Source organism: Coturnix japonica, chromosome Z, assembly GCF_001577835.2.
Source record: "Coturnix japonica isolate 7356 chromosome Z, Coturnix japonica 2.1, whole genome shotgun sequence".
In the NCBI taxonomy this organism is placed as follows: domain Eukaryota; kingdom Metazoa; phylum Chordata; class Aves; order Galliformes; family Phasianidae; genus Coturnix; species Coturnix japonica.
In genome coordinates, this window is record NC_029547.1 from 48,759,111 (window position 1) to 48,878,972 (window position 119,862).

At 40.2% G+C, this 119,862-nt stretch overlaps 1 protein-coding gene across 1 annotated transcript; it reads left to right on the plus strand.

The window, feature by feature from the left end:
- The first annotated feature begins 36,041 nt into the window (after positions 1–36,041).
- Positions 36,042–104,419, plus strand: SLC44A1 (solute carrier family 44 member 1). Its single transcript, XM_015849614.2, has 16 exons — positions 36,042–36,258; positions 55,467–55,556; positions 57,683–57,825; positions 64,780–64,916; positions 74,441–74,534; positions 78,597–78,766; positions 80,515–80,604; positions 84,647–84,774; positions 85,825–86,011; positions 86,850–87,015; positions 89,804–89,960; positions 90,249–90,332; positions 91,409–91,546; positions 93,613–93,849; positions 95,326–95,406; positions 97,617–104,419. The coding sequence occupies exons 1-16, from the start codon at positions 36,232–36,234 to the stop codon at positions 97,638–97,640; spliced, it is 1,953 nt and encodes a 650-aa protein (XP_015705100.1). The 5' UTR covers positions 36,042–36,231; the 3' UTR covers positions 97,641–104,419.
- The last annotated feature ends 15,443 nt before the right edge of the window (positions 104,420–119,862 follow it).

A 119,862-nucleotide genomic window follows, 5' to 3' on the forward strand; every position in this document is an offset into this window, starting at 1 on the left:
TCCATGCACAAAGGTTATATGATCTGTGTTTAATTTGGGTTGTTAAGGGAATATTGGAGGCCTCTAGTTCAACTTATGACCCAAAGCAGGGTCAGCTGTGAGACATTCTAAAAGCCTCCAAGGATAGAAATGGCACAGACTCTCTGATCAATCTGCTCTACTGCTTGGCTGTCCTCATAGCAGTACAGTTTATCCTTACATAAATCTGGACCTAATTGCTGTTTCTTACCCTCTCACCATCCACTGCTGTCTCCTCAAACAAGTTTCAAGTCAACCAGTAAGTCTCTGACATTAAAGCTCCATCAATTTGGAGGAAATACAGAAGTCCATATGGTAAATTTAAGCCTCTGAACAGGTAGTGGTTTTTATTGGTCCCTTTACAAGATGTTGAGGACCATCAACAACAACAACAGCAAAAAGCCAAAAACCAACAGCACTGTCAGGATACATTCACATGCACAGGAAAGAATGGCATGTCAAGTTTCAGCTCTGAAGAAAGAGGAAACAGAAGGGTAGAGCACCACTCTAAGCAGAAAGATGAGTCTCAGCAGCAGACAGCTAACAATGGAGAAACTCAACATAGCAGCCAGAGTAATTTTATTAAGCTGCAGAGGAAAAAGTTTTAATGTGGAGAGCATCATCTCAGGTCACTAATGAGGAAGAGCTGGCACCCAGACTGCTGTAAATCTGTTGAGCTCCATTTCACTCAGTGGAGATATATGCCTCTAACACTGCCTCAGGATCAATTTTGAAGTACCTTATTCCCTCAGGAGTTACTGTTTGTCTCATTCTATGTATCATCTTTCATGCGTTACACCAGCAGGGAGCTGCTTGTTATGTCTGTGCAATACCACACTGCATAACAATTCATTCCTCACTGACATGTCAGAAATTTTTTTAATGAGGTGCTTCTGCTGCTCCAAAATAGGGTGAATGCTGAATATTAAGTTTTGCTGTTTACGTTCAGCATTCATTTGGATCGAGTGGCAAATGATGGTTCTTCATAGCATAGTTTAAACTTCTTTCATCACATTCCTCCTGTTTAAACAAATAATAATTACTCATTTTTCCTTCACTGTCATGAGGCAAAGGAGGAAAAGTCACTGCAAGGACAAAGAGTCCTTGGATTGCAGGATGCTAGAAGGATGCTAGACAGTTTACTCACACAACTGTTTGGTGAGATTGAATGAGGTCTCTGTAAAATAGAAGGAAAGAATAGAAGGATCTTGTTCAGGTTGAAAACAAAAGCTATCCCAGAGACAAGGTTCTGCATATTTTTCATTCTAAGTGAAGCTGAAACTACAATCTGATGAAATTCTGGTATCAATAATAGAATCACAGAATCATTTGAGTTGGTAGAGACCTTTAAAAGGCATCTAGTCCAGATCCCCTGCAATGACTAGGGATACCTATAGCTTGATCAGGTTCTCAGAGCCCCATCCAGCCTGACCTGTAGTGTCTCTAGGGATGGGGCATCTACCACCTATGTGGGCAACCCGTGCCAGTGCCTCACCACCCTGATTGTAAAAAACTTCTTTATTCAGTCTAAATCTCCTATTCTTTAATTTGAAACCATTTCACCTTGTCTTGTCACCACAGATCCTGATAAAGAGTATGTCCCCTTCCTTCTTCTAGTCCCTCTTTAGATATTGAAAGGCCACTATCAGGTCACCTTGCAGCCTTCTCTTCTCCGAACTGAACAGCCGCGAATCTCTCAGCCTGTCCTCATAAGAGAGGTATTCATCCTTGGATCACTCTCCTGCCCCTCCTCTGGATGTGCTTCAGTGGGTCCACATCTCTCTGTACACACGTGAGCCCGGCTGGATGCAGTACTCCAGGTGAGGCCTTCACCAGCACAGGAGCCAAGAGGGGCAGGCATCAACCTCCCTCACCCTTCTGGCCATGGCTGCTTTTGCTGCAGCCCAGGATATGATTGGCTTTCTGGGCCAATGTGAGGGCACACCTCTGGCTCATGTCCAGCTGCCATCCAACAGTACCCCAAATCCTTTTCCATCAGGCTGTGTTCCATCCTTGTATTGATAGTGGGGTTTGCTACAGCCAGGCTGCAAGTAGTTCTGGGTTTGTTGAATCTTGTGAGGTTCACCTGGGCCCATTGCTTGAGCCTGTCTGGGTATCTCCAGATGGCATCCCATTCCTCTAGCATGTCAGCTTTCTGTAATATGCAGACTTGCTGAGGGTGCACTCAATCCCACAGTTGTTGAGTTAAAAGTCATTCTATGATATTGCTCTGGGTATTTAATTATGTCCCCTGTCAAGGAAGGCACTTACGTAAATGCTAAACTCTGACTTCAGTGGGATCATTCACAGGCTTCAGAGCTAAGGCATACACTTGATGAAGTGTCTTGCTAAATCATGGGTGAGTTGGATTAATTTCAAAGCCAAACTAAGTAAGAATTGTCACAGATTAAAAGAAGTTAGGTTGGCTCCTAAAATGATAAGCAGTATCACATGCTAGGGTGGATAGAACAACAAGGTTAGGAAGAATTGTGATACAACATGATTCATGTTGTACTGATTTTCATTGAGTCTGTGAAGTAGACCTTCTGATGATGTAAATCAGAATAACAACCTCACAATTGCCAAAGTTATGTTAGTATGTATTTCCTGAGACTTACTGGCAAAACAATGGGATGGTAAAGAACTCAGAAGTCCAGTCTCCCAGGACTGTACACCAAGTCTTAGCTATGCCGCCTCATGCCTGAGTGGTGCAACTGCAATACAGCCTTCAATCCTGTTCACACTTTGCATAGTTAATGAAGAATCTGAACTACATTTGCACAAGTGCTCCTAGTACAGCCTTTCCTCATTCATTAGTTAAATACCCAATACCTTATCCATCTGCAGGACACCAAATCAGATCCAGCTTTTCCAGTGATGTCTCAGTTAAAAATTATATACACATAGTAAAAGAAAAGTGCCAAGGCACACAATTTAAATCTGTTTGATCTGTCTGAACCAAATGAGCTTTATTCCAGATAACGGAGCCTGGTGGATTGTATTCATTCTAGATTTCAGCTTTCCACTTTCTCCTGTTGAGATGCTTTAGTCTACTCACGAAAACAAAACAAAACAAAACAAAACAAAACAAAACAAAACAAAACAAAACAACTTTATTTGTAAGTGTAAAAGCTATAAAGTTTATTGATTGTGTCAATTTGTTTCTGCTCAAATAATTACCTCTCTTATCAGAGTCCAGATTCAGAAGACACAAGATCTAAAAGATAAAGATGAGGCAGTCATCATTTTATTGTTATTATTATTTTTAAGATCTTTAGACCAGAAACAATTAGCCTTAATTCTAACTAATTTCAGGTTTCAGCTGTGACCACTTAGCATACTTAAAGCACTTCAGAAGCACTACAAACCAGCTGATAAAGCGTTATTAACTGTTTTACTATTATCTCATAACTAACCAGAAGAATGCATAATTATTTTACAATCAATAAAGGTAAATCATAAGTTAATTCCATTATTAGAGTATCAGCTTTGTCTCAAGTAGTCTAATCCCAGCATGGTTAGATTTGGTACATGAACTAATTGTTTCTGAGGAACTCTGTATTGAACTGAAATAAAACTGTTAGAGAAAGTGCTTTAAGGAAAATATTAGCGTGTTGATATATTTGACAGATTTGTGTAATGTCTTATATACATTAGGACTCCAACATTAAAAAAAAATATAAACAAAATATACAGAATAAAAAAAAAACTACCAAACAAACAAAGAAACAAACAAGTGCTTGAGATAAACTTGAAATTTACCTGTTGAGAGATACAAAAAATATTTTTAACTCAAGAATAAAAAGGAGAAGGCAAAGTTCATGCTGGAGCTACATGGAGTCATGTCAGCAATACAAACAACAAACTTTAACTACCCTGCTCATTTCTCAATTGTTGTTCACAGGAGTAAGGTGTCACTCATGTCATTGACAGTAAGGGGTATAAAGGCAGAAAAGGGTGAAAATAATACATTTTTAGTATAGCTCATGTTATGAGAATGTATTTACATTCATGAAACAGTTGTGATAACAAGAGTTAACAAAATCTTCCTAAAAGACCATACATCAACAGGAATAACAAACCTGCACAGAGTTGCTAAAATTTCGGTTTAATAGCTATCATCAACAGGATAGGATCTGAAAAAACATTTAAGCTCCTGGCAGCTGTTATAGATGTGATCTTGAAATCCATTCTCACCACCAGTAATCAGCAGGAGGATCTGCCCAAAAGAAGTAGATGCCCAAGAGACACTGGAGCTCTTAAGCCACGTTAAAGAGAGGACAGTCTTTTAACTTGCTTCCCCAGTCCTTCTGTTGTTTCATGTTATTTATCTTCTTTCCATCTGTGCAAATGGACACAGAGTTTTAAAACAGGTTTGACACTAAACACAAAACTGTAACTAAACTAGTTACAGTCAATGACTACTTTTAGGAAAGTAGACAGGCTTAACCACTAAACAAGAAAAGGACATGCTGCTCATATCCAGCAAAGGTGAAAGCAGCTCCATTTTCTCCTTACTTCCAAACCTTGTCAGAATTTTTGTGCAAAAAACATGCAGTCTGTTTTGTGAGTTCATCCCAGGCCAGAAGCAGTTTATTTCTGCAGCAACAGGAGAGTGCGCAAAGCAGTGGAGGTTTAGCCCTCTATCAATACGAACTTTGACTTACAGTAAATTGGTGGGTCATGTGTACAATTACAGCAGATATGAACTGCTCTGTGAAAGTGCCTGATACGGCAGAGAAGCTCAGGCATAAGAAGGGAGCTTTGTTCCAACAAATGTGCATGTGTATTCCTGCTGTATCCTTGACAAGCCTTCAGGCATAAGAAGGGCTGTTTCTAGACAATTTGCCACCTGTAACATAGCAATGGTTAATGTGTCAAAAATACTTTTTTTTTTTTGCTCCTCCTGTTGCTGACTGGTTTATTAACAGTAATTCAGTCAATTATCTTCTTAGTATGGGGGTATCCAAAGAAGCAGAGGTTCTATAGCATTAGAATTTATTGATGGAGCAATGTTGGTTGTTCTTCACTAAGCTGTGCTTTATTCCACTGTCTTTGTGGTTATCCTAGCTATTATCCATCTGATAGGTAATCCATATCTCTACAATTCTACAACTATCTGAAAAGAAGTTGCAGACAGAAAGCTGTCTTTTCTCAAGTGACAAGAGATGGGACATGAAGAAGCAGTTTCAAGTTGCTCCAGAGGAGATTTAGATTTAATGCTAGGACAAATTTCATCATGAAGATTGGTGAAGTATTACAAAGAGCTGCCCAGCAAAATAGAGTTTCCATCTCTGGAGATATTTAATAGGTAAATGGACATGGCACCAAGTGATATGGTTTAGTGATAAGACCTGATAGATCAAGTTAAAGATTTGACCTAGGGATCTTGAAGGTCTTTTCTAACTTAGCATGCAATTCTAGAGACAGCTCTCCCCAGTACCTGTGTGGCAATTAGGTAAACAGATATTCCAGGCTGACAGTACAATCCTCTTCCTATCTGACAGTAATTCCTGGCATTACCAAAATCTTATCTCTAAACTGTGTTTGTTAAATAACTTGCTACATTAGTGAATTTAAACCAGAAACACATGATCCTCCAGCATGGCAGTCCACCTGACTTGATATCTGCAAACAAAACCCTGTTTTCTAAAAGCAGCTAAAAGCTATTAATGTCTTCAGGGCATTAATGATAATTTTGTCTTCATTTTGTTTAACTAACCATAACAGTACTTTGACCTGCATGTGGCCATTAAGGTATTTAGGGAAACTAGTTAAACTATAATAACAAACAGCTCTCACACCACACTGCATAACCCAAAACATGCAAACAGTACATTAAATGAAAAATTCTGGATTCACCACCTTTTTCTCTCAATTTATAAGGCATACACCAGCTTTTCAGCTTTTAGTTTACCTTTCACTTTACACGTGATAATTGCCATAACTTAAACAATTTCATTCACACTTTGTGCCCTTGGGAAAATTGAGCTCCTTTACAAAACAATGCAAAATAAGCCAGACTCTCCCTTACATGTTATTTACAATACAGCATGCAAATAGTTAATGATCTTCTGAAAAGTAGGTGTATATATACATGACTTTCAAACCTATTTTTTCCCTTAACTTTCACCCATGGCAGATCACTGATCTGTTTAAAACATTTCTACTGGTGTAGAAAACACAGCAGCCTTGATCTATGTTATGTGTATCTTTCATTACCACACTTTTCCAAAATGAATGAGTAGTCCAACTTGTAGAACTGAAGTTCAGCTTTAATTGCACTGTATCTTTTGCCTTACTAGAGACAAACATTGCCTGTGTTCAGCCCTGAATTATTTTAGGCTTCTTTTCATCCGTTGTTAATTCAGAGGCTTTGCTACAATAGTCACTTCCATTCTCTTTCTCTTTCATCACCTGTCACATCCACTCTCTCCCAGTGTCAGTCTTTACCCTATCCCCAACTGCAGGAAAAAAGAAAACCAGCTACCAAAAGAGGGAAGAACATGTTTTGAATGACCTACATATTTCCACCTTATCTTGCAATATCAGTTTCTGCAGTGACTGTAATGAATACATGCACAAATCAAGCAACCTCATTTTTTTTTCCACCTTGCTTTTCTACTTTCTTGAGGTGATGAATTTTAATGTCTATTGCTCCAGGATATCCTTAACAATGCTAGGTAACAGTATGGGATCAGGAGAGATGAACATCAGTTTACAGTGCATCTGATGCACTGCTCATTGCCCAACAGACTGTGGATGCCCCATCCCTGGAGGCATTCAAGGCCAGGTTGGATGTGGCTCTGGGCAGCCTGGTCTGGTGGTTGGCAACCCTGCACATAGCAGGGGGGGTTGAAACTGGGTGATCATTGTGGTCCTTTTCCACCCAGGCCATTCCATGATTCTACGATGATTTAACAGGCTAGGAGTTCTTATGAGGATGGCAGTGTAAATCAATTTAGCAGCTATTCAGCTGAGCATATTTCTCCAGTGTTACCCCCTGACCAGGTGAGAATCTGAGTCTTTTACAGCCTTGCATTGAGAAGGCAGGCTGTGTAGTGCTGTATTGCTGAAGGCAGGCTGCAGAGAAAATGAAAGAGCATGAAAGTTGTCTCATGTTGGGAAAGATAAAGGTATGCAGCATAAGGAAGTACTTCAAATTATTCACCACTTATCATTTATTCCCTAGGGGGAATTTATGGTATAACAGAATCCTAGAATGGCTTATGTTGGAAGGAATCTTAAAGCTCACTCAGCCCCAACCCCATGCCATGACAGGGTTTCCCTCCACCAGCTCAGCTGCCCTGGGCCACATCCAGCCTGGCCTTGAGCACCTCCAGGGATGGGGCACCACATCTTCTCTGGGCAGCTGTGCCAGGGCCTCACTGCCCTCTGAGCGAAGAATTTCCTCCAAATATTAAAATATCCCTTCTTTTTGTTTAAAACTATTGCCTGTTGTCCTATTACTAACAGTCTGCGTGAAAAGTTGTTTGCCATTTTAACTATAAGTTTCTTTAAACACTGAAAAGCAATCGTAATGTCTCCCTGGAGCCTTTTCCAGGCTGAACAAGCCCAGCTCCCTCAGCCTTTCTTTCTAAGAGAGGTGCTTCAGCCCTGTGATCATCCTCGTGGTCCTCATCTGGACCCACTCCAGTAGCTACACATCTTTCTTGTGCCAGGGACCCAGGCCTAGACACAGTACTGAAGATGGGGCCTCACAAAGGTAGAGCAGAAGGGGACAATCCCTTCCCTCTTGTAGGAGTGGGATGTTGTTTCTGCATTAGAACTAACAAGATAAATATTTTACTAATAGTTCTTTTCAGGAGAGACTTTTTACTTCATCAGGGGTCTCTGATAGTCTTTGCATGCTCAGCAGATAGGTGAAGTAATTTATAGTCAAAGAGATTAGGTAGATGGAGTAATTTATAGGTACAAAGACTGCAGCTCTTGTCTGTCCAGCCATCTGGAATACCTCTGAGCCTTGAGTTAAAGACAAATTAGACATCCCATTTGCAGACAGTGTGATCATGCCTTTCCAAGGATATCAAAAGGCTCGTTATGTTGGAAGACTACTAATTTTTGGTAGTGGACAGACAAGACCTGAGTGACAGAATTTAAGAAGTTAAATATTTATGTTTAGCCAGAATGAGTATGTAACGTTTTGTCACATGTTCATAGGCACTGCAGGAATATCCTGCATGAGACTGATCAAACCAGAGAACAAATCATGACATGCCTAAGGAAATGCCTGACGAGGCATTGGGAAAGCCTGGCACCCCCAGCTGCACAAGTGAGAGTGTTGGAAAGTAAGGGGGCTAAGCTGATCAATACTTAAACACCATTTCTTCCAAGCTCAAGATCGGTGCATCTCTAAGAGTAAAAAATTAGGGAAAGAGGCAGGAGACACACATGGAATGAGCAAGGAGCTCATGGGATAAACACAAAGGAAAGAAGAATGTCCATGAAATGTGGGGAAAAAATGCCTGTCAACTTGAGAACAATATTGGAGTGATGTCAGGGACTACAAGAATGCAGTGAGGAAAGCTAAGGCCTGCTTGGAATTAAATCTGGCAGGGGAAGTCAAGGATAACAAGAATGGCATCTTTAAGTGAGGTAGATTGAGAACTGGCTGACTTGTAGATCTCATGGGGTTGTGATCAGCAGCATAGAATCTCGCTGGGGGCCTATATCTAGTGGAGTTCCGCAGGGGCTGGTACTGGGCCTGTTCCTGTTCAGTGTCCCCGTAAACAATCTGGATAAAGGGATGAAGTCTACTCTCAGTACATTTGCTGGTAATATGAAGCTGGGTGGAGTGGCTGACAAACCAGAAAGTTGTGCTACCATTGGACTCAATAATTTCCTTACCCTTCCAACCCCTATGATTCTGTGATTCTATGATTCTATGATTCTATATCTTAGTGGTCTTTTCCAATCTTAATATTTCTATGATCTTTCCAGGCACAGACATGAGGGTCACCAGTCTGTAGTTTCCTGGGTCTTTGTTTATATTCTTCTTAAAAATGGGGGAGATGCCTGTGAGCTGCACTTAGTGATCTCTGGAAGTTACTTCCAATCCCTGCAATTCTGTGATTCCTTTTTTCCAGTCACCAAGGACTTCACCTGGCAGCCATGACTTTTCAAGTAAGACAGACAGTGGTTTGTCAACTACATCAGGAAGTTCCTTCAGGACCCTGGGATGCATGTCATCTTCCCCCTTAGACTTGTATACATTCTGTTCATAAGCTGCTTTTGAACTTGCTCTTTGCTTACAACAGGATAGATTTTGCTCCCCCAGCTCCTGCCAAAGGGTTCAGGTACATGAGAAATGTGGGAAGCCTGAATGCCAGTGAAGACTAAGAGAAAACAAAAGTTGAGTACCTCAGCCTTCTCCATGTCGGCTGCTGCCAGTTCTCCCTTCTCCCTTTATCAGAAGAGGTATATTCTCCTTTGCCTGTCTCTTTTGACCTATTTACCAGTAGAATTCCTTCTTGTTATTATTTTTCAGATCTCTTTGCAAGGCCATACAGGCCTCCTAACTCCTTTTCTTATTTTCATGTACTTGAGGATGGATGGAGAGCTCTTGCACTCCAAGAAAAGAGCTGCTAGCTCTAGTCAGCTTCTCTGCTCACAAGGACAGTTTCCCAGGGGAATCTCATCCACTAATTATGGCATGTTTTAGCCAAGCACCATGCAAGCTGCCTGCTCTACCCCAGTGAAGCAGTGGTCTGCAGCTTTGCTCAGTTTATCTATCAGCAATTCTGAACATCACAAAACATGATTTACCAAAATCACATAACAAAGCTGGTACTTTTCTACAGCTCAGTTGTTGCCAGTCCTAGCTATTGTAGTGTGTGCATTTGAGAGCTCTCCCCTTTTGTTGAAAGGGTAAAAGTTGCACTGTTTTTCTTGTTTCCATCATCCCCTGATGACTAGAAAGAAGCTACACTTATCCTGTGAAAGAAGACTAAGCTATGTTGATCCAGTGTTTTCAACTGCCAAGTCTCAATAGCATCAACTGTAAAGCATAAGTGCAGAGCAGCTGCCCCTTGAAAAAGTCACAGCTGGTTTACTATGCAACCAGCCGTCTGCTCAGCTAACACAGATGTCTAAGAACAGATCAGCTCTGGTGTTTGGTCTCTTCACTGGCTCCAGGTCAAAATAAGATGATGATTTTGATCTTCACATTATCAGAGAGATGACCTCTTTCTGACCGTGAAAGGCTTCTGCAACAAGTAGGACAACGTCACAGTGAGTATGGAGAACAGGTAGAGCAGCTGCAGGAGGCAGAATGTTCACAAGGGCTGCAGCACCTATTTGAGACTCTCTTCCAGGGGAGATCAAGATGTCCACACAGTGCACCACACTCCTAAACACATGCACAGACACAAAAGCAAAGAGCTTCAGAGACCTCTCATGAAAGGATTAAGAAGTCTTTTTATGATTTCTCTTTATGAAACTCTGAAATACTCAGATACCATAGCAGTGTGTAAGAAGGGAAAGGGAAATAAAAATGGAAGAAATGAAGCTACAGAAAGAGTGGAAAAATAGGGCTTGAAAAAGAAGGTGGCCTACCTCTAAGTCCCATGCCTGTCCTTTAACTCAGCTGGGATGTATTTTGCTGATTGCATTACAATGCTTTATTTCCTGAGGCTCCCATTCAGAACAGTCTCTGAGCAAGCTTGAAATCAAGTTCCAAGTGAATAATCCAGATGAAGCAGAAAAGATTGCGTGTGCCTGAAGTGCAGTATGTGTCACTTGCTGAATAGAGATTAAAGTAATCACAGCAATTTCTACAGGTGAAATATTTGCCACTGATATATTCACACAGTGTATCACTTACTGGAAACATCCTGCAACATGTTAATTTTACTTCCAGCTTTACCAGAAGACAGAAACTGACAATGACACAGAAAATGGCTATGTGCAAGATAGCCTATTCAGTGGCAATAACAAACAGGGATGTAAGAGGCGAATCTTCAGGGTTCTTACTCTAAAATAATCTTGGTTTTGCTGTAAGATGGTCACAGACTTCAAGCTGAACTTGCTCAGTTTGCCAAAGATCTCTTTAAAATATACAAGCCCTACTCAGTTCCAGTAAAGATCAAACATTCGTGTAGGAAAAAAATGAGCTTCTTTTAACAGTCTGGTAGTTAACAGAGCCCTCATTCTTAAAGAGGTCACTGGAAATCTGGATGGACTGTGATAAAACACTATGACTGAGAATTTGAAGGGAAAGGAAAGGGCAGGAAAACAGCAAAGAGTCAAGCTTTCAGTTTCTGCTCTAAATGCAAAGCATCTCTGAGGTTTTACACATCTTCACATGAATCCCACTCCCTTGTGTTTCACCGCCATTTCACTGAAATGGGTAAAGAAACGTAACTTACCAGGAATTAATGACTTTGTCTTATACTTCAAAAATGGATCCACAGAGTGGAGCTGAATAAATTTGGGATGGAGTTTCTGATAATGGATTTCCTGAACCTCAGCATAAAGCAGGGTTTTGAGCTGCAGACTGAGAGTTTGTCAGTACTGTACAACAGAATGTCATCTCCCATTCTGTTCAGGTGAATTTGGGGTCTATATTGTTTACTTTCAGCAGCCTCCTTGCTCTGTCCTTCGGTTTGCTCTCAATTAATTTTGATTTTCTTCAGACCACTATCAGTTTCTGATCTTGGCTGTAGCAAACCAAACACAGTCTCAATTCAAAGCCAAAGCAAAACTAGGGATAATTGAAATCAGTAGAAATAACTGCAGAACATACTCAGCAAAAGCATCTTTTTTCCTGTGTATCCTGGAAAAGCCCACCTGCAAAAGCCAAAGGTGGGATCTCCTGTTGTATCTCACTCTTTCAGGCAGGACGAGAAGATCTTTGAGAAAAGGCTGACAAAATCTTCAGTATAGTCTAGAAGGCAACTGCTTCTTTTAAAATTATTTTTATTTTTTATTTTAATTTTTTAGTGCAGAGTGTTAGCATTTCTTACACTTCAGCACGTGTCCATGCTACTCCCTAGAAGGTAAGCAGGGATTCTGGAAATCTAGATCTTTTTTTGTCAGAACACTTCAATGCTTTCAGGAGATGTATGAAAGTACTTTAGCATTTTCTTTGGCCGAACTCATCTCACATTCCTTTCTCTGTTCCTGAGAAGTCAGCATAAGTTGTTCCACTATCAAGCTATGCTCACAATATCAAAGCAGCTCACTACAACTCAATGCACTAAGACAGACCAGTGAGCGAACTTCTATCATGGCCAAAAAAGATTTCAACACCCATTCTGCACTAATTACACACAACATTCTTACTGGTGTCACTTTATTCTGCATCCATTTTTTTTTTGAAGAATAACTGGAATCTGAAACAGGCAAAGACAGAAAAATCCAAATTACAGTTACAAGTCAAAACAGAGGCAAAAGCCTAAAGATGCTTACTCCTTTGTCATGGAGTTTGTCTGGATTTGCACCTTGAGGCTTCAATGTCTAGACAAACAGGACAGTGACTAGAAAAAAAAAAAAACAAAAACAAAAAAACCCCACCAAATCCTAGCACAAAGAGGTGAAAAAGAATATTACAGCCATGATTTTTAGCATAAGTTTCAAGTGACACAATATAGCTGCTGTCTGAAAACAGACATAGCACTACATCCAAATTTACATATTCTGTGAACATATTCTATGAAAACCCTTTGTGAGATTCTCCAGCCAAATGAGGTTGTCATTGTAACAGTGTCATGGGATCAAGGAGGACAAATGAGATTTACAATTTAATATTTAAATTGTGATATTTAATAACATGACAACAAGTTGATGAGACAGATGTTACTTGAGCAGTAGTTCTTTGCCACCTGACACTGATCATTCTTTGGGCTGCTAGATTCAGGACATTTCTACTCTGTATTTTGTTACAAAGCCTGCAGCTCAGGAGAACAAGCTCCACATACAAGTTACTGTGCTTTGGAATATTAACTATACCCATTTGTATGTGGTTCTCAAAAGCAAGAACTGGTACAGATATGAAACATTGCTGTCTGTGCTGGTTGATGTTATACAAAAGAATTTTGCTAGGCAAATACTGTTCAGTCCATGGACACCCTGAAGTAGATAAACTGCTGGCTTTCACTAGCATTCCCCATGTAGCCTAAGAAGAACAGACCATGTTGTATGAATTCCCAGCTTTAAGAATTCACTATTCATTAAAAATACAAATGCCAGGAGGTCTAGGATGATTTTTCATGAAAATCTTTCCTTTTTGTACCTGAGATAATATAAATTGTTTTGCATAAAAAGTTGGGAAATGAATAGATAGGCTTAATATGGTAAGAAACGTTATGATCCTGTGAGAAATGCAGAGGCAATATCTTTTGACTCCAGACTGGGACTAACCTTGTTTTCAGATCAGTGACCTAAACAGAAAAGCAGTGAGAATTAATGTGCGGTGAGAAGTAATTCTATTTCTCAAAGAGGGACAGTCTGCATTCCTGCTTCTTACCTATAAATATCTGAATGTTGCTAAGACTAGTCTTAGTCTTCAATTCTAGTAGTTTTCAATTGCTGCTTTGCTATTACATCTTCATTTAACTCTCTAGTCCTAATACGGGGCAGCTCCTACACTGAGAGGATGTTTTGCAAAAAATAAACCTCAAAGCACTTTAAAAAAATTTGCTCCAGCCAAATACCCCATCCCTGGAGGTGCCCAAGGCCAGGCTGGATGGGGCCTTGGGCAGCCTCATCTAGTAGGTGGCAGCCCTGCCCATGGCTGGGGGTTGGAAATAGTATATGGGCTTTAAGATCCCTTCCAACCTAAGTCATTCTATGATTTATGATTTAGATTTAATTTCGAAGATTTGGACATAAATAGAACTAGTTCACATCCATGTCTAACATGGTGGGACAAGAAAAAAAATACTGACAGATATGCACACAGTATAATTTGACCACTAAACAGCAGGTTTGGCAGAATCCTATAGATATGCACTTAGGAGGGAGGACACAACTCAAGTACTCATGCTGCCTTCATCTGGAACTAGCAAACAGCACTGGAGCAACTGTGAGGAATTCATCAGCAGACAGGCACTTGTGTGATAAACTGGCAAATGCATCTTCAAAAAAATATATGTTATTTGTTTCATCTGAACAATCTGAACAAGGCAGCCTGCTGAAAATTACCTGCTTTTCCTGCTTTTCATTTTATAGTCAGAAAGCAAGAGCTTCCTTTCTGATCACTTCTACCTCTAAGTGGTGCCAAGAAAGTGGGATTCAGTGCAGCTGACACTTCAAAGGCCGGATTGCACCTCTGAAGAGGGCAAAAGAGAAGCTGTGTGTTATAAGAGCATGTTGACTCAGTGGGCAAGTAGGCACACTTCACATTAGAAGAAGCATACAAGTGCTTGTTGAAATCAATTCTGAGTACAGACCTATGTCTATAGCCAAGATGTAGAAGTCAGCATTTTCAGGTTGTAGAGGAGGTGAAGGGTGCTACCATTAAATACAGATCCAGATGCTTGAATTTCATAAGGTAGGATGAGATTAGCTTTTAGACTTTTCTACTGAATTTGTAATGACAATTTTTAGTAGAGCTGAAGGCTGTGGTAGAAGTGGGTAGAAACTGTTAGAAATAGCTGGGAAAGGGAAATGTGAAAGCAGCCTTCCCAGGCATGGACATGTCCCATCTGAAAGAAATTTAAGAAATTAAGAAATTAACTATCCAACTGGAAAGTATCCCTATTAAGAACCTGGCCAATGGCAGGCATATATCACTTTTCAAAAGACTGGGAAAGCATCTGGACATGGATGTTTTATAAATGAAATGCCTAAACTGATGCTTCAATCCAGCATATCTCAGTTGATAGCAGTGGCATTCAGTCCCAGGTGGCCACAGCTAATGGAAACCTTACAGAAGAGTCATGTGTGTAATTGCTTCACTTCCATGAAGACACTGGGCAGGATTCAGGAGAAATTCAGATGTGTTATGCCACCTTAATCTATGCACAAGTTTATGAACAAGAAAAACAAAGTATGCATGACTCAATGAAAAAAAATAATAATAGATCTAATTATTTTTCTTTTGGTGGTACATCATTTCTTCCTACTTTTAAATTAACAGAGCTGATCAACAGCTCTGAATCCACTCATGTTTTCTGCTCATCTGATACTGATCAGTCAAACTTAGCTATTAGTTAGTTGTATTCTGTCCTTTGACTTCATGGAGCATAAATAATTAGTTTGCTAACAGACTGTTGTATATGAAAAGTCAAAATTAAACACTAAGTAACAAGTCTGGCTTTAGTTTTAACACTGCAGTCTCTAGATGAGATCAACAAGTCCTCACCTTCTCCCTGGGAATGGTTCACAGTTCTTTGCAGTGTAATGACTAGCTCTTTTTATCTTTCTGTTTATTTCTTCTTTCGTATTTCCACCACCAAAACACATCAGACTTCACAGTGCAAGCTAATAAATGCCTTACTGGCCTTCTTGTCTCATTGTTTTTGACACTGTGCTGCAAGAATGATACACTTCTGTTTCAATAAAGTGAGCGCTCACTCTTAGTCTTAATGACAACAAAGTCAACTAGGATAAGAACAGTATGCCAAAACACCCAGAGAAAATAAAGATAGAGGTACCTGTATTGCTACATTCAGATCTTTCCATCAAGAACTTTGAATCTTAAGCAGGACTGGCATTACTTTTGTGGTACCAATGCATGAACACATTCAGGAAGTGTGAAAGCAAACATTGTGATGTTTGGCACTGTATTCTCTTTATAGGTTTGATATTCTTTGAAAGTTCATGCTGCTTTGAAGCAGGAATAACTGCTTGTACTGTTCAGATTACACAGACCTGCTAACACAGGCACAGCTCACATAGTGGTCTACCTATGTCCAGAGCAGCACAAAATCTAGCAGCCAAGATTCTGCTTCACATGTTCTTATGCTCACAGTAACAAGAAAAACTACTGGCATTTTTAAGGGTCTTGTTCACCCAGGAACTGCAAAAAGTTTGCAAAAGGTCAGTAAACATATTGAAATTATATTAATGAGTGATGAATTGATCCCCAACTTAAAGGACTTTCTCAAAATAATTCAAGGTGTTTGTTGTATACAAAGGGGACTACCGAGACATCATCAGTCAACTCTTATGGTAAGCAAATCATTTTTCCATTCCATAAGCTGACTGCTACCTAGAATAACTATAAAATGCCATCTTTCACAGCAGTAAAGAATGTGTCAATGGAGATGATGTTTCACTCTCAACAGAGCTCTCCTTCAAATATCATAAACCAACTTCTGCCTCTATTTTAGTATTTTGCAGTCTTCTTAGTTTTCTAGTGGGCAACAACAAAGCCTGTCTATTAAGCCATCTGTTAGAGTAGGCCTTGACTTGATCAAAGACATATTGACGCAGACAAAAACATTTTGTGTTGGACACATCTTTCTGGTCAGACACAGTTTATCTACCTAATTCATGTAGCTTTAAGCAAGTAGCATTCCAGAGAATGGTAGGCAAGCTGATAACATTTTTGTCTCTGATGTACAAATGAGTTTGCATGTTTGTAGAGAAAAGGAAACAAAAAAAAGGCTACAAAAACAGGGGAAGTAAGGCCAGATTCTGTAATAATAATGGTAACAACAATAACTGCAGGAAACCATGCTTATTCATCTGAAACAAATAGCACTAAACATTGAACACAGCTCTCAGGGACAGCTGTTTAGAGAAACAGAAAACATTTTTACCGTATATTTCATCAGTATGACAACTATTAAATGTGAAGAACTTTCATAACACCACGCAGTCATCACTTCAATGAGTTAAACTGATAGATGACTTTTTGAAATCGGTGTAATAATAGCAAAGCCAAACATGACCCACTGGGCTTGACCTTAAACAGTGGAAACATGAGAGTAAAGTATGCTAGAAATCTCAAGGTTGGAGTTGTTCAAATATATATCTTTCTGCTGAAAATCATCTGAAGACCTTGCTTGAGCCCCTGGGTACTAAGCAATCATGTAAAAACATTTCCTTTTCCGTACAGTTAATGGTTTTAACTGAGAAAGAGAAAAGATTGGGAAAGGAAAAAGGAGAAGCACACTTGAATTTCCAGTCTTCTTTGTAGCCACTATGCAATACTGACTTCATGTATCATTGTTTGATTAGAATCAGGTTTATAGGAAGACAGAAAATCTGGTAGCAGATCACCTTCTTCTTAAAGAATACTGTATTAAAAACCAGACTAGTCTTGAAGAAAGAGTCTTGAGCTTCCACTAAGTAAAAACACAATTAAATATATTACAATTAAATCAGCTTAAACAATTTCAGTTTGATCACTCTATGCAAAGAACCCCTACAACCTGGTCCACAAAACAAACTCCCCAAATCAGAAACTAAATGCAGTGTTGTGCTAAATAAGTTGCTTAGTGATGACAAAGACCAGTCACAGGTTGATGGAAGAAAAGTAGCAAGTAACTAGCACTCTGACAAGTTATACAACTCCTGCATTTCCAACCAGCAGCTAAATAAAATAATGGCTAACACCTTCCCTCCTCTGCAATTAGTTCAACATTACTTCATCTGGGGTTGGCACAGGTTCTCCCACTGATATAGGAGCTATATCATCTGAATAACCCTACAAACAGTTCTGCTTAGGAATCATGCAAAAAACACCACAGAGAAAGATCTAAGGGAGAAAAAATTTAGTGTCCACATGCAGTCTTCTCAGTAGAGTCTGGAAGAGAATTAAAGAGTATTACTGCATCCATGCCCTGTTTTTAGACTTCTTGAACATGGTTTTGGCTCACATTTGAGAAAGGGGTAGGGAGGGCCAAATGTGACTCATAAAACAGAATGATGAGGAGAGAAATGCTGTAATCTGTCTTTGTGGAAGGGAGAATAATAGCCAGTTTTAATCAGACACTTTCTGACCTGTGTGGTATACAAATTAAAAGGTGAACATTTTGGTGTAGCCGTAAGAGGGCATGCCGTGTTGTTTTTTCCACCATGCTGGCTTGGAAAGATAGCAAATTGCAGTTTAATTATGTACTTTGGTCAGTAATTTGCAATGGCATCACTGCAGATGACAACCTGGAAAACATAAGATTTTCTTCATCAATCAGGTTTCACCAACATAGTGCCAGTCCAGCACTGCTCTGCTTAATTAAACCCGTGCAAATGATTTCTATGTGCTAACTTGCAAAAGCATTGCAAAATTCAGGAAGGAGGAGAAAGGAAACGTTATTTTGCTGACTGGGCAGAAAAGGAAGAACCACGAGTTCAAAAACTGAGAGCTAAACCAACATGCCTGGCAACCAGAAGCTCATTGCAGTGGTGGTGCTGTTAGTGAACTGCTCATCTACACATCCTGTCGTGTGAAGTAGTGTGATTTTCAGATGAGCTAATGGCAGTCAGCAGGAAGCTGGAGGCCTAGCAAAGACATAATTGGTTGTCTGCAACTGGGTCCTTCTGGAGACAAATTCTCTCCTCAGGGAAGGCAAGCTTGAGCTGCATCTTTGCTGGTATTACAGTGTTAATTCCACTTATCCCAAGTTGTTATCAACTTTACTCATGCATTCTGAGACTTTTTGAGTCAGAAACAAATCTTGGGCCCGGAAACCTGAAAAAAAAAAAAAAAAAAAAAAGAAAAAGCTGATAAGCAAAGCACCAAGTAGGTAGTCAATACTACAGACACTTAAGAAGATCAACACCCCTCAGCCAATCATTTAGGTGTATGGTTGAAGTCAGTGGTGTGTGTACAGTGTTTTGCTAGACTAGACCCTTTTGTCAGCAAACTTCTGATACTGAGTTCTGCTACAATAACACCAGACAGTGGGAAGCCTTTCTGTTAAAGTCATTTAATTATGTTTTAAATAAAGTCACTGCCTGGGGAGAAAAATAAACACAGCAGCCAGTGGGGGCTGATTTTTGGCAATAATAACCTTTGAGAAGTCATTAGAGTTTCTAAAGCATTCTACTGCCTGCAAAAAAAAGCCAGGAATGAAACTAAAAACAAAGTCTTGTATCACTGTATGCTAAACAGAAAAAGCTTCTACCTTGCAGGAATAGCCAAAATATTGCGATAAGAAAATGTTGTCTCTGCAAGCTATTTTTAATACAGTAGTTAACAGCATTTCTGCTGATATCCAAACGCCGGGTGCTAAAAATATTTTCTGCCTTCATTCTAGTGCAGAATTCTAGAATGCACAAAGAAATAGCTGCTGTCTTCTTTGAACACAGAATAGATCTGTACTTCAGAGGCTAGATGCTTAAAAAAAAAAAAAAAAAGCAGAATCCAAGGGCTGTGAGGTCTTTTATTCTAATTTAGATATGCAGTTACTGCAGCTCTGTGGCAAATCACATCTTTGAATACAGAAACAGCAAGATGGTTATTTTACTGCACTGTACGAAGAAGGGTAAGCATTGTTTTTACAGACTGTTCAAACACACTGACAAATACATTGCTGTAAGGGACTTTTCCACCTTCTTGAAAATAAAATATCATAACACCTGAATAGTGAAGTAAGACTTACCTTTTTTTTTTTTTTTTTTAATCTCAGGTTAAGCAAAAGTACTTATAGAATGGGGCAGTTATTTCCATAGAAATAGAAGAAATTGAACTAGATCCTCTAGTATTTTGGTGAAACAACCTGTCTTCAGCAGCTACCATATATAGAGTGGAGAAAAAAAAAATTAATATATATATATATACATATATATATAGCTTCAAATATACAGGAAGATCACAGAATCATAGAATGTCTTGGGTCGGAAGCGACACCATAGCTCATTAAGTTCTAACCCCTTGCAACAGACAGGGCCACCAACCTCCAGATCTGGGATTGGACAAGGCTGCCCAGAACCTCACCACTCTCTCCATAAAGAACTTCCCCCTGACATCCAATGTAAACCTTCCTTCCTTGACCCTAAAATCATTCCCCCTTGTCCTACCACTTGTATATCCCTATAAAATGTTGACTCCCTTCCTGTCGATAATCCCCTTCTAAATACTGGAAAGCCACAATGAATTCTCCTCACTACCTTCTCTTTTCCAGGCTGAAAAACCCCAGCTCCCTCAACCTGTCTTCATGGATGTGAAGACAGTGCTCCAGCCATCTGATCATCTTAGTGGCCCTCTTCTGGACCCACTCCAACAGCTCCACAACCTTCGTGTACTGGGAGCCCCACACGTGTACACAGTACTCCAGATGGGTCCTTATGAGGGCAGAGAACAGAGGGACAATCACCTCCCTGCCCCTGCTGGCCACCCCTCTTCTGAGGGAGCCCAGAATACCACTGGCCTTCTGAGATGCAAGAGCACACCTCTGCCACATGTTCAGTTTTTTATCCACCAAGACCTCCAGCTCCTTCTCCATAGAGCTACTCTCAAGGAATTCTTCTCTCAGTCTGTACACCTGGGATTACTCTGACCAAATGCAAAACCTTGCACTTTGCTACACTGAACCTCATGAGGCTCACAATGGCTCACTTTTGTCATTATTTGGTAATTTTGCTATTGGTATTTCACATCATAACATCATGTACAGCACAGGTAATTAAGGAGTTAATACTCCATTTCTGCAGATTGACAAGAACTACTGTATATCCCAGGGGACCTCACGGTCAGAGAGGAAAGATAGGTCACAGAATTCACAGGATCTCTCTCACTGGCTGGCAGTGGGTGTAGGTGTGTTTCCAAGCTGTGCTTTCATTCAAGTAGGCCTTTCAGTTTTGGAAACTCTCGCTCTTATTTTCTTTGATTTATTAGCCTCGATTCCAATCAGATTGTATTGTGTTATCTTGCATTCCAATATAATAGTAAAGTAAGTTTTCCTCCTTAGATCATTGCCGCAGCTCTGTTTGTTTTCCTTGAGTTCAGCTCTCATCTCCCTGCCCCGTTCCCTTTTCCCTTCCCATTCTTTTTTGGGGCCGGGGGGTCCACAGGCCTGCTGCCCCTCTGTCATGGACATAGATTGATCTAGGCAACTCCGTGATACCTTTAAAATCAGTTGAGGTCCCTTTGGATGGCATCCTTTCCTTCTAATGTCTCATCCTCACCACTCATCTTGGTGTCATCCACAAACTTGCTGGGGGTGCACTGGAGCTCATCATCAGTGTCACTGACAAAGATGTATAAGAGCACCAGTCCTAAGACAGACTGGGGGACAGCGCTCATCACCAGCTTCCATATGGACATTGTGCTATTCAGCACCACCCTCTGTCTATGGCCTTGCAACCAATTCGTTATCCACCAAGTAATCCACCTGTCAAATCTATATCTCTCCAATGCAGAGATAAGGATGTGATGGATGACCATGTCAAAGGCCTTGCGCAAGTCCAGCTACTTGACACTGGTCACCTTCTCTTTGTCCACCAATATTGTCACTCCATCATAGAATGTCACCAGATTGATCAGGTATGACCTTCCTGTGGTAAAGCCATTCTGGTCTCAGATCACCTGCTCATCCCTCATGTGCCTTAACATGTCTTCTAGGAGGATCTGTTCCATGATCTTCCCAGGCACAGAGGTGAGGCGCACCAACCTGTAGTAGTTCCATGGGTCCACCTGGCTCACTTTCTTGTAAACAGGAGTGACGTTTCCATTTTTCCAATCCCCAGGGACTCTGCCTGACAGCCATGACTTCTCAAATGTGATGGAGAGTGGCTCAGCATCCACATCAGACAGCTCCTTCAGGAACCTGGGATGCATGTCATCTGGCCAACACATTTGTGTACAAAGACCCAGGGGAGGTAGGGAGAAAATATAAAATCACTTGAATCACCACAGCAAACAAATTTTCTTCATCGACTTCAAAACTCCCTCCTAGCCAGGGGGAATACAGCTGATGAAGGTTAAAAGCACTGAATTGTGTATGCAGAATAAGGGCTCAAGCCACAGAGCAGGATTCAGGTTTCAAGTCTGAGGATGCTGAGATCTCATAGTATGGTAGCTGTGGTTTTAATCTCTCAGGCTCAGTACTAAAAAATGGTTCACTCACTCTCCCCATTTTGGGGTAGGGGAGAGAACTGGAAAAAAAGTTAAAACTCATAGGTTGAGATAAAGACAGTTTAATACAAGAGAAAAGGAAGGGAAAACAATAATAGCAGCAAAAGAATACACAAAATGAGTGATGCACAATGCAGTTGCTCATCACACACTGATCTCTGCCAAATTCCCTAGTTTTGTTGTTCATTGTGATACAGGGTAAAGAATATCCCTTCAGATCCCTTTGATCTGCCTGTGTCCCCTCCCAGTTCCTTGTGCATCCCCAGCTCCTCACTGGCAGGTTAGTATGAGAAGCTGAAAAGTCCTTCAATCTGTGTATAACCACAGCTACAATTGCAGGATTACAAAAGATGGCAAAAGTGTTTTTCTCTATATTTCATGATTGCCCCAGCAAAGAACAGTAGATAACCACACCTTACAGCCAGCATTTCTCTCAGATCTACCAAGACAGAACACTGCAGACTTATCCCAGACTGGGAGATCTTGTTCTCCTCATTTGTTGCTAGGTTGACCCAGCCTTAAGATGGCCGAGCACAGAAGATATAGCAACTTCAAGATTAATGAAACAAAATAGAAGGTGATAGGATCTGGAGCAGCTTCATGCACCGTTTTGTTTACCTTCTCTGCCCCATGCCTAGGCTTTTTAACTCTAAAATCCCTCTGTAGCATCACATTTCTGTTAAATACATTTCATGGGCACTCACTATTGTCAGAATGTGCTCAGAACAACAACAACAAAAAAGTCATTTAAACATTCTCCCTAGATTGTGTGGCTTGCGCAGTCAAACCAACATATAAAGAAAGAACTTCTGCAGAAAGAGATTAAAATTAAAAAAAAAACACACAAAAACTCCCTAAACCTGAATTTTCCAAGTGATTCAGCTTAGCTCAAAAATTTCCCCTGTGATCTAGCATCAGCTTACATTTCCACTAGTGTTAGCCAAAACCAGTCCAGGATTTGTCTCAGAGATAAATTCCGCCTGTTGCAAAGTGCAAATACCGTCCACCAAATAGAAAAAAAAATCCCTGGAATCAGGGTTGAGCCGCTGTTGCTAGCAGACCAGCAAAACAAAGCCTGAAGGACTGTACTACCAGGAGAACCTGTCAAATTCGCCTGTGTCTTGAATCCAACATAATGCAAGTGACTCATCGGCTTCAGGACAGACTGCATCCCTGAGAGGGAGTCCTGCTTTTTCCATTCACGTATCATCCTCTTGTCAGAACTTACCTACGGGGACAAAACTGAAGTAGTTTGTGAGCTCTGGGAAAGAAAGAAAAAAATAAAAATAAAAATTCCGCTTGTTTTAATAACGCAAGTTCTGCCACCTAGTGACCAAGAGAGATTAACCTACACTTAACGAACAGGCTGAGGGCAGATTAGCTCAAACAGCTACAACTGTACCATAACATTGTCACTACCCACATTCTACTCAGGCAGCCTGCCTGCATGCTCAGAGCATGACAGACTGTATGCTGCTTAGCAAAGCACAAAAAGGACAATCGTGCCAATATGCAGATGTGTAGTCCCAGTGTTCATTCAACTGCATACACTTCACTCTACACCTTCTTCATGGAGCTCAACAAGTGGGCTCAACTTTTGCCTAAGTAAAAGCACTACAGTGGCAGAGGGCAAGAAGGCAGACACTGACTTTCTGTTCCAATCCTTTTGTTTACTGAGCCATGAGCATGGTTTGGAGCCAAAATCTTTAGCACACTGGTGGTGATTCCTGTTCAGAATTCACATATGGAACCTTTACAAGCACCTAGTCAGAGTGATGCTTCACAGCACTGCTCTACAGATGAACTGCCAGCAAGCACCACTGCCTCTGAAGCATTGTGGCCAGTGAGTGTTTCAATGCAATTTCCTAAACGCCAGGTGGAGTACTCTGAGCAGAGCTGCACATGAAAAGGACATCAGTTGCACCCAGTGAAAATGGAGGTGTACGTCTCTGCCGAGGATCTTCTGACTGTATTTGTACTGCCTTGTGCCAAAGGCTCTGGGAGGACATAAGACATTAGGCTGGAAGTTTAGCTATGCTTACCGTTGCAAATGGAAATGGAAAAAGTCATGGTCCTTTGCAGAGAAAACCACGTGACTTCTACAGATCTGCCTTTAAAGAACTCCCAGGTCAGACAGGTGCAAAATCAGTATTACCTGCTGCACTTCTCAGTGTCTACCTACAGCAAACCATTCTGTAAGTTTATGTAATGTGGATGGTAAAGGGGATAGAAAACTACAATTGCGAAGACAAGCTTCATGGCCACATCTCCTTGAGAGCAGCCCTGTGGAGAAAGACTTGGGGGTCCTGCTGGAAGAAAAGCTGGACATGAACCAGCAGTGTGCGCTTGCAGCCCAGGAGGCCAACTGTGTCCTGGGCTGCATTAAAAGAGGAGTGACCAGCAGGGAGAGGGAGGTGACTGTCCCCCTCAGCTCAGCTCTTGTGAAGCCCCATCTGCAGTACTGTGTCCAGGCCTGGGGACCCCAGTACAGGAAGGATATGGAGCTCTTGGAGTGGGTCCAGAGGAGGGCCACAAAGATGATCAGAGGGCTCGAGCACCTCTCCTATGAGGAAAGGCTGAATGAACTGGTCTTGTTTAGCTTGAAGAAGAGAAGGCTGCAGGGAGACCTCATTGTGGCCTTCTAATACTCAAAGGGAGTGTATAAACAAGGGGGCCGTGGGCTGTTAACAAGAGTGGACAGTGATAGGACAAGGGGGAACAGTTTTAAACTGAGACAGGGAAAGTTTTGTTTGGGTATCAGGAGGAAGTTTTTCATTCTGAGGGTGGTGATACACAGGAACAGGTTGCCCAAGGAGGCTGTGGATGCCCCATCCCTGAAGGCATTCAAGGCTAGGCTGGATGTGGCTCTGGGCAGCCTGGTCTGCTGGTTGGCGACCCTGCACACAGCAGGGGGGTTGAAACTGGATGATCATTGTGGTCTTTTTCCACCCAGGCCATACCATGATTCTATGATTCTATGTTTCTATGATCTTGCTAAACTAAAGATGCAAAAAGCTGAGCCGCTTATGGATTTTATTACTTATTAATAAAGCTTGCAATTAATCATTAAAATGATGCCAGAGCTGGAAATAGAATCCAGGATTACTCTCTCCCTCTTGCTTGCTAAAACCACTAGAAAATACTTTGTCCCTGGGTTTTTGTACATCTGCTTTACATCCTTAGTAACACAGCAATAGATAAAGCTATTGGAAGAGAAAACTACAAGGCTTTCATTCTAGTCATCTGGTTTGTTCTTTTTCATACATTTGTTACTCTGTGATTTCCATTAGAATCAATGGAACGAGGACGAAGTTAGAGGAGAGTTCAGTGCAATGTCTACAGAACTATGTGTGTTATACAGCTACTCAGCTTCATCTCAGTAGAAAGCTAACTATTAAAGAAAGCCTTTCCACTGTGGTATTTAAGTAGAGGGATTTTTAGTGGCTTTGTTCTGTGATTTGTGTTTGTTTGTTTTAACCTAATAACAATATAAAAAGGAAATAACCCCCCCAAAATTTACTCTTTCTGATGAATGGCAGATTTCCTGTCACAGAGCTATTTCTAAAATCTTTGGAAGGCATTACCTCCTTCCGTACAGTATGTACTTGCCATTTGGAATCCAAGGCACCCAAGATTATCACAATACTGCTGTGAAGTACTTGTAAATGACCAGAAGATCACTCATCCACAAGTTAGAACTTGCACCAGAGCAGTAAAGCACATTGAAACAGACATGAAGGTATAGAGGTACAAATTGTCTTCCTTCCAGAATTCCTTTTATTTCTCTGAGAAAAATACTTCTTAGCAGATGTCACAATCAGCTCTCAAGAATGTAACATTACCTTAATATATCAATACAATACACCTATTAAAAACAACTGTTATAAACAAGTACTAATGACTCGTACTTCATGCCTAGATGTTGAACTGGTGGCTCTGATCAGAGAAGTGCTTTGCAGTAGGATGATACTTACTCTTATAAAGCCCTTGAGGTTGTGTTGTTTGGCAAACATGCTGAAATGAAAGCTGAAAAGGAAGGCAGGTCTTTTGACCACAACTGGAGCTCTTCACAACCTTTACTTTGCCATCAGAGAAAGGAGACAGTAATTTTCCTATGGCTGGTGTGAGCAGGGACCTCACCAACAAGGTGTCAAGACACAGAGTGCAGGTCCTGGTAATGATCATGGACAGAGATGGTGGTGAGGCTCAGACAGTATACACAATTATATTTTGTAGCACATTAATGGAGAATGACTACATTTCTGGGCTTGGTGTGGTTTGACCCTTTTTACCCATCTTCCTTTCATTCTTTCCATGACATATTTTTGTGTAGGAAGGTGGATGGTTGGTCAAGATGATCACAGAGGTCCTTTCCAGCCTTAGCGATTCTATAATTTTTTATAATCAAAGTGAAGGTCAGCTTACCAAGCACATAACAAAACTGGGGTATCACCTTCAACTGCTGTCCTCAGTTCTGATACATGATGTGCAACTTGCAAGAGCCAAGCTTTGCCATACTGTACTGTAGAGAATAAAAGTTGTTGAAGGAATTACCTAATTTAATAAACATCTGTGTCACAGCAGAGAACAGTAGATGTCAGGAGCTGAAGGTACCCCATTTGTGTTACTATAGCATATTGCCACCCTGACCATAGCTCTTTGAAGAATCTGATACAGAAAACAACTTTAAAAGAAATGTAGAGAGGTTGGAGTAAGGCAACCTGGAATCAGAACTCCAGAAGAGCTTTATCCAAGCATTTAATTGAAAGGATGTTTATAAGGTTTTGCAGATGTCCTTGACAGGAAGGAAAATTAACATAATGCCATATCAGATTTTTCATCATTCTTAGAAACACTAGTAGGCTTTCATGAAGTAAAGCACTTAGCAATTAGTTTAAAGGTAAACACTGAGATAGCATAGAGAACTTGTGTGGAAATATTATGGTTAAACACTTTTTGCCAAACAGAGGCCTAGTTCCTAATAATCAGCAAATGACTTCTCAAACATAAACAAGTATTGTTCTAGAAAAATAAGTGCTGTTTTGCCAGAATAATCACTGAAATGCCATTACCCATTGCTTGAGGAACTGCAGAAGAAACTAGACATGCTATTCCTTCAATATGCAATCTGTCATAACACATTAAATCCATTATTCCCATAGGTAACACAGAGGTGCAGCTAAATTTTTTCCTGAAACAACAACAAAAAAATTATCACCCATCAAACTCACAACAATGTAATTGCTTTCTACAGAGATCAGCAGCAGTAATTTAAATAATGAAATACATATTTCACAACTGGTATCATGAAGTACAAGCCTGGTTCAAGGGACGTGGGCAGTCCAATACCTAATACTTCTGAACAAATGCAACAAAAGTCTTCTGGGTGCATTTATATTGTTCATTGTATCACTGAGCTCTCTAGAACCAGGAAGTATTGAACTCAAACACAAGCTCCATCACTTCCCAAAGTTAAATTATTTTCTTATATAAGCAATGTGATTATTATTCTTATTATTTTTCCCCAAAATGAAAATCAAGTTAAGCAGAAGTTGATGGATGCACAGAACTTCAGTAAGACTCCATATTTTCCATGAGTCAGAAAAAATAACCAAATACTCAATATTTGAACATTCTTATAAGCACCTGCAGGCTTCCGCTAAGCAAAGCACTTTATTATAAGCTTAGAGATTAGTATTTCTACATGTGTAGCAAACACATAAATTGAAAACCTCAATTTCAAATAAATTTTGATTCCTATTTTTATATACTTGTACTTGTTTTTAATTGGAGTGGTGGACAACGTATACAAATAAATTGCTTTTCAAATTTTTTATTCTATCATTTTAAAGCTAGACTTGAATGTTACAGAACAACTGAGTTTCTTCAGACAATCAGTCACTACAGACAATTAGACCAGAGCCTTGAAAACCCATTCTACACAACAAGAAATTCATGCAAAAATCAGTGAGAAGTCCTTTTATTTTCTTTCAGTGTCACCACCAGCTTCACTGACAGTGTGTGTACTGCCAACTGCACTATGGATCTGTATTAGTCTGAGTCCTGTGACAGTTCCATCCCTCTGTTCACCTTGCTGATGTAACTCATCCTCAAAGTTTCAAAATAGCACTTTCAAGGACTCAAGCACAGGGTACCTGTCAGTATTATCATCTTTATCAGTGTCCGTTCACTTACAGTGTATGAATAAGCACTTGTGTCAAAGGTTAGACAAAGCAGCCTTAAGCTTGCACCTGAGCTGAACACAAATTCTGAACATGATGCAGATATCCTTCAGAGTCAATAATCAGAACAGTGGCATAGACTCATAGAATGAAGGAATGGTTTGGATTGGAAGGGACATTAAGGACCACCTAGTTTCAGCCTCCTTACCCACTAGATCAGATTGCCTGAAGCCCCCTCCAACCTGATCTTGAACTTGTGCAGAGAGGAGACATCCACAACCTAGGAACTTCTGTTTGGCCAATGATTTAGCTAACATAAAGGTCATCACAGCTTAAGACAGTCTCTGGACAGTGATTTCTCTGCTCCACCCCTCTCATGGAAAATACCACACAATAATCCAACTGCATGTTAAATATTGTCACATCTCCTTTCCTGTCTTAGTTTGAGAAAAAGGTGAATATTCCCTAATGAATGCTTCCTTGCATGACATTAATGATTGCAAAGTGAAGCAGTACACTCCTGAACACCATCTTCTCTAGGAAAACAAAGACGAGTTCTTTTAGCATTGGTTTTGTTTTTTTTGTCTGTTTTGTTTGTTTTATGCAATGACTTTTCTCCAGATTTACAGCAGCAGCTTTACACGAGATTTGTAGCAGTCAGTGTTCCATCTGTAGCCTTGCATTCCCAGTGTGAAAGCCATAATTCACCTAGAATGAAATGACAGGAGATCATAATGGCTAATCATGTATTATGATTATACTGCCTCTACTGGAAGAATTGCTCTTGGCTTTCTGTGTATCCTTTGGGCAATGCAAAACTTTCTCACAAAGCTGAGACAAATAATACTCTTCTGCTAATGTGCTAATGGTTGCTAATGTGACATCAGCTGAACACCTCTTCTCTCCCTCAGGCATCGGCACTATCCTGGAACATGAAAAGTGGGTTTCTCAGTCATTTGGATGCTGGATACAGAGCATTCAGTTGCAAATTGCCAGCATGATTCCGGCTCACATCGGTGATGATATAAATGTCTGACAGATGTTTTGCTTGCATAAAATGATCTAGACTCTCATGCACAGGTGTCCAACATCAGAAAAAGATAAAAGTTTTAAATGATGGGGAAAAAAAAAAAAAAAAGAAAGAAAAAAAAAAAGAAAAAAAAAAGAAAAGAAAAAAAAGCAGAATAAAAGAACCATACAGAATCACAGAATTGTAGAGGTTAGAAAGGACCTTTGGAGATCACTCTCTGCTAAAGCAGGTTCCCTATGGTGGGCTGCACAGAAAAGTGTGCATACAGGTCTTGAATATCTCCAAGAAGGAGACTCTACAATCTCTCTGAGTTGCCTGTTCTAGTGCTCCATCACTCACACTAAAGAAGTTCCTGAATCCTAGGATACCACTGGCATTCTTGGCCACACAGCTGGCTCATAGACAACCTGCTGCACATCTGGATCTTGAATCATGAGAACAGCTTTTCCATATTGTGTTTTCCTATAATGTGAGTGGATACAATCTAAAGGATGAGATGCCTGCATAGGGGTAAGCTCAAGAAGAGAATGCAGAGTCCACGGAAACTTGCCGCCCATCAACGATAAGAAAGAAGAATGGACTCCTTTTGTAGAAGATGGGAGAGTGAAACAGATGCCTCAGCTCAACACAGCACCAGTACGAGCTGGTTTGGGCTACCCTCCCCTCCCCCTTAAAAGGTTGAAAATTCACCTTTTACAAGGTTGCAAGGTAAACTACAAGTTACTCCAGCCCCTTTCCAGGTCCGGAGGTAAGGCTGACTGGCCTGTAGTTGCCCAAATCCTCCTTCTTGACCTCCTTAAAAACACTGGCTATGCTCCAGTCTTCAGGCATCTCTTCCACTCTCCAAGACCTTCCAAAGATGACAAAAAGCAGCTCAGCAGTCACTTCTGCCAGCTCAGCACACATAGGTACATCCAATCAGGGCCCATGGATTTGTACATGTTGACTTTGGCTAGATGCTGTCTGATCAGATCCTCCTCAACCAGGGGGAAGCCATCCTTCCTTCAGACTCTTTCTCTCACCTCCAGGGTCTGGGATTCCCAAGGAGCAGTCTCAGTAGTGGAGAACGAAGCAAAGAAAACATTTGGTAACTCCACCTTCTCAGCGCTCCCTGCTACCACCACATCCATCTTGTTAAGCAGCAGATCCACATTTCCCCTAGTCTTCCTTTTGCTGTTGACATACTTAAAGATGCCTTTCTTGTTATCCTTGACCTCCCCTGCCAGATTTAATTCCAAGTAGGCATATTTAATATATAATTCCTCATTGCATTCTTGTAGTCCCTGCCATCATTCCGATATTGTTCTCAAGTAGGCAGGCATTTTTCCCCACATTTCATGGACATTCTTCTTCCTTTTGTGTTTATCCACAAGCTCCCTGCTCATTCATGCGTGTGTCCTATCTCTTTCCCTAATTTTTTACTCTTAGAGATGCACCAATCTTGAGCTTGGAAGAAATGATACTTAGTTGTCAATTTCTCATGGGCCCCTTTACTTTCCAAAACTGCAGCCCAAGGGGTACCTCTAAGTAAGTCCTTTGAAAGGTCACAGTTTTAATAAAGGATATATAATCTACTTTAATTACAGTAACAGTGGACTCCTACAGACATAAAGCAAACGCTTAAAAGGTACTTTGCCAACACACTCCTTGAAATTTTTACAGCCATCAATGGCCAGGACCTTTGCTGTACACTTCTATCCTCACAAAAGTGTTACTAGACTAGAAAGTTTCAATTCAGAATGGGGGAAGGAAGTTTTCACCATCCTGATTCACACAGAAAGTTTTCTCCTTCTCTGTAATTGGAGTCTCAAACAGAAACAAATCTAAGCTGATCAATTTATGGGGCTACAGCAAAAGTAGAATCACAGCAGGTTTCCTAAGTTTACCAGTAACTTAGCTGCATAACCTGTTCCTCTGTGGTTAGGAAGTCACCAAGAAGAAAATCTTAGCTTTAACTTGAGAGCTGTTTCATTGAGCAGCACACAACTTCTCTTCGTAAGAGATGAAAAACTCTGCAAGAATCCTTCCATTCTAACTGTATAGCAGGAATACTCAACTGCTTTTGCCATTATTGAGTAAAACTCTTAACTAACAGTACCTTCAGTGTAAATACTAGAAGTTGTAAGATACCGTTTCAATTCTGTGCTCTGTAACTGGTGTCCTGTGTGACTGATGCAACAGATGCCATAATTCCCCAGCAGTAAGCAACTGTAAAAAAGTTTAACTTTTCAGGAAGACAATCGGGTTATATAAAATAATGCACCCTCAAGATACTGAGTAGATCAATGGGCTTTACCACCACATTGCTCAGAGCCATACCATTTGCGGCGTGTTTACTGGAACACCTTCTCACATTGCAATTTCATTACTGTTCTGAAATCAGCAGAATCAGTCTTACATCCTGCACTGACTGACACGCATGAAGAAATGTTTGTTCACAGAGCAAAATATGAAGGGAATATGTGACTCTATATTTAAGAGGACTAAAATAAGAAAAAGCCAAACAAGAACTACTGAAGCTAGGAGCACACAAGTCACACAGGATAGGATTGTTAAAAATACAGAGCGGTTGCCAAGCATTCATGGGTGCAAAGTTATTAGTGGGTGGAAAAGGTCAGCATGATGGTAACAAGTTGAACTTGTCTTTTAGAAGAGGGAGGGGAGCACAGACTCTAATAACACCCTGTATAGGAGAATTCAATTTTTAGCCTGCATGATGCAACTTTTTATTAACAGCAAGGCTTGATCTGGATTTCCTTTTGATTAAGCAGACAGCCCAGTACTGGGGCTTGTCTGAAAATTCTGTCTCCACATTCTTATATAGAGATATACACAAAGGATCTGAGTTTTATCTACTGATATTTTAAAGGCATTTTTCCCATTAATTTGGAATAGAAGCTAGAGATTGTTCTTTACCTTTGGAAAGCCCTTAGGTCTTTAAATGTGGTTGCCCAAGGTCAAGATCCTACACCTGGTGAGAAAAGATAAATATCGTCACAGAATATGTGCTTCCTGGAATGTTTTCTTATCTTCTATTATGTCCCTCCTACATTTCCTAGAGCAGAAGCAGTCTGGATATAAGCTACAATTTATTTATGTACCAAAGGCATTCTGCCATTTTAAAGCCTTCTTTGTGTTGCTGTCACTCTTTTTCTGTATCAGATGAAACTTCAGAAATTCTAACCTGCCATTCTGAGACAAGAAATTAAATAAAAATTCACACAAAGTTCATCCTTCCTGGTTGAAGGGAGAAGGGCAGATTCAAATCCATTATACAAGCCTAAATTTTTATTAACTCTAAATCTGGGCAGTTAGATTTAGATTCTAACAGCTTGTGATATGAAGATGCCTTAGAGCAAATTATAATCAGCTTCAAAAATAAATCCATAAAGCATGATTCAAAATATCTACTTAAGCATATGCTTAAGGTTCAACTTTTGCATTACTAAATTAAGATTCAGCTATTTTGCTTTCTGTCCCCTCAAGTTTGTCCCTGAAATACTAATCTGAATGTACATAAAAACAATTGCAAATAGGAATACGAAGGAACTTTTGAACTCTTTATCTTCTTTCTGTGACTAGCCCAAAAAAGTGCTGTTCAACTAACAAAGGGCAGACATATACTGCTGCCTCAATTACTGACTCTGTCAAAAATGCAACTAATTTCCTCAGGGCAGAGGCACAGATAAGGGCAATTACTCCGAGGATTGCTCCTAGGGCTTACTTTTGACCAATTGCTTTCTGCAGTTGTCACATACTTATTCTAGATCCCAATTACCTATGCGGCAGCTGATATGTCTTCACAAGCTTTTCCAGAAGTTCTCCTCCACACTGTGAAGGTCCAGAATTATTTAATCACTTCAAATCTACCACTCCCTCTACACAGCTGCACAGAGCTTCTTACTGTTGGTAAGAAAGAGTCTATAAATGGGGAGATCATGTTTTAACCCACTGCTATCTTCTGATAATTATGCTGAATCTACAAAGTGTCTAATTAAAAAGCAAAGGCAGCATTAAATAATGATGACAACACTTTGATGAAACACAATGGCTACTTTTAAAGTCTCCTTAACAAACTAAGTCACACCTATGGCACAGGTATAGCATTGCAGTTACTGAAGGAAGAGAGAAAGACAAAGGCTGGGACAAAGGTCAATTTTACAAACAGCAAAAGTGACTAATGTGTCCAAAGTCATGCAGTCATTGACTAGGAGTTTCTTACTGTCTATTCTGTGCTGATCATAAAGGAAACATGCCACCTAAAGCATGAGAGTTCAACCTTTTGGCTTGCATGGGCCACACTGAGCGGACGAAGAGGAATTATCTTGGGCCACACACATGTAGGTTGCTTCAGAAGTAATGACACCTGTTTATTTCTAAAGAAATGATAATGAAGAGCACAATAACACTGTTTGATTGAACAAATTCTCAGCTACAAAACAGTTCTTCCACGCAGTCACCACCATTAGCTATGCATTTTCACCAGCAGTGAACAAGAGCCTGCATGCCATACTTGTAAACATCCACACCAGCAGAGGTGACCCACTGTCGCTTCTGCCACTGCTGAGACGCACCCACAGCCTCGTGCTCACATCCACTGTTTGATCTCCAGAAACGTTCACCAAGAGTTGATGAATGTCAGTGGGTATTTTTTCCACATGGAGGAATTCAGTGACACACCTTTGCTTAATACATTGTAATGCATTCTAGTGTCAGATGCTGTTCTGTCAGACTACCCATCTGTCACATGGAAACAAAATGAAACAGGATGTTGGAGGGAAGGTTCAGCCTCTGCTGCCATCACACCAACATCTAGTTCTGATGTTGTGGGCCAAAGTCATAAAATAGGAGGCACTGATTTTGCAGAAGCCCTCGTTAAATATATAGTTAAAGTATATAAAGCAACAAAACTTTTGTGTGTGTGTGTGTGTGTTTGTTTAATTAAAATATATACAAATGTTAGTAACAAAACCATAAAACTAGTGGGATACATGACCTTGTTTTTGTGAAACTAATGCATCAGGCTGGTTCAATGGCAGTGGCTGCAGTTCTCAGTGAGCTCTCAGGCTGTACAGTTGAGATTTTTGATTAAATCTTACTTTTCCTTTACGTCATCCTTGACAATTCTTCACAAGCGTGCATGCTACCAAAAAGCAGTGATACAAAGAAGGAGTGACTGTGAAGTGAGGGACATTTCTCTCTGGTAAGAGAGATCTTAAAAAGCCTTGAGATGAAAAAGGAAAACATAAAACATCCTTGTAAAATAAACTGAAATTTCAGAATTACAAAGGAAGGATAGGGGGTCCCTGCAAAACAAGATAAAGCCAAGAAGAAGAGATTTTGGTCACAAGGATCTGGTTAAACAAACATATATATCAAACTCTTACTGGCTTGACAAGATAAAGAGGACAGTTAATTGTGCACCAATGTTTGGTGCTCAGGGGCCAAGGTGGGCCACTCAGAAGGGAAGAGATGTCACCATGATGGTACAGGGGCAGGGAGCAGCTGCATTCTAAGCTGTGCTGGGCCCCATGAAGGCTGCAGTTGGACATGCCTGTAAGCACTCCTGCAAAATACTTTGTTGAAGGTCACGCTTTCAAATACCATAGAAATTTTTGGATAGAATCAGGTGGAACAATGAAAAATGGTGGCAATGTGTACAAGTGGTAAAAGGACATTTTAACCCACAAGCAAAGAAATATGAAAATTGTGAAGGCAATGTTGTTTGCCATTAAAGTGAGAAGAGCTAAAAAAGATGTATGATTCACAATTCACCCACACACTGGCTTTAGTTCTATTTTGGAAATCTGCTTAACTAGCCTTCTTTGCTAGTCACAGGCCCTCCTTTGCTTCATTCTGCCTGTCAAAGGATCACTTTAAACCTGAATCAACATGGTGTTATTTCTAATTGTGGGTATTTCATTATGTCGGTGGGACTGCACTGACCTTCAAGTAAAACAGCTGTGCCACACAACCTTACCCAAAAGGGGTTGCGAGCTTCCAAGGAGAACTCTTTCGTTCTGAGAAGAGCTGTTGCCTTAGCTGCTATTAGTGGCTACGAGATGCAGCCTTGCCATTAGTGAGCTCAGAGGCTCTGAGGCATCTGTTTCTGATGACTGCTTTACAAATGCGGTCCTGCCTATACTTGGAGCCTGAACTTCTATGCTGTGCATGCACCTGATACCACCCTGACGTAGCTGATGAGCAACACGAAGCAACTTTTGTGCAGCCACTGAGGCAGACACCTCAAAATAGCAATCCTTGAGTCTGTCTCTGGGAAGCTTGCAAAACTTGCCCAAGCCAGCCACAGAAATACAATGCAGTCAACCCCTGATGCAGGGATATGGGCACATCATCCACATCATCCACAATCACTCCAGGCCACATGACTGGACAAGACACACAGCTGCAACTAAAATAAGAGCTGCTGAACGGAATAAACTGCACCGAAGGCATTTCAAGGCACACGGGTCTGCGCGCTTATCACCCTCGTTGCTCTGTGAGCTTATCTGCAGCTCCCACAGCACCCGGCCTGCCGCGGGGCACCCTCCCCGCTCGGGAGCCACTCAGAGAAGGGAGGGCGACCTGGACCCGCTCCAACCCTGCCGCCGTCCCGCTGTCGCCTTGGCAACAAGGCGAACGGGAAAAAGAGATTGCGCGAACGGAAGCGACCCGCCGTGCGGGGCGGGGGGAAAGGGAAGGGGAGGCGGTGCCGGCCGGTGTCGCAGGTACCCCCAGCGCTGCAGTGCCCCGGCCCCGCCCTGGCAGCCCGCCCCGCCCTCAGGCCCCGCCCCGTCCTCAGGCCCCGCCCCTCGACCGCGGCCGCCGCCGCCGGGGAGGCTGCGGGGGAGCCTCGGCGGAGTCGCTGACGGAGCGGAGCTCTCTTGACAGGGCCCGGCACTGCCCCGCGCCGCCTCGCCCGTCGCCGCCGCCACCGCCCCGGGGCGGGCCGTCGCGGCGGGTGGATGCCCAGCGCCTAGCGGGCTCCGCCGGGGTGAGGACGCACGGACGCCATGGGCTGCTGCAGCTCCGCCGCGCAGGTGAGCGCTCCCGCGCCCCGCTCTGCCCCTCCGCCGCCGGGCTCCCGCGTCTCCGGCCCCGCAGCTCCGCCTTGGTGGCTCCCTGCCGCACGCCGTGTGCCCTTTTCCCCCGGGCCCCTCCCGTCCTCGCCCAGCCCTTGCCCCCGGCCCTGCCCTGCTCTGGGCCCGGCTGCTCCCGCTGCCCTTCCCGGTGCCTGGGGCTGTCCTCGGCTCGCCTCCCCCACCCCCGAACCGCTCTCCCTCTCGCTCGCCCGGTCCCTCCACTCGTGTGGCCTTGCTCCCCCCGGAACTTCACGCTGTTTGCTCGGCCTCCTTCCCGAGGCTGTGGATCGTGACTAACGCCGCGACAGTGCCGCGCCTGCCCGCCCGTCAATGTTGGCTCCCTTGGGTTGCGGTGGCCGGATCCAGCTTCTAGCAAGCTGCTTCTGTAGGAAAGTCCATCTCTGCCGTCCCGGATGACTCATCACAGAGATGAGTTTATTTTTTTAACTCAGCCGTTCAGTCAGTGTTCTTTTTTATTACTATTTTTTAATTTTTTTTCCTTTTTTTTTTTTTTTAATTTTTTATTTTTAATAAGGATTCTGTCCTTCCCACGCAAAGCGCTGCAGAGAGCTGTCCAGTTGCAGTAGGGAACAACATCCCTTCCATATGACAAATTTTGCTGCAAAGAGGAAGGCAGCGAGCTTTGTGTGGAACGTGGGGAAATGGTCTGGAGTTGTAGAGAACGTTGTTTTCCACGAATGTTAGAGGAGGTGTTCAGATCATGAGGCTACTGCAGCAGGCTGCTGCCAGGGAGTCTGTGGTTTGAGGTTTGCTGAAACTGTGCTGGATAAACATCTGCCAGGAGTGGCTTAGGCGAGGCTGATATGGACTTTGAGCACTGAGCAAGGCAGATGTTTTGAAGTGATGTTTTGAAGTCCCTTCCAACCTTATTTCTGTGATCTGTATCAAAATCTGTTTTTATAAGTGTTTCATACCCCCCTCCTAGGTGTTCCTTAAGAATTTGAATTGCTTGTTCCATTTATGTTATCTTAGAAGGAAAAGCAGGCTTGTTTGTGGGTTGTGTTAGACCAACAGCAGGAAGAAACAGAAGACTGGATGTTTTAAGTTCACAGATTCCAAGAAACCAATTTTATTTATTTATTATGAAATTTGCCTTTCCCTGACAGATCTCATGATGCTGATGATATGCTGCTGAAGCTCTCATTTGCTTTCCTTGTGTGTGGCAAGATGTGGCATGGTAATTGAGCTTAGCATCCCATCTACGTAACTGTGCTACAGAGAATGGTTGATTATTTAATTCCCTAACCAAGAGCAATCGTGCATCTCCTCAGGAAATCCGAATCAAAGGCTAGTTGCTGAATTTTTTATCAGCAACAGTTTTGTCTGGCATATTGTTTGCAAAAACCTTTCTACCAACAGTGCAGCTCTGCGTTACAGCCTATCGTCTGTCATCTACTTCCTTTATCATTAGCAATAGATGTTAACTTCCTCTACCCCTACCTTTATGCCTTCCCCTCCCTTATTTCCTCCGAAGCTTTCCTTGAGCAGGGTTCCATCAAATGTTCCTTCATGTTGCCTCACATCTCGTTTCTCCCTGTTCAGCTTCATCTTAGGCTTTGACAGTCTTTCTTATCGTGACTCCTCATTCCTTAGGACTTTATCAAGTTCCTTTCTCCTTAAGTTTATTCTCCAGCTCCCCAGCTTGTTTGATCCTCATCTGCTAATCCTCATTCTTGCTTTTGAGAGAGGCGATTACTTGTATTTTGGCTTTGCCAGCCATTTTCTTGTCTAGTTCTGCATCTCCAAGTCCCTTCTCACGACTGCCACCTCCTCATCTCATTTATGTTACTGCATCTACCTGTGACTGGCTGTTGAACCAGGCAGATTTCTTTACTGACTTCTCTGTACCTCTTATTTCATGCTCTATTGCTTTTTTTCCTTTTTTTTTTTTTTTTTCTCAATGCATTTCCTGGTTCCTTTGCTTTGCAGGCTGTCAGGAGCTCTGCCTTAGGCTTTTTCCTGCTTCTCTTTCCCTACAGAATCTAAAGGTTCCACCCTCCCCCCACAAAAAATCTGATTCAAATTGACATGTTTACCTTTTCTCTGCACTGAGCCTACTATTTTCAGCGATGGATTCCCATGTTGTCTGCTTTTCCTGCCTTTATTTGCTTAGCCTGATACTAAAGTCCCTTACATTCTGTTTTATCTCCAAACGTCTGGGTTTCTTTTGTTTGTTTTTTACCTTTTTTTGGCATGTTATTCCCTCTGAAATCTTACCGAGTTACTTTTCTCCATTTGCAGAACTGACTGTCAGTTTCAGTCTGCATTCCTTCTTTTCCAAACTCCTGGAACAGGAAACCAAAATCTAAATTGTGGGACATTCTCTCCTCTTCCTTCATACCAAGTTCTTCCAAACCTTTTTATGTACTTGGCTGAAATTTGCCTCATTAAGCTCTCCGCACGCTCCTGGCCAAGCAGCAAGGTTTCCCCTGCTTCCTTACCCTCCTGTTGTTACTCGTTTCTCCACTCTCTGGCTGTTATTTCCTTTTTCCTTCCACTATCTACACTTTTACTTCCTTTTGATTGTTGTTTTTCCCTGTTTCATTAACTTTCTCCTATTTTAACCAATTTGAACTGTCAAGAGTGATGCCAGCTTAAACTTGGCAGGACCATACCAGGCTTTCTTCCTGGTACAGTCACCGTTTGCTGCCATCTTAACTGTTGAGGTGCTTCAATCTGGAAAACTTTGGGCTTTTTTCCCTCTTTAATTCAGTCTTTCATGCATCAACAAAGTTCTTTCACTTCTGATACACAGTCTTTTCTGATCTGCATTTGTTCTTTATTGTCATGGCTGAAGTTCTTGTTGTTTCTTCTCACTGTTATGGCTGCCATGGTCTCTGGTTCTTTAGGTGCTCGTACTATTCTGTACTTATTTATGTGTACTTCGCTGTAAGTTTTTCTGTTACTTGGCTCTCTTCATTTTGAACCATGAGCTTTTTGACCAAACCTTATGCAGTATCAGCTATGCTTTCCAACTGTGTACTATTAATTGACTTGGATCCTCTTAATGCTTCAGTTTCTTTGAATTGTGGTTGTAAGGCAGAGGTGCAGTGACTTATTTGAGATGAAAATCATGTAAAGGGTGGAAAAAAGCCCCAATTTATGTATCTGTTGCCTTGCAGTGCTGTTGCATTGTCATTACCTTCATGCTGTTACAGCTAGGTCCTCCCTCACTGTGTTTTCATCACGAGTTTTCCAAGGTGCTTCTGTCTGAGTGCGTCTCTTTCATCGTATATCTGCTGCGCAAGAAACTTTGACGATATTTTAATGTATTTTTTTCCCTCATTACTTTCTGTTGTTGTTATCCTTTGGAAGTGAGCTTTCTGAATTTTAGTAGTGCTGAAGCTCTGGGTAGATAGAATAGTCAAGTTCCTCATCAAACATTTGGTTTAATATATTTAAAAAAAAATAAAAGTTTGCAGTTGTGGAGCAGCACGCTCTGTTCTTTCCATTATTCCTCAGTGATGTTTTCTGTCTCACTGTACTAGTCCATGATAAATTGAATTTGCAGGAGGTACTATAAGAGTTCATCACTTCTGTCTTATCATAACTGACAGTCTCTGCTGTAGAGCTGTTTGACTGAAGTAATCCATACAGATGGTGGTGGATTGTTTTGTTTGTTGTTGTTTTTGGGGTTGTGTGTTTTGTTTGTGTAGGCAAGCAAACTTTCATTATAGTTTAATTCTGATGGCTCCAGTGGTCTGGTTTATAGCAAAGTTTGCATTGCTATATATAGGGATACAGAGTTTTGGGGTTTGTGAAAGGATACAATCTGTGAGACAAAGTGGATCTTCTTAAACTGCTTTTTCTTGGATTAGCTCCAATATGGAATTCTTATTCGTTTTCCTGATCGTCTGTGGATAAACTGAAGAAGCTGACTGTAGTTACTGGGTACGTGCTTTGGCATCCTGTTGTAGAATCAGATCAACTTACCAGGGCCTCAGTGTTTGTGCTTGGTCAGGGAAATAACTCAGTGTACGTGTGTGTGTATGTATATATGTATTAATCCTCACATCTTTTTTGTAAACATCATGTAAAATGAATATGATAAGATCTTCAGACCTTGCTGGAAACTGTAGGGATGAGTGGGCTAAATAGAGCATGTGTTTTAGTAGTGGACTTGTTTTTTGCAAGACCAGAAGAACATTCCACTATAGAAGGAGAAGACACATCATCCACTAACCTTCCCTACGGTCAAAGCATCAAAGAATAAATTTGGAATTAATAGCTTTTAAAATATTTTCATAGTTCTGGTGAAACGTAAGTCTCTTGTGAGCTCTTATGGGCAACATATGTCATTCATCGCACATCAGCTTCAATTGCTAGAGGTTCTTGGCTGTCAAATTTCTAAATAAAAGAGGTATCAAACCATGCCTGCTTCATTGCGCTTATGAGCATGATTGTGGAAGAAGACGAACTGGTTAACAGTGTTTATGACTAAAACTAGAATGAGATGTGAATTCTTCTTCCAGCAGTTACAGCATTTATTTTCTTTCTCAGCACCTTGGCTCTAGATGAAGCCTCTGGCAAGCAGATAAAGAATGAATGATGAAGCATACAAGTAGGATTCAGAAACAGTGCTTTTCAGTAAGGCATCTCATGGAACTGTTTACTGTTTTGTTTTCTCCTGTATTTCTGGTCTGCGAACTCCATTCACTCTCTGTGAAGCATTGGGTATACATTTTACAACTGCTGTCGCAAGCAGCTGCACAACCGGTGCAAATGATTCCTTTTGATCTTTTCATAGAAGGAAATACTTTAACTACAGAGCTACTTGTAAATACTCCTTTTAAAATCCATTGAGTTTTTTTTTTTTTTTGCAGAGATCTAGCTGCTTCTGAAGTGTAGACTGTCTTTAAGTTATGTCAGATCTTAAAACTTGTAAGTAGTGCATTATTTCCTTTGTGAGATGGATAACTCTGACTGGCTTTTTATTTTTATTTTTTTATTTTTTTAGCACTTCAAAAGCTGAACACTTGGATTAAGAGCAAGTATAGAGTGTTGCATCATTACAAGATAATTTTTCCGTAAAGAGAGAATGATTTCAGGAAAGATTAATTATCTGGCTATGTTAATAGTGAATGCTAAGTTAAAAGCTTATGGTAGTTTAACTGGCATCTGGATTGCTGTCAGCTGTCAAACTTTCAGGTTGGTAATCGTAAGGGGTGTATTCAGGATCACACCACTGAGTACTTGTTTTTCCTGATTGGCTGTATTTGTGGTTTATGTGGGTGAAGTTCTCAATGTCTTGATGCTCTTAGCTCTGAAGGGAGCTTTTCATTAACTTTGCATGCATTTTTCTCCTTCAGGCTAATTATATTTCTTGTTCATTTGAACTAAAGTTGTTTTGCTTGTGAAAATCAGAACTGGTGAACCAACTTGACAGAAGCTGTTTTATTTTTGTGTTTGGATCTTTTTCACTTAAAGAATATGGGTGGTTATATAAATCCAACAGTTTGCTTCTAAAAGCCAGTGAAGCAGGGTGTTGTCACATTACTTCTACCCACTGGCTGAACTGATTGCAAATTTGTACCTATATTTGATGAAACTATTTGGAGAGTTTGTTTATGCATAAATTTCAGGGACCAAGTTTGTGTTGGTAAATAGGCTTTCTAGTCACTTTTACAGGTTTAGGAAGCGAATGAATTTCATTGCGTTTAATGGCCTCTTATCCTTGGGCTGCACCTCTGTCCCTTTTTTAAAACTGTTTTACATAAGTATTTGTAATGAGGAATAAAACTGTACAGTTGTTTAAAACAGCTTGAAGAATATTTGAATAAGAAAAAAGAGTAAATATTCGGAATCTTCCATTTTCAATTCCATCTTCACCATTCTACAATTTTTTTTTTCTCTTGTTTTACTAACACCAAGCAGGCAGTGTTCTGCAAGAGTAGGAGATGATTGCACTAAGTACAAAAGTTGACATTCTGACATATGTTTAACATGATAGTTTCTAGCTGTAGCTGTTTGAGCCAGTAATACTACTAGAATGAAGTGGAGCATAATGACAAAGGGAATGTGGTGACTTATGCATGACATCCTCTCTTAATAAATACGATGTAATTAAGCAGCTGTTTACAGCACAAATGAACTCTGGCCTGGACTTTTATATATTTATTTTTGTATGGAGCCACTGTTGCTGCTCTCCAGATGAATTATTTGACTGAGAAAAAGAAGTCCAAATATTATTTTTAGATCAGTAGAAACTAAACAGGAAACTCATTAAAGTGTTTTGTACAAGGCTGGAATAGTTAGAACTTGGGAATTCCTTATCAGGCTCCCCCTAGTTTGTTATGAAGAACTACAAAATAATTGCTTACACGCGAGGAAGTGTGTTTATGTGATGAGGAAAGTTCCTGATGCATTATTGGCCTTTTTATTCTCCTTCCATTCTTTTTTTTCCATATATCAAGTAGAGCCTTCTTAATGTTGGTTCTTATTAGTCTAATGCGCTTTAGATGTCCTCAGACATTGGGGCAGTCCTCAGACTGCCCTCTTATTGTAATCCTGTGGGTTTCAATCCTGTTCTGGAACCTGTAAGTCAGGGTTTTTTACTGAAGAATCTATGTAAGCTCAGTGTTTTTCTACAATCTGTGCTGATGATGACCTTTTAAGTATGGTTGAATATTCCTAATGGATTTGCAGTTTCTGTTGTAGCTCTCTTTTTGCTTTCATATGTAATGATACAGAATAATGTAGATGAGTAATGTGTATATGCAAGAGCGAGTTCCTAGTGTTTAGTGTAGAGTCACAATTTTTTGTTCCAGGACTGTATTTGTGTTAGTACATGCCAGTATGACTCTCTAAGCTTGCAGAACTCTTTATCAAGTAGGTCTTTGCATTCACACGGTAGCAAGCTATAGGCTTGGGATCGAGTGGCTGGAAGACTGTAGAGGAAATGGACCTAGGGGTATTGATTGGTGCTTGGCTGAACATGAGCTGACAGTGTGCCCAGGTGGCCAAGAGGGCCAACAACATCCTGGCTTGCATCAGAAACAATGTTGCCAGCAGGAGCAGAGAGGTGATTGTCTCCCTATACTCGTCTAGGGTGAGGCTGCATCTTGAGTACTGTGTCCAGTTTCGGGCCTCTCACTGCAAGAAAGACATGGAGGCACTGGAACGTGTTCAGAGAATGGCAGCAAAGCTGGTGAGGGGTCTGGAGCACAGGTGGTATGGGGAGAGGCTGAAGGAACTGGGAATGTTCAGCCTGGAGAAGAGGAGGCTCAGGGGAGACCTTATTGCTCTCAATAACTTCCTGAAGGGAGGTTGTAGTGAGCTGGGGGTTGGCCTCTTCTCTTATGTCATTAGTGATAGAACTAGAGGCAATGGTTTCAAACTGCAGCAGGGGAGATTCAGGCTGGACATTAGGAAATATTACTTCTCAGGAAGGGTGGTCAGGCAGTGGAATGGAGTGCCCAGGGAAATGGTGGAGTCACCGACCCTGGGGGTATTCAAGGAATGACTGGATGTTGTGTTGAGGGACATGGTTTAGTGGGAGCCATTGGTAATAGGCGAACAGTTGGCTGGATGATCTTTTAGGTTTTTTCCAACCTTGGTGATTCTATGGTTCTATAAGCTCTTCTTCAAGGACTGTAAATGCAGTAATAATAATTGAAAAAACAACAACAAAAAACAGGTCATGAGCTCTTAAAGAGTTGTATTGAGTTTGGTCTTGAATTTCAGCTTCAGATACTTTAGAAAGGAGAAAAAGTTCTTTTAGAGCAAATTGCTTACAACAGAGTGAGTGCACAGAAACAGGGACAGCATTTTCTTTGGAATGTCCTTACTTTCTCATGGAGACCACACATTTGGGAGTTCTGCTGAGGGTTTCTTCTACTGCTGATACCATGCTGTGACAAAGCTAACTTATGTGGAAGGTAAGCACATGCTGTTGTTGTACAAAGTTTTACTATTCTGAAGATTTAAAAAATAAATAACAGTTTGAGACTTGCAGTCTCAAGAGTAAAATCTGAGAACCTGTTCGATAGGTCAATGGACAAATAAAAAAATGCATGTGGATGAACTAACGCGGTGTGAAATATCTTTAAAGTGAACTTTCTCTTTTGGCATAATTACTTTTTATTGATCATAAAGCCCCATGGAAATACCAAATATGCACTGAAATGTGTATTCTAATTACCTGAAAAATATTACAGTGGTATTTTTGAAATGCCCTGACTTACTGCTGCTTTCAAATATGTACTTCACTATTTTTCTTGAAGAGAAGAAACAGGAACAAAATGCTTTGGGATTTAAAAACTGAGTTTTTGTCTCTAGATGGCCATATTTCTGAAATTTAAAATATCAGCAGGTGTGCTGATCATGTCAGCTCTTTTTAAAACAGCTTTGTTATATTGCAAGATAAATATTTAAGCTGTAGACTGTGATGGAAGTGATGTCACCAAGGGAGTTTTAGAAGCAGGGTTAAATATGAGTTGACTGAAAATGAGTATAATATGAAATACTGCACAGAGTATGTCAGATTCATAAATGAAGTCTCAAAGTATGACTTCTCAGTGTAAACATCTTGATATTGCACCATCAATAATATTATAAGCACTGTCTTATGTGCTTTTGTTTTCATTTACATTATGTCGAAAACTTGTAAATATTGTGTGGCATGTATGAGAATATTAATGAAATACCAGGTGTGGAAGTACTGAGTTGAAAAAGTACAGTGTAAGTTCATTACCTTTTAGTGCGTAACTTTGCAGTAGTACTAAACTACCAGAAAACTCTTCCTTTTTCTAGTCAGGTCTCTGAGCATCTTTTCTGGAGACAAGGCTTTGGATAATGCTTGGTGATCTGGTGCCATTAGGCAAATATGGGTTCAGGTCCCAGAAGTTCAGCTAGCATTTGCTTCACAGTGTCTTGAAAAATGAATAAAACTGTTGTAGACATACCACAGAAATGGACATCAAACACCACCATAACTGTCATATTTTGTAACACAGTTCCTTTTGGAGTAGCCCAGAGGTGTTTGGGTTGGCTTACTATACAGAGAATGGTATCATTTCGGAGGGCACTGGCAAATAACAGTGCATTCTGTTTTCATTTCTTTTTAGATATGACTACCACTTGTGGTTGTGTTTGTAAATATGGGCATTTCAAAGTCTCTGCCTGCCTGGAGAAGCTATATTGGCAGGCTTTTTGTAGTAGGAGCCCAACTGCTCTCCCTCAAGGACAGATCAGGCCAAGTGTAGAACGAAAGAAAGGTTTAGGCTGGAGGGAAGCACAAAGCTCACCCAGTTCCAGCCTTGTGCTGTGGGCAGGGCTGTGACCCCCTAGCTGAGCCTGTTCAGGATCCCAACTAGCAGGGCCTAGAGAGTCTCCAGGGATGGGACACCCACAGCTTCTTTGGACAGCTGTGCCAGGGCCTTGCTGCTCAGGTAAAGAATGTCCTCCTAGTATCTAAACTATTCAATAACCCTAGCCAGGGGTGCACCATCCCTCTCATCAATTTGTGACTCTCATCTGGACCTACTCCAACAGCTTTGCTTCTTTGTGCTGGGGGCTCCATGCCTGGACACAGCACTCCAGGTGAGGCCTTAAAAGAACAGAACAGAGCAGAGAGGGACAGTCTCCTCCCTTTGTGCTGCCACCCCTCTGTTGGTGCAGCCCATACTCTTGGCCTTCCAGACTGCAGGAATATACTGCTGGCTCATGTCCAGCTTTTTGTCTGGCAGGACCCCCAAGTCTTGTCCCTTGGGGGACACATCACTGGCTTCCAGCTGGTTGTAGAGCCACTGACCACAGTCCTCTGGCTGCAGCCATCCAACCGATTATTTATCTGCTGAATAGTAAGATCGTCAAATCCCCGTCTTTCCAATTTGCAGTCAAGGTTGTGGTGTGAGACTGTATCAAGATTACTTCTAAGAATTAATTTGTATGTGAGCATGGAGGTGTTTTTATTGCAACAGTGTCATTTAGATGTTGTACTGAGAGACTCAGTTCAGTAGGAAATTGTGCTGATAGGTGGGTGGTTGAACTGGATGATCCTAGTGGTCTTTTCCTATCTTGGTGATTCTGTGATTCCTCCTTTCAGGAGAACTCATACTGATCACTAGAGTCTGGGTTTTCTGTACCTACTCAAATAATGAAGGAGTAACAGTAAATTGCTGCATAATAAATCAGTTGTAATGTGAACCTGAGGGAATTGTCAGAATCCGTGTTTGGCTGTTGCGTGGCCTGCACTTCTCTACTGTTGGGTATTTTATCTGAACAATTTTAAGTCATGCTCAGGAAATCAGCAGGTAATGTTGGACATTTGAACCATATTAATGTTTCTGCAGTCAATGAAGCCACACATTGCAGACAGATTTAACACTTCAGGACTTCACTTTGGCAACAGTTTTTCATCACATGAAAATTTTATGTAGAGAGCCAGTTCACTTGGGATAGTTCTTCCTCTCAGATGCTTTATGTGCAAAGAACTGAGTGTTTTTATTTTTTAGGAACGGAATCATCCAATCTTCTGAGTAATAGAAGAGCCTAAAATAATCAGACTTAATTCTCCCTAGAGATAGCTTGCATCAGCCTTCATATTGTCAGAGGCTCTAGGCTCTGTTTGTTATGTGTGAAGGCTTTAGAAAACGGGCATATCTTTTTACTCCCTCTCAGCAGGAGTCCCTTTGTGCTCTATTTTAACAGGTTATGAGTTGACTGATGCGTTTCTTTGAAAATGTGAAGCAATTTGCTAGATCTTAATTTCATATTTTTATGTTTTACATACTTGCTCAGATCAGTTATTATCTATTATATTGGCTGTATATGCAGACAAATCCTCTCCTTTTCATGAAGTAATGTCTGTCTCATTGATATTTATAAGAGGGACGTACTTTGTCTGCACCTGTAATTGATATCATGTTTGTTTTAACCACTTTGTGTTCAAAATGTAGGTCATAGAATCATGAAGGCTGGAAAAGACCTTTAAGATCATCTAGTCCAACCATTCACCTACCAGCAATGTAGCCCACTAAACCATCTTCTGTAGTACCACATCTCCATGTTTCTTGAATACCTCCACGGGCAGTGACTGGACAGCCTGCTCCAACCTGAACTTCCCCTGGAGCAACTTGGTGCCATTCTTTTTCATCCTTTTGCTGGTTACCATGAGTAGAGTACAACCCCCACCTTGCCAAAGTAGGTGCCACTTGAAAGGCCAACAGTAATGGAGTCAAAAGATGAAAGGGGCTGAGACATCTTCCCTGTGTGCCTTCTGTTTACCAGAGTAAATTCACATAGAGATGAGTGTAAGTTCCTCCAGCAGTCACGACTAGAAAAAAAATCCCAAGTATTTGTAAATATTGGGGATTCCTTGTAAACAGAAATCACCACAGATGTCCCACTGCAGATGTTACTGCTCTCTCCATGAAGACCCAGGAGCAGGGAAGTGTACAGTACAGTTGCCCTCGTTGCAGCAGATGCTCCACCTTCAGGGTGCACAGCCTCTGGTCAGCAGAGTACCATGAAATCTTCCTGTCATGTGTCTGCCTTTCAGCAGCAGGCCCTTCCACTGGGACTCACTGCTTTCACAGGTGGTTTTGCACAGACTTTTAGCTGTTTGAACATCCCCTCCATGGTGAGACAGGCTGATAGTTTACTCTAGGTTATGACATTGTTCCTAAGCCTCTCATCTGTTCCTGTTCCCTACAGTGTTCTCCCAGATAGTCTCATGCAACAGGAGAGTGAAGTAACAAGAGAGAAGGCAGGCAAACCAGGAGAGATATGTGGTATCAAGAGGGAACTAACAGACTGGCATGAGGCTATGGTATAACCATGGCACTTGTAATACCTTTGCAAGCTTCCCATTAACTGCTGAGCAAGAAATCTGCATGAGCTTTCCTCAAGTTCCACCTGAGAGAGTTTGGAAGGAAGAGCCACTTGAATTGGTAGCATTTATTTTAGATGCAGACTACTTATTCATTGCAGTTTAGATTAATTGTGAAGAAGGAGAACTATCCAGAAGAATGGTTACTTCATTTAATTATGTCAAAATGAGGCAGTTGTTTATGGAGTGGGAAACTTCTTTCTTTCATGGCTTTAGCCTCCAAGGTAGAGTAATCTAGAAATATCCTGAGCTATTAATGAGATCAGGACTCATCTCCTCATCCACTTCAGTTCAAGGATCAGGATGTGTTCAGAGAAGTGAAAGAAATTGTCAGGACAATGTACAGTTATTGCTAGTTCTTTCTCTAAGAAGCTGAACAGTGTAGAAAGGCATGCTGTACCTTGGACAAAAAGGTGCCATGCTGTCTGGTAAGCCAGAGAATTGCATTCTTGCAGTAAAAATATATATATTTGTTTGTTTGTTTGTTTCCCCTCTTTTATAGGTTGCCTTCAGAGGCACCAGTGCTTCTGCAAAAGGTTTGCCAGTGCCAAAGAAAGTACACAGAAGCAAGTCAATATTCATCAGTTGAACAGAGAGGTATAGTGTTACTGGGGGAGGCGGAGTGTCTTCCCTCAGATTTCCCCTAGCAGATACCTGTGGCAGCCAGCAAGATGACTGCAGGACTCCTTGATAATGTGGCCAGATATATATAACAGCAGGAGACAGTAAAGTGTCATGTATCAGGATAAGCAAGGTAGTTCACAGAAAACAAGGATACTTACAGCTACAGCGTAGTTTCTCACAAACAAGTTCCTTCTATTAGTGTGAAGAAACTAGAGGCGGTTTTCTTGTATTTCCAAGCTGACAGCTGCCCTTTCTCATTGACCGGTTGCCTGTTCAGGCTGTGATCTGTATTTTTCCACGCAGCTTGCTTCATGGTAAAGGCCAGCATATGAATAGGCCTGTTATTTAGCTCATAAATAAAATGATACAGATCCAAGAAACGCTCCTTGCCTGGTAGTTAGGAAACATTGACAAATGTTTCAAGAACTACTTTTTTTTTTTTTTTTTTTTTTTTTTTTTCTGGCAGTATGGGCATGTTTGAAAAATAGGTTGCTGGGCAGCTTGTGGACACTGTGTGTTTGATAGCAAGCTGTTTGACGTGATGCTCTGGAAGAGAATTCAGGAGTGGGTTCAGTTGCCTAAGGTGCCATTTTTTGCTGTGTGTGGTATTGCACCTGTCTTGGATATTCAGGAGCACTAAACTTGTGCTGCAGTGTAGAATGTCTGTACAAATGCCCAATGTGCAATTCAGATAAACTGGGAAATGGTTGAAATCTTCTTTCAAGAGAGAGCTCTACAGGACACAGTGGTTGTTTCCCACAAAAGGACTTGGGCAGGATGAGTGTCATTTTCACCTCCATGTCTCCAGGTGCTACATATTACTGCTTTGTGCGTGCTGTGGCTGTTTGTGTTCTGTGTAAATAATCTGCTACATAGCCATTTCTGAATTCCTTCGTTTGCAAATACAAATGTAGCTTCCATCAGCTCTTATTTCTACTTACTCTTCTGCAGTCTGCTGCAGTTGCGCATACTCTGAATCTAGATGTTAAAGCAAAGTGATAAAAAACCGAGAGTTCAAAGGGGTTGTGGTTAGATCAATACCGCTTTTCGGTTAGGTTTTGTAACAGGTGATCTTAGACTGCCACATCACTAATAATGTCCCAGAGGATCTATAAAAGTACAATGAAAGCTATCCTTTCATTCAGAGTGGAAGAAAAACAGCCTGAAATACCTGCAGTCCAAAATTTCAATACCTTCTTAGTATGACCGAAACAGACTGGAAAGGATAACAGTGTATACTCTGTTTCTTGCTATAGTAACTCTGCAATGCAATAAGGAGTCTAAATTAATTATAGATATTTGAAAAGTTCATTTATATGATCCCTTTGCAGTGATCTAAACATATGGTTATTTGTGTTTTAAAAGAAAAGGCTTTGGCACAAATTACCCACATTTAATTCCTTCAGAACAATGGTTGTTCTCCCCCAAATAACTCTTGAAATCGTTGACCCAGCTTCAGCCAGCTTGGCAGTGATAGCTAATTCAGCATTGCCAGTTAATTCAAAGCTGTTACATTCCTGTGAGTTAATGAAAGACTGAGGTCAAAATGCTACTGCAGAAAAAAAGGGCACTAGCAAGAGCTGATTTATTCTTAGATACTAGAAAACATCAGAAGGATAAAAAAAAAAAATAAATAAAAAATGGGGACAAAACAAGGAAATGTTTATGCCGCTTGAAGCACAATAGTCATAACGTTCGCTGTTTTAGAGGCAGAAAGATCTGATTGTATCATGTGGGAAGTTGGAGGGAAATAAAAGTTGACCATGCCTTGCAGAGCTAATTACTTTCTTTATTTTCCTTATTTTTTTCCAAATTCTGTGCTCAAAAGTGAATAGAAGTCTGTCCCTCTGAAATGAGTAGTGAGAGACACTGTTTTGAGTGACTCAAATTCAGATACTTATGAATGCCAGCATTTGTTTCAGCAGCCTAACAACTGTTCTATGGAAGTTGAATCTCAAATTGTATTAAATTTTCTGATTTGATGTCAATGTGCTCTTTGGGAGGAAGTCTTTTTAAAGAATATGCAGTTGCTGTGGTAACTGAGATATTTAAAACTTGGAAGGTGGGTTGGATAGATGGGGCAACTAAGCATTAGGGGATGAGGCCTTAGAAGTGCAGTGTGTTTGTTAAGGGAAAATACTGGGGTAAATTTAGTTTGTGATCTTACGCTGCCTTTAAGGAAAGGTCAGGTACTGAGTTTAATGGTGAAAGCAGCAGTGAAGCCTTTGTACACGAGTTGTGCATCAGTGTGGCTGGCTGTATGGTGGCTCAGCAAAACTTCCAGCAGAGTAGTGAAACCAGTTGGTGGTCTGAAAAGTCATCTTATTAAAGCATAGAAGGAACTCCTAAAAGGTAGATCAGGCCAATTGGTCAAGTCCCTGAGAATGCACCTTTAAATCCTTTTTAAATGTAGACCTGATTGTTCAGAAATATCCCTCTAAAGTCAAAATGCCTTGTCTTGTATTCTGTATGGAATAGAAAAAGAAATGTCAGTTTCTAGTCTAGAAAATATGAAAGCTTATTCTCACTGACTGCAAATGGTTAACCAGGTGTTTTGCGACATGTTCATGTCTTGGTAGAACTGGTTTGAAGGTAAGAAAAAAATAAAAGAAAATAATTGATTGCCTTCTTAGAAGGAATGTCAAAAGTGTTTTATGTGTATCTCTGTTTAAAAATGACTTCAGATTTTTTGTCTAATTTTCTGGTGTTTGGGCTTCAAGTAGAACAGAATAAAATGCTGAAGCACAAGAATTTCAGGTCACTGTTTTATCTATCATTATTTACTCCCAGGTTGCAACATCTTCTGTTGATTGCAAATTCTGTGATTATCCTGATCTTATTCACACCTTTGCTACTTAAGCACAGCTTGATTATATGTGTGTTTTCATACGCCAGCATGCATGCATATATATATATATTTGTATTATATATATGCATATGCATGTAATACTGCATGTATTCTTTACTTGACGTCTTACTTCAGTTGTATTACTCCCAGTTTTCACATTGCAGGAGATGCCGTGTTAAAAGAAAGTCCTTGATACCTGATTTTCATCATCCAATTATCTTTTCTGTTTGTTGTTTTTTTTTTTTACTTCTTTTTTCTTCAGACTGTGTCAGGGCAGTCATTGTACTGTGGCTTTTATGTGGTTGCTTTCACCGTTCTGTGTGTTCTCTGTAATTTCTTGTATTTGTAATACTTGTCTGACATGCCTCATTTTTTACTTCTTTTGTGCACTTACTTAAAAACATGCTCATAAGCACTCAACTGCCCAACAAAAGTGATGCCCTGCAGTAAATACATCAGTTATAATGAAAGTAGTAACCACTGTTTTTGTGCTGTGCTGATAACTGTAAAGAATTATATTAACATATGCAGGAGGAATCTATATTCAGATTTCTCCCACTGCTCAGTCCAGTGAAGGTATTCTTTGGAAATGTCAGGGAGAGAAGCTGGAAGAGGAATCTGAATATGTTTTGAAGTAAATGAATAGAAGGAATAGCAAGAAAATGGTCTCTTTTATTTTTCTTACATCAGGCACTCCTGCTTGCAGAACACCCACTGTTGCAATAGTGAAATATAACACTGTTCGCTAAAATCCTTGCCTAGTGCTTGGCTTCTGTTACTCACATTCTCATTTGTCTTTGGGAACTGTTGAGTTTGCTAGCCATTCTCCAGACTGTTTTTGCACTAACTTCTGAACACTTGTTTGGATCCTTAAGCAAATAACTCTTAAACCATTAAAATCAGGACTGAAGAGCTGTTGAGGACAGGAAAACATTCCCAACCTGATGTTTTAACTTGTGTAACTTTCTGTTGCCTGTGGTCCATTTTGTCTGACAGCACTTCTGGTTCTTTGCCGTAGTGTGCAGGTAGTCCTGTGCTTTATTAGTCATAGAGGATCCACAGGTAGCATAGTATAAATTATTAAAGCTATATTTAAAGATGATATATATATATATATATTATTTTTTTAATTGTTTCCTCTCTTTTATTTGAATTTCTTGTCTTGCCAAATGTTGAGGAATTTTAATGTCTCGAGTGGAAGTGAGTAGAACTGCTGACTTATGAAAACAAAGTACGGTTTCCGGGCTGTAGAACAACCAATGCTTGTTAGAGCTTATGTTGAGCACAGGCTCACAATTTCTGTTTCCTAAGAACAAAAGTTGGTATCTGAACCAACTGTGTAGTGTGTAGTCTGCACAGGGAATAGTGAGTAGGGAAGTGTAGACATAAAGACAATGTTTAAGGGTTGTAAAGCCAAGGAAGAAGTTTGAGTGGAAATCATGAGTAAATGGAAGCAGCTGAGAAGAAAACAGCTAACAGATACTGGCAGCCAGCTTGGGTTGTAGCAAGCCCTGAATTAGAGAGTCATTATCCTAAAGACGCATAATTTCTTACAGTATTAGTTTGCTGAGTGATTAAACTGCTAGTTGATAAGTAGTGTATTGTTAACTGCTTCCAGAGGCACTTTTTATTTAAAATACCTTCCCTATCTTTTTTTTTTTTCTTTTCTTTTTTTTTTTTTTCCCCTAAAATAGCTAGTATTTTTGAGCCAAGTTAAAACTATTGATGTAGACTGAATTCTTCTTTGTAACTTTCTACATACCTGTTATGCCATGGCTTTTCAACCTGTCTTTTTGAAACACAAATTGCTGTCCATGCTTGTAAGTGAAATGGTTTGCTTACTGTAACTGTGACTGGTCGGACAAGCTGAATATTTGCTGGAGCTATTTCAAAGGATGTCCCATGGCTTTTAAAAATCCTATTAGAAGATTTTGTTCACAGATGGTACAGAGGATAAAAAATAATAATAATAAAAAAAAAACCCACACCACCCTATCCATCTAACTGCGGCGTCTTTTCTCAAGGGCAGATTACTCTTAAGGTGCAGCTGTAGCTGAAATTTTTCTGTGTTTTGTGTAAATAAAAGTAAGACTCTCAGATATCAAGGGTTCTTGGAAGCAGACTTATGAATGCGAAGCACAAAGCTTTACATATTTTGTGCGTTTCATTTATGTTAATTGAAACAATATAAATGTCACAGTCTTACTGCAAATGTTAAGTTTGAATGGTGTGTTAGTTCAAAGTGTGAGCTTGCCAGGATCAGAAGGCAGTTTTGTTGAATGAGTGTAGTCGGATGAATGATGTGACCTTTTAGTGCCTCTCAGAAGTGGCTGTTGAATAAAATAGCAAGATTTTTGACTGATGAGTGAATGTGTAGAACACAAATTAAAAATATAAACACACGTATGCTGCTGCAGTTTCCTTAATGTGAGGTGGCAAAAATAGGGTGGAATTTCCTGGTGAAAAGCTGAGCTATTCAGAAGGGATGCATTTTGATACATGGTGCATGCAGGATTTCTCTTACGTTGTAACCAGTTACTGTTTTCAGATGGCATTATCTGCGTAGGGTGTCTATCCAGATACGTGAATAGCAAAGCACGTCTTCCTAACATTGCAAAGGTTACATGCTTTTTTTCTTTTTCTTTTTTTTTAATATAAAAATCTGCAAAAGTAGATGCTGAAAATAGAATGGTTGGATGAAATGTCAACAGTGTTTGTTTTAATTCAATATTGACATTTTCTGCCCTGTCAAGTAAGTCTTGAAGATGCTTTGGAGTCTTGAGTGCAAAAGAAATCTAAAACTTAGGCAGACTATCCCCTTTGACTCTGTTTCTGAAGAGAGCTGTTCTTTATGCTGATATCTCAATCTCCTTTTCTTCCCCGAGTATAAAAGCAGTGAGAGTGGCTTTTTAGATCTTCATAAAAATGTTTGAACAGTACTTATTTTGGAATTAATTGTAAGATTGTACACTGTCTAAAACAGTCTTTTTAAAAGTAGCTGTAATTAATATTGTCTATAATAACATTCTAGGATGGTCATTTTTTATTTTTTTTCTACAACAGCTAGTGTTCTTTACATAAAAACTGTTCTTTTTTTGATCTATTTGTCTAAACAGCCACAAGACCTGAGTATTTTAGTGGTGTACGCACACCTGTGAAATTTTACCTCATGAGCAGCAAACAGTTGGAATTGCTCGGAAATATCTGTTTATGATTTGCAGCATAAGAAATAGCATTCAGCATTATTGTTTTGACATTTCAGTACAAGACTTTCCTTTCTGGCACCTGAGCAATATTGACTAGAGATTTCTTTCTTGAAATGTTGTGTTCCGCTGCCTCTTAGCAGGTAGACAAGTATTTCTTCAATACCTGTTTAATGCATCTGTTGTACATGTACTGTATGTGTTGTGTTTTTAAATGCATTAATTTTTTAAAAGTTTAATCTCCAGTGCAAAATAGTGCAAGGTAGATGTTGAAGTCTACAACAGAAGACATTGATTCTATGCCATTAGCTTCTTTCTAGTTAATAAAAAAAGTAGAAAAAAAAATTGTTCATTGGACAGGTACCTGTAAAGTCCTGCATAATTCAGGTTTTTTTTTTCTGGGTAAATTATTCTTTGATCTAGCTGCCAATTAAGAATTTATTTTTTATTTATTTTTTATTTCTTTAAGTGCCTTTCACAGGTCTTACTCTCCATTTTTTTGACCATTGGTATTTAAGAGTTGAAAGACAACTCCTGTTGTATGTTAATGCCCTATGGTATTATTTTCTGACTTGTTATCTATTAGGAGCAGAAAATTTAAACAAATGTTGTTAACCCCATGTCTCTCTTCTCATGTAAGAGCTCCAAACGAGAATGGAAGCCTCTGGAGGACCACAGCTGTACAGATGTACCGTGGCTGCTCTTGTTCATCCTCTTCTGCATAGGGATGGTGAGTAAAACGCAAAAGATTTTATCATTGTTATGTAGCCAAAGAGTTTTCATTATTTGAAGGAAGTTTTAAGCTCTGCATTCAGTAACTTAATGAGTAAGGCCAAAATATACTGGTATTTTAATTATCAGCAGTAGAACAGAAATGGGTGCTGCTGGAAGACCTTTGATAGGATTCAGAATTCATTTTTTTTGTTCCAGATTCTGCTCCAGCTTACCTCCTGGAACTCCAGTTTTTATACTGCTCTGATTTTTTTTTGTATATTTTGTTGTCTTATGGATCTGTGTACTCTTCCTGCCTAAACACAGAATATCTGTCAACATTTTGAATAGCTGCATTGTGTGCCACAGCACTTAGGAGTGTGGAATTTCTGAAAGCTATCAGCTTTCTTTTCTGCAGTTCTTTAGTCTCAAATCTTTGGAATTCTTAATCCACCAAAAGATTTCTTTTTATTTTCCTGAAGTGTTTGTTGTTGACTGCTTGAAATGCAAACATGACTATGTTTTCATTAAACTATCATATAATGTTTTCATTATGTTATCATTCTAAGATATTAATATCTTAAAAGCTTTAAAAGCATTCTATGTCATGAAATGAACAGCTTTAGTTGTGGTTGTTTTTTTCCTGCCTGTGGTGTTGATGATCTCTGGTTACTCATTCTGTACCCACCTGCTCCACTGGTCTTAAATTAGTTTGCTGTGGGTTAGCGTCCCAGATTTTCTTGTCCAAGGAATACATTACACAGAGCAATTACTCAGTTGTTCAAATGCTGCTAGTTGGTGTTCTGTGGGAGAGTTCAGTTGAACAGTCAAGTACCATGATAGGCTGGAAGATCATCCTTGCATTGTCTTAGTTTAGATCAGTTGGGGAGGAATTACATTACTGCTCTTAACTATGTGTGGGGAAGAATTTTTGAACCATCCAAGAAGCTAAGTGCTTTGGAATGGAAAATGCATGGTAGTAAGGCCATCATGTAGTATAAAGAGATCCTGTAAATTGAGAGTCAGTGCTGGAAATCAGCTTTAATTATTACTTGCGATGATAGCCTTTTCCTGGCTTTGCCCTTGTTCTCACTTTGAGTATTAAATCTGTAAGTGCATTAGTGCACTGGCAAGAGAAGGACAATGAACAGCTTTCTGTCTGAGGTTTCTCTGCAGTGATAGCCTGTCCATCATAGAGGATCTCTGTCTTATGTCTTCAGACCTTTGAACCCACCCACATTTTAAGTTTTCTGTGCTGACTTCGTTACCTGTCATCAGCTTCTCGTGATCCTGTTGCTCCATGCATTTGTGTCAACTGATTCCTCAAGTCATAGCTTGCCTCATCATTAGTGACAGTGGGGCATGCATATGGTTCACCTCTCCCTGCCAAAGGCATTGCTAGAAAACTGGTTATGTTTTTATAAACAGTATCCTGTTCACAACGTTGCTGCCTTGATGCTAGTTTTGCTAGTGTAAGAGCTCTGAAAATGCACAGCAAGGTCTGCCTGACATTGAATGTTTGACATTTTGCCATGTGAGTCATTTTGCATTCTCTTGCACCATATATTTTTTTTTTCCCCTGCATTTGAACCTAGAGTGTGGAGCAGTTGTGGCTTTCACCTGGCCGCTTTCTTCTTTTGCTTTAGAGCAAAAAGATTTCTTCAAAATGAATTTAGGTCAGATAGGCCTCTTCATTTTAATTTATCATTGGCAGTGCTTAATTTGAAGGAAAACAAACCAAAGTGCAAGAAAAGCAGGACTGTCTGAGGTCTTGTAAAATGCATACCATCCAGTGATAATGGCAGCTCTTTGTTGTAGCTCTTTTTTGTAGCTCTTTTTCATTGTGTGCCTTTGCTCTCTCTTCTGCTTCATGCACTGCTTGATGAGGATATTATGAATCTCAAAAAAGAACACCTATGAGATTCTTAATTCTGCTTGGATAATGTGCTGTGCTAGATATGAGCCCTCTTTTGGCCTTGCATTTTGTTTTATAATTGCACAGTAGTTCTCTGTGAATTGTCCTTGTCTTTTCCTTTTTGATCTCAAAGAATTTTTAAAGAAACTTTGCTTATAAACAAATGAATTAAACTAAATTTTCTCAGCTGCCCAGTAGAATATTACTATTGTGGATTTTTCTCCCCACAGGGCTTTATCTGTGGCTTTACAATAGCAACAGGAGCAGCTGCAAGACTGCTTTCAGGATATGACAGTTATGGAAATATCTGTGGACAGAAAAATGTCAAGGTGGAGGGAATAGTCAACAGTGGTCTGGACCTCACACAGAAGAAGTGAGTATGTGATTCAGTTGTTCTGTTCTGTAAACCAAGAAACCAGAATTTCATCCTTCCATCCTTTGAAATTGATTTACAATAGATCTGGAAAATGAATATTTTATTTGTTTTCTTCTGATCATTCTCACTCTTAACACCTGTGGAACAAAACCTTCCATAACAGCAGAAGTACTTTGGAAAGTGTCCATTGACAGAAGTGTAACATGAGTACAGTTAAGTCATTGAGAAATTTCTCATTCTTAGCATCCATACGGGGTGTGAGATCTATCAGATCACCAAAGGGTTGGCTTTGTTTTGGTTTTACATGTGACAAATGTTCAGAAATTTGTCATTAGTCCTTTGATATCTGTGCAAAAATGTTTAGGCTTTTGTTGTTCTGTGATTAGTTTCTGACACTGAATTTAGGGGGAACCGGAAAATATCCAACACATTAAAGGAGAACTTTAAAACTTTAAGCTTTCAGTTGTAAGCAGTATATGTAAAAGGGGCTTTTGGAGAAAATATGCAAGACTGTTAAGCAAAACATAATTCTTTCTTTAGAAAAATGTTCAGTTAGAGGTCAGAACCAGTAAAGTAGTAGTACGGGAGCTAATTAATGACAGTTCTGGAGTGAGGTCTTGAAAACCTCTTGAGTGAATGTCAGTTGAGATCTGCCCTCCTGTCAGTGTTCATAATGCGTATGTACAGTGGATAATTTCAGAAAGTAAGCTTTTATTTAGCCTAGCCTTAGAACTGAGGTACTAATTGACCAAAAAAAAAAAAAAGTCTCTTTCAAAGTTTGGTTGTGTTAGAAGAGTTAAAAAAATCTTCAATTTCTGATGGTGCTGTTATTTTACTTCATGTTTTTACTTTCAGACTAACGGAAAGTCATTAATTTGTGGGTATTATTTTAGGAGAATGCTTTTCTGATGTATGCTGATTTATTGTTCTTGTAGTAATGATATCTAAACACCTGATTTAAAACTTAATGTTGCCATGTGTCTGTTGTGTTATTAGGAGAAATCAAATAAATAGTCTGAAAATTTCTGCAGTTTTTTTTTTTTTTCTTCTGTCAAAAGATCATTTCTTAATCTAATGGAAACTTCTTGGAAAGAGTTGAAAAGCTTAAACCTTAACCAGGATAATGTTCCTATTTTACTATGTCAATATTCTAGTGCTTTTTAAAGTCAGGTGTGTGTAGTACAGAAGTGTCATTATTGTGTTATTAGAAAAAATATAAATATTTAAATGAACATCTTAAACTTCCTTACCCTGCGAAAGAAATGGTGTCTGTCTTGATGTAAGAAGGTGGAGAAACTCAGGCATGTGACTGAAATATACAAAAAAATAGTTTAATAGCCTCTTAAATTCCATAATATCCATTTGACAAGAGATAATTATGAAGAGAAACATTTACAACTGCGAAATGAATTCATCTTGTATAGACATCATGGAAAGATCACAAATAGAAATTGAGAATATTTTAAATGCAGTTAACATATAGCGCTTTTTATTTGTCATGCCAAAGTCCTTTGTGCAGTTCAGAAGGATAAAATTTTTCTGGAAAAAAGTATTGCAGCTTCAGAAATGACTTAAGTGAATGATTGGGTGCACTTACGTGGGATGTCATCGTTTCTGTTTGGTAAGAGTGAAAAAAGGCCTTTTGGTAGGACAAATTATTCTTCAGCTATTCTAGTGTTGTAAAGGGTACTGTAATTTGCTAGAAACCTGTTCTTTTGTAGGCACATGATACTTCTCACTCTCACTGTACATGACTTTTTAATTTTTTGGGGCAATTTGTCAGAAGAAGCAACCGACTTTCATACAATCATAGAATGGCTTAGGTTGGAAGGGACCTCAAGGATCATCAGGCTCCACCCCCACTGCCACAGGCAAGTCACCAACCTCCATATCTAATACTAGAGCAGGCTGCCCATGGCCCCATCCCGACCTGGCCTTGGACACCTTCAGGGCGGGGTATCTGACAGATACTTTGCATCTGTGTCTAGCAGATGGAGCTCCTGCAGTGTCTGAGGTATGGGTCATGGGAATATTTTATGCTTTTTTTTTTTTTTTTTTTTAGGAGTACTTTTCAGGCATATGTAAAAATCAAGTTGTCTTATTCCTATTTAATATTTCAGTTTGTATGGAGAAGGGAAGGGCTTTAAGCTCTGTGATTCTGAAAAAGTGAAGTTATTTCATTCTGCTTGCAGAGTAATTCTGTCTTCGTTTCCCAGTCTGAGGCAGAAGAGCTAAATCTTCTCTAAAAACATTTTCTTTCTTGTAAATGACAGTAACATTAGAGGCAATAAAGAGGAAGTGAAGGGCAGTCTGCGTGAATATAAAAATCTGGTGGTATGGGTAAGGAGCTGTGGTTTGGTCAGATGCAGTTACATTGAACTCAGCGGAGTGGAATTGGGGAAGAAGGTTTGTACAACTTGATCTTGTCAACAAAGAGTGAGTTGAGCACCTTTGTCTTTTACAAAGGAAAAACAGCTTTGATAGACTCCGATTTGAGTAAGATGCAGAATTGTAGTCCAGCACTGGATTCTCATCAAATCTCTCCGCTTTAAATTAGTTCAGTTAATTTAAGTTTTGTCAGTTATGATAGGGCTAAAAATGGCTTTTTATTCAGCAGTATGGTTGATTCCTGTTGTCGTTGTTTATGTTCCTGTAATGCTAGTTCAGTGTTATTTTTGACCAGCAATATTTTGGTGCTTGCACAGAATTCAGTTATTACTGTTCCTTCAAGAAACAAATAATATACATATACTGTTATAGAGAAGAGCCAGGGTGGCATTTCACCTTAATAAATGCCTTTGACTCATGAAAAGTGTTGATGTCTAGCTCATAGCAAAGACCATGTAGAGTTTGTTGCATGCATACAGAAAACTTCAATTAGTAAAATTAGATGCCCTATACATCATTTATTTTGATGGTGATAGTTTAATTCAGTTCTCCATTATCATGGTAAGATGCTTATAAATCACAGTAAATGGTTGCTCTGTGAGTTACTCATCTGCCTGTAAAGAGATGCGTTGAGGACATCAATGACATTGGTAAATATAAGAATGTATTAAGTACTTGAAGGTAATGTAAGCTTATGCACATAATTTGCCACAGTGCTTAATATGTACTGTCTGTGCTTCCAGAATCAAGTTGTATTGTATAAAAGGATGATGCTTTGACTTCCTGTTTTTGCATGGGAAGAGGAGATTACTGCATTTCTCATGGTTATGAATAGGTCAGTTGTCAGGAGCGAGAGCTATTGATGCTCTGTTTCTAATCTCAGGTCATTTCTGAAATTATATTACTTCCTTTTTCCTTTGGAAAAAAAGGAACATATCAAAATAGAAACTCCAAACAGTAAGGAAGATTATCCTATAGATCTGTAATTTTTTTTAAATTTTTATTTTATATATTCTTTCATTTTACATATAAATATGTTTGTGTGTGTGTGTATATATATGATGCATTTTTAAACTTACACTGAAGTTCATTTTGAACATTCTGCCTCAGGATGAACAACTTGATATTGACTTTATTTTCAGATACTGTGACTTCTGAAAATTATGTAGACTCTCACCATCTTTCTCTATGCGTATATGAATCCATTTAAAATTAGACACAAACTCAACATTTTTAGGTCTTATTATACCTATGGAGTGTAGGCATATTAAAAACTTAATGCAGTTATTTTTCCTGAAGTAGTTTTTGGCATCATACTGAATTTCAGAGACAAATGTTGATTTCCAAAAAAAGTGGATTACTGAGATACTACATAAGAATTCTGAGGCTGTGAATTTGATGTACTCATCTTCCTGAGGCAAACGAATCTTCACTTTCAGTGTAGAAGTGTTTTCTAATTATTATTAACTTTAGTCTTTGTGTTGCTAGTCTAAGTTACACTGTTACCAACAAACTGCTCTATTCTTTATTCTGAAGAACTAAAATTGCAATACTTTTGCATGGGCAAAACCTGTTCAGTGGCAATGTGGTATGGAATTTTCTGCAATAAAATTAGTTGTTTCCAATAAATTGTAGCTCAAAAATCAAAACAAACAAACCACTGTCCTCTATGATACTGTTGTTTGATATTTCAACTCGCATTTAAGCTGTTTGAAATAGGAAAATAAGCTTACGTAGAGCATGGACTGAAGTAGCTTATTTCATAGAATAATAGAATCATAGAATCACTCAGGTTGGAAAAGACCTTAAAGATCATCAAGTCCAACCATGACCTAACCATACTGCCTTTCGTAGCTTGGAGTTTGATTTACAGCTTCCTTATTTCTGTTAGAGCCACCTCTGAACTGTGCAGTGTAGTGTTTCTACTGTATGTGTCCATTTAAACATACTTCTGTCCAAACTGTATATGGCACTATGTTTGCATTGCATTTCAGAGTTGCCAGTCTTGACTTGAAATTGTGCTATTTTCCAAAATACTCTCCATATATATATATATATATATACACACACACACACACACACACATATATACATGTATACATACACACACATATATACAATACTCTCCATATATATATATATGGAAGAAGTGTATATATATACTTCTTCCAGAAGTTAAGATTATAGATAGTTCTTGAGTCCATTTGAAGAACATCAGGCAGCCTTCCAGTCTGTGAGCACCATCAGTGCTGAGGCGATTTTCCTGTGCTTGTCCCAGCAGTACATGTTAAAGGATGCTGGGATTACCCTTCTCCACAGCCACTGGAACCCAGCCTAGGGATTTGGGGTGTGTGCCCAGGCTGGGGGACGCAGCTTTACAAACACTGCTGAACACTGTCAGGGCACACAGCACACAGGCACAGCACCATCCTCTCCTGCCATGGGGCTGGCAGAGCCAGCAGGCCCACACAAGAGGTCTATAGGCCATCATCGTGAGTGTGCCTGTCACCTCAGTGCTGCTGGCACCGTATCTATGTGTGCTGGTCCCCTGGTAGCTGTTATTTGGCAGCACGAAGTGCATGTTGCATGGAGCAACATAATGCAAGATGATGAAGTAACAGTTTAGTAAGAAAATTGGACAGGCTGTGGTAGTCCAGTGTAGGATTCATTCTGACTGGCCTTAGCTTACACACAGCCTGCCCCCTTAATGCCTCTTTATGTCTTTCCCACTTTGTTCCCATTGCTTTATGTTGTCGCCTCATCTGGCATAGCTCCACTGACCTTCTCCAGTGTCCTGGACTCTTAGGTTTGTATCTGTATCAGCTGCAAAGTCTCTGCCTGCTTCTCCTTGATAGGCCATTTGTTGCTGTGGTTCAGTAATGGCATGCATTTTATGTCCAGGTGTTTGTCTCCCTCCCTTACCAGAATTATCTATTCAAAGATGTTTATGGAATGTTTATGATATATGAACAAAGAAAGGGAATGTCTTGAGAATGCATATGGTGTATTACTGTATTTCACTTTATTTTGGTGACATGGATTTTTAAGTTTCAAGAAATGAGACAGGAAGTTTTGAAGCTAAGGGCTGAAATGCTGCAGAAAGTAGTAGTAGCTCTCATACACTGGAATTGGATAATATTAAGTTTTTTCTGGAGAGAAAGGATAGTTGGGAATTTGCACACTGGAAGCATTGAAATGGAATCTAAACGTTAGCCTTTATGAGCGTGGCCTACTGAGAGAATGTATTTGTTTTTTCTTTTTCTAGTGTCTGTGCTGTGAAGTTTGTTCCAGTTGTATATGAGAGATGTATGGTTTGACAATTTGTCATTGTCTGTGAGATCTGTTATAAATTATGTCACTTTCAAAGAATTATCTCCGAAGTATTTAGGATCAAACATACTAGGGCACTACATTTTTGTTGTAACATAGCAGATTCCCATTCAAGTATCCAAGTGAAACAATGTATTTTTTTCCGTTAGTGTGCTTCTAAAGAAGTCTTATGTGCGCTGTATATTTAAGATGTATTTATAAACTATATGTAACTCTAAATTAGCTTGGAAAAGTTCTCTGAGGTCAGGAGGAATTTTTATAGATTATGGGATTTTAAATTTCTGACTGTAGAAAAGATAGTCATTTAATATGGCTGTTCTATTTTTGTTTGTTTTCTCATTATTACTTTAGATAATATGTAGAGAGTATTTTAATTCATGACGAAACAACGGAGTTATTAGAGTTTTAAATGCTTGTTCAGCTTTTGGGAAAAAAACAAACAAACAGATAATCTGTCTTCATTATACCATGAATGGGCAATACTGTAGGGTTAGTCATTGTGATGAAGCATGCTTAAGGTTGGCTGGAGAGCTATAGTATGTACTTCATAAGCAGCTTGTGTTTAGTGACAGTGGCCATCATGGAAAGTTGTGAATACTGCACTTGAGCTGTAGCCACTTGAATTACATGAACAATTTTAATTTAAAGTGAATACTAATATGATGTGCTTGACTATATGGGCTGGTGCTGTGGAAAATCAGTCTAAACCAAAAAGCTCTTCTGAATTTTTCGTGTTGTATGTGCTCATAAAATTAACAACAGATGGTCATTTTTTGTAGAATAAGCAAAAGCTCATGGTATTTGTTGTGTATCTTTTGAAAACCTGGAAATACTGAGGTGGGTTTTTTTTCTGTTTGTTTGTTTTTGGTTTTGTTTTTTTTTTTGTTTTTTAAAGAAGTTTTATCTTTCAATTTTCAGATAGATATCTGTGAGAATGTATGATAGAAGTGCTAGTCTGTATATTTGTAAACATACGATTTGAATAGATTTCCATCTGATAAAGTTTAATATCCTTGCTATGTGATCCAATAATCTGTAAATATTAATGTGTTTGTGATGCGTACGTTGAGTATATGAATTCTTTTTAATCATATAATTGTGTTAATGTGAAATTTTACACATTTCTTGGTAGGTTGAAAGTTAGACTTGAATTACTTCTGTAGTTTGAGATTAATTTTCTTCAACGTAGTTGTTGATTAAAATAGAAGTAATTTGCATTTTTTTCCTCCCTAGGTATGTGTTCTTCTTGGATCCATGCAATATTGACCTAGTACATCAGAAGATCAAATCTCTTGCTTTGTGTGTATCAGCTTGCCCAAGGAAAGAACTAAAAACTCTGGCTGATGTTCAGAAATTTGCAGAAACTAATGGTATGAGAAAAGCATGTCTATTTGTGTACCTGTTTAGTAAGATTGCTGATAGACTTGTGCATTAGTTGAACTGAAAATGAAACCTCTGTTAAGAAATACTGTTCAACCCTAACATTTCTCTTAGACCTCACAGTGTTAGTATGTTTGTGTTCATGTCTTGGACAGTTTTGTAGGTTCATTCTTAAATAGGAGCAGGAGCAGGAAGTATAATGAGAATTTAAGAGGATGTCTAACACTGGTGAGTGTGTTCCAGCTCTTACAGAAATGTTCTGATATTGCCGTTCAGCAGTAACTGTTGAAATATGTACAAGGGGCCTGTAACAGCATTTCTGCTTTCAAACTGCACTTGGAGCATGTCTGTGGTTGTGGGAAATCATCCTGCTTTTTATTCAGTGCCACAGTGCAATACCTTTTCGCTTTGGGGATTGTTTGTTTGTTCTTTGCTTTTTATAATACTTAAAGAAAATAATAGGAAAAACAGCTGTATTACGTATAAAACAGTGTACTCCACCCCCAAAAGTAGTACTTCTCTTTAGGAATGATGCTGATATTATCACCTAGATCCATATTTTAACATTACACATAATAAAACACATGAGAGATAGTCAATTTCTGGACCATACCAAACAAAGTAAAAGTAAAAAGTTGAAAATAATTTGAGGAAATTGTCAAGTTCTTCCACTATTAAAGTGGGATAATTTTGTTCTAGACTTCACACCTGTTATTTTAAAATGCTATGGTGAGATTTCTTTGAGACTCAGTTAATAATGGGTTTGTCTGGTTGACCAGGTTGAAAGCAGTGAACTTGATTGCTTTTCGCAGACATAAATGACATGTTGTTCTCTGTCCTAGTACAAGTTGTTTTTTTTGAAAGCAGAATGAGTTCAAGTGGCCCTGGAACACTGTTTGCCCTCTCAGGTCTTCCCAATGAATTGTCTACACATCTTGGTCTCTGACAGGTGAATCAGGGAGCTAAATGTAGTGTGGAATTAAAGCATGTTACTTGTAAGCCTACATAACTGTACAAACAGCTCTCTCAGCATGATGCAGGGGACAGTTTGGGAGTGATAACTTCCTCATGAAATTTGCTTACTGTTGTCAGTTTAAGCCCACAGTGAAAGTTAGTATTGCTGTAGTGTGGTTTTACTCTTCAGTTCTACATCTAGCTGTTTTTCTTACCAAGGGAAGGCACAGCATTTTTGTGTGGAGTTTAGATACATCTTGAAGTAATAAAAAGCAGCCACAGTGTGTAACCACAAATATTGTTGCTGTGTTTCTATGTGAAGTCTTAAATTAACTGTGCCTGAAATACTTTCAACATAATCATTTTTTAAAGTATAGCAAAAATCGCTTTTCCTAAAAATTTACTGTGTCTTGTCTTCATGTTTCTTCCTTCTAACTGTATCTTAGGTTTTAAGCAAAACTCACAGATTTTCATTAATTAGTATCAGAGCCAATCATTTCAGCTTAGAGAATCCTGGCCAAAAGCATGAAGTCTTTTGTTAAAGACCAGAATCATTCATGAGTTCAAGCCTCAGTTTCCATTATATCAGTTTGGGCTTTTCAAAACAACTGAAAAAAAAAGGGTACTAAACTAAGTCAAGCTTTCTTTGTTTTTAAATGTATACTGTACAAAACTGGAATCACACAGTTCTCTGAAACTGATTTTCATGGCTTTAGTTAAATGTTCAGCAGCCAGGGCGTGTATTTTGTATCAAATAAACAGCCTGCCTACAAAGCACCAGAAATGTTATGGCAACTCAGTTTGCATATAGATAGTAAAAGTTAAAGCATTATTCAATCCTGCAATAGTGAAAGAACATTGGATTAATATAGAAATTATAGTACTCATTAATCAGGATCTTTTCTCTGAGAGCCGCTTTCCAGCTCTAAGAATAGCTTAAAACTACATAAAACTAATAAACTGTTGCAGACTATTTCAAGTGACAGTAAACCCTGTAAAAAGAATGATGAGAAAATATGGTAATTTTGAACATGACCACACACAGTTTAGTTGCAGTTCCTATTCTCGTGATGTTATCAAGTTGGAATTTCAGAGTTCAGCTGGCAGGTTTTGAAGAAGGAGGGCAAGAGATATGTTTGGTTTATTGTGACAGACACTGCTGAGCTTTCCATGCTAACAACTTCTAACACTCTTAAAAAACAAAAAACAACCATGCCTTAGTGTTTGAAAATGCATGGGTGTAGAATGCAGTAAAACCTTCATTTTGATCTTCTGAACCTTTCTAAAAGTTTTAATCCTTCTACAACCTGAAGATAATAATGATGCTGGAAATGGGCTTTGTGTAGGTTGCTGCGTGTAATTTGAAGAGCTAGCCATTTTCACCTGGCTCAGATGCCCTCCCTGAAGTCACCTTGCCTGTCTCTACTCCTTGGAATTTCTTCTTAAATTGCTGCTTAAGAATCTTTCTATCCTAAAGATGTCTTCTGTGCCTCAACCCATCAAGAGTTGATATAGTAAATTCAGGTGAAGCATTTTACCTGAATGTCTTTATGAAAAGCTGTAAAACAGCAAAACATACTGCGACATATTGAATTGATTCATGGTTTTATTGGTATTAAGATATGATCCTTCGAATAGCTTAGCATTTAATGGTTTCTTTCCTAAAATAGGGCTGGCACTTAACTGCTTATACACAGTGTGATAGAACTGCTACTCTAGGACAAAAAGATTTTAGTGAGGAATTCTTTGTTGTAGCTCAGTATAGCGTGTAACATGTGTTTGTCTGTAAGCAAAGTTATGAATAAGCATTTAAGGCAGAGAAAATTCTTGCTTTAGGCATGAAGAACATTTCATTATGAAGCAGCCCTTTGGCTTCCTGAATCAATAATGGTGCACTTGCTATTCTGCTGTAATTTGGGGAAAAGAGACAATTTGGTGAATAGCGCTGCACAATTTCAGGTCCTGCATTTGCAGTGCCATTGCATCTAAGAAAAATAGAACTCTATTCTTCAGAAAGTCTGGCTGATTTTCAGGAAACAAGAAAGTGTTTGACTTCAGCCTGTTGAGGGTGACTGATGGACAGAATACTGGTAATTGGGTGGGACTTCTTACAAGTGGAGAAACAAGAAGGAAAATGCTGGGCAGTTGGTTGAGATCTTCAGCCTGTACAAAGATGCAAGCTGAAAATGTTAAAAATGTTCTGAAGTGACTCCAGAAGCTGATGCAGCATTTACAGGGAATGTTTTCTAATGCTGCTCTCACACAGACAACTAATAGTTGACTTTGCGGAGCTAATGGATTTTGCACAACAAGGAAACTTTATAAAGTGAACCAATCACTGGCTGATCTCTCCAGGACTTTCTCAGCCTGCAGAACATTTCAAGCAGGGATTTGATGTTTATGTTTGGTCTTGGCACTTAAAAAATTCTGCATGTTGAGTATTGGTTTTGTTGTTGTTGTTTTTTACAGAAAGCTGATTGGTGCATAACATTCAGGAAACATTAAAATGGCCTTTTCAAGGCCTTGCCAAAGCATTTCTTAACATCCTTACGCTTAACAGAGGGAGGCTGCCCTGGAGTCTTTCAGTAACCTGCACTAATATAGTATTATTGGTTACATTAAAAAACCACTTGGGAAGGGGAGGAGCAGTGAGGTAATGAATCTTGCTACTGCTAAATAGTTATTTAGAATTACATGAAAAATTGTGATGTCAGTGACAGTGGAACAAAATATCAAATGGAATGGAATACCTGCAGCATGAAGGGGTAGGAAACAACTACTGGTATATGTTTTATGTTTTACTACAAACTGGTAATTGCAGCTTGGGAAAGAGATTGTGAAGCTACGGAGTACAGTGAAAGAATTAGTTGAAGGCATAGAATTGTCCAAAAGTGTAAGATCTCTTAATTGTGAAGAAGGAAAACAAGAACACATGACATGTGTGAATTCTTGCTCTGTTATCATCTTAAAGGTTGTGTAATGGACCTTTGTGAATGTCTTGTGGTAGTACATCCCTCTGGAACACTCATAGTTTAGATAAACAGCCTCCTTGCTTTCCTTCCTTTAAAACACAGTGTACTCCTGAAAGGTACTGAAAGACAGATGTAGAGAATGAAATTTGTTTTGTTCACTGAGAATGAATCTGTTGTATTTATCTGAGAAGTCCTGACCACAGAGTGCTTCATCCAATGCCATTTTGCTAATCTCAAGACATTAGTACTTTTCTGGTTTTTAGTACAACCCAGAAATTAGATTAATGTGTTAGGTTAAGTTATATCTTTTTCTGACCATACCCTGGAACATTCACAACAGAAGTGTCTACAATATCTGTGTATGTTTATGCAGACTTCTGATGCTTCCATCTTCTGCTTCAGACTGTATTTGTATCAATGGCTAAGATGTGCAGTTATTGTTTTCTCAGTCGTTTCTAGTTCTGATGCCAACTTGGGCATAACATAATGCTGCTTCATTCCTAAATGAAGCATCAAATATGGACTATCTGCTTCTGAAGTGTCTTCATTATTCCCTTGGCAAGTGGGAAACTGATCCAAGCCTAAATTTTATGTATTCTTAGTGCTTGTGTTCTAAATGCAGTTTTTGCATACAGTTGTTGGCAGGATATAATTACAGTTGTCAAACATGTTGGATAAGGAATGAAAAAAGTCTGGTCAGCATCAGTGTATTTCCTTTCATGATAGCTTGAGCCTTTTTCAACTTGGGAGGAATGAAGAGACTTTTATTAGCAGTGAGCAGTAACGTACCTTTTTCTGTGGAAAAACCGCTTGTCATCTTACCTATTCTATGGTTTTTGGCTGTAGAATTTGCAGCGGAATTTTTCACAGATGTATGATCCAGTGTCTTAAGCTTCCATCTTTTAAGGAAATGGGATGATTGCACTCATGGCTGTGTCAAGGTTGGAAGGAAAGCTTGTCTTTTGAGATACTTTGTCCCAGTCATGGCCTCAAAATATTCTGGTGCCTGGGGTAGCTCTGTTTATGGAGAAGCTATGGGGCAGAAACTGTGTTTCATCTCCAGAGTACCACCTAGTGTATGAAAGCACCAAATAAAAAAGCACTGTGAGATCAGAGGGCTCTGTTTATTCATTGCTGTCTGGGCAGCTTTTAGTCCACATGGTTCAGAAGTATTTTTCTTTAAGGTTACAACATGTTGTAATCTCAGATTCAATCCATGTAGGACAGTTAAATGTTATTTGCCTAATAATTTCTCCAGAAGAAATATATGCACAAAGGTAGCAAAGAGTTATTATTTAATGATTTTTCAGTTCATTCTCTGAATTCTACCTATAATGTTTATGAAGCAATTAAGAGTGTTAATAGTTTAGGAATAATAGTGATGTCTTTTGGTAAACTAATTGTCTCAGCAAAGTAGATAATTGGAATTCATCTTCTAGCTTCTCCAGGCTTTATAAACTCTAAGAGCACAGTTGAGACAGGCCATGCAAAGTTAGTTTCTATTAGCCCAGATTAAAGGAGTCTAAAGAAGCATGTTCCATGGGATGTGCAGTTGAAGGCAAGAGTCCCAAAGTAGCCCCAGGGGCAGTTCATAGAATCATCATAGAATTGTAAAATAACTTAGATTGGAAAAAAACTTGAAGATTATCTAGTTCCTTCCCCCTTACTGTGGTCGTTGCTGCTACCCACTAGATCAAACTGCCCAGGGCTCCAACCAACCTGGCCTTTAGTTCCTCCAGGGATGGTGCACCACAGCTTCTCTGGGCAGCTGTGCCAAGGCCTCACTGATCTCTGAGTAAATTTCATAGAATCAGAGCATGGCTTGGGTTGGAAGGCATGATCTGCCCTTGTCACATGTTGACTGTCCTGGATCACATTCCTTTTGCGTTTGCCTCAATATCTCTTCCAGGAGGATCTGCTCTGTGATTTTCCCAAGCATGGAAGTGAGACTCATGAGCCTCTAGTTCCACAGTCCTTCTTTTTCTTATAAATGGGAGTTATGTTTTCCATTTTACAACCAGAGGGGACTTAACCTAACAGTCATGACTTTACAGATATGAAGGAATGGCTTGGCAATCACATCAGCCATTTCTTTTAGGATGCTGGGATGCATTTTGACCAGCTTCATAGATTTGTACACATTCAGTCTCATGAGGTGATTTCATGTTCATTCTTTTCTTACAGTGAGGGGTGTTTTGCTCACTTGATCCTCATGCACAAGATTAGGGATCTGAAAGATGTGGAAAGTCTGACCCTCAATGAGGACTGAGGCAAAGAACTTGCTGAGTACCTCAGCCTTCCCCATATGCATTGAAGCCAGTTCTCCCTTGTCATTTATCAAAGGGGATGTGCTCTCCTTTGAATTTCTCTTCTGACCAATGTACCTACAGAATCCCATGTTATTTTTTATATCCCTTTCCAAGTTCATTTTTATCTGCATGTTGACTTTCTTGATCCCATCCCTGTGTGGAATTTATCTCCTAGTCTGTACACATCTGGGATTGCCCCGTCCAAGGTGCAGCAGCTTGCATTTGGCTTTGTTGAAACTCATTAGGTTTCATGTGGTCCCACTTGTTCGTCTTGTCCAGGTCCCTTTATTGGAATCCCTTCCTTCTTCATATCAAGGGATGAGAGTTCCCAGTTAAGAGGTGGTAGCCAGAGACATCCATTGCTCCTTCAAATGACAGTAGGAGGTGTGCTCAGGAGAGTACTGGGGTGAACTGACAACATGCTTCCAGTCTCCTCCACAGCCAGGTATTTTCTAGCTCATCTTCATCTATGGTTTCTGCTTGAATGTCTGTGCAGACCTTGATCTGGCATTCACTATTTCTTGCATTACATTTTTGGTGGGATTCAAAGACAAGGGCTCTGGGATGCACTTCTTTTGTTAAGTACTCTTGTTCCAGGCCCAAAGTGAATCCTGCTTTTTATTACATCAGCTGGGACTAGTAAAAGTTGCAAGGAACCATGGCCTATGGGACTGGATCAGTGGGCCAAAGTTAAATGTATGAGTTTCAACAGGGCCATGTGTTGGGTCCTGCATTTTGGTCACAACAACCCCAGGCAACTCTACAGGCTTGAGTGGCTGGAAAGCTGCCTGATGGAAAGGGACCTTGGTGTACTGATGGGCAGTTGGCTGAACATGAGCCAGCAGTGTGCCCAGGTGGCCGAGAGGGCCAGTGACATCCTGGCTTGTATCAGGAATGGTGTGGTGAGCAGAACTAGGGAAGTCATCCTGCCGCTATACTCAGCATTGGTGAGGTCTCATCTTGAGTAGTGTGTTCAGTTTTGGGCACCTCAGCACAGGAAAGACATGGAGGTGCTGGAGCAGGTCCAAAGAAGGGCAACAAGGCTGGTGAAGGGCTTGGAGAATATGCCTAATAAGTCGAGACTGAAGGAGCTGGGGCTGTTTAGTCTGGGAAAAAGGAGGTTGAGGGGAGACCTTATTACTCTTGTAGTATCTGAAAGGTGCTTATAGCAACAGTGGAGTTGGTCTCTGCTCACTGGTGACAGGTGACAGGACAAAGGGAAATGGCTTCCAGTTATGGCAGGGTAAGTTCAGGTTGGATATCAGAAAGAACATCTTTACAGAAAGGGCTGTTAAGCACTGGAATAGGCTCCCCAGGGAGGTGGTTGAGTCACTGTCCCTGGATGTGCTTAAGAGCCTTTTGGATGTGGTGCTTAGGGACATGATTTAGCAGAGGGTTGTTAGAGTTAGGCTAGTATGGTTGGGTTGTGGTTGGACTCGATGATCTTTGAAGTCTTTGCCAACCTGAGCAATTCTAGGATTCTATGAAGAAGAAAACAGCAGACATCTCATTTCAGTGTGTTGAATCTTTATACACCTGTCCTTAGATAGTCCCTCCTGCTTCTTGATGAAGTAATTTCTACAAGTTAGATGTGGGTCTGTATGCAATATTCAAAGTGGAACACAGTTATATATCTCCTTGTTCTCTGTGTGTGTAAGAGATGGTATATATGTGACTGCTTCCTGAAGTGCACCCCACATCATACCTCTCATAACTATAGTGTCATGTCCAGATTAAAAACTTCTGCATTATTTTGTCCAAAAAGAACAATAATTATTTTAAGTACTCCTTTTACAACTGTAATGTTAAGATGGTAATTTTGACTCATGTCTTTGTACCTAATAAAGTGTTTTCCACATAATCAAACAGAAGTATCAGTATGCATACAAACATTAGAATTGAAAATAGAGTTCAGATGTTTTCCCTCTGCAAGAAAACTAACTTTCTTCAGTGGTGTATTTGGTGTTTTGTATCTTCTCCCCAGCAACTTAGTCCATAGAAGCAATGCTTAACTAGTGTTCCAGAGACCTCATGGAATAGTCTCCTCAGCTATTCTGTCTTCTCTTCCAGCCCATATATATTGAGGTGTTTTCATAGGGGTAGCAATATGCCAATGGTAAACAAAAAACCTACAACTTCTACAAATGGTATGTTCAGTTTCTATGAATAGTTCTTAGGTTCGGTGTCCCACAAGCCAAGAGAAGAGTGCTTCTCGAGACTCACAGTTTAACTTGTGAAAAAGCTTGTCTGTTATTTAGATCCAGTTTGTAGAACTCTCTACTACTGAGTATTTATGGAGAGGAGACTTTGAGAATACAAGGAATAAAGTATATCTGGGGATCATCAAGATGTCCTTAGTTGTGTAAAAAAGATAGGTAAAGGCTACGTATACAAAACCCTTGCACTGAAGAATTAGAAAGCTTTTGGCGAACAAACTTGGGAAGAAGCTCTCTTTGGAGAGATATAGTATATTCTGATTCTGTATAGTCCCCTCCGATTATAGGCTTTCTTTCTTCCCCCTGTTTCTGAGAAACCACTCCTCCAATCTGACTTGGCTGTTGCTGTATTCCTGGAAATACTGATGTCAATGTCGAGTATGTTGATCATAGACAAATAGGAAAAGATCTGCCTGGGTAGCACATATTCATTAGGCACATGTTAGATATTAAGTGAAGCTGAAATAATGTTTGAGTTTTGTTTTTGGCAGTTTGATATATACAATACCGTACTGACTTGGATGTGTAGAATACTCAGCTCTTTTAAGAGCTTTAGACATCTGATACAGTCAGGCCTTGTGTTCCACCAACTACATAACCTCTGCAGTTTGGTTCCTTTGTTCCTTTCTCTGAAGTCTATAGACTGTTGCATTTTAATTTTTTTTTTTTTTAATTTACCTGAATATTTATTAATGTAACAAATGCTGTCTTATGCAATATTCATACACTGAATGATCAAGAAAATGTGGTTGAGTAGCAGGGAAGAATGACTTGAAAGTGCTTTGTGTCTTCTTTTACAAGGGATCATGAATTAGCCTTTTCCTCTTGGATACTCAAACTCTGGAAAACCCAAAACTAGATGGAAAGCATAATTCTGTTAACTGAAGTGTGCGCTGGGCTTGATTTAGTTCTTCATTACAGGAGGAGCTGTAGCATAACGTTGCTGTAATAGCATGAGGCACTACAGAACAACAACCTGTATCAGTTTTGATGTTGTTTGTGAAGATTAGGAATATTTGATTTTTTTCCATCAGTTGTTTTTCTTTTTTTTCCCCCTCAACAGGATCTAATCTGTGTAGCTACGAACTACTGCCATCAGAATATACTACAGACCCAAGGGCTGCCAAGTTGTGTCCTAAATATCCTGTTCCAGAGAGGTAATACTAATGTCTTGTCTGATTTGGGGTGAAGGGAACATGGACTTATTTTGTTTATATGCTTGAGTGTTCTTTAGAAAATATGCTTTTAAATTTCTTCTGTCTTACAGATGGATTTTTTTTTTAGATTAATGTTGTGTGTTTTTAAAACACGTTGGGAATGCAAAGGAAAACATGAACTATGAACACATGCATTAGTAAGATGACTTAGCTGGTATCTTTTAGTTCTGTTCTGTCTTGTGTAACTGATTCGGTGCTGAGTATCAGCTGTTTTTCTACCTTCCAGCACTGCAGTTCAGGGAGCCATGTGTGTCTGTCATTCTCCCTCTCAATAATCCAGTGTGCCTCAGAAATTGCACAGAGTATTCACTTTTTCCACTTCACCTCTACTAATCAGATGCAGCAAGTTGCTTCATTTTTGATTCTTCCAGCTCCCATATGACCAACGTGGGAATGCTCAAGAAGCAAAAAGTGATTTTTATTGTATAAACAGTTCAATTTGAGTTTTATTATTCAAAATACTATACTGGATTTCTTTTTGTGAAGTAGAGAGAAAGGACTCTTGCTCCAGAGTCTGCTACTGCCAGCTTTCTTGGCTCTACTGGAAGCATTTGTGTGAAAAGAAGTGATTTATTTGCTCTATTGCACACCTTTTCATCAATAATTCTTCTCAAGAAGAATCCAGTTCTGTTTTCTCACATTTTAGCTTTTCAAACATATTCAGTAGAGACTGCAGTTTCTCACTCTTGCCCTGTGCATCATCTCTTGTTACAGCTTAATAAAATGTCAGTTCTTGAAACTTTAAGTATCTTTTGCCTTCATGGTAGGCTCTCAGGTGGATATATTTTTTTAACATAAGTAGCAGCTGGGATTTTTATTTTTTACTTTTCCCCACAGCAAGTCAGTGTGCTATGCAGCTATACCCAGCTGTTACAGCTGTAATACAGAAACAAGTGGAAGTTTCAGTGCCAGCTTGCATACTGAAAATCCTTGTCAGTCTTAATTTTTGTCAGATCTATATTGACTTCTCTCACTGTGTGTTCCTCTGTCATTCAGTCTGAATGAATGTAGCTTAATAAGAAAACAGATAAGTAGAACAGCAGCTCAGAACTCTGATGATATTGTGTACATTCTCTGCACACTGGGCTGCCTCAAGTTATTTCCAAAAAGCTGTCAAGTCAGTGGCGTATTTTCCCTTTGTTATTTGGCATTAATAAAATGTACAACATATTTGGATACTTTTTGAGATTAAGAAGTCTAAGCTTTATGCTCTCAGGCAGGAAAGGCCTATATTGTATATGTAATCCCCTCTGTTTTTCGGATTTTTATGGTTAAGTTATTTGGTGTATTACTGGTGTAATTTGAAGGGGAAATGGAATCCTGTGGAGGGAGGCAAATGAAAAGCCTGCACACTGTAGTCTGAGACATTCTGGCTGAACTTACCAGCCCTCCTTTTCTTTGATTCAGTCAGTCAGAGGTGGGAACCATCATCTAACTCCCATTAGGTCAATGGAATCGGAGGTAGCTCAAGCTGTGAGGTCTCTCCCTTGATGTTTGATGATTTCTTCACACCTTGCAGTTGAGAATCCAGTTCTCAAGGGACAGTGATCCCCCACCTTCAAGGCGCTATGTACCTTTGACTTAGTGGTTCAGCCTAGCAGTGCAGTTAGTGATTCATGTTTCTGCTGTAACTGCCTAGAGTCTCTGAGTCTCAGTGGATCATAACCTTTCTTTTTAGTTTTGGAATAGAGAACACTAGAGGAAAACCCATGCAGCTTTTTCCTCCAGTGTTTTTCTTGCAGACAGCTCTGTGGAGCTGTACCAAGGGTCTGTTTGATAAAGGTTATAGAAAACAAAAGGCTAGGTAACAGTGCCATTTCAACCAGTCTCCTTATACATAGGTTTCTGTGGGTATAATTGTGGAAGAAAACAGTTATCTTCTGAAACTGAATCTTTGGAACAGTTAGGTGGTGGTCTTAACTTCATCTGCTGGCTTGAACTGCACTTGCTTTATTCTTCATTAAGCAGCATAATATTATTCTGAGAAACATGCAGTTCAATATGCAGTGCAATATACTGAGTAATGATTGAAAGGCCAAACAAGATAGTACAAGTCAGAGGGAATAGATCTATTACTGCATTTTTAATTAAACGGGACACCTTCCCTTCCCTACTCATTGAGTCAGAACCACTGAAATAGAAGCAGATCTCAATAGATGAATTCTCGGGAGTGCAATTTATTCAGGAAAGCTTGTAGGAACCTCATTTTTTATTAATTGCAATCAAGTTAGAAATTAATTATTGCATAGGAAAATAGGTAACTTAATATGTGTAGTGAGAGTACTGTAACATGAGGAGTGTTAGGTAGGTGATACAAATTGATCTGCAAAAAACATTATTTCCTGTTACGGTGGATTTTGGAATGACATCTTGCTCCTGCTAGACTTACCTTTCAAAATAGGTATTTTCTTATTCATGTAATGAACTGTAGCATGTTGCATATTCCAGTTAGGTTGAGAGAATATGCAAGGTGTCTTTTAAATAGGGCTACCATCCATATGGGTTTAGTTTGTTTTTTAACAACAATGCTTTGCTGTGCTTAACTGCTGTCTTCATCAGTAACCAACAGTAGATTATAATATCAGCACCTGCAAATGTGTTTATCTACTCAGCACACTGAGATTAGAACTGTCTAATTTACAATTGTCAGTCACTTTAAACATAAACCTAGAATCTATTAATTATCTAAGTCTTGGAGGTAATCATAATCTCTCCTGAATTCTGTGTGCATAATTACACTCTCATGGTTTTAGGAATGTTGTCTTTTTTTTTTTTCTTCTCCAAAATAAAAAGCAGCAACGCACAGGAAGAATGTGCCTAATACAGCTGATTTGCTCATAGTGTGTTTAAGATAAATGTTGGAATTTTGGAAAGGCTTGAGATTTATAAATAGTTTTGGCAAATAGGAAATCATTGGTTTATGAGTCACTGCTGAAATAGGGATACTGCAAAACACTGTGTGCATTGCTGCTGCAAAACACTGTGTGCATTGCTGCTGCAATCCACTGAAATCTTGTAAGGAAGGAACATTACAGAGGATGAAGTAAATTTAATGTTAAAAGATTGACTTAGCACAAAATAAATTTCTTTTATTGGATCAATTTACAAAAAGGAATATATAATTTATGGAATATACATCTAAACTGCAATTGAGAAGATTGGCACAAATATTTAGTAGGCCACTATGAGATCCAACATTGCTTGTGATCCAGAATTGGGAAACATTTGGAAAACATAATTATCTAATTTTCATGTGAAGATTTTTGCTCTTTTATATTTATTTTTGCTCTTATAGACTTGATAGCATGTTGTGCTGAGCATTTGAAAAAGATTAATACTAGCACCAGCGCTTTGAGAGAGAATGCTTCCAAAGCAGTTAACGAGTAATGAAGTCATAGAGACATCTTTGCATGTTTTTGCAGAGAGTGTAGTTTGTTATTTTAATAACTAACAAAGCTAAACAATGTGATTGTAATCTCTGGTAGAAGAATAAGTGTAGTATGGGGGAATACTAAAAATGTATGTATTGGTTTTGCTTGACAACAGTTGTAAATGCTGATGTCTTTAAGCGCAGTGTGTCCTTTTAAGAGTAGTATTGTCATTCTGGGATTTCTTTGCTTCAAATGTTAGCCAGTACTCCATTTCAACATGGGTAAGAGGCATTGTTTCAGCTGCTGGTTCACCACGTGACACTTGAATGAGATATGTTTCAGTGAAATAGGAACATACATTTTCTGAGCCTTGCTGTTTATGGGCGGGAGGGTAATATGCTATTGGAATATGTGCTCCTACTTCACAGGGTTACTTGTAAGAACGACATCATTTCCCATTATGATCATCCTCATTCCAGCAGCACTTGTGCATTCAACACATGGTTTCTGGTTATGATGTTATGAGGGTGGAGTGGTTGCATCTATTCACCTTTCATTTGTGTGTTGATGTGGCATTTATATTAAGTAGGAGTAATTTTTTTTCCTGATTTTTTTTTTCTTGTGTCACCAGTGCACCTATTCCATTCTTCCATCGCTGTGCTCCTGTGAACATTTCCTGCTATGCCAAGTTTGCAGAGGCCCTGATCACCCTTGTCAGTGACAGTAGTGTCTTACACAGGCTGATTAGTGGAGTTATGACCAGCAAAGAGATTATAATGGGACTTTGCTTGTTGTCACTAGGTAATTGTTTTTCTCATTACTAGCTATTTACTGCAGTAGGAGATTGTTAACACCCTCTAATCACAATATGAGAAATAAACAAACAAACATGTATTACAGCATTTTTTGAGAGCTAGATGGCTTCTTCAGAAGCAGTGCATGTGCTTTTTTTTTTTTTTTTCCTCCTCTTCCACTGATGGGAGATAGAAGATGTGGGGCAGTTGACTAGTTAACTTTAGATTTTGTGTAGTTAACAGAGCACCTGCATTCTCCTCATTTTTATTAAAATATTCACATTTTTCTTTTATAATATTCATCTTCTGCCAACTGAAGTCCCTTTCCAAATAAAAAGGACAGAGAGGTACACAATAGTATTCTCCTTGTTTGGGTTTGTTTAATTTTAATTAATTGTGCAGGGAAACTTGAATTTTATGAAGGAAACATGATTTATGTACTCCATCCCCCAAAATTTAAAAAAAAAAAAAAAAACCAAAAAACATTCAACATCAGGCCTTTGAAAAACTGCCTGAAAATCTATAAACTCCCAGATGTATAGAGGCTTTTACTTTACTGTATTCAGTAAAAATATAGCCTTTTCTGGCCTGTAAAGTGACAATTTGCACAAGACCGAAGATCTGTAGTAATTTACAAAATATTTATATAAATTACAAAATATTGTAAATTAAAGTGGGATGCTAGTCACTCACATAAATTACTTTCCTAATGAGTATACACCTACTAAGTGTAAAGTCTTCACGCTTAGAATAACAAGTATAGTAAGTATGAGATGGAAAGTCCCAGACACTAGCCATGTGTATGAGCAGTGTGAGGTTAAAATAAAAGACCACAAAGCTGTAACTGAAAAACAAGCCTTTTTCTTTTAATCTGCCTTTGTGGTTACAACAAATAAATAAATAAAAAGAAGAGGCTAGATACCACTTGTCAGAAACAGAATACCATTGATTATCTTTTCTCTGTTTCTCTATTAGAGAGCTGATTATTGTTTTACCTTGTAATGGCAAAATAACTATCCAGACTATTCTGAAAATTAGTGGCTGAATTATTAGTGCTACTTTTGGGTTAGGAGTCAGAAGTTAGGACAGTGTTTCACACACAGTTAATTTTAACTTAAAGGAGAAAACTGTATGATAATTTCCATTTGTTCATATTTTCATAGTTAAACTACTTTTAAATAATTGGTTAGGTAGCGTGATTCTCTAAGCCTGTTTTTAGTAGCTTACTAATGTGTACAAGTAGGTATGTGGAAATGTACACTACTCCCTGAATTATAGTTGGCTGACACTGAAGATGTCTAATATGTACTCCCCGAATGACAGCAGAGCTGTATGAACAGAGCTTGTTAAATAACTCATTTTGAATGTTGAAAATAAACAATAAGTTGTGTTCTTGAGGAGGTGTGCTCATGTTACTAGACTCAAGAGTACTAACATGTCTTGCTGTCTGTTATATCATTGTCTAAATACATCTGTCTGTACGTACACATTATGTTTTGTATGTAGTGTACCATGTACATGTACTTATGCTCTCTTTTGTTTTGATCAGCAGCACCAAAGCAGGAGATGTAGAGGTGCCTGATTTCCTTAAGTGTCTGTGCAGTGAGTCTGTAGAACGCAGAAAACAAATCTGCCTAAAAATTATTTTGGAAGGCAGTCTGATCTTAGTGCAGTGGAAGAATTAGAAAGGCTGTCCCTACTTGAAATAATTGCTCTGCTTATCTCATTTGTCTTTTTTTCTTTATTTTTTTTCAGTGTTGTCCATGATTTTGATGGTTATAATCAGGTACATTTCAAGAGTACTTGTCTGGATTTTAACAATTCTTGTCATTCTGGGATCACTTGGTAAGTTGTGTTCATCTCTCAGTTTTGGGTGCCTTGTTCTCATATTTGTTTTCCATGTTGACAGGCTAGCAAGATGCTGCTCTGCCTTGGGACTGTGCCTTTTTGTTCAGCTTTCATTTGAGCCCCTTGCAATATACATGTTTGTAATTGCAGTACTCTCTCAGATAGCATATTGCTCCATAGGGATTTTCATGCTCTTATTGCCTGGCAAGCAAGCCGCTTTTCAGCTTAACTCATGCAGCCCTAACCACTGCCTTTTCCTTAACTTTGCAGCCATATCAGCAGGCTGATCTGGATGTGTTGATAGTTTACCAACCCACTGGGTGTACTCAGGCATTTGGGAATAAAAGGGCAGCTGCTGTTTATGTGGCCTCAGGGTATCTCAGGACATGAATTTGTCCGTATAACTGTGACATGTTCATGAGCTCCTTCAGTCCTCCTAGGGGCGATTGTAGGCCTGTCTAAGATCTGTCCTTGAGGAGAGGAAGCAAGGGTGGTTTTCTGGAATTTCTAATCAAGTCCTATTTCCATTGACCTAGGATGTCCTGCATGACCTAAATAATGTGTGAAGTAGAACCAGCCTTGACATCTTGGGCATATATACAAAATGATTCTTAGTCTGCATTAGCTTCTATGAAGATTATCTTCTGTACTTGTAAAACTTATTCAGTTTTCGATAGCAGCAGATATATGATGTATGGGCAGAGGAATATCGAGAAGGAAAAAGAATAAAGCCACTGAATTATTAAATACTAGCAATGTAATTTTCAATTTGTGTTAGCAAGGGATTCAAAAAGGAAAAAAAAAAAAAATGCAGACCATCACTTTCTTTTTCTGCTTACTGATCCCAGGACCCGTGACCACAGAAAAGAGAAAAAATATATCTATTTTCTTTGGAAGCTTTGTTATATATTTCCTTTACTTAAAAATTAATAAGAAACTCTGTATCTTTGAGGACAGAGGGAAAAAAAGCACCTAGTAAACATAGAGTTTAAATACTGTCTTTGGGAGAATGTAAGAATATATGTGTAGTAATTAAAACTGACAGCAGTTTGCCCAGCTGGATGTAATCATTAAAGCCAATTGGTATAAGCTTTTTGGATTTCAGCAAAATTTTCAATACTGTTTCTAACAGAATTCTTCTAGACAAAATATCCAGCTTGACAAAAAGATATTATGGTAAATGAACAATTGGCTGAAAATATTGCAGTAAAGGGATTATATCTGGTAGGGTTCCACAGAGCTCAGAGTTTATGTTATGTTTCTTTAAATGTCCCAGATTCAGGACTTGAATGCGTACTAAATGTACAGATGACAACAAATTGGGGGGAGCTGTGGAATTCCTCAAAGGCCTTGCAGAGATCTTGACAGGGCTGGCCAGTCAGCAGCTGCGTGAAGTTCAACTAGAGCAAGTGCTGGATTCTGCACTTGAGGTGGGGCAGCCCTGGTTGCATGTACAAACTTGAGGACAAGAAGTACAGAGCAGCTTCTTGGAAATGGATCACAGGGTTCTGTCTGACAGCAGGCTGAACGGGATGCAGCAGTGTGCCCTGGAGCCCAAAGGATCAACCATACCCTGTGGTGCAGCAGGCCCAGCGCTGCCACTGGGCAAGGGGAGGGGCTGCCCCCTCTGCTCTGCACTGTGTGGCCTCGCATCTAGCACTGCATGCAGGTCAGCTGCCACAGTAGAGGAAGGGCATCAGGATATTAGAGATAATCCAGAGGAGGGCTCTGAAGAAGGGCTGTGTCTGGAGGGCAAGGTTTGTGAGCAGGATCTGTGGTGTGCTCCTCACAGAGCAGAGGAGCTGAGGGGAGCCCTCATAGCAGCTACAGCTCCTCACAGGGAATGGAGGGCGATACAGTGGGCACAACCCCAGTGCTGGAGTTCAGGGAGTTTTTGGACTCTGCTCTGAGACATAGGGTTTGAGTTTTGGGTAGTGTATCGTGGATGATGGATTGAACTCAATCCTTGAGTGTCCCTTCCAGCTCAGAATATTCTGTGGTTCTTTGGTACAAGAAAGGCAGTAAGGAGGCCATATGTGATAAGCTGTAAGCAGTATGGTGAGATGCAGATGTGGCCAGAACACAGACAGCATCTTCAGAAGTGGACTGTGGGAAAGCTTAGATGGTTCCTAGGGTGTTACCCATGCCCTCTTTATTGAAGAAGTGGCAGCAGCACATTTCTTTGCAGGGTGAGCATTTTGTGTTTGCATCTACCCATTACAGCTTCCTTGGCAGATTCTTACTGAGTCCCTTCCAACTCAGAATGTTCCATGATTCTTGGGTAACCAGAGTGAATGAAAGAGCTGAATATCTGATCTTATTGTAAGTTACTATTATAACATTCTAAATAATTGCATCTATTACACAGACTGAAAAAGGACATGTCCTCTCTGAAATATACTTCTTTATTTGATGTGTGGTTATTTAGATGCAAAAAGAGCATCCTCCAGTTTAGACTTCGGTAGAATACCTTCAGCAAAGACAGCATGATCTCTAGATAAGCTTACGCAGATGATTCACAGAGAAGAATACTCTGAGGAGAAGATAATTAACAGCAGTAAAGTTTATTTCATCGAGAGGCTGGAATCTTGTATTTAAGAAAATTTCTACCTTGGAAAGGCAGGTAAAATATGCAATTGAAGTACTGGTTTAAAAGGTAGGTTTTCATAACAGTGGTTAGAAGGAAGTATCATACTGTATTGGCCTCCTGGCCTTTTGTTCTGTTCAGACCACAATACCTTTCAGTGATGTTTTTCAGTGTCTTGAAAGACATTGTCTTGATGGACTTGTAGCTCTGTCATTAACCTGAAGTGCTGTTTTCGGGGTCAAGACTGTCCCTGTTTCTCTATAGATCTTCCTGGAGATTATAGTCTCCTCTTTTTCCCTTTGATATTTTGTATCCTTACCCAATGATCCCTCTTGGTTTCCCCTTTTTGCATACATCATGCCGTATAATTTAACCCTTTTTTCTATCACTCTTTCTTTCTTCACTTTTACTTCCCTTGTTTTTTGTCTAACGACTGCTGTTATCTAACTTCTAGAGTTTCCCATGAACTAGTCACCTCACACACTTTCACCCTAAAACAGAAAGAGCAGCACATTTTTAAGTGGACATAGTGGGGTGAGATTCTGGAAGGAGTGTATCAAATTGAGAAGACAGGAGAACTGAGCACTTCTCCATCCTTCAAAGTGAAAGGTCTTGCACCTGGGTTGCAGCAGCCCTCCACTGTCATTACAAGCTGGGGGATGTAAAGACAGCACTGAGCCCTGCTGGAAAGGACTTGGGCGTAGTGGTGAATGGCACTGCTGAGCCAGCAGTGTGCCCTTGCAGTCCAGAAAGCCAGCTGTATCCAGGGCTGCAGCAGCAGAACTGTGGTCACCAGGCAAGGTGATCCTGCCCCTTTGCTCTGATGAGGCCTCACTGGGAGCACTGGATCCAGATGTGCAGTCTTCAGTACAGGAGAGGCATGGACCTGTTGGAACATATTCAGAGGAGGGCCACAAAAATGATCTAAGGGATAGATCTCCTCCACAAGGACGGGCTGAGAGCTGAGGCTTTTCAGCACAGAGAAGGCTCTGAGGAGACCAGGTAGCCGCCTTTCAGTATCTAATGAGGGACTGTAAGAAAGAAGGGAACAAGCTCTTCACTGGGATCTGTGGTGACAGAACAACAAGTGGTTTCAAATGAAAAGAGGGGGAGATTTAGACTGGATATAAGGAAGAAGTTATTTATGATATGGGTGATAAGGCATAAGTTGCACGGAGAGGTGGTGGATGCTCCATCACTGGAGACATGCAAGGTTAAGCTGTATGGGGCTCTGAGCAACCTGATCTAGCTGTAGACGATCTTAAAGGATCTCTTCCAATTCATAGGATTCTGTGATTCTACAGGTTCCTGTTGAGTTATCCTTTTGTTTCATTGAGTCTTCTGTATCTGACCACACCTGAAAAACTTTAGTTTCTTTGTTACTAGATATGACTCCGTCACATAGTAAGAGCATCTTTAATATGACTTTCGTTTTTCTCTTCTAAAACATAGGTGGTACAGGAGTCCTGTGGTGGCTCTATGCTAAAGAACGAATGTCTGCCAGTGCTGTTGAGACTCAAATAGCCAAAGAAAATCTTCAGGCTCTCCTGATCTATGCCATATCAGCTACTGTGTTCACGGTATGTTTTTCTAGTTACCATATGATTTTCTTGTTTCACTTTTCTGTTTGTTTATTCAGGTGCAAGGTTTATGTCACAGACATTTTAAGAGTTTATTTCTACAACAAGTTCTGCTGCAGTGTCTTTTTTTAATTCTTGGCATTGTTCTGTAATATGTTCTAGTATCAGGAGGGAGCTCTTAACTCTGCATCTGTTCTATTGTACTCTAAGATGTCCACAGAGACCTCCCATGAATAGCTGAATATGAAGCTCCCAATCCAGTCTCACCTGTGAGATTTTTGTTAGGCTCCCAGTACAGATGTAATTTCAGTTTATTTAAAAGTCTACTCATATTTCTGAAATACTTGTTCCCAAATTTCTTCCACTTAAACAAGGATCATTATGAAGGTGCTGGTGCAAGCTGCCCAGAGAAGTTGTGGATGTTCCATCCCTTGAGGTGCTCAAGGCCGCCAGGTTGGATGGGGCCCTGATCAACATTAGCTAGTGCCTGATTTAGTAGTTTGTAACCCTGCCTGTGGAAGAGGGGTTGGAACTAGATGATCTATATGGTCCCTTCCAACCCAAGCCATTCTGTGATTCTGTGAACTGAAACACTAACACTACTGAATGCTGTATGTTCCCTCAGCCTTGTTATTTCTTTCACTCACTGATCTTGCAACTAAAAATTGTCAATGTTTGACTAACTTACATGACAAGTCTGCCATACAATGTCCAAAAATGTATGTTAAAATTGCTTTCTTTGTTAAATCTTCCAATCTTGCTTATTTCCTTGGCTATAACAGCGTAACTGAGGGTAAAATCTGGTGTACTCTTGTAAGCCTGTAGCTGATGATGATTCCAAATAAATAATTTGAGATTACAATTACCTAAATGTGTAATTTTGAAAATAGCTCACCAGAAGAAGCTGACCCAGGCTTTACATTTTGATCTTGTTCTCTCAAAATAGAGCATATGTTAATTTTCTGTGTTAAAATAGCCGAACTGTGCAAAGAATTTGCTTGCTTATTTTTCAGTTCTCTAAAATCTGATTTGTAAAACTTCTCCGTCTAGGTCGTCTTGCTCTTGATAATGTTAGTTATGCGCAAACGAGTAGCTCTCACTATTGCCTTGTTCCATGTGGCCGGCAAGGTCTTCATTCACCTGCCACTGCTAGTCTTCCAGCCATTTTGGACATTCTTTGTGCTTATCCTCTTCTGGACATATTGGACCACAGTCCTACTTTTCCTTGGTACTACAGGTAAGCAGCTCCCAGGCCTATTTTGAAAAACAGACTACATTTAAACCTGTTCTCACACATTTGAAGAGATGAGCCATTGCATGCATTTGCTATCTCCAAAACATAAATATGCTGGAAGAGTCCAGTATTTTGCAGATTATTAGTGAAATATTGTTTGATTTTTCTTCTCTCTGTACATGATATTCTGAGAGAAGCCATTGTACTCTGAATTTCTGCCTACTGTGAGAGCATAGATGAGATCTTTGCTTGTGTTCTGGTCTTGTGAAGAGCTCCTAGAATTAGTCAGTCTTAGAGGTTCAAGTCTTAGCTACTTCAGTAGAGAAGCCTAGCAAATGCTTTTAAAATGAGAGGTACTGGTTTTAGTCTGCAGTGAATTGTGAGCAATAAAGGCTATAATCTATCACCAGAACCTTAGAATTCTGAAAATTACTGCCAATCCAAATGTATCACAGAGCTTTTTCTGTACAGTAGACCTAAGCAGTCTCACTGTGTAAGTTGTATCAAGAATAAAACAGACAAACCAGGAATGATTACATAATAAAATTATTTTTATTATATGTAATTATATGAGTTCTTGGTACTTGGTAGGTAGTTGTGGTTAGTCTTGGAAGTTTTCACCGTATGGCTATAAACTAAAAATGCTGCAAGATTTTGAATATGCTCCAAAAAATTTAGTGTATTTTTTCAAATGCTGTTACACTGATTGTCTCAGAAGATATGTCTTCCTGGTTTTCCTAAATCTTGCATCTAGTAGCATGAGCAGAATGTAGAGTCATTCCTCTCTGAATGGTTATGAACAGCTAATTACTGATTCTTTTTCGTCCTCATTAATTTCTAGGTAATCCTGTCCCAAATGAAGAAGGATTTGTTGAATTTCGCATGGCAGGCCCCCTGAAGTACATGTGGTGGTACCATGTGGTAGGACTGATCTGGATCAGTGAATTTATCCTAGCCTGTCAGCAGATGACAGTGGCAGGAGCTGTTGTGACATACTATTTCACAAGGTAAGGATAAACTTAGCTTTAATGTAAACAGCCTAGAAATGCAGTTAGGAAAAATAATGAGAGATAGAGCTTTTGTGGAGAATACTTCCTTTCTGCCTGAAAACTGGAGAGTAGTTGAAATGTATTGACTTTATTTATATCATGCAAAGTCTTATGATTACATGTTTTGCTGACATTCTGGGTGTTTAGGATTTGAGGTCTTGTTTACCTTGTAATGTGCACACTGTGAAAACATCATCATCATAGTATCATAGTATCATAGTCTCGTGCGGGTTGGAAGGGACCTTAGAGATCATCGAGTCCAGCCCCCGGGATTCGAGCCTCTGTGTAGCAGAGCGGCACTTCTACCACTTGCGCCACAGGGGGGATTCGAACCCAGGGCCTCCGGTGTTGCAAGGCAGCATTCCTAACACTTGTGCCACTGGGGCACAAAACATAGATGATTGTCCACTTAAAAGGAATGCAGCTAGAAGGCTATCTTAAATGCTAATAACTAGTGTTGATAAACTCAATAGAGACTGAAAAACTACCGACAGCAATTTGTTATTATTATTATTCTAATTGTAAAACTATGGCTTTTAAGTTAGTCATTCTTACTTCAGGTTGCTCAGGGTCTTAATAGATTGATTATTTACATATAGATTCTCATAAAATAATGTACAAATACTAAAGTGATACAAAATATGTATGCATTGAAACTCCCTATTTCATTGCTGTATTTATGTCCCCAGTTGGATATCAGAACATTAGGATGTTACGCTGGCTATTCTGCATGTATCTGCTGGCTGTTCAAGAAAGCAGTACTAATGCTTAAGCAGTGTTTTTTATCAGTCTTTGGACATTGGAATTTGATTTCACAGAGATAAGACTCATTTCATCATAGGTTTGTCCAAACAAATTCATCCAAGCTTTAGAGTCTTGTCTCTAGTGTTTGAAGACTTTTCTGAAGTTAAGGGTGCTCAAAATGTACACAAAATAAGTGAATCTTGTTTAAGCCATTTAGGATCCACATTTTTCCCTAGAAAACCGAAACAAAACAGAAACCAAACCACCAACAACAGAAAACAAACAAACAACAACAACAAAAAAGCCCATCTGATATCAATTGCACTATTAGTATTTCGTGAGGGAAAAAAAATGGTATTTCAGTTATTTGAAATACAATGTTTTGGTTTGTGGAGCAGAACTGTTGCAATATTTTTTGGTTAGGAAAAGAACCAACAATGCTAATTGTCTGTTTATCACTTATGTAAAATAGACAAAAATGCACATCATTATTCAGGCATAAATCTTCAGATTTTCTTAGTCTTTTCCAAGCAATATAAATACAGGCGCTCTGATTAAACAACAGGATGAGTAAAGGGTGTTGACGCAGTATTTCACAGTGTTGATTTAACTGATCAAGGAAAACTTGCTTATTTCAGGTATGAACTGAATGATGCTGTTCCTACGTAAAAGTATATTAGTATCCTAAGTACAAATGTGGTTCAGAAAGTGTTTTGGTATAAAAAGCTTTTCGTGTGAAGGATATGATTAAGTTTAAGGGATAAAACTTAAACATCAACACTACTGTATTCTTGTGATATGCTATGAAGAGTCTGATTTTTGTTTTAATGGATTTTTAAATAATCATACAAATATTTTTTGAAGCGCTTAATCACCAAGTGTGTAATTTGTCTTTTTTTAGTTGTGACTGTTATCTGAATTATATTTGATTTCTTATCTGCCCTACTCTCTTTAAAATATATCAAAAGCAAGACAAGTAAATTAATTTATTGTGAAGAGAGAGACTGTTTTAATAATGATGTCCTCCAGTATAGCAGTGAAATACATCTGAGAAGTTGTTACCAGATGTTGCAGGGTTGTAAAAAGTGAAGAATTATGAATGCATGGAGTGAAGAGGAAGATTTTGTATTGCTGCAGGTTAACAATGCCCGTGTTTCATTTGCTCTATTGATATATGTGTTTACCATCACCTGAAAGTGTATGGTTTTACTTTTAAATGAATCTGTCATTCCTTAATAGGAATTTTACTTTAAGATAGCAATTATCAGTTGTTCCATACTGTTATTCTTTCTTGAATTTTGAAGTATAATTCTGAATAGTAAAGTGGGTTGGTAATAAGTAAAGGGCATGAAGATATTTCCACAGCAAATAACTATGGAAGAATGTTTTAGATATGTTCGCTATTCATTCACCTTAGCAGGAAAGAGTTCTTGCAACTTGGGCAATAACAGATCACAACATGATAAGTGATAATCACTGAGTCTTCACTCATTTACTTCCCAAGGAGATAGTGATCTGGGTGCCTAGGTGTAGTGCTCTGGCCTTATCTTTTATGTGATTATGTCCAAAGGGGAATTTGACTTCCCACACCTGAGCTCTAAAAGTTATTTGGAAGAAGATATAAGGAAAACTTGTTCAGTCATTAACGTTTCATGGTAAAGTTGCGCAGAAGTTATTTTTATGTGATGAAGATTGTTCCTTGACCTTTTTTGTATGAAATTTGCATGAAAGTAGTTTTCTCTCAAGATGGGAACACTTGTTCTTTTAATACGTGATTACTTGAAGATATAATAGCTAAATAAGACCAGTAAAATTGAGCCAAAATTGTGACTTGTACAGGCTATCAGTGTTTTATGTGGAGTGAACAATATACAGTCACAACTAGAAGGAGGATAAGAAATTCCTTTTACATGCTAGACTGTTGGGAATTTGTAGCAATTCTGTAGGATGACATTAAATGCATGTTGATTATTATATATCATTCTTTTTCTCTTTTCAACAGGGAGAAAAGGAATCTGCCATTTACTCCTATTCTGGCATCTGTTAATCGCCTTGTCTGTTACCATCTAGGAACAGTAGCAAAGGGGTCTTTCATTATCACATTAGTGAAGATACCACGAATGATTCTTATGTATATCCATACACAACTCAAAGGAAAAGTAAGAGAAATAGTTTCCATATCCTTTCTGAAACTCAAGGCCAGATGTGCTTACAGATAATTTAGTTAAACTTAACGTAAACTTACAGAAAATTTAGTTAAACAGGAGGCTGAAAAGTGTCATTTTGAAATATTTGGTCTTGCAAGGACCATAGGACTGAGAGTAACTGCTTGAGTTAGGAAGTTGAGCATCAGTTACTGAAACATTAAGTAATATTATTTTCTTAAGATCTGCTCTTTTTACTGTGTGTCTTTTTACTTTGCTTCCATAAATATTGTGCTTTCCTAGGAAAATGCTTGTGCTCGCTGTATGCTTAAAGCCTGCATCTGCTGCCTTTGGTGTCTAGAAAAGTGCCTGACCTACTTAAATCAGGTAAGATTTTCAGTAATCAAGTTCTATGTTAGGGGATGATGATATATGTGATTAGTAGAATGTAATATTAGGCTGACACATAATGTGTTGTACTTGAGAACTGAACTGGATGATGGTACTTAAATCTTGTCTTCATAACTGAAATTAATACACGAGGATTACGTTGCCCTTTGTTTACATTGCAAAGATGAAAGCCAGTATTGATCTTTGCAAAGTTTGTATCTCTACTTTAGATGATATTGATTTACTTATGGGCTGGAGGTGATCCTCTGTATGTCCTCTGTCAGACTACATCTGATTTTAAAAATATTTTTTTTATGACAAGGGACTGAACCTTTTCTGGGTTTAATATTTCGTGTTTACAGGATTGAAAAGCAATAAGTAACATCAAACAGTTCTTGTCATCTGTAAAATGGAAAAAGTTTCAAGTTGTGACACACAGGCTGGTTAAACCGCCTTGGAAAAGACATTTAGTTGTCCTGTGGTTTCACCACTGTTAAATACACCTCTAAATCTTCCTTATACTGTTGTGGTCCTTGTTTTGCTTTGTTTTTGGAAATAGGGAAAATATAATCAGAAGAAAACAGTAGTGTAAACTTGAAAACTATCCTGGTTAACTTTGAATGCAGTCTGTTGAAGAATCTGGAAGTTATCCTGGTGGACTTGCATGACTCTGAAACACGTCTATATTCTGGTTCTTTTTTCTAACTATTCTGTTGCTGCAGCTATGCCTCTGCTCACCTCTTGCAGAGATACTTAAGTTCTTTTTAATTAGTGCTGGTTTTGGGTTTTTTTTTTTTTAATGAACTTGTGAATTCTTAAAGTATAAGCAAAGAAGGAAAAGAATGGTAATTCCCTACCTCATATCGTCTTCTGTCTGATACAATCAGGGACATACACCTTGTTTCAACGACTCTTAAGGGCATCTTTACTGTATGACATAGGCCTTAGTCAAAAGTTGTATCTTTTCTTACTCATTTCCTTCACACACATTTTCCCAATTTTTCTCTCCTTTTCCTATTCCCCTTTTGAAATATATTTCATCAAGCAAATCTTCACTTTTTTTTTTCCCCCAGAATGCATACACAGCCACAGCTATCAACAGCACCAACTTCTGCACATCAGCAAAGGATGCCTTTGTTATTCTAGTGGAGAATGCTTTACGAGTGGCTGCCATAAACACTGTTGGGGATTTTATGTTGTTCCTTGGAAAGGTATGCCTTGGCAAGCTTTCCTTAGCAATGTACCTCAAATACAAAATGCCTTTAATTTCCTTTTTCTTAGCTCTCACTTTATTGTATCTAGCTACACCATGCACAGAAGGAGCTGTCCAAAATTAGTGTAGGTAAGCAGATGGTATGTTTAGGTCAAGTAGAAATGGATGGATGATGACAGTTTTTGTATGAATATATTTTTAGGGAGTCAAGTGAAGTTGGGTGAGAAATTTTGATGATATGTTTGTTTTTGTAGTTAGAAATGTAAAATCTTAAGGAAATGAGGCATTTCTTCTGAATTCTGCACTCTGGGTTTTTGTTAAATGTTGGCACTTTGTTGATTGCCACTTTTGACAAAATTGCACTGGAAGGCAGTATTAGGAGTCTGCAATTAAGAACTGTTAGTTTAAGCAACAAAGTTACTTATCCTTGGAGAAATGAAGTAGACTAGGATAGTTCCTGTGGTCTGTCAGCTTATTGTCTCTCTAAGAACTCTTCTGTGCTTGTTGCTGTTGAGGCCATTCCTCAAGAAGCGTGTTTAGTTATGGGTCCCTCTGTACAAGAAGGACATTGAAGCTCTGAAGCCTGTCCAGAGAAGGACAATAAAGTGTCTGAAGGAAATGTCTCAGGAGGATTAGCTGAGGGAAATGGGATTGTTTAGTCTGGAGAAGAGGAAGCCCTTGGGAAACATTAATGCTCTGTAGAGTGGTTTGAAAGAAGGTTGTAGTGAGACAGGGATCGGCCTCTTCTCCCAGATAACAGAGTCCCGATGAGAAGGAATGGCCTTAAAATTGGGAGGTTCCGGTTGTGTATGAGGAAAAACTTCCCAGAAACAATGGTGAGGTGTTAGAACATGCTGCCTAGGGAGGTGATGGGGTCACCATCTCTTGAGATATTCAAGAACCATGTAGGTGTGGCACTAATTAACATGATTTAGTGTGTGTGATGGTGATGGGTTGATGGTTGGACTTGATGTGGGAAGCATTTTCCAACCCTGATGATTTTGTGATAGGGATCTGTAATCCACTAAATTACTAGAATTTGATACTTGTCCACTTAACTCACCTGAGATTTGCCCTTTAGTTGAACTGAACTGTCTTCCTTACTACATTCTTCTTCTTCTGTTAAATCAGACTTCAGTGCACTGAGCTTTAATCCAGTAATTAAATCAATGAGATGTGTGGAGAAGTAAATATATAATGAAAATATAAATGCTCTAGGGATCATAAGATACATAATACAGTCTTATGGAGGATTTTGAAATGTGCTAGGGAACATCTCCTGTAACACTGGTAACAGAAATGTTGAAATGAGCAGTGCAGTTTATAAAAGATAGTATCAATTAAACAGCGTTAGGCTGCCAGCCTATTTCCTCTACAGTCCAGCCCTGTGTTTTCATGACACAGTTAAGCCGTCCAGTAGTTCAAAGTTCAGCTCTAGTTCATAATGGAAGGTTCATAAATGTTAGAAATGTTGAGTATCCACAACAGTTGTTATTCTGAAAGATGAAGCTGATACCTAGGGAAATACCTCTGTAGTTTTGTGGAAACATATGACATGCCTTATGTGTAGTAGAACCATTGTAGTCTGACCTACAGTCGAATCTGAGCATTCCTAATTCTGATCTCCTTTCTCTGTATGGAGACAAGGTAGTACCTTGGAAGATGTTTTAGCCAGTTTTTTTCCTACAGCAAAATAAAAGCCATACTATTGCCCCAAGCTTCACCCCCCAGACAAATAAACCAAAACCAAGTGCAGTTGCACCTAAGTTGTTTGATAACATCTGGTTCATTTTTTTATTACCAGTTGCATGTAAATATAATTGGACCTGAAAAGTACCTTTTGTAATGAAGGTACTTTGAAACTATTCTGATTTGCATTTGCTGTACCAACGTATAAAACACCATTTCTATTCAGAGAGGTGGGGAATCAAGGATGTCAAGGTGCTATTATTGCTAGCATCTGCAACCCCTGGTTATAGGATTGGCAGGGCAAGGAAAGCATAACTTGAAATAATACAGTTCTAATGATGCAAGCCTTTTGATTATTTATGTTTTCCTCTTCAGGTCCTGATTGTCTGCAGTACAGGTTTGGCTGGGATTATGTTGCTGAATTATCAACGGGATTACACTACCTGGGTGCTGCCTCTCATCATTGTCTGCCTCTTTGCATTCCTGGTTGCTCACTGCTTCCTTTCCATTTATGAAATGGTTGTTGATGTCCTTTTCTTATGTTTTGCCATTGATACAAAATACAATGATGGCAGCCCTGGAAGGGAATTCTACATGGATAAAGTTCTCATGGTAAGTTCCCATAACTATCTAATTTAAAGAATGTAGTTCCATAAGGTGGATGTCTTGAGAGTGCAGTGAATGCACCAGCTGAGTATAAATTTAGGTTTTTTTTTAATTTAGATTATCTCACTGTCTTGTTCATGATTTGATCAGCCAAGAGTGATATGATGAGCATTAGATAATTAGTAAGGCCTCTCAGATTTGGCATTATCAATGCTGACTTATGCTTGCTGTTAGCTGGATGAGCAGTCCTCACATAGAATCATGCCTTTGGGTATCATTTCTTGTAAATGATGCAGTGCAGAGTAGAAGGCAGCAAAACAGTACAGAAAGATTTGCTTCTTGTTCTTTCCTAAAAAGGACCTACCTTGTGATGTGGAAGAAAATAAGCATCAGAATATTCCACCTCACATACAGCTAGTGACCACATCAAAGGTTTTTGACAGAAACAAGAAATACCTTCTCTGTCTGGTTTTATGTTCTGTGCTGGAGCCTAGATTCTATGTTAAGACACTTGCACAGTTCAGTTTTGTTGTCCTGTCTTATTCCCTATTCAGTCTAGCTGGAGAGTAAGACGCAAAAATTGTTCCCCTCAAATCATTCAGTTTTTTGATGAGTAGATGGTTTTTTTATAAGGTTTTACCACTTTAAGTGGCCCTTTGCACCCCCAGGTGTAGGCTGGAGAAAGTCACTCGTGACTTCTTAGCATCATATTTTTTTTCTCTGATTACTTGTTGGAAAATTGTGCCAAGAATTTAACATAAAATGCTGGTAAAACACTGCAGAATCTAGGGTATATGGTAAAAGAAAGTGCTGTCTGATGACTTGCATTTTAGTACAGAGTAGTAGTAAAATGCAGCATGCTGTCAAAGAAGACAGTGTAGATCAATCACAGAAACATTGCACTTTTCTTTAGTCAACAGTAGGTATCACAAAATGCTAGTAGCTGAAGTTTACTGAAATTTGATACAGAGCGCTTGCCTGTAAGAGGAGAAATAGATGAAAAACGCCTCTGTTAGTCTATTTATAGGTAGTTTTGATTGGGGGAAATTTGAAGAATGCGCATTCAGGGGAGTCAGGGAAATAAACAAGACTTCACAAGCAATTATCTCCAACTCCTTTTGTTTAATGGTATTCTGCCATTACACTTAATTCATAGGACAGGGTTTAGTAACTGCAATTTGGTTTTGTGACAATTGCCCTCCTACCTTCCTTCTCCAAAAAAGGAGAACTTTGTGGACAGTACAAAAGTTGTTATAACACCCCATGACAGATGGTTTTTTGACTTCCAGTCCTTCAGAATTTGATGGTGGAGAACCTTGTGGTGGCTCTTTAGATATTTTATGGACAATTTTACCCATGAAATGTGGAAGAAGGAAGTCGCATTGACTTTCTGAGCAGTTACATCTCTGAAGTTTTGTATTTAGTTTAGACATTTGAAGTCTGCTCTAAGAAAGCACTTTTCACGTTACTGCTGTTTTTCAGGAATTTGTGGAGAATAGTAGGAAATCTATGAGAGAAGCTGGCCGGGGAGGTGGAGCTGAGGGCAGAGAGCTAAAACCAATGGTAGGTGCAGATGAGGAGGTGGCCATCCTCCAAGAGTTTCACTTTTACTTCCTCTCCCTCTTTGTCTTTACTGACTGCACTTCTTCAGGAGAAGTTTTTGTTCTCTGTATCACTCAAGACGTTCTGCTTTTTCTGTTTGTGAGCTTGCCTATCACCTGGATGGCAGAGTTTTTGTCACAGCTGAGACCATCTCCTGTAAAAGTAAGATGAAAGGAACTGTGTCATAGGAAACAAATGCAGTATCATTTCATCAGGCATATTAGTGAATGCTGTGAGGTATACAGATAGTCCTAACTGCTGAGAACTTACAAAATGAGATGACTCTCTATTCTGACTTCAATCCGCTTTTCAGTCTTGAAATAAGCTATTTTTGTTTGTCTTACAAACACTGTAAAAGCCTGAGGAATACTACTGAGCACATCCATTGTTGCAAAGTAGAACCAGGCATTTAAAGCTGTCACCAAATTATTTTATACAGTGCCAAGGGATTGTGTACAGTGATTCCTTTCAACCTGCTCAAATGACATTTCTCCCAGTTGTTTGTTTTTATTGCCAACTACTTATGTTGCTTGTCTCTTTGTGTGCTCTTTCCATCTCACACTGTCAAATATGCAGACAGTGAACAATGCATCATCTATGCTTCCGCAGCCTGTCTTACTTATGATGTGCCTATTAGGAAGGCATTGCATGTCTGAGTAGCCTGGAATAAGGAACAGCCTTACATGATACAAGTAACAGATAGGTGGATCAGTTTGGAAGGTGGAGAACTGAGAGCATATGATGGAAAGCCAGGCTGGGCAAGGTATGACTTGTCATTGTGCAGTATGACTTTGTGAAATACAATTGTCTTCAGTCATTAATTTCTCAGAGTATTTGGGGCCTAACTCAGTTCTTCACCAAGTGGACAGTCTGTTAATCTAATGGGATCCAAATAAGTGTATGCTAACAATTATAATTTTTTCAATTATATACCTGAAGCCATGTTGCATGAGCACTTTCTGACCTAGCTGGAATGAATTCCTGCTGTAGAACTGATAGATGTGTAGCTTTGCGTGTTTGCTATTTCATTATAGCATACCAGTTTCTAGATTTGCTTATGCCTAAATGCTTCTGTGTCTGTACGTTTTAAAAACAAATTCTTCTATCATTTCCTGTTTCCTTCAGGGAGTAATTATACTGTTCAAACACTTACATTATGATTTTCAAAGTGGTCTAACAATGAAGCTACCATTAAAATGATTGAAAATTGGGTTTGCAAACCCTCTAGTCACATTCAAAAAAATTGTCCTTCCAAAATTTTATATTAATGTGAATCAGTAGTTTGAAATAGAGATTAAGTGGTTTTCTGCTTATGCTTTCCTCACTGCTTGCACAGACCAGTACTCAGAGCTGTACTTGACTACCTAAAGCTTCATTATGAAAGCTTATATCCACTTCCCTTGTAAGAAGGCAAAGGAAGTACTGGCAAGTCAAGCATCGTTTTATTCTTGTAGAAACATGACTGTAAGCACTTAAGCCTGGCAGTGATCAGAACTCCTAGAACTGCTGGAGAAGACACTGAGCACTTGAGTGTCGTGTGCTGAATTACTCCCAGTTCTGCTGCTCATTTGATAGTCTTGTTTGTAACTTATGGGGCCTTCTTTTCCTGAGAGGTCTCCCATTTTGGGGTGTTAAACCCAGCTGAATATTAGGTCCTCACTTCCTGACAGGGGCTGTATGCAGCATAGGTGGTGGCAGTTATTACTTTTGGGAAGTTTCTGATGCCTTGCACCACAGCAATGATAACTGTTTCAGATACATCTGGATTAGGATCATTAATAGGTCTGCTCTGTAACTGTAGCACCTGTGGTCCCAAAATTGAATGATTCAAAATCAGTTCAGTTTTTTTCAAAACAAAGAAGCAAACAACAGCAAAAACAACAACAACAAAAACAACCCAAATAATCATTACTGTTTTGCCTCAGCTTTCTTGAAATGGTTATTTTCTAGGCATGACAGTTAGTTCTAAAAATGGAGCTCCCTAAATGCATTTCTGTTTTAGATAGATGCTAATACCAGAGTAAGGAAACAGTTAGAATGTTGGTCCCCAAAGCGACTGTCAAGAAAACGTTTTTGTACTTTCTTTATGGTTTCCAGTGACCCTTTTGACTCAGTTTCTTCTTGACGTATGTCATTTGTCTAAGACTATACTGTATGACTTTGTTTTCTAGGCCTCTGGAGCAAGTTCATCTTGAAACTAGCCAGCCATATTGGAACCCATTGACATTCCAAAACAATATATCTATACACACACACACACACACACACACACACACACACACATATATATATATATATAATCAGCCAAAATCAGAGAAAAGGAACAGGGATTTAATACTTTTTTTAACAATTATTTTTGTGAAACATGTACTCTTTTCATACGGGTGGCTTTTACAAGCAGCTTTATCATTGTTCCATTTAAAAAAAAGATTACTCATTATAGTCACAGAAATGTTGATTCTTATCTGCTTGATATTTCACAATCTGGAGGAGGTATCATTGTAAAGATAATTTTAATGATAATTGGGTTTAGAGACAGATTTCCAATGACATGGCTAATCTGCTGAGAGTTTTTTGTTTAAATTTGCATTAAATTTAGGACAGCTACACATAAGCAAAACCTTCAAATCAAGAAAAGTATTAAATTTAGCTTTTTAAAAGGTAGTTTTAGTGAGAGTTAATTCAGTTCTAACTGGTTTATAAGCAGTCATTTTATTTTATAGCCCTGGCAGGGCCCAATTTTATTTAGCGGTATCAGATATCACAATAACCAACTCCTCAGGTATTCACATGTGTGGGAGCCCTTGCATCTCCTATTCAGCAGAAACTAGAAAATGGGGAATAATGATTTTTATATGCAATTTACTTAATGTTTTACCCTACTTACCCTCTTACCAATTCTTCCCCCCCCCCCCCCCCCCGGCCCCGAATTCACTAGCCTCCTTCAAACGTCAGCAGTGCTCCTTTAGGGACATAGATTCTGCATATGAGCAATTCAAAGAACAGATTATTAAAGCTCAGTCTTAGTCATACTCATGATTAATTCATGACTTGATGTAAACATGCTGAGGATAGAAGGAGAAATGAACTGTAATACTGTACAAACAAGTACACTGTAGTTCATTTCATTTAATGTCAGAGAGGTTTGGGATGTGTAAGGGACCATTCCTTGCCTATTGTTTCACCCATATTTCTATGTACTGTAGCAGGTGATTAAAACAGGAAAGGGCAGAGAAACATTTCTTTGGAAGTGTAACTGCCTGGGATAGTTAATTGAAGTCATCAAATAATGATAAGAGAACGTGTTTTGTTTTGGTTTTGTTTTGGGAGAAAAAAAAAAAAAGGCAAAAAAAAAAAAAAAGAAAAAAAAGAAGAAGCAGTAGTAGTGTGATTCTGAGATAACTGCATTTCTTTCAGTCTGGGAGTTCACCAGATACGAATGCTAATATTTTGTTCAGCCTAGTGTAATGGTTAATGGTTAAAAGCGTGTAAAGAATTCATGACCTGTCAATGCTATATAGTCCTTTTGTTACAATTTTTTTAAGAAAACTATTTTTGTTAATGTAAAGTTAATACTTCAGAGCAGAATTTTTAAACTTATTGCACTAAATATAAGCTCTGTACAAATAAACAATGCCTCAGTGGTTTGATCACTCCATTCAAGAAAACCTTTTGAAAGAGAAAAGCCCTTCTGTGGAAGCTTTGCAATGGAGTGGAGAGGTCTAGTTAAAGAAACTCAGTTGTACTCATGGTTTAAAGAGTAAGCAGTTCTCTGTGCTTCCTTTCAGAGGATCAGACGTTTGAAAAATAGATTGTCACGTAACTAATCAGTGCTCTTACCTTTTGGCAATAGTGAAATGTTTCACCTTTGCTTCTAGAAATCATTTGATATTACATTTGTTTAGTTTTCTTTCAGTAAGCCAATTAAAATGACTTACTGTTTTCATTATCACAGAAACCAAACTGTATGAAAAGAAAATAAAAAATCTGTTTAGAGGTGATAACTGCCAGGGAGGTGGGAAGACAGAATTACCCAGTCTTGCAAGCACTAGACACTTGTTTAACCAAACCACATCAGCTCCACTGACATCAGGAGGGCTCTCTTAAGTAGTGAAGTTGTAAGATACATTTGTGTGTATGTGTGTGTTAACTGAACTAGAACTTCAACCTAGGATTCAGAGTGGAGCACTGACTGGTGAGGCCTCTCAATGTGAGCTAGAAGTCAGTCTATCTAGAAGAAGCCCTGGAAACAGCCTTAAGCTTGTGGAGAGAAAGCATTCCTGCTGTTAACGCTGTTGCTAAAGCTGCAGTTGCACTGAACATTGTTGTCTGTGTAGATCAGTGGGGGTTAGCAACAGAAATTAAAAAACTGGCTCATATGAATCCTAGAAACTGGACTCCAAGGCTAAGAGACTTTTCACATACCCAGTTGCTTCCAGAGAACTGTAATTTCCGTCTTGTTGGAAATTATTGGAGGTGCTTTGATCAAAGCCTTGGATTCTGCTCATTTTGACAACAAATATCTGCCGTGACAAGTTCTGCAAGTTTGTGCTCTCTGCTCACTGGAAGTGGGAGCTTTTCTCTGCAATCGCAACTAGAACTGCAATTGGGAACAAATTTTGTATTTTTGTATGACTTGACTGTGCACCATTTTTATAGCAGTTTATCCTGTTTTAAGAACAAATTTGATTTATTTACATGGTGTTTAAAAGATACAGGCAACACTTTTCTATGGGTAGCTGTAATGTTGAAGTGACAAACCTATATCATTACGGAGTTCTTAATAAAATCATATGCACCATTCTTGTGTGTATCGGGCATGCTGAGCTTTTCAGTCATGCCAAAATGCATTCCATCAACACGCAGGCTTTCCAGTGGCCCTTCAGAGCTTTTGAATGTTCTTTGAAGTGAATTGCAACCAGACTACAAACTGTCCTCTTCCAGTGTGGTCTTGTGCAAGGAGATAAGTAGAAGACTGGAGTCTAAAAAAAAAATTTTTCAGGGCAAACCTGAACTCTGCTTACCTCCCTTAGTGGAGGTAGTGGAGAACACCTGGAATGTAAATCCCTAGTTGGAGTAAAGGTGCTGGGGACTTCCAATTGTGAAGGATTAAATACTTTTTTTGCCATCAGTGTATGGACTGCTTTGTGGGAAGCAGTCTGTTCCAGTTAGAGTGATGCTGCACTGGGAGTAACACTGCAAGAGGAGCAGATGCAGAAATAATCTCCTTGGAAAGTCCACTGAACCAAGCAGTGCTTGAGGACTGGTAATTTGTGCCAGTGTAGTTACTGGTTCCCAGCATTTGGTTTCTGCAGACAGTCTGGGACATAGCCTCTAATCTGCTAGGCTTCAAAGGAAAATGCTTGCCATTCTTTTAATTGTTTAGTCTTCTCATTTGGTTATCTTCTGTCTTATTCAGAGACTGAGCAACATGTTGTTGTTGCTTTAGCAGAGGTTTGAACCAGATGAGGTCCTTTTTAAGCCCCTGTGATTCTTTAAACCCTAAAGAATCTTAGTTGTTCTTTTAGCTCTTGTTTCTGTATTGCTCTTTCAGTGAAGGAGTACCAAGCGGCTGAGTGTCAGCTTCCCCTGTCCCACCGAACTTATCCCATGCCTTCTCACCTTCCCAAGGCTATGATATCACCTGGACTGAATGGGAGGGGGAGTAGGTGCAGAGCTGAAATTCTGAGATGGTTTTCTCTGTGTGTGTGTGTGATCCCACTCCATCACTGTGCTTGCTGTGATTAGGAGTGCAGTGCATTACTTCTATAATTTCAGTGCTGCTCTGCAGCTAAACTCAGCACGTGGTATGGCCAATTTAGAACTGCATCTTCAGCCTTCCGTGAGCTTGTGTTCATGCTCCCAGCTGCCAAAAACAAGACTGGGTTTTACGTGTGGCCTTAGCTTGGTGTGGTAACCCAAGGATGTTCTTTATAAGGAAGCCTGTCCTAGAAAGGACAACATCAAATGGAAAACCAAGTACATACTGTTATGGGGTTGGCCCTGCCTGCCAGGTAAGCCCCTACTCCTCTTGTGCCTTCCTTTCCAGGAGGGCTGGGGGAAGAATCAGAATTGTGGGTTGTGGTAAAGACAGCTAATTAAGTAATGGGAAAAAATCGAGGGGGGAAAAAACCAACATCAACCAAGTGTTGCAAAGGCAATCACTCACCATGTCCCACCAGCAGACTGATTGATACCCAGTCAATCTCTGAGTAATGGCTACTGTGGAAGAGTCTCTCCCTCCCCCTAGTTTATTTCTGACTGTGTTATTCCATGGCACAGAGTATTGTTGTTGTGGTTTGGGCCAGCTTTCCCAGCTGTGTCTCCCCTCAGCCCTTGCCCACCCCCAGACTCCTCTGCAGGAAGGGAGAGACAGAGAAGGCCATGACCCTGTGGGAGCACCGCTCAGCAGTGGGTTTGTACACTGTGTGCTACCATCGCTGCTCTGATCACAGATCTAAAACACAGTACCATAGGGGCTCCCATAAAGAAAATTATTTCTGTGCCAGCCAAACCCAGCCCCCAGGTCCACTTACCTAACTGTTAACCCAAGACTCACTTCCCACATTTCTGTACAGCACCTTCTCAGGGTGGTTACTTCTTTCTGAAAGGGCTTTCTTCAGAGTAGGCGATGAGTCTGCTCCACAGTGCTCCCTTTAGGGTGGGAGCAGGGTATGCTGACTCTTACTCTTTCAGCACAAAATGGGGATGTAAAGCAGAAATGAGCCCTGTCTGTATCAGCATCTTGGCAACTGAGCAGCCAGTGCTGAAGACAACATATTTAATGTGCCCTCAGGGCCTGCACTTTAGTGGTTTGCTCTGAGTAGTTATGATGTATTCTATGAATGTATGTTACAGAGTCAGAATAAATGCATGTAGCAGACATATACTCGTCATCACCATCCAGTGATCATTTGGTTCTGAATGCATATTACATGATGTATCGAACACGGCACAGTCATTTTAAGAAACATTAGAGATTAAAAGTAGATTCCTAACGGTGCACAGCCCAGTTTTGTAAATCATGGCTTTGCCTGTGCAGATACTGTTTACTAAATCTGAACATCTCAATCCCATTGTTTCTTGAACAGCTTGTGTGTCACGTTATCACTACTGAAGTTCTGTTTCATCTTTGTGTAAAAATATAGCTCCTTCCCAAAGGAGGAAACTCCTTCCCTTCCATGGAAAAAAATACTGTTTCACAAAACAAAACCCAACTGACTAATCTGAAGCATTTCTTGCACTCAGCTTTTTGTTGGGGTGATGGAAGTTTATTCTAAATATTGAATTTTTTCAGTGCTCTTCCAACTGTTTCATCTCTGCTGTTATTTCCATTACGTTACAAGAGAGATAATGGAGATTAGTAACTTTATATTTCTTGTGCTCTGTAGCAAATACTGTTCTCAATATTTTATTTTACAATTTTTTTTTAAGTTTTATTTATATTTAGAGAGATGAGAGAAGAGATGAGCTTTGTCTCTTGTAATGTGGGTCTCACACAGAATGCAGAATTTCTGGTCTGGGATGGAACTGTGAGGTATCTTGCAGCGTTTGCAAGCTGATGCAACCAAGCCAAAGCTCTTTAGAGACATTAGGATTATGAGAATATTTCCAGGGATAATAGGTAGCGTGAATCCATCTAAAATATCCATTGGGAGGTTAAAATACTTGGCATTCATTTGAGAGAAATCAGCTAAAACAGAACTACAGAAAACTCAAAGAAACTCCATCACGTTCTACTCCCATGTCTCATTGAAGCCATCATGTCGTGTGTGAACGTACTGAGCACAATTTGGTATTTGTAGCATTGGGTAACTGTCTGCAAAATTGTAGGCTCCCTCCAGAATCAAAGTTGCAAAAATTTTGAGCAAAAAAAGTAATAGGTCACTGCAGAATTAGCCAAACGTCCCAAGTTTCAGAGACAGCTCTGGCATCTCTGAAGTATTACAGCAGCAGCGGTGGCTACCACTCCTTAAGTGCACCTGCCACCTCTCCCCTCTTGCTTGATTGAAATATGGGCAGGAAATGACCACTTCAGAAAGGCCCAGTGTGATTGTGAAGCTGGAGACTCCTGAAATCCAGCAAAAGCTGCTCACTGACTGGAGTCCCTGTGAAACTCATGATTTTTAACTATAAAATAAATGCTCTGTGTGCTCCAGTGTTGGTAAGGGATGGATCAGTCCCTGCTCAAACTGAAGAGAAAAACTGTGGGGTCATCTGTGTGGAGGGGGAGAAGGGGAAGAACACAACAAAAGCTTCTTTTGTTTCTAATATAGGCCAGGGAGCAAATGCCGGAGGCCAGTGGAGCCGTGGAGAGCAGAGTTTCACAGGTAGAAAATAGTTCACAGAATCTTCATAGTAAAGAAAATTCACATTCCATTTCACAGACATCTCACAGCAGTGTCCCCTGTGCCCTGCTTTTATTTTGTTCTTCAGAGCAAGAAAGGTGTAATCTTACAGAAAGGAATTATTTTTGTACTTTGGATTGTGTTGCTGGTTACAGTAACTCTGATAAGGAGAAAGGAAAATCTTCCAAACAAATGTTAAAGGCTTGACAGTACTCCAGACATTCTTGTGTTGTCGTAGCCCATCAAAGCCTCGTGTAAAAAACATGAGTTTTTCATCCTCTTTCACTCACAGTTCTAACAGGGAAGCTAAACCCCAAGTCTGGTTGAGTAATGTACATTCAGCTAAGATAAAATAACAACTGCTCCATTTTTCCAGTGGAATGCCACCTCCTTTTGGAATGGGAAAAGTAAGTGTGAGACTGTTTTTTGTTGTTTGAGAACTAGAAATGTTTTATACTGCAAGCTGTGAATGCAGGAAGAGAAGGGAAATATAACAGTGCTGATCTAATCTTAGATTTTCTGTGTAAACTGACATTGTGCCAGGATACTGATGCAAAACTTGTATTTTAGTCTAAGAAATGTATAGATTTTTTAATGTATCAAAATAAAGTTTGTTTTTTGGTTAAATAAGAAAGTCTTTTTGTCTCTGTGAGGTGCTAAGAGCCACCTTTCCTCATAGAAATGCGGTCTGACAGCCCTGAAAGCAAGCAGAGTACACCCAGGTCTGCTCTGTGCCGGCCTGCCCTCTGGATGGGAAGCTGCAGCAGAGCTGTGTGCGGCTTTCTGTCTCCCTTACTTGTCCTGGTGCCAAGAAATGCCGTGCTATACAAGTGCTTTGCTGGGCTGGGTGGTTAAATGGGGTTTTGCAGAGCAAGAGTATTATTTTATGTTGTCTTTCTTCTCACAAATCTTTTGCTCCTCATATTTCTTGGGGGTATGGGAATGCCTTGTTAATGCCTTATGCTGTATTATGCAGATTAATTCTCCCTCATGGCCAGGTTCCTTGGCCTCTCCAGAATGCAGGCTCCTGGGTGGTCAGTCCCACACTGAGCAGGTTGATAAGCCTTCACTCTCTGTCATGCACATGCAGAATCCTCTGCTCACGGTCAGGAGACAACACTGTCAGGGCTGCTAAGGCTGCCGCACCTGACTTGCTAGTGTGCTTTGCCATACAGAGACAGCTCCTGGGAGAACGCAGAGTAGGGAAAGGTGAAGGAAGTTCTGTTTCTGTATTGAGATAGCTACGCAATCTGTTCATCCCAGCACTGCCCCAAATTATGTGGGGCCAGCTGCTCTTTATGAAATGCTTTGTACATGTTGGCTGCCCCCTAAGGAGGGTCTCCGTTCTGCAGAGATGTTCTGAGGAGCTCAGAAAGCTGCAGGTGGGTGGTGAGCAGAAGCAATCTGTAACAACACCTGTAAATCTTATTAGCAGGGGTATGTGCAAATGCAAGTTAATTCTCCTATTCCTCCAATAGGCACACCTCGTTTCTGCTTTCTGGCTTCCAGGTTTTTTTTGTTTGTTTGTTTGTTTTAAATAAAGTAATATGCCAAGCTGAACAATGTTTTCTGCATGTATAATTATTTACTGCAAACCACATCAGCACTGCATTAGCATAACGTGGCTTAATTCACCCAGGAGCCGCATCCAGCTCTGATGTTGAAGCCATTGTGGCAAAGCAGCGGATGAATGTACTTGGGATGGAAAGGTCCAAACAGCCCCTGTACGCAGGCAGTTTCCCTGCAGGTGCATGCCCTTGGATGAGAACATCATGTCTGTTTAAAGACTGAGGCTGTGCGTGGCTTGGCTGGGTGGGTTTGATTGGAGCAGGAGAGGCACCGTAGATGCTGTTCATCAGTGGAGGAGGTCTTGGCCTTCCATGGGGCTGGGACCTCACAGGCTGAATTGTCCCAGCAGTTCCTCCCCTCAAGCCACAGCTCCTTCCTCCCACAGAGGGCACCGCCAAGGAGCTGACCCAGTTTTAGTCTCTTGGATTCAGATGTTTAATGAAGATTAGCTAGTGCCTAGGGAGAGATTATTTAGAATTTCTAATTACTGTTTGAATTATGGGTGTGTTAAGTGGATGAAGCTTGCACTGTGCACAGAGCACCTACAGAAGCTGTTCTTCTGACACCTACTGTCGCACTCTGCACCTGATGTTCATTTATCAGCGTGTAAGTAAATGTGCTGCAGGGGCAGGCATTGTGAGACGTTCAGTGAAGATTGTTCAAAGGTAAAGCTAATGGCAGAAGCTCTGAATTGTTTTGTTTGGCCACCCAACCTGACAGTATTTAGGTGGGAGAGAAATAAACAGGTGAGAGGGAGTTTGACACTTAGGTGCTCTGTAACCAGACACAGCCCAGCTTCCACGACTGCTCAGCACCACCAGCTCTGGGGCTGGAGCCCACCTCCTGTAGTCCCTGTACCTACCTTTCTCGCTGATGGGGATGCCAAAAAGGTGAATCCATACCATATCAAATGCTGGAGAATTTCTAGAGAAAGGAAGGGGGTTTCCAGGCAGGAGTTTGCTACCTGTTTCACAATGCCTGATAGGAGAGCTGCAGAGGACTGCCCTGTGCTTGTGAGCACACAGTCCTACAGCCTCCAGACAAGGAAGGCCAGAGGCTGATTCAAACACTCAGGTATTGGATCCATCCTCTATGAGACAGCACAAGGGCAGGAAGCCTTGGAATAGGCTGTGCTCTCTGTTCTCACCTGGCTGTGTTGAAGCTCAAAAACTTTTATCAAAGCATCATTTTCTCAAAACCCACACACAGAGCCACTAATAAACCCAGCACAGGGACATGCAGCTCTGGGCTTCCCAGAAGTGCTTGAGAACTAATAAGGAAGCAAAAATTGAATGAGGGATGAACTGTACACAAAACTTGACATTTCTGTTTGTGGCTTTATGTACACAGGCTACAGCCCCGACCTCTATTCTTAAGCAGGACTGGCTTTAGGAATAGCTCATAATGAAAATAAAATGGAGCTTTCCAGACGTGGGTGCCAAGCAGCTGTTGTTCCAAGTTGGTAAAACACTCAGTGCAAGCTCTGATGGCCTTCAGAAGGGCCCCAGCTGTGGCACAGCGCGGCAAGCATGGGGAAGGAGGGAATGGGCTGAGGTGCTGCTCCTCAGGTGGTTATCACAAGTGGCTCCCTACTGAGGGAAGCAGGGGCCCAATGTTCCCACCAGTCCCAACCAATAAGGGATGTCTGCTGCCTCCCAGGGGCATGGAGGAGTGATGTCACTACAAAACTCAACAGCTTTGTACAGCTGCCACCTTCTCACTATACAGTGCTAGTTTTTCATGTAGGCAGCAAAGAGGGAGCACCAAGTCTGCTGGTGCCTGGTAAGATGCGCATTTCTCAAGCAGGGAAAGGATTTTTATACAAAGCTGATCAATTTTAAACTAGATTTCGTGGAGGAAAGCAATAAAACCAGGCTCACCAGTGATAAACTGTGGGACTGCTCACCAAAAATTGAGGCACTGCATGCTAATAAGGTCCCTCAGTCTGCTCCACATGGTGCTGAGTACAGTGAAGCATATTTGAAATGGGAAATTGCTTGAAGGCTTCAGGGTCCAACATTGCTGGGCAGGTTTTAAGTGCACAGGAGCAGGCAATTTCAAAGTGTCAGAAGTCAAGAAGGTTGGGCAGAAGGTCAGCTTTCCTGAGCAGGGAATGATAAACTCCCAGACCATCCTCAATGGAATCCATCCCAGGGTACTCAAGGAGCTGGCAAACAACATCGTCATGACACTTCTCTCAATTATTTTTTTAACAGTTTTGGGAATCTGAAGTGGTTCCAGTCTACAGAATACAGCAAACATAGTCCCTGTTTTCAAGAAGGGTAAGAATGAAGATCCCAGTAACCGTGACACTGTCAGTCCTGCTTCCATGCCTGGCAAAATTATGGGTTATTCTGGGAGTTATTGAGAAACATACAGAAAATGAAGCAGTCATTGGCAACGGCAAACACATGTTCACAAGAGGGAAGAAACTTAATCTTCATTTATGACAAGGTTACTGTAAGGTGGAACAATACAAAGGTAGTAACAGATATTCAAAAGGTTATTTATAGGGAAAAACTCACTGATTTGGACGTCTTCACTAGGAAATGCTGAGGCAACTTCCACCAGGGAGCAATCTCCAAGAGATGCTGCTTCAGTGGTGGTCAGCCCTTAAATGAGGTCTTAGAGGAGTTGGAGTCAAGCTCCACCCCTTCCAGGAGCACAGCTACATTACTCTCACCTGTGCTCCCACAGCTGACCCAACACTTGCCTCAGCTGATTAATTAGAGGTTCAGGCTGTGATTACCAATTTCCCATACAGTTACTCATGTGGTCGACCAAGAGAAGCCAGCTGATGTAACTTTGGGTTTCAGCAAAGCTTTCACTATTGTTTCTGCAGTTCTGTGGTATAAGAAAGGTGGTAAGGAGGCCATGTGTGATAAGCTGTAAGCAGTATGGTGGGATACAGATGTGGCCAGAACACAGACAGCATCTTCAGAAGTGGACTGTGGGAAAGCTTAGATGGTTCCCAGGGCGTTACCCATGCCCTCTTTATTGAAGAAGTGGCAGCAGCACGTTTCTTTGCAGGGTGAGCATTTTGTGTTTGCATCTACCCATTACAGCTTCCTTGGAATAACAAAACTGCTGCTGGCAATTAAAAAGAATTAGGTCATTTTTGGCCAGAATTAGGCATTTGCATGAAGCAATATGGGAAAACTGCAAGAAGACAGATGAGGCCCTATCCAGGATCACTGGATTTGCAGCAGAACGGTCTGCTGGAGGAGCTTCCTTTAGCATCTTATTTCTGCAAAGGATCAAAGCTGTCCTTGCTGCCTGTTCTGAGAGACCCTATTAAGGGGTCTGGCAAGAAAAAAAAGCACCATATCAAGGCAGGACAAACACTATCGCGCTGTGATAGCAGCAACACAGCAGGTGAGTGGTGCTGAGCATGTCGTGTCTGTGTGCTTATTAAAATGCTTCAGTGGATGCTTCATTATTTCACTCCTCCGGATGAGCCCTGCCAACTTGCAGCCTAAGGCCACAGCTCACTACAAGACACAGGCAGCATCAAGAGCCTAAATGGTAACAGCTTCATCGGCTATTCTGTTCCCTCCTTTGCAGTCACAATAATGAAATCCAGGGGGAACTGAAAGCACTCTGACTGCAGAGCATGTCAGCCAACCATTGTAATTTGTCTGTGAAATAAATAACCATTGACTAGCAAGCACAATTAGCTAATAATATCAGTGCTTCATCATAACCCCACTTCAAAGAGACTGCTGGTAGAGTACATTTGACACCAAAATAGTGTCACAGGAAATGTTTGTTCCCTAAAACTGAAGGTGTGTCCAATTAAGCAATGTTGCAAAGAAGCCAGCAGTGACTTTCGCCACAGGCTGCCATCGGGAGGCATTTCTCTGCAGAATGCTGTGCACAGACCTGTGATATCCTCCTCAAGCAGCTCTTTTTGGCTCAGCTCACCCCTGCACCCATGTCACTCTGCTCTTTCCCCTGCCCATGAAGACCAGTACACCAAAACATCTACACACATTTTGCTGCAAACCATTTTGGTGCATTTCTGGTAGAGGAGCTTGCTGGGGCCCGAGCAGCACACAGCTTATTAGGGAAGCTTTTTAACACCTGGCGATGTGCTGCTCCCCCTGCATCATGCAAGGATGAGCTCTGTTCCCTGGGCTGGACAGCAGTGCTTTCACTGCCCGGACAGCAAGCCTAGTGCCAGGATGCCTGCAGCTGTATCAGGAAATCTGCAACGTGTTTTGTGGGTTTTTTTTTGTTTGTTTTTTTTTGTTTTATTTTACATTATAAAAGCAAATGGCCCACTTTTCTGTCTGTTCCAGCCCTCTAGCAAGCCATCAGCAAGCAGTGCATCTTCTGAGAAAGATAGAAATTATCCTGGTGCAATGAAGACTCCAGCCTTCATAGGCACCTCCCAGGCCAGTGCTGGATTCTGGGAGGAGATGCTAGTGGGCAGGGCATCTTCAAACTCCCCTTTCTGTGCTCACTGTCTCCATGCTCTCTCCATCTCCTGGCTGGCCCAGGGCTGATCTCACTTCAACCACAGCTGCTGTACTGTTTGGTGCCTTCCTCAGAAAAGGATACTGCCTGTTCAACAGCCTTCTGATGGATGCTCATGGTCCCCATCCTCCCAGAGGACTGTGAGTGCCATGCCAAACATGAAGAGGAGATAATCTTATCTTGTGTGTCTTGCCCAGAACCAGAGCAGGATATGGTCCACCAGAGTCCCTGTGGTGGCAGTGATGGTACCTGACCCTTTTGCTCCTGCCCTTGCCTCTTGCAGAGTGGGACCTAAGGTGGCACACCAGAGGTTGCTGCTCTCCAAGAAGTAGGAAATCAGCCTTCAGGGAGAAGGTTATCTGCTCCAGTGCATTTCAGTTATGGCAGCTGCAAGACAGGGTCAGAAAATCATTTTGCACTCTCCACCTTCTTGTGCACAAGGAGAGTTAGGCTCATCATGCCTAGCTGCACCATGGTTTTTCCTGCATGGTTTTTACTGTACAGTCATCTCTTCCCTGCAATGCATGGGACTTAAAGGAGTCAGATCTCTTGTCATAGAATATCACAGAACCACAGAGTATCCTGATTTGGAAGGGATCATCCCAAGCATGGCCTCAGCTGTGCCTACACCATCCCACCAGTTTTTTGCTGTCCTCTGTGATTTTCCCACATCAACATGAACAGTCCCAGCTCTCCCCCTCACAGCCCCTCCAGCTCAGTCCCTGGGTGCCACATAGCCACAGCTGCTCAGACAGGCTCTTGATCCAGCTATCTGGCAGTCTTCATCTTCTTCTGCTCACTTTCCCTGTCCCTGCCAACTCAGGTATCCTATTTGTCTGTCTTAGGATCTATACATCCCTTGGGGAAAGGAGGTGGAAGCTGTCTCTGCTCTGCTGTGCCCTAATAACTTGAGGTAGGCAGACAGACAACAGCTCCAGCCAGTGCCTGCCTCTTACAGGCCTAGTTGATGACCATGCTGTTCTGCTGCTATTTTTAGCTGTAATCTCCTTGCTTTGTAGCTAAATGCTGGTAACAGAGAACAAGGCTGTGTTGCTGTTTTCTTGCATGCTCTGTGCTACCATTTCTGTCTCTGTGTATGCGGGTCATTGAATAGCACTTGATAAAACAAGGTTCCTGCTCTTACACAAAATATCACCCATGGAATTTCAATTGCACTTGCCTCTGCCTCCCCTTAATCCTGCTGCAAGCAGAGAGCAGAACAAAAATGCACTTTAAAGCACTTCTAAACATCTCACAATGAAACGATTTGAATAAGGACCGAAAAGCCCTATGCATTGTGGATTTCAACTTCTCTCTTCAAGTGGCACTCAGTTGAAAGGGAAAGATGCAGGGTTACCACCATGTGGGTGGTGATTACTGTCAGAGTAAGTGGTAATCTTAGCATTCCATCTAAAGACACAATCCTGGCTCAGACCTGAGCAGCCCCAAAGCTTTGGGTTTAGTGTGTGCATTGACTTGCCATGTAGTAAACACTAGGGTTTACATGAAGTGTTTGCTCTCTTTGAGGAGGTGTGAGAAAGTTAAATACTACTCTGTTTGCAATACAGAGAACACAGATTCACACTGATTTCTGCAGTGTTTCACTGGGCCTTTCAACAGAAACCCAACAGCACCTGAAAGTCACTCGTATCTTTGGCAACTAGCATTTTTTAATTAAAGCTTCCTTCTGTTAATGAAGTTAGCAGGGCACAGTGCCACATGCTGAGGCTCCTGAGCTTTGTGTCCTTTGTTACTCAGCTCTCTTCTGAAAGACCACAGCTGTAACCCTTGGGTGCATGGACCAGCCATACCTGCCAGCTCTTCTAATTTGCAGCTTTGACTCTGAATCAGTCTCACAGTGCCTTCTCCTGCACAAATGCTCAGCAACACCTTCTGAGAGCAGGGATTGAAAGAACCTGGGGACAAGGACTGCAGCCAAACAGGCTGCTGATACCCAAGTCCAGCAATGCTTGTGGGGATGCAGCATAAGCCTTGGCATAATGCATCTACCTGTCCCTGATGCACAACAGCTTTACTTGCAGGAGGTAGGAGGTTCATCATCCCCAATTTTGTATTCCACCAGAAAAGTGGACATAGGTACACACAGAGTTTGTGCCTGCCAGCTGGCACTGGGTGACCAGGTCCAAGCACAGAAAGATGAGGAGGTTCTGAGCCTGTTAAGCAGGCAGCCACTGATCTTCAATAGCAAGCATATGCACAAAGCCTCTCATGTCCTCCATGGCATGCCACCTCCTTGCATCTCCTTGCTGAATGCTGGCTAAGGCAGCAGCAGTGCACTGGGCACACCATGGCTCACCACAGGAGTCTGAAGACTGTGTTCATGATGTGCTTGGAGAATGTTGTATGAGAGAAGAAGAGGACCAGAAGGCAAGCATGAAAAGCAGTGTTCCCAGACTCGAAGTGGTCAGAGGAGTGCAGTCAGCCGTGCAGCCCAGCAAAGCGCAGCCAGCCTTGAACATTGCATTAATTGTGCCCCCTCTCTCCAAAAGGCATCTCTCATGCTGTTCTCTTCTCTGGAGTATGCCAGCACACAGCCCTGCAGGTTAAAGCTCTTCTTTCTTCATCTCTTCTTAATTCGTGTTCCATAACTTTCTATCAATAATAGCATTTAACAGTGGACCCTTTTACTCAGGTGTTCTTGCTTTTATGAATCCAAAAATCTCCCTTTATTTGCTATTTTTATCTTCTTTCTTTTTTTTTTTTTTTTTTTTTTTTTAATTTTTTTTCCCCCACTTTTTCTCATTTCTTTCTGCTCATGACTGCGGGGCTTTTCAAAATGTGCTTTGGAATGTGAAGTGACTTCTGGGCTGGTGGCTCCAGGCCAGCCCTCCATTTGTGGTGGCTAAGAAAATGTACTTATTCCCTGTGTTTTGTCATGGGTCAAAGCTTATTGCAATAGACATTTCCACATGAAAGGAGCAGCTCTGGAATCTGACAAACTGAAATGATTGAAGAACTCAACCTCCATCTTCTCGGACAGGTAACTCCCAGAAATATCTTTGTTTTCATGTAATGGTTTTTTTATTTCTTCTCATCAGCTCACACCAACTCCCCTGGCTCCTCTTTATTCAAGTGTGTCCTCCTTGCAGAGGTTTATCCTACATCTTAGAAGGAAAGAAAGGGAAATTTTACAGTAGTTGGCCAAAACTGAGCATTTTTGAGCCTTACTTGACCCAACAAGAAGAGAAGGCAGTAGAAGAGAGCTGAGAGTAGCAGGGCTGAAGTGGCCCTGTGCCAGCCAGCACACCCTGGAGCAGTGGCTCAGTAGGTGTGCATGGGAAGGCTGTGTGCAGCAGCATTACTCAGTGTGTGGCACTTACAGATATGAGGAGAAGAGGCAGGGAAGTAAATAATTGTGGAATGCAAAGCTAAAATGGCTTTTTGGAGAAAAAGAGCATGTGGATAACTAATTGGCCTCAGAAGGATTATGCCTTGTGACTTCACAGCAGTCTCAAAGCAGGCTTGGGGAACATGCAGAAAACATGATTTGTGAGACCAAGCACCAGGAGCACACACAGGCCCTTTCACCAAAACCACAAACTAACTCTGTGCAAAGCAGGCATATAAATAAAAATGCAAAATGCGTAATTGTATTTGGGTATATACACATAATACATCTAGTGCAAACAGGATACATGAAAAAATCCATGGATAACTACAGAAAACTGAGAACACAGAGGGGAGACTGTATGAAGCAGGTGAATAGTGCTAACTCTGAGGTGGTAAATGCCCCATGTTAGGCTGTGGCTAAGCTACCTTTCTGACCCATGAGTGTGGCAAACCCCAGCCTGCTTGCTGTTGAGCCCCCAGGACAGTGGTATTTCCATCCACTGGATAATGGGTGTGCTGAGCACCAGCTGGCCAGAGCACCCAGCTCCACACTGGGAGGTCATTCAGGTCTACTGGAAGATCTTGTGGGTCAGCAGAGCACCAGCACAGCTTTCCAAGGTATGCAGCAGCATAGAAGGAGGCAGCATCCACACTCTGCTTCTTGGTGCAGGATAGGTCCTTACAGAAGTTAGGCTCTAAAATCTCTGTATCAAAGAAGAATCACTGCTGTCATTTGCCTGGCCTTTGACACGATCCCCCATAACATCCTTCTCTCCTAATTGGAAAGGTGTGGATTTGATGGATGGATTGTTTGATGGACTAGAAACTGGTTGCGAGACCATAGCCAGAGCATAGTGGTCAATGGCTCAGTGTCAGGATGGAGATCATTGACAAGTGGTGTCAGTACTGTGTTTTTCAACATCTTTATCAGTGACATCAACAGTGGGATTGAGTGCACTCTCTGCAAGTTTGCAGATGACACCAAGTTGGATGGTGCTTCAGCGTGCCCGAGGGACAGGCTGCCATCCAGAGAGAGCCAGACAGGCTCAAAGAGTGGGCCCAAGAGAATCCCATGAGGTTCAGCACAGCTAAGTGCAATGTCTGCACCTGGGACACAGAAGCCTCCATTAGCAACATGTTGAGCTGGGGCTGAGATGAAAAGATTTCATCCTCCCTGTCCTGATTTATTACCAAGCGGTCATGGTGACTTATATGTCAACCACATCAAACTTTTTTCCTCCTTCCTCATAACTCACTGCCACTAAGAACAGATTTGCCGCTGATCCACAGTACTTTATATGATGAAAACATATTAAAAATCCTTGGAGGGTTATGACATACTCATTTGACATTTTGTTTACACTGGCATGAAAGTATCATTAAGCGAAAGGCAATTCAAGTCTTGGTTCTTTTTTGTTTGTTTTTAATTCTAGTTTTCAAAAAGCCAAATGCCTTGTTGTATATGAAAATAGAAATGCAGTAGATTTTAATGTAAATTACAGGGGAGGGAATCAATAATTTAAGTCTCAAAACACATTCTGCTCTCCTCCCTTTCTGATAGAAAGTCTATTAAGAAAATTCTCTGAAAACCAAAGCCTTATTTTACTAAGCATACATATATGAGAAGCAGTTCTGAGCTCAAAGCAATGTCTGTGTGTTCATTTCAGCACCTTTCAATGGAGACAGTTGAAACAGAAAGGCGATTTCATAGTCACAGCTTTTTGTGTATGTGCATAAATAATGCATTGTTTTGCTTCATTCAGCGACTGGTTCAAGGTTGAAAAGAACAGTAGAAAAGCCTGTTTTCCTCTGTCCACTGTCCTCTGTTCTCAGTGTGAATCAAAACACTGTGAGGGAGGCAGACCTCTACTACTTTGGAAATGTCGGTGGGAATTTTTATCCGAAATTCTCAGTTCAGTTCTTTAACTGCAGCTATCATCCACTTTGTTTCAAAAAATACAAGCTTGGTATAAAAGTTAGTAAAATGAGCCACCATTGGCCTGACTTCTGAGGCCTTCATATTCATCAAAGTAATAACATGATGAAATAAGCACTGAAAGAGCAGCGCTGTCACCATACCTCCTCTCATGTAATTGGTGATAGAACTAGAGGGAATGGTTTTAAGCTGTGCCAGGGGAGATTCAGGCTGAACATTAGGAAGTATTACTTCTCGGAAAGGGTGGTCAGGCATTGGAATGCACTGCCCAGGGAGGTGGTGGAGTCACTGACCATGGGAGTGTTCAAGAAATGTTTGGATGTGGTGTTGATTAATGTGATTTAGCTGGGAAGTATTGGTAATGGTTGGACTAGATGATCTTCTAAGTCTTTTCCAACCTTGATAATTCTGTAATTCTGTGATTCTGTGATTCTGTGACCTTACCCAGCCATCACGTCTCCAGAAAGCTCTGGGACTGACCCATGAAAACCCTCCCACCACCTCACTGTTTTCAGGTAGCTTCTTGGAGAGAAAGCCAGGAAAGCTTTTATCATTCTTGAATGTCTCCACCCTGCTTGTGGCTTAAGTCTTGTTTGAGTCACTGGGATGGTCCCTCTGCTTTTCTGCTTGCCATCTGGCCATATGCTGTGTCTCCTTCGAAAAGACCAGGCACCTGAAAAAAACACCAGCTGCTGCTGGAGAGGAGAGGAGAGGAGAGGAGAGGAGAGGAGAGGAGAGGAGAGGAGAGGAGAGGAGAGGAGAGGAGAGGAGAGGAGTTTGTTTGGGATGTGTTCTTGCTTTGGTACATGCCCATATGCATGCCCTCAGAAGCACAAATGTGCTCTGGGTCAGAGGTGGAAGTGAGCTGTCTTTTATTTTAAGACATTAAAACACAGCCTTTGAAAGTAACAGATAATGGTGACTTTCAACTGTAGGAGAGAGATCAATTCATATCCAGAGCCAGAGAAATCTCCACATTATCCACTTCTTTAGCTATATGTTGCCATTCAACCCAGCAAGCAGCTCAGCACCATACAGCCCTCAGCTCACTAAAACTCGTAGGTTGAGATAAAATCTGTTTACTAAATCATAAAAAGAAGATAGAAATAACAGCAATGATAATACTATAATATATATCTACAAAACAAGTGAGGCACAGTGCAATTGCTCACCATCCTCCAACTGAAACTCAGCTGCCTCCCACCCAGCTCCTCTCAGTTCTATACTTCTTTCCCATGACACCTTATGGCATGGAATATCCTTGTGGCCATATGGATCAGCTGTCTTGGTTCTGCCCCCTCCCAGCTCCCTGTGAACCCCCAGCCCCCTCACTGGCAGAACAGTATGACATTTTGAAATACTTAAACAACCTTGGCTCTGTGCAGCACTGCTCAGCAATGAGTACAAACACTGGAGTGCTATTAACACTGTTTCTCTCCTACAGCCAAAACACAGCATCATACCTGACTCTATGAAGAAAATCAACTCTGTTCCAGCTGAAACCAAGATGCTATAGCAGTTGCCACAGACTCCATCCCTTCTCATGTCCAACACAAAGCAAATACACTGTGTTGTAAGGCTACCCATGGCTGACTTCATACCTTGCATTTTAGCCAGCTATCTGGCAGATGTTTAGTATTAAACTCTAACCTCTTTCCATTCAGAAATACAACCTGCTGTCTCCTCCTCACATGCACAAATATGGCACAGCAAACAACTTGAAGCACTACAGTCCAACTACTTTTCAAAATAAAATAAAATAAAATAAAATAACATATAGATACACACACACACATCTATGTACGTATATATAAACAGTACAACCGTGGGCTTGGAGCAGAAAGAAAAGAATCTCAATGTTGAAACTGTCATGAGCTGAAGATAGTTCAGCAGGCAGCCAGGTTATTAGGGCTAAATCTTGCTGTATGCTTCAGATATTAAACTGTAGCAAAGCAGAGTGTTTAGAGCCAGACGGAAGTTGCTCTGTGGCAAAGTCCTTCCTTCATTTTATTATCTCTGTTGTAAAGCAGTGTTATTACAGAACTGTTAAATATATGTTTCTAATTTTCACTCCACGCAGAGGCAAATGAAAACCAAGCCCTACTGCTATTATTCTGTGGTTATTCAAGCTGGTCCATTCTTTGTTTCGGGGAGCTGAAGTGTTTCTTCCTCCTGCAACTTTCTTGCCAATGTTTGCTACCTTTGATTCTTCTTCCCATCATGTATCTTATTGGCCTTAAGAGCCTTAACTTAAAAGACATTCTCTGGTGTCTCTTCCATTCTCATGGAAGAGTTCCTGCTTATACTTTAGATCTGCAGCCATCTGTCCAGAAGACACCCTACCTAATACGGTTTCTTCACAGGTTTTGAGCTAAAACCCCACATGTGTTCCTGATACTGGGGCTTGGTACAGGTCATGTGTCCCTTCTCAGTCTTATCAGCCTCTTTACCAGCTGATAAAGTAGCGTGGACCAGAATGTTATTTAAAGATGATCCCTTTTACAGAGGAATCATCTAGTAAATAAAAAATAAATTAAAAAAAAAAACCCAAAACCAAAAAACAAATGTTATTTTGAAACTGAAGTGGTGTAAAATGCTTAATTAATTATGATTCTTTGACCTATCTTGTAAAGAATGCCATCCTACTTTTTTTTTTTATTTTTTTTTTTAAGGCACCACTTTACATTAACACTGTCTGAAAAAAAGACAATATCTATGATTCACTTTTTTCCCCCCACAGAATTATTGTTTCATTTTTTTCAACCTGAAATGTACCATGACAAGATCCAGGGACTTCTGTGGAGTTTGTTGGAGTACTCCTCCTTGTGAGAAACCTAATGAAGGGTTTTTTATATCCTTTCATAAGAGATAGGTCTTGCATCTGGGTCAGGAAACCCCCACTACCAATACAAGCTGAGGGCTGAAAGGCCGGAGCACAGCCCTGCTGAAGACCTGAGGGTACTGGTGGATGGCAGCTGGACATGAGCCAGCAGTGTGCCCTCACAGCCCAGAAAGCAAACCGTGTCCTGGGCTACAACAAAAGCAGCATGGCCAGCAGGTCAGCGAGGTGATCCTGCCCCTCTGTTCTGTGCTTGTGGGGCCTCACCTGGAGTACTGCATCCAAGTGTAGAGTCCTCAGTACAGGAGAGACATGGACCTGCTGCAGTGCATCCAGAGGAAGGCCACAAAAAATGATCCAAGGGATGGATCCCCTCCTCTACAAGGACAGGCTCAGTGCTGAGGCTGTTCAGTGCAAAGAAGAGAAGGCTCTGAGGAGATCTGGTAGCAGCCTTTCAGTATCTAAAGGGGAGCTACAAGAAAGAAGTGGACAGAGTCTTTAGTGGGGTTTGTGGTGATAGAACAAGGGGAAGTGGTTTCAAGCTTAAAGAGGGGAGATTTAGCTTAAATATGTCAGTGTTGCAGGTTATGAGTCATTTACAGTGGGGATAGTGGGGCACTGCCACAGGTTGCCCCGTGATGTGGTTGATGACCCACCCTAGGCACTTTCAAGACAAGGCTGGATCAGGCTTTGGGCAATATGCTATAGGTCTGGGTGCCCCTGTTCATTGCAGGGGAGTGGGACTAAATGATCTCTGCAGGTCTCTTCCAACTGCAAGGATTCTGTGACGATTCTATGATGATTCTATGATGAACATACATACAGTGACATGCATTACTGCTACTGTGCAAAGCACAAATATCTCATTATTGTTTCCTTTATAGCAATCCCAATAACATGAAACATTTCTTCTCACAAGTCCTCCCTGTTTCCAAAATCTCCAATCACACACACACAAAAAGATTACAAACAACTTTGCAGAAAATTCTAGCAGATATTCTGTTGTTCAGTGTGGTCAGTCTGTGTTTGTGAAGATGATAAAGGAACCTATTAAAACAAGAAATTATTTCCCAAAGGTGAACCTTCCTCTGAATCTGCAGTTTTGTAATAAGAGAGCATGTAAGAAGATGTGTGGTTGGATCTTTCCACGTAATCCAGATCTCAAAGAAAGAACTCTCAGTTTCAGAAATCACAATTTCTGCTCACCTCTCCTTAGTGTGGCCTTCAAAGTGTTTCATAGGCAAACGTGCCCCTTTATGGGGCTGATATTACTGGTACACATTGGCATGTGACTACAGGCACTAATTCTGAGCTAGCTGCCTACTTCTCTCTCAGGCCAAGACACTGAAAATCCTTAGTTTTGTTTCTGAACTCTTTGGGGAAAATGGCATTGAAGACTCTTGTTTTTGATTCATGGAGTATTGGTCCTGCTGAGTCTGCAGTCTTCTTGAGAAGCTGTGTCTAAAAATGTAGGCATTTATTTTAAGACCTACAGCTGCTTTTTAAAAAAGTGCCAGCACTGATTTTTTTTCTAATTTTTTTTTATTTAAAAAATTTTTAAAAAATTTTTTTAAATTTTTTTAATCCATGGGAAGAATGCAGAGTTTTAAAGAAAATGTCCTGTCCTGAAAGGATGCAGTCACCAAGAAGATGAAATATCTCTGGACTTTGAAACTGCTTGCTACTAATTTGCTACGGAAAGGATGTACGTATGTATGTATGTATGACTTGATGGCTTATAACTGAGCAGCTTCAGTCATCATTCAGTCCTGCTTACTTGTTTACCATCACCATCCATGTAGCCCAGCAGTTGCAGGCTGCTGATTTCCCCATTGGTGGTCTGAAACAATTCAAGAGATTTCTGGGTTGTCCTCAAACCAAAGCCTGTTGTTTGA

Excerpts from the sequence above, each read along its gene's own strand:
- SLC44A1 (XM_015849614.2), top strand. The coding sequence starts at position 36,232 with ATGGGCTGCTGCAGCTCCGCCGCGCAG. Across the intron at positions 84,775-85,824 it reads TATCAGCTACTGTGTTCACG|GTCGTCTTGCTCTTGATAAT; the intron begins GTATGTTTTTCT and ends TTCTCCGTCTAG. Across the intron at positions 87,016-89,803 it reads GTGACATACTATTTCACAAG|GGAGAAAAGGAATCTGCCAT; the intron begins GTAAGGATAAAC and ends TCTTTTCAACAG.